The sequence below is a fragment of the Sturnira hondurensis genome, unplaced genomic scaffold (genome assembly GCF_014824575.4).
Source record: "Sturnira hondurensis isolate 20B ecotype Veracruz unplaced genomic scaffold, ASM1482457v3 Scaffold0011291, whole genome shotgun sequence".
Taxonomy (NCBI): domain Eukaryota; kingdom Metazoa; phylum Chordata; class Mammalia; order Chiroptera; family Phyllostomidae; genus Sturnira; species Sturnira hondurensis.
This window is the reverse complement of record NW_028083922.1, coordinates 2,666,247-2,810,425: the sequence shown is the minus strand read 5'-3', so window position 1 is coordinate 2,810,425 and position 144,179 is coordinate 2,666,247. Positions and strand designations below refer to the sequence as shown.

At 40.0% G+C, this 144,179-nt stretch overlaps 2 protein-coding genes across 6 annotated transcripts; one reads left to right on the top strand and one right to left on the bottom strand.

Moving 5' to 3' along the window:
- The first annotated feature begins 24,076 nt into the window (after positions 1-24,076).
- On the top strand, positions 24,077-25,870 carry POU3F2 (POU class 3 homeobox 2). The gene has a single exon (XM_037059703.1). It carries the CDS (start codon positions 24,257-24,259, stop codon positions 25,586-25,588), a length of 1,332 nt encoding a protein of 443 aa, XP_036915598.1. The 5' UTR covers positions 24,077-24,256; the 3' UTR covers positions 25,589-25,870.
- A 27,375-nt stretch (positions 25,871-53,245) lies between these two features.
- FBXL4 (F-box and leucine rich repeat protein 4) lies at positions 53,246-125,478 on the bottom strand. 5 transcript variants are annotated; one of them, XM_037059731.1, is made up of 10 exons: positions 125,389-125,452; positions 123,392-123,484; positions 110,317-110,494; positions 109,164-109,747; positions 100,273-100,618; positions 93,834-94,078; positions 83,297-83,510; positions 63,568-63,639; positions 58,955-59,267; positions 53,246-55,483 (listed from the first exon to the last, which is right to left on the bottom strand). In XM_037059731.1, exons 4-10 carry the CDS (start codon positions 109,673-109,675, stop codon positions 55,320-55,322), a joined length of 1,866 nt encoding a protein of 621 aa, XP_036915626.1. In that variant the 5' UTR covers positions 109,676-109,747; positions 110,317-110,494; positions 123,392-123,484; positions 125,389-125,452; the 3' UTR covers positions 53,246-55,319. The 5 variants fall into 5 exon arrangements, with proteins under 5 accessions (XP_036915626.1, XP_036915625.1, XP_036915630.1 ...); XM_037059730.1 differs by lacking the exon at positions 123,392-123,484 and having other exon boundaries at positions 125,389-125,478; XM_037059735.1 differs by lacking the exon at positions 123,392-123,484 and having other exon boundaries at positions 100,273-100,615; positions 125,389-125,478.
- Between the last annotated feature and the right edge of the window lie 18,701 nt (positions 125,479-144,179).

Here is a 144,179-nt window from a genome sequence, read left to right as displayed (position 1 = left end):
CATAGAATCAAAGATCCTTCTACTATCAAATATTGTATCTTCTTCTGAGGCCTGAAACAACAGCAATCATTTTGTAAACCTGAGGGAGGCTAGTTGGGGACAAAACTAGGGACGCTGAGAAAAAAAAGATGGGAAGAAACTGGGTTCTTAGTGAATCAATGAGCGAATGAACTAACAGCATGACAGCTACCTTGCGTCAGGATCACTTGGTGTGTAGGATAACAGAACTTTCCGTTGTTAAGACAGTTGGGTTTGGGGTTGGGAGTTATTACTTGCATCCTTCCTATAACAGCCCTCTTAATTTGCATACAAGACAAGCTCCGTATCACATGTATAACTTTGCATCCTTGAACAGCCCTTTCCGACCTCCATAAATTGATTCCTCAGAATCAAATGCCCATCAAGAGGCATCTTATGCTGAGTTACCCAAGTTAAATTTCATGCAGACCCCTGTCTTTCTGAGATACAAAAAAAATAAATAAATGTCTGCTTCCTGGGTGTGGTCCTGAAGGAAACTGGCTTACATATAAAAGCTCATGATGAAAATAACTAAAGTTTTTGTTACATATAATAACCAAAAGCAGTAACTATTGCTTATTATTATTATAAAGTGACCTAGAGGACAAAATTTAAACTTGAATTTTGTGGGACCTTTTCATGCGGTCAGCGTAACAGAACCTCAGCAGAATCTCACACACAAAAATGAAACAGCTATTTAAGAACACACAAAAAATGAAACGATATTTAAGAGAACCCCTACAGATATGCAGAATTTCAATCACTGTGATATTTTTAGGTTTCAGATATTCTGAAACCTCTGAATCAAAAGCATTCTAATATAACCATTAAATATCTCAATGACATTGAAACATTTATTCTCTCATAATATATTTGCACACTTGGGTTGTTTTTTTCTTTTTAAAATTATAAAATTAACTCTTAGACATTCACCCTCACCCTGGCTGGTGCAGCTCAGTGGATTGAGCACAGGCCTGTGAAGCAAAGGGTCACCGGTCAGATTCCCAGTCAGGGCACATGGCTGGGTTGCAGGCCAGATCCCCAGTAGGGGACACATGAGAGACAACCACATAATGATGTTTCTCTCCCTTTCTCCCCTACTTCCCTTCTCTCTGAAAATAAATAAATAAAATCTTAAAAAAAAAGTTCACTCTCTACCTAGGCTTCCTTGTTCTCTCTTAGTTACTTTAGCAATCTAGTTACTATATTAAAATTTGGCTTTATTTCATTTTTGTCAGCTACAGCTCTAGTCTTGTTTTGGCAAGGGCCAGGGGTTTCTTCTAGACTTTGGCTGATAATCCTTACTCAGTAAACCTCCAGATGGACATCACAGAGATGCTGCTTCAGTTTTTTGTTTTCAATTTGGACGGCCATGCACAACCTCACTGATGTATAAAACATCAGTACAAGATGTAGAGAAGTTATTTTGCTTTTTGCCTGCGTACACCCTTTTTGTGATGAGCTGAGATGTTTTTCCACAGGCAAAAGTTTTCCTAAGGAAAGACTGTAAAAAATAAAAACCTAAACTAGAATAATTTAAACAGAAACTTTGCATTCAGATTTTTACAGATTCCTGCATTTTAAAAAAAGGTAGTAAGAGGATGCTGTGAAGCCTCTGAGAAAGCAAAAAGCCTAATTACAGTGGTGCATTTCAGAAGGCCTAAGGGATGTCCAAATCACATAGCATGGTATGACTGAAGATGCAATCACTGTGACTCAGACCATCCAAGATGCCCTGCCCTGATTCCAGAATTGTACTAATTATTATTAGTACTGTTCCATGAGAATCATAAGTAAATCATTAGAAGGGTTTTCTGAATGTGTTCGTGGGTATTCTAAGAAACAAGAATAATATGTAAATATGTTGCCTTCACAGGATTTCCTTATATTATAAATGACTCATTCAGCAAATATTTTGAGTACATAGGCTCGTGAGGGTATTTTTTTTATTTGTTATAGTTTTTCACTAAAAAAATTTTTAGAAATTTATGTCAGTGCTTTATCCATAGTAGAAGAAAAAACTGTAAATCTTCTTGTAAAATAATGAAAATAAATAGCCTTGATTCTTGTCTTTTTCTTCTAGGAGAAGTTTCCTTCTGTTGGGAGTTGGTGTAACAATTCATAGATTGGTGAAATCTGACTGATCTAAATTTATATTCTGGCTCCATTACCTACTCAACCTATGGTGTCGAGCAGATCTGTCAACACACAAGACTCAGGTTCTTCATCTGTAAAACAGGAGAAAGAACGTGACCAAAACTCCCCAGAATCGCCTCAGTCACAAAGTTCCTCACACTTGGTTACAACTGCCTGGTTCCTTACTTGTGTCTGTCCTGAAATTATGAGTTTCCTGGGGAAAAGGAAAATGTCTTTACCTCTTTAGAGCAGGGGTCCTCGAATTTGGCTGCACAGAATAATCGCAGCCAATGGGCAGTTTTCAAGCTCCCAACGTCTAAGCTTAACCACTTAAACAACTGCCTCAGAAAGGCAACGTCTTTGTCAAGTTTCCCAAGGACTCTCCTAACATGAACTGAGGCTGACACCACTGCTTTTGGGGATTAGCAAACAACTGGCACACAGGAGGCTCATTAAACAGAATGAATAGGTAAATTTCCTCAATAAATGAGTGAAACGTTTCACAGACCACGCTGTAATATGTCCTTAACCTCTCTCCCACTTAGGCTATGAGCCCATAGAGAGAATCACAGAGTCGTATTTGTTTTCTATCTTATCTCCTAACATAGTGTTCTATTCACCTTTATATCCTTTGGTATATATTAAGAGTCCAATGTCTGGTTGAAGACAAGTAACATGAAATAAGGGGAAAAGATCTCTTGGTCAATTAAAGAATTTTTTTAAGTAGAAGATAGTAGTAAAAGATTAGATTTTGTGCCCTAGCTGGTGTGGCTCAGTGGATTGAGCACCCGCCTGTGAACCGAAGATTGCCAGTTCAATTCCCAATCAGGGCACATGCCTGGGTTGTGGGCCAGGTCCCCAGTAGGAGGCGCACCAGAGGAAACCACACATTGATGTTTCTCTCCCTCTCTGTCTTCCTACCTTAACCTCGCTAAATATAAATAAATAAAATCATAGCAAAAAAAGATTAGATTTTGCTCATGTGTTTACCATGGAAGAATAGAACAAAGAGTTCCACTTTTATCTGTACTGGGTTAACACCATAACTACACAACCATGTACTGAATAGTCAGTCAGTATACAACAGACAATTTGGCCTTGACTTAGTACTCAGTGAAAATCAAGCAAGTGGAAAAATCCATCCTTTTCGCTTTTGTCTGGACTTCCTCGGGCTCTCCTGGAACAGTTGAGCATATCATCCAGGGAGCACAGTCTCACAGCTCACCAACGCTAATGTAAACAATGCATTATTTATCAGACTGCCCTTTCTTATAAACTGTTTTGAGTAGCCAGTAATGCTTGATTCTGGTTGCAGGGAATGTTTGCTCTCATAGTCCCCTAACAGTGTGAACTAGAAGAGGTTTGCCTGCTCCCTGATCTAAGAGGCTGGGATGTTCCTGGACTCTTAAAGGCAAAGCCAGAGATGCTCAGTTTTTTAGGATGAAATGTTCACTGAATTTATCCTTCAAAGTTCTGTCTTCAGCACAGAAAATAGCTGAAAAGTGTATATTTATTTTTCTTCTTATTTATTTGTATATGTTGATAAATTCATACCCATTCAATGTTTTGAGAGAATTATCATGACATTAAAAGTAAATCTTCACAGTAAGTTGTATATGTGAATAAATACCAATTGGTATAAAAGCAAAACAAACATTAAAATTAAAAGTATGTAAAATAAAAGCCACATGTAAAATGAGCCAAGTAGTTGAATGATGATGATTTTACAGGTAACTAAGTCTATACAATAAATTGACTTATTTTTCTTAGAGAACCACTATTTCCACCCAAGGGAATTTTCACATTCTATTAATGAAGCAATGTCACAGTACAAAGGCCTAGGACAATAAGACTGATGGCTCAGCTGAGCTCAGCAAGATTACTTACGAACAGACCTTACTGGGTCAAACACAAAGATCCAAAGTTCTTCTGATAAATATAAACTGAGACCTGAACACATTCCTGTATAGAGTCTGCTCCTGTAGATCACAACACACACACCTCCCTTTACCTTCCCAAAGTGAGGACTGTGTAAAGTCCTCACCTTACACAGGAGTGAAGGAATGACCATTCAAGCTGAACCCAAGTTAAGTGAGCTTAATAACCAATGAAAAATTCACTGATTAATTCTACCAAACATTTAAAAAATCATTATGAAGCCTTCTCAAACTCCTCCAAAAAAAGAAAAGGGAATACTTCTTAACTCATTCTACGAAGCCAATACCACCCTGACCCCAAAACCTGACAAAGACATCACAAAGAAACTACAGACCAATATCCCTTACTAATATAGACGTAAAAGTACTCCACAAAATACTAGCCCACTGAATTCAGCAGCATATTCAGTGATTATACATCACGATCAAAGTGGGATTTGCTCCTGGAATGCAAGGTTGGCTCAACATACGAAAATCAATCAATGCACCATATGAATAGAATAAAAAGCAGGGGAAAAAAGCACATGTTAACACTAATAGAAACAGAAAAGACAATTAACAAAATTCACCACCGTTTTATAACAGAAATGAGGAACAGAGGGAACTTTCTCAACCAGATAAAGGCCAGCTCTGCAAAACCCACAGCTAACATTGTCGTTAATGGTGTTAGAACTGAAAGCTTTCCCTAAAAATTAGGAGCTATACAAAGATGTCCTCTCTCACCATTTCTACTCAACATGATACTGGTGATACTTTCCAAGGTAATTCAGCAAGAAAAAGAAATAAAAGGCCAGAATCAGGGGAGGTAGAAAAGAGCACAGCAGGGATAAATGGGACGGAAAGAGACTTTACCTGGGTGATGGGCACATAATGCACTGTGCACATGATGTTTTGGTTAGCTGTGCACTTGAAAGCTGTATGGTTTTGTTAACCAAGGTTGCCCATTAAATTCAATTTTAAAAAAGAAATTAAAAGATTCCATATTGAAAACAAAGAAGGAAAATTATTTATGTTCATAGATAATATGATATTTCATGGAGAAAACACTAAAGAATCTTCCAACAAAAACCTCATTATAGCTAATAAGTTACTTCAAAAAGTTGCAGGATACAAGATTAATATATAAAAATCAGTTGCACTTCTGTGTACCAGCAATGAGAAATCTTAAAATGAAATTAAGGAAACTGTTTTATTTACAATAGCATTAAAAAGAAAAATATTTAGGAATACACTTCACCAAAGTTCAAGACTTGTTCACTGAAAACTACCTAGCATTATTTTCTCATTTTTTAAATTTAATTATTGTTCAAGTACAGTTTTCTGTATTTTACTCCCATCCCAGCCCACCCCCCCAGTGCTCCCCACCTCCCTCCCCTATCCACCCCCCTAAGTCGTTGTCCATGTGTCCCTTATACTTATTCCTATAAATCCTTCCCCTTTTTCCCCTGAAATTCTTTCCCCTCTCCCCTCTGGTCGCTGTCCCCCTGTTCTCTATTTCAGTGTCTTTGTTTTTATTTTGCTTGCTTGTTTGTTTTGTTGTTTAGCTTCCTGTTAAAGGTGAGATCATATGGTATTATTGAAAAAAATTTGAAGACCTAAACAAAAATAGAAAAACACCTGCGTTCATGGGTGGAAGAGTTAATATTATTAAAATGACAATGCACCACAAAATTGTTCTGCAGATTCAGTTCAATCCTCATTAAAATTTCTACTGCCCTTATTAACAGCCACACCTAAAACTAAAGCAAACTAAAAGGACAGCTAGATCAGAAGCAGAAACATAGAAATGGAGATCACATGGAGGGTTAGCAACAGGGGAGTAGGAGGAGGAGAAGAGGGGAGAAGGCACAGAGAATAAGTAGCATAGATGGTAGGCAGAAAATAGACAGGGAGAGGGCAAGAATAGTGTGGGAAATAGAGAATCTAAAGAACTTGTGACACATCAACATGGGGGAATGGGGGGGGAGGGTGTGCAGGGTGGAGGGGAGTGAAGGGGGGAGTGAATGGGACAACTGTAATGGCATAATCAATAAAATATATTTTAAAAAATTTCTACTGTCCTTTTTTTTTTCAGATATGGTCAAGCTGATCTGAAAATGCATTTGGCAAGGAAAATAGAATACCTAAAAAATCTTGAAAAATAAGAACAATGTTGTAGCAATTATATTTCCTAGTTTCCAAATTTACTGCAAAGCTATAGGAATCAAGACGGTGTGGTCCTAGCCAAAGGGCAGACATATAGACCAATGGGATGGAACCGAGAATCCAGCTGAGGCCATCCATGGCGGAGAACTAAAGTGTGTGCGCCAGCAGCATGCCCAGAAGCTGGGGCCACAGGTTTCTCTTTGGTGAGGGTTTTGAACAGTATATCCCTGTGTCCACTATGCTGTGCTCATTTAATGTAATTTTAACTACACTAAAATGAAAGATTTCTGTTCAATGAAGAACACCTTGGATTATGTTATCTAGGAAAAAAGCAGAAAGAGAAAAGATGTCAACAATGTTTGTAACTGATAATTACTAATATCTAGAATGTACAAGTGATTCCTGTAGCAATCTGACCCAAAAAATATGGAAAATGTATATAAACAAGTAATTTGCAGAAAAGGAAACCCAAAAACCTAGCAAGCATAACAAAGATGCTCAAATATAATAGTGGAAAAAAACAAGGTAAAATAACAAAGAGATATACTTTCATACTTATTGAACTGGCAGAAAAGGGAAAGCTGGCAAGGATTTGGGGGTAATGTGAGGTAGCCAGACATCCCAATTTGTCTTAAACAGTCCTGGTTTTACTCTTGCTGTCCAGCATAATTATTAATACCCACTTTTATTGTCAAAAGTGTCCCCATTTGTACAATAAATTGCATGGTCTCCCTGGAATAGAAGGTTCATCATACACACTGGTGTAAATGTAGACTGGAATAGCCATTTGAGGAAACTACATGGCATAGTATTCAATCAAATTAAGTATTTGAAAAGCTTATGGTGCAGGTCCACCTGGATAGGTGAAGACAGAAAGATGACAGATGGATACACACATACATACATACATACATACATAGAAGAAACTTCCACATAAGCTCTTAAGAAAATATGTAATAAGCTGGTCATTGTAACATTATTTGTGGTGGCAAAAAAGTCAGAAGCTCTCTGGGTATTCATAACTGGGGAAAGTTGGAAGCAATATAAGAGATGTAAATATAATAGCATAGATGAATAGTGAAGACATAAGGCTGAGTGAAAAAGGTTTTTCAGTAGCATGATATTATGGTAAAGTGACATTCACGACCCACATGATCATGTAATTCCTTCCAGTTGACTATGGGTAGGACTTGTGCTTATAAGGGGATCTCAGTTCCATGACTATATTACACAGCAAAGGTATAGGAATTGAGCTGATGTAACTAAGGCCCCTAATCAATAAGTTTTGATTTAATAAAAAAAAGTCAGTCTGAGTGGGTATACAATAGTATCAGAAATTAATACCTTTAACCCTGTGGCTTGAATTAGTAGTGTCCCTGAAAAACAGTGGTGAAGGAAAATCTTCTTAATAGAAAGAAATTAGAGCAGTATATTTGTTGCTTTTGTTAGGACCAGATATGACCAGAAATAGGGATTTGACTCATAGGCAGTGGCTGATAGTTTAGTTTGATGGTCAAGGACAAAGCAAGATCATAGATAGCAAGAAAGACTAGGAAAATGGAACCTAATCAACACAACAAACAATTGAGCGAAAAAGAATCAGAGACATGCAAATAAAGAACTGGCAGTGAACAGAGGGGATAAGGGAGGGGGTAACAGGGGAAAGAAGGGGAACATATACAAAGGACCCACGGACAAGGACACTGGGGTAGGGATTGTCTTTGGGAGCAGGGGTTGGATGGGGCAGGAGAGAGCAATGGGGGGGAATAGGGACAACTGTAACCAAACAATAAAAAAATTTTTAAGAGGTTTGTAGATACACCTATGGAATGAAAACAGAGTGTGAAGGCATCTGCTCATCACAGGCTATCCACTGCAGATGAGGCTGTCAATCGCCAGGTGAACCTCACATCTACAATGCACAAGGAATTCTTGTAGCAATCCCCCCCAAAAAGGACAAGGTACATAAACAGGTACTTTACAGAAAAGGAAACCTGGGCAGCCACTTCCTCAGCTACTGAGGTGCTTGCTGAATGAGTGTACAAAGTGGTCATGAGAGAGGCAGAGGGCAGGCATGGACTCAATAGCATGGCTGCTCGGATGCTGCCGTGTCAGAGGGCACCAGCCACCAACCACCAGCCACAGGCTCAAGGGCTGAGCACCCCGAACAGCACCATTCCCTGGTGTGCCAGCCAGCAGTACTTTGTGCTAGGTCGATTACACCCAACTTCTTCCTTCATGGGCACGGCAACAATTTGTTTCATCCGTAATGTGCACATATTTTAGAGATGGATTTTCCTTGCCTTTACTCAGGGCTTCAGCCAGAACCACCATTGTGGACTTACAGAAAGTCTTATACACCATATTCAAACAAAACTGTTAAATTTCACACAATATTACATTAGACCACAGCACCTAACACAACAAAAGAGGTATAATCATGAGCTCTTATGCCTGGAGTTCACTGGTCTACCACCGTCCCCATCACTTAGGTACAGCTGGCCTAATGAAATGGTGGGATGATCTATGAAGAATCATTACTACACTAATTAAGAACATCCTGTAAGTTTGGAGCTGTGACTTACAATATGTCATCACATGCTTTGAATCAGTGACAACACATGGGATTTTTTTCTCTCATAGCCAGAATACAGGGATCGAGAAATATGTCACTATTCTATCTGGTGACCCCCTGGCAGAAGGTTCTCTTTGCATCCCCACAACCCTGTGCTCCGCTGGTTTAGAGTCTTTGTTCCCAAAGCCATGGTTATACTAGTAGACATAATTGTTTCACTGAACTGAGAGTTCACACTGCCACTTGTCCACTTTGCATTCCCCAAGCCATTAAACCAAGAGGCAAAGAATGGGATTATTCTACTGACCTGGGTGACTGATCTTACAGGTAGTTAAAATAGAGAACCCATTGGGAGGGCTCTTAAAACTTCCATTTCCACAAGCAAGAGTTAATGAAAAACTAATTTTTTAAAGGAAGAACAACTAAGTATTAAAACCTTTCATGAGCGGGAGTACAGGTCTCTGGGCCAGGTAAAGAACTAGATGAGGCACTGGCTGAAAGCCAAAGAATCACGGAATGGCTAGTGGGGAAAAGAAGAAAGAAAGTTACAAATATCAATTATAGTCTTGAGACCAGTTCTAGAAACATCCACAAGCCACAGCTAGACATATTTTCTTCCTTGTGCATTATTTCTATTGTTTCTATTTCTCTTTTACTACTATTTTATATAAAGCATGTTGGTATTAGTTAAATTGACGATTTAGTGTTTAGGTACCTGAATACAGGAGTAACTAGTTGAGCATACATGGAAACCATACTCATTGGAAAAGTGGGTCTCCTTTGGAGGGGTGAGGGGGAGAAGCTTCTGAAGGATAGTTCCAACTTACTCGGCAAAAGCATAAAGTTCTTGTATAAAAGTTCTGACAGGTTGTAGAAGCATATTATGCTACTGTCCTTTAATTCCAGATTTCCTCTTCTAGAGCCTGCCTTGTGAAAATAGGGCTGAGACTTTCAGACCATTTTCTCAACTGGATCCATATTAAAACCTGTCATAAAAGGCTCCTAGAGGGAGTCTGAACGTCAGGAAGAGGGCACAGGCACTTGTTCCTTTTTATTTGCTTGTTCTTCCTGTCAGGGTCCCCCAAGCAAAGGTACCTGACCCAGGCAGCAGCATCATGTTTCAGCCTCCGACTGTTTCTGGCATCCCTGAAGCAGCCTAATCAGTCCTGCTCTACTCAGAAGCACCAGCAACAGCTGCCAGTGCCTCCTAAGGCTGGGTTTTAGCTCTTCAGACTCTTTCTGATTCTCGGTGTTAGCACTAGTTGGGCAGCCCCCCCTCTACAGAGGTCTGGGTTCCAGCTGGCCGGGGCTCCTCCTCCAAACTTTAAAGCTGTACCAGCCCCAAGCTTTCTTGTATTTGCTTCCCTCGCCCTACTGTTTGCTTCAATTACCTCTATTTTTCCTTAGTGTTTAATTTTTGTATTTTCATCTGTGTAATCAACTCCTTATGCTAAATTCTCTGTTGAAATACAAATTGTGTCTTTGTTTTTGTTTTTGATTTTCTTTTACATACTGGAGCTTGGCTAATACATGCGATAGGGAACTCTGCAGCAATTAGAAGCAACAGTTTAAATGTACACAGAGCAATATAAATATATATATATTAAATACGAAGTACTGAGTGAAGAAGCAAGAGACAGACAAGACATTCAATGCAATGTCATTTAAATAAATTCAAAATAATTCTTTCAGAAAAGCAATATGCATTTTCAAGAATACACACAAACATATTAGAATGGTGACAGAGACAGAAATTGAAGTGACATATGGGGATAAAGGAAAAGGAAGAAAAGGAGTGAGGAGGAAGGGAGAGGAAGAAGGAAGGAAGATAGATACAAGAAGGCTTTACATGGACGTGTGATGAAAATGTGCCACGAACTGAGATGTATAATTAACTCAACCCTCTGCCCTTAAGAATATGAGAAACAAGAGTCATGACTGTTTCAAATTCAAGTGACAGAAACTCAAACTAACTTCAGGAGTAAAAGTAACTCCTTGGCTTACAAAACAAAACAAAAAATCCAAGAGTACATGTTAGGCACATCTAAATCCAGGGACTCAATTATATCACCTTCTATTACTCTCCCCATCCCCATTTTTTGTATTGGTTTCCCCCAAGCATATTTTCTGCACAACAGAACTCCCAGAAGATGAAGGCTTATACCTTAGTACATGTGCTAATCAGGACTTCAGTGTTGCTGGTTTTTTCTCCTCATCAATCTGGCCAAAACAATGAGGCTAATGTTCATTGACCCTGATTGGCCTGCCCATATCAGGTGCACTTCCCAAACCAATCACTACAAAATGCAAATACTTTTGTTGGCCAATTATGATCATTTTTCCCAGAGAGTAGGGTGAGGCTCATGGAATTTGTTACTAAAAGAAATAAATTCTTTACTACAATACCAATACTATTAAAACATTTCCAACACTGCCCAATTACTAATAAAGAATTCTAAAATGGTACTGTTTTGTCCAACAGAAATTTTACATCTGGGTAGATCACACAGGCAGAGCTGGTCATTAAAGAGAGGACGCAGCCCTGACCCATGCGGTCCAGCACAGTGCAAGGTCATAAGTTCGATTCCGGTTCATGACACATACCTGGGTTGTGGGTTAAGTCCCTGGTCCAGCGTGTATTGAGAGGCAACCGATGGATGTTTCTAATGGATATTTCTCTCTCACAACGATGTTTCTCTCCCTCTCTCCCTCCCTTCCCCTCTCTCTAAAATAAATACAATTTTTAAAAAATAGACACAGAAGGTGACTCATAGCCATGTGCTATATTGTAGGAGTGCCACAAATTCCTTTGCCTAAAGTATCCTAAATTCCCATTCAAGATTCCTTGTTTGGGGCCTGTGATACAACCTTCGAAGCTACTTTGGAAAAACATGTAAATGCCACTTAGCATTTATCAGCTTTTAACACCTTGGTATTGATTACCTTATCAGATTGATGCTGACCAGGAAAGCAACCGTAAGGAGTGCCTCAGAGGAAAGTCTCAGTGGGTTAGAATGTCACAGAGGGCAGACTAGGAACCTGTGTGCTCAGGGTGATAGGAAATGGTGAGAAGGGCAGCAGGTGATGGGACACAACCTGTCTGATTCACAATTTCATTTGGTAACAACTCTACCCACAACACCACTTAATTATATCTCAGAAGGGGCATCCTTTGAGAGGGTGTATAAGAATCTAGTACTTCCCTTAACATGATAAGTTTCACGTTGGAAGCATGGCTGTAGAAGAGCATCTGTCCTGGGTGTGCAGGAGAGAGGACATTATTTAAATAGAAAGTGATCACCAGGAAGAACCTCAGACTCAAAAGGGAGTCCAGCCAGCAGGGCCACATGTAGCTCAGGATGAATGTGGCCCAACACAAAACCGTAAATTTACTCAAAACCCTATGAGATTTTTGGTTTTGTTTTTGTTAGTGTTTGTATATTTAATGTGTGGCCCAAGACAATTTGCCTTCTTCCAGGGTGGCCCAGAGATGCCAAATGTTGGACACCCCTGCAAACACTGTCTTGAAATATTTCCAGCTTCTAATCATGTTATAGTTAAACAAAGATATCCCTAGGACCTTCGTCAATCTTTTTTAATGACATGAAAGTGCCAGTATCGAAGGAATTTTTTTCAGCAAGTACAGTAACAGAGAGAGAGCAACACCCCATAGCTAGCCTCCCATGTGATTTGAGGCAAGAGATTGTCCTTCTTTATGGTGTCCCAATTTTGTACCCTTTTTAAAATGTATCCTATCTCACCAGGCCTCATCTTCCTAAAACCAATTATAACAGTGTATAACACTAAAACTCTTTCAAAACCTTTAGTAAGTAGATAGAAAGAGAGAGAAAGGGAAAAGGAGGATGGAAGAAGGAAAAAAGAGGGGAGGGAGGATTCGGGTGGTGAGGGGAAGAGAAGAAAGAGAAAAAGAAATTCATTAAACTACTAGTTAAAAAAGAAAAAATATTCTATGTATTTTATTGTGGTTTGACTTTTGCTTACAGCGATCATGTACTCGTGAATCCTTTTAGCAACTTAGAATTTAGTAAAATTTGTGCTTAATTGATTCTGCAGCTAAAATGACATTTGCTTTCACATTTGGGATTAAATATGAGGGAAACTGCGGCCTCGATAAATGCTGACCACATAGATTAAAAGTGTATTCTACAAATGTCGCTGCTGGCTGAATTGACCTGAAAAATAGTGTTTGAATGATATAAAACCAATCTGAATAAAAATACAAAATACTCCACTTTTTTACCTACTTTATTCTTTTTTTTTCAGAAAGAATTAACTGCTGTTCTTGAGAGTATCATAAAGACACAGGTCGGTTATGCTGCTTCCCTGCATGGGTTTCATTCGGTAATAAATGGTTTTCTGAGAGGTTTGAGTTAAAGCTCTTATGTAAATAGAGAGAGACTTACATAATGCTCTTTAAACCAGAACTTTGAAGACAATCTGCAGTAGGCATATGAAATCTGTCCATGTTGCAAATGGCATCTGAAAACTAACAGGAAATAATCCAAGACGTGGTTTAAGAAAACAGGAAGAATAAAAACCTACGGTGCAAGCTTTTGGTCATTTAACCAAACCTCAACCACGACCCAACAGAGAATACATAAAAGGTATGTCTTGGGCTTATAGGAACGCACTAACCAGAGCAGCTCGAAAGTACCGTTCATTGTAAATTTCTAAGTAAAATTCTCCAGGGGCCGGAGCCAGGCCTTTGGCCGTTTCCCTCCCTGTAAGGTTAGTGCATCATCTCATGGAAGAAGCTAAACTAGTATTGATTTTCCAATTTCTAAAAGAAGTAACCATTTCGAGCGAAGGCACGCTGGGGGCAAGGGGCAGGGAGGGGAGGGGCGTGGTGTCTGTGTAAAGGAGAAACACAAGTCAAACCGAAACAGCAATGGAGAGCGGAGCTGGGTGAGCCCGCGGCGGCTTCTCTGACCAAGCTTCGGGGCTGCGAAGTTCTTGCGACAACAGCTGCGAAGTTGTAATTCTGCGGACTTGCCAGAAGAGACGTTTGTCCTCCAAAGGGGAGAGATTTTTGTATTTTTCCGGAAGGCGGGATAGACAATCTCCTATCCGTTTCCACTTGCACATCACCTTCCCACCACAAGCCAACTCCTTCCACTGGGAACCCCGCCGGGGGCGGGGGCGGGGGCTGGCGGGGAGAGTGGGCGGACGAAGAGAGCAAGCGCGAGGTTTCGAAAGTAGCCAAACTTTCCCAGAGCCCGGGCCTCCACCCGACTGCCTGCAGGCGTCCCTGCCGGACTCCGAGTCCGCCCCGCCTCCCTGCCCGCAGTCCACCACCCGCCCCGCCACACACCAGACTCCGTGTGGAATCGGGCGGAAATTTGCCAGCCCCGGATGAGGAAAGGGTAGGCTAACTTTCAAGGCGACCCAGAGATTGGATTTTACAAGAGTCTCGTAGTTCGCTCATTACCTGCCAAGTCTGAGCGCAGGTCGGACAGCGCGCAGGCGGCCCGCGCCGGAGAGACCGCCCCGGCTGGAGCCGCGGGCAGCGCCCCCTAGGCCCCGCCCGCCGGGCGCGCCCCCGACCCCGCTGCGGCCCGCCCCCACTCCCTCCACTTTTCCGGCGCCCCAAGGGAAGGGTAACTTGCAGGCGGAGCTCCCTCCTCTGCCCGCATCTGCCAACTTTCCTAACACCCCTTCCCCCGCCACTAGCACACGATTTACGACCGCGTAGACTCGCGCTCACTCTCGCCTGCCCTTTCTCCCAGGAGCCTGAAAGTGCCTGAATGGAAACACTGACACGTGAAAACTCTATTCTGAGTGATTTAGAATCCGCCGCCGTGAGGTTTTAATCTTGCTAGGCTCATCCCACCGGGTCTCAGGGCAGCTGTCCGAAAGGTCCCCGGAATTCTTTACTACCCCTCGGGAGAATGAGGCGAGGAGGGAGGGGCAGGAGGAGACTTGAGAGGTCCGGGGCCACATGGGATATCCCGAAGAAAACACCAAATCCTAATCCCAGGAACTGAGGTCCTTGGGCATTGTTTCCAAACCAAATATACAAGGCAGTATTTTCTGGAGCTCCGGGACCCCCAAGTCGCGTCTTAGGAACATGGAGAAGAGACGCGCCGCCACCAACCATCTGTCCTGAGAGTTAGAGTGGAGGGGGGAACTGTTCGACCTAATCCTGCCCTTTTCCTGCCCCTTTTCATGCCCCCTTTCATCAGCAACAGGCTTTAAAATATGAGAGACACTGCCTACTCACTCCCCACCCTGTGGCCACGGTCGCCAAGGATTCACCCCAGCGAGGGTCAGACAGAACGAATTGGCCTCGCCAGTGGGCTCCTGTGCTTAGGATGGTGTGAGATTTCTAAACGTCAGGGCACTGCTGGGGAGATGATGGGCACACCTCTTGAATAAACCTCTTCACGAAGGAAATGAGTGCTCTCGTCTTAGCCATTGGCTGTTCTTTCTCTAAGGAAACCTTTTTTCTTTTCCAAATACAACACTGAGGATTACTCACATCCTTGCACTTCTAGCTTAGACGTTTCTACTCTCTAAGGGTCCGTGGTGCGTTTGGGCTGTGCTGGGCTGGGCTGGGCTCTCCTGCCTTTCCCGTCCCTGCAGGGTTCTTACCGCCTAGATTTCCTGGCCTGAGACACCGACTGGTGACCCAGCCTTCTTGGGGCAGCTGCAACAGGTCCCTCGGATGCGCCAGGTCTACTTGGGGGTCCCCCACCAAGCTTTCTGCTCACAACAGCCAGTAGGAGGTGGAGAAACAGTCTAATTCTCCACAATACGACCTCCAACCTGAGGGCTCTTCCTGCTGAAGAGTCAACGGAAGAAGGAAAGGAAAGTTGTGGAGTTGGGGGCTGGACACCCCCAAACTCTGACCTCAGAAAAGGATATCCCTCAACTATCACCTCTCCCCAATTTGCACTGTATTCCTGAAACCTGGAAATGAAAATGGAAATTGTTTGATGTATGAGGAGATGTTATCTAATTAGGGCGTAAGAAATTTAATCTTTCCAGCATGCAGGTCGTATAATTAATGTTAATTTAACGCTCAAATTTTCAGTCATTAATTTTTATTCTCTTAAATGCAGTTTGGCAGGGGCCCCTGATCCATGGCAATGGATTTTACTGGATGTGAGAGCACACTTGGTCTTAGAAGTGACTCACCGAAGACCTACCCATCCCAATAACACGATCACATCATGTATGCATTATTAAGCCCCGTAATTGAATGGTCCATAGTTTGCATATCAGACTATTAAAATAATGTGTTTTGCTTTTCTCTGAACACGTATTGTTCAAGCCTCTGCGAATATGCGGCGATTCTGATAATTATCACCAAAGTACTGCAAATGTTCTCTTCATTAACATGATTTCTTTCAAGCATTTTTTTAAATGTGAATTATTATTATGAATTAAGGAACTTCTTACAAAGTTATATAAACTTTTTAAGGGACTTGTCACTGGGAAGGAAAGGATATATTTAAAGGGAGGAGGAAGAGAAATGTGTTTCGTATGCCTTCCAAATAGCTTTTCTCAAGTCAAATAAAAGTTTTCACTCTACTTTCTCAGGCAGCTACTAGGCAAAAGGCAAAAAGGGGGGAATGGGAGAGAGGGAGAGAAAAAGAATTTAAAAGTCACAAGAAAGTCAGAGAATTAATTTTTATAAATCCTTACAATTCAGTCTTTTTTGATGTAGATAACTTCTCCCTATAAATAAATAACTTTTTACCTGATCTACAATAAACTAATATTCCCCCCTTTCAAAAGTACCAACTCAAAATTTTGGAAAGCTAACAGCTCACAATTAACTAAATATTGCTGTTCCCTCCCCCCAGTTATTTATTCTGAGCCATACTGTTGGAGAAATTATAAGCCATAAAGAGCTTTTATTGTAACCTTCCCTTCACACACTGTTTTCAAAGTTGAATGGAAAGACATTAAAAAAAACTACTGCAAAATAAGAGTCTCTTGTAAATGTAGAAATTTGCATCCACGCCACTTTCTAGCAAAATTTCTTTTGAGAGATGTTTAAACTCGTAACAAACAGGTCATTCTGCTGCTGGTATTCTCTCTCCTTCCGCGTAAAGAGTCGGCGCCCCGCGCAGGTCATGGTCCTCCGACGGCGCTTCCAACGCCTAAGCGTGACCATCAGCCCCTCCCAGGAGGTGTTTTCATCCACCGGGAAGGTTTCACGAGTTTGAGAAGGTTGTGAGATTTTTTTCCCCTTAAAAAATGTAAAATGCTCCGGGGAAAGTGTGGGGCCGGAAGCGAATGGAGAGAGAGCGAGAGGTGGCTGGTGCATCTGGCCCGTTCCAGCAGTAACCGCTTGGTCGCTCCCTGTGGGGCTGATCACCCCTCCCTTTGCTCGGTTCCAGGATCCTCTGGGCCCCTTCCTACAGCCCATAGTCAGCTCTCCGGGGAAGGGGTGCCAGGCCCTGGGAGGCACTTTTATTTTGGCTGAGAGGAGGGAACGCTGCTCCCAGGCCCAGGGGAGGCGAACTGAGCTCTTCTGTTTGGATTTCCCTCCTCTCTATAGCAACCAGCAGCATCAGGACAAAAATGCGCCCTCCCTGGACAATGGCCCGGCCTCCCGCTTCTCGCCCTCGTCTTCCTCCCCGGGAACGCAACCAGGCCCAGCCTAGAAGCTCAGTAGCTCAGTGGCCGGGAACGGCTCCACCCCCTCCCCGCTGTGTTCCCTGGCAGTCCCTCGGGAGGTCAGGCCAGGGCGCGGGGCGCCGCAAACGCTTCTCCCTACCGAGCTTGATCCCCCATGAAGGCCGAAGCCGAGATACAGAACCTCCTGGCGGAGCTCAGGGGCTCCCACAGCGGAGTTCTCAGCGGAATTGTGTGAGTGGTTGGATGGCCCCGAGTGGCACAAATTCCAGCTAGCTTTGTTCAGGGTTAAAAAAAAAATTGTTAGTATAATGCACAAAGCAGACCAGACCCTCTCCCCGCCCCCACCTCCCTCAAACACATTCGTGTAAATATAAGCATCCTAAACCAAGATCCTAAGCATGATCTCTGACTTTCTTTCACTCTCCCAAGGTTAATTAAGTTCCCTTCCACGAACCGAGCTCTGCGCCTATTCATTATTCTCTCCCTCTGACCTAGGGCATTAATATGATCAGGCCTGTGACTTGGCCGTGTCCTGGTTCCCTATTTTGCATTTAATGCTAGGACCCGGCTGCCCTAGATTACCATCGAAAACTCACAGGAAAGGCAAGAGGGGTGAGCTGGTTTCATTGCAGCATCCTGCCTAAGGCTTCCTGTTTCTTCATCTTCTTCCCGACAATGTCAGCCTCTACATTCCCAGGACCCATATTCTGGAAATCTGTCTTTTAAAAATAGTCATCTCTAACTTCATTAAGTCCAAAGGTGCCTAGAATGGCAGTTCTGAAACTCAGAGACCTAGCAGAAGGTCCCAGCCCATAGCCATTGCCGCTGTGGTTAACTGTGCTCAAGAAAATCTTTGCCGGGGTGCACCACCCCTCCCGCGCTGGCTGCTTTCCCCAGGACACTAACAACACAATTGTGAAGCGCACTCGTGCACTTTGGAAGAAATTTACATTCAAGCTCTGTGCAGCCGGAATAAGGAATCTGAAGTTCAACCTCGACCAAATGCAGCCTCGTTTCCCCCAACGATGGAAACCCAGACCCAACCCTTGGCCACGGCACCAAAGAGATAGCTGAGGACGCTCTTTTCCCCGCGTCTGTGCTCAGGTGTTTTCTGTTGCTCTCTGCTCCTCCTCTTGCGCTACTTAGATTGCTCCCCAAGATAAGAGAGGGAAGGGACTGCGGCAAGAGCTTCATCTCAGTACACTTCCAAATGCTTTAGAGCTAAGGTGGTTTCTGTTGAAATCACTTTAATTTGTAAAAGAGTTGTCATTCTCTCCGGGTGGCCATCTATCCACCTGCTTTGAGGCGGGGTAGGTGAATTGGGGTAGGGAGGGACACCTTCAGGCTCCATTGTTAGGAAGTCATTTAACTGTTATTCCTTTGAAAACGAATTTTCAAGAAGGGAACTAGGACCCACCAATCGCCTCGTGCTCTGTCCCTGATATTTCAATATAAACAAGATGTATTAACTCCAAATGGAATTTATCTTGCACATTGATGAAATGTGTCCTTTATGCTTTCTTCCCCGTAAGGCCTCATATTCACCACTCAGAATTTAACAGGCTTCCTTTGATAAATTACTCAAAGTAATCCCTGAAACAGCTAGACTGCCTGAGTGATATGGTTTTAGAAGTCTTCATGCCTTGCCTGCCCATAAAATATTCACTTTTGGACTACAAAGGTGGGATCATTTTTAATGATGAGATTCAGAACTGGAATAAAAAGGGAAAAAGATTAGTATCCATGAATTCAAATAATTTCATTTTAAACACTCAACTTGGAACATTATATCTCACTGGTTTACACAGTAGTGAAGATAAAATAGAATCATCTATATGTGAGATGTGGACAAACAGAATTGCCAAGCATATGAAGAATGGTAGTTTTAACTTTCAGAAAACTTTTCCTTCTTCAAGGCCACTTATGAAATGGAAACAGATGTATGTTTAGAAACTTGTAAATTATATGAATAGATAGTAACATATAAATCTATATGGGATTTTTTTAATCCGGGAGACAATATGCTGCTACATCAAGATGTTACTTTCTCTCCCTTTTAAAGGTAAATGTTGGTTGTGTTCTCACAAGAACTGGCAACTTGGAATGGCATTTTCCATGCTTCTTATAAATGCATCCCAAGCCTGCAGTTCTTGAAGCTTTAAGGAGGTTTTTATTAAAGCAGCCAGCTGCCTCTTTGTGTGGATTGGCTGTTCAAAGCTGTAGCTCTGAAATGGGAGCCTCAGTTTTGACATTCTGTAGGCCCTTAGCAAAGACGTTCCATTCAAATATGGGGGTGCTCTCCACCAAATCAGACAGTCTCTGGGGGCTCAAAGGGGAGAAGAAAGCATGGAAATGAATGGCCAGGACAAAGCAGAAGATGGAATAGGGTGAGGAGAAGGGATTCCAGCCATCCTCCTCCAGGGTGGATACACTTAAAAGAAAACACCAATTTTACCCATTTAAATCAGTTGCCACCTCCTAACAAAATATCGTTTGTTTTTCTATTTCTATTATCATAGGAATACATAGATAATAAATTAAGATCTGTCAAATAAATACTATCTCACCTTTGTTCCAATAACCATGTACTTTCAGCTCAATATATGGTGATTTTTCTGTTAACTCCTGGTATATAGAAATAAATAAATGACATTTACACATGGTGTGAGAGTGTTTGCTAGGTGAACGAGTTAATGAACTAGGGTTCGATTTGGAGTGCAGGGACTGGTCCTATTACTGTTACCCGGGTGAAGACTTTGGGGGCCTTGGGTGAAGGTGCTGGGGCCTACTAAGACAGGCCTGCCTCACTCTTTCCAGGAGGGTTACAATGTGGGGATAAATAAGGGTCTTTTGAATTAAGCTCAGATTAGCTGAGCTGTTCCCTCTGCATGGGCACCAGGGCAGGAGGGAGTTCTCACCACTTCTTCACAAGGTCAGGATACTACTGACTGAGTAAAGAGAGAGCCCTTCCTTGGGACCCTAGGGAAGGGAATGGACTGGCATCCTTGCCAGCAACTCCTCTCTGGTGCCCTGCGTTTATTCTTGAGGAAGGGGCCTGGGGGACTCCCCCCACCCCCCACCACGCTGTCCGCCCCGAGGCAGGGAGGCCTGCACCAACCGAAACGTCTATTCTTCCATTGTCCTAGAAAGTGATCTCCGGGAGCTGTACTGGAGTGAGGGAGACGTCGAGACACCTTGTCAGTTCAAAGCATTTTAGGGTTGTTTGAAATCCTCTCCACGTCAACGTAAGCAGCCTCTGTATTTGAACAGCTGCTTTGAACTGTGAAAGGGAATGAGCTGAATCAAAACCTGGAGGTGTCTACCAGAGACACCTTCAACGTGCTTTTCTGCGGGTGGAAAAGGACTCTGCCCTGGCGGGTCAGAAGCACAGAAAGGCGCGAGCGACGGAGGGGGCGGGGTGGGGGGGGGTGGAGAACAGAGAAGCCCCCATCTGGAGCTAAAACCTAGGTTTCCGGAGCCCCAGGGAGACGCTGAGGGAACAAGCAGACGGGAAGCCGAGGCTATTCTGAACTCGGCGTTCGCGCCACCCGGGGCCTCTGGCAAAGGGCGGGGAGGCAAGGGTGGCTGGGAGTGCGTGTGGTGGCGTGGGGGGCGGGATTGTGCCCAGAGCCACTGTGCGCGCCTAGCCTTGCCCTCCCGGCGATTGGCCGGGCTCTGGGGGTGTGGGATGGGATGAGGAGGCTGAGGCCCAGGGGTAGAGCATTGCTTTGTGCACTCCCAAGGATTTATTGGTGTGTTAATCCCCTAGAACTACCAGAGCTTACCCGGTTGGGAACGTTTCGACTCCGTCGCCTACAAGTAAAAGGAGGCGGGGGTTGGGGTGGAGTGGAGACCCGAGACATCAACGTAGATCTCGTAGCAGTAATCGCCACTGAGGTCCCATGCAGACAGAAAGTTTTGTTGTACACGTGCAGCCTATTTTTGCCCACCTCCACCTCGACAGAACAGCGCCCTAAACTCGGAGTTGGGGGGCGGGGGAAGGAAGAAAGAGAAGGGTGGGGGAGACTTTTAAACTGACTACAAGCCCGGCTGCCTCGCTTCCCTCAGAGATGCGTCTGGAAACCTTTTTCTTTGCTGGAGTGTATCACCCCACGGGCTGCAAAGGGACTTGTCCCTAGAGAAATGTGAAATCAAATCCAGAGAAATGCAGACACCTGCCCCGAAGCGTTGGGGGTGGGGAGCTGCTGTGTACCCCAACACGATTCTTTCAGACGGCTGGATTCATCCATCTGTGGGGCTTAAAGTCTCCAAGTCCGAGGTCAGGAGGGAAGAGGAGAAGCTGTAGGGGTAGGGGGTAAGAGGGGCGCGGTGGACTGCAAAAGGCCAGTGCACTCCTTCTCAAAAGTCCCAGGGGAGCTGCGCACCGCGTTTGGGACTCAAGGCCGCTGCCAGAAGGAGGCGGTCCTGCCCGCCTCCCAGTCTCTTCGTTCCTAGTTGAGGAGCTGCGGGGTCCAGACAAGAACTCTGCACTCTCCAAGTCTCGGACTTTCTCCTTTACCCCCCAAGCTGGGCAAAGTTACCGGATTCTTAGCAGCCTTCAGGCGCACGGCCAGAGTGGCTCCGCGCTTGCGCTGGGATCATGAACAACACTGTGTGTGTCCTCTCCTCGCCGCGCGGGTGCGCGCGTGGGGGGATGCAGGTCCGTCCCGCTGGCAGCCTGTGGGCTCGACCCTCCCCTAACCATTTTGCTCTCTCCCACACACACGCTCATAAACACAGGGCACGTGGAAATTTTCAGCCAAAGAGCCTTGCCCTGGCGGGTGCTCAATGTAGTGATTTATAAACAGCTCAGCCACTCCCCAAAGAGCTTCGCTCCTCGTTAGTCATGATGAATTCTCTGGCCCGCTCTACTTTGGTGTCTAGATTAAGATACTCAGAAGCCCCAAAATGCTCCCCTTGAGCGTTGATTTGGCTTCCTTCACAAACCCGCGACTGCCAGCAGCGCCAGCATTAGAGCTACAACGCGCGAGGCCAAGGGTGAACTTGGGGAACGCGGTCAAGTTCCTTGGGGTCTTTTTGCCCCTTCTGGCAGCAACGTGTGATTCTCTTCGAAGTATATGTACCGGTAAGCTCGGCCCATGCTTCAGCCTGGGTCCACCACCAGGCCTCTCCTAGCCAACTCGCAGGCTCCGAACTGCTGCTGGCACCAACCCCTGGGCGGCTACGAAAAGGACCGCGCGTCGCGCTCGCTCAGGGTGAAGCGGTGCCGCTGGTGCACCGTCCTGCAGTCTCGCTGTGGAGTTCATGGCTGAAGACTAAGTAGGCACCTACGCCAGAGAGCGCCTGAGAGCTGAGTTAGATCAACCCTACCAACTGGCGTCCGCAGAAGTTACTGATTAGTAAAGTTCCCCTAGAATCAGCCCATCTTCCATCGCACACTCTTCCTTTCCATCGAAGCAGCTAACGGGAAAGTTGCATAGAAGAGCGCCAGGATCGCAAGGAAGCGCTCACACAGCCCTGGCAGCTCGGCTGCTCCGGGCTGCCCTTGGTGCCTCCAAGGGGGCTGCACCCGGAGGCTGAGCACCTCTTGCCCGCGCTCCAGTAGTCTTGCACAAGGCAAAGGTCTGCGCGCAGTCTCCCAGTTTTCTAAACTAAAAACTGTGCGCGCGCCCTAGTGTGGGAATCTGACAGAGACTTTTAGAGTTTTGTTTTGCTTTCAGTCCGGCCCGCTGCGCTGTCAAAGCAGACAACTCCGCGGCTTAACAGGAATCTCTCATAAGCCGATGCACCGGCTGAGCCTGCCTTTCGTGGGGGCCTCTCGCGGAGGCGCTGGGAGACAATTGGGCCTGGAACCTAAAAGGAAGAAAGCCTGCGCTGGCGTCCGGGAGTAGGGGAAGAAGAAGACCTCTATTGGGGGCAAAAGTCTCCGCACACCCTGGAGCAAGAAGCACATGTGCACTGATACTCTAACCGTAGAGGGAAAGGAGTCTTCAACAGGGGGACAAGTCTCCTTCTGGCTCTCAGTGTAAGAGACGTTGATGTATGTGTGTCCCAAGGTGAATAAAAATCGGATGCCTCCTAGGAGGGTGCAACTCAGCCTTTCTCTTCCTGCCTCCTTCTTTACCATTCTCCCCCCACCGCCCGCCCCAGCCCTATAGGGAAAAGGAGGTAGACCGACACCCCCTACCCACCCACGGAAGTCTTCCAAGTGGCTGTGAACCGTAGTGCTAGGGGGCCGGCCCGGGCCTCCAGACCCCCAGCCCCCTCCCTGCACGTCGGCTGGGGAGACAGATGGGGGGCGGGGCCCATCAGAGACGGTCGGAGGAGGCCGGGGATGGGGGAGAAGGGGAGGTGAGATCTAAGAGAATCTGAATCGGGCGGCGAGGGGGCACTGGAGGAGGGCTAGGAGGACTGCGCGCCCGGGGGAAAGAGGAGGGGCAGCTCTGCGCCAATCGGTGGCGCCGGCCTGGGAGGTTGCTAGTGGTATCCACGTAAATCAAAGGGCGCGGAGCCAATGGGAGGGGGCGGAGGGGGCGGGGCCCAGGCGCGTGCCGCTGCAAGCCGGCTCTGCCAAGAGAGCGGGAGAGAGCTGGAGAGAACCGGGAGAGGGGGGAGCACAGAGCTAGTCTGAGAGTGAGCGAAGCAAGAAGGAGGGAGAGGAGGAGAAAGAGAGCGAGGGCGGGCGAGAGGCAGCGGCGGCAGCAGCAGTAATAGAAGGAGCAGCAACAGAAGGCGTCGAGCGGGCGTCGGAGCTGCCCGCTGGGGGAAAGGGAAAGGAGACAGCGAGTGAGCGTGGAGAGGAGCCCGAGGCGAAAAAGTAACTGTCAAATGCGCGGCTCCTTTAACCAGAGCGCTCAGTCCGGCTCCGAGAGTCATGGCGACCGCAGCGTCTAACCACTACAGCCTGCTCACCTCCAGCGCTTCCATCGTGCACGCCGAGCCGCCGGGCGGCATGCAGCAGGGCGCGGGGGGCTACCGCGAGGCGCAGAGCCTGGTGCAGGGGGACTACGGCGCGCTGCAGAGCAATGGGCACCCGCTCAGCCACGCTCACCAGTGGATCACCGCTCTGTCCCACGGCGGCGGCGGCGGGGGCGGCGGCGGTGGCGGCGGGGGTGGGGGCGGTGGCGGGGGCGGCGGCGACGGCTCCCCGTGGTCCACAAGCCCCTTGGGCCAGCCGGACATCAAGCCCTCGGTTGTGGTCCAGCAGGGCGGCCGCGGCGACGAGCTGCACGGGCCAGGCGCCCTGCAGCAGCAGCAGCACCAGCAGCAACAGCAGCAGCAACAGCAGCAGCAACAACAGCAGCAGCAGCAACAACAGCAGCGGCCACCGCATCTGGTGCACCACGCCGCCAACCACCACCCGGGGCCCGGGGCATGGCGGAGTGCGGCGGCTGCGGCACACCTCCCGCCCTCCATGGGAGCGTCCAACGGCGGCTTGCTCTACTCCCAGCCCAGCTTCACCGTGAACGGCATGCTGGGCGCTGGCGGGCAGCCGGCGGGGCTGCATCACCATGGCCTGCGGGACGCGCACGAGGAGCCGCACCACGCAGACCACCACCCGCACCCGCACTCGCATCCGCACCAGCAGCCGCCGCCGCCGCCGCCCCCGCAGGGCCCGCCGGGCCACCCGGGCGCGCACCACGACCCGCACTCGGACGAGGACACGCCGACCTCGGATGACCTGGAGCAGTTCGCCAAGCAGTTCAAGCAGCGGCGGATCAAATTGGGATTTACCCAAGCGGACGTGGGGCTGGCGCTGGGCACCCTGTATGGCAACGTGTTCTCGCAGACCACTATCTGCAGGTTCGAGGCCCTGCAGCTGAGCTTCAAGAACATGTGCAAGCTGAAGCCTTTGTTGAACAAGTGGTTGGAGGAGGCGGACTCGTCCTCAGGCAGCCCCACCAGCATAGACAAGATCGCGGCGCAGGGGCGCAAGCGGAAAAAGCGGACCTCCATCGAGGTGAGCGTCAAGGGGGCTCTGGAGAGCCATTTCCTCAAATGCCCCAAGCCCTCGGCCCAGGAGATCACCTCCCTCGCGGACAGCTTACAGCTGGAGAAGGAGGTGGTGAGAGTTTGGTTTTGTAACAGGAGACAGAAAGAGAAAAGGATGACCCCTCCCGGAGGGACTCTGCCAGGCGCCGAGGATGTGTACGGGGGGAGTAGGGACACGCCACCACACCACGGGGTGCAGACGCCCGTCCAGTGAACTCGAGCGGGGGGAGGGGCAGAGCGTGAGGCTCCCCTCCCCTTCGGTCCACCGCCCTTTCCCGGCCCCCTTGTTTCCTCTCTAACTTCTGATGGTTCTTTTATTTTTAATTATTATTTCCCCGTCCCTTAAAAAGAAAAAAAAATAAGGAAAGCAACTAAGGCACTGGACTATCCTTTAAACGGTAGCAGGTGTAATGATGTGTTTTGACCTTTACAGGCTAGTACCCAGGCAATGGAGTGTCTCGTAGAGCGAGGAGAGAATGCAAGAGAGAGTGTGTGCGCGTGTGAGAGAGAGGAAGAGAGAGAGAGGGAGAACTGAGATAAATACTTGGCAAAACTAAATAAATTACCAAAAAGAAAAAAAGAAAAATCCACCAAGCCGTGATAAACACAAAACACAGCTTCCTAATGCTCGGAGTTGGCACATGCTGCTGTGTTTACTTAATGGGATCCCCATCAGGAAAGAGGAAAAAATACACACGGTCTTTGATGTAGGCAAAATCTAACCACATAAATTTGCACTGCAAGAAAATCGAAGTTTACATGAACAGATTCATGAACACATTTTCCCTTCCCACCGTTAATTTTGAAATTGCCGGGATTTGTGTGTTGTTTTGTTTTATTCCGAGGAGAGAGTTGAAGCCAGCTCTTGGCCACTTTCCATTTCCAACGTTCTTGTGGAGCCACTTGTTCTTCTCGCTGTGTGTGAACTTCGGTTATCTCCAGACCCCCTCTCCTCCCTCACATTGGTGCCACTTTTATTTGCTCCTTTTACCAAGACAAAACGATTGGCTTCATACAAAATCATTAATTCTCCGCTTTCAGGAAATGTGCATGGTCACCCTCTGTAACCAAGGCGAGAATCCAGTTTGGAATATAAAAATGATAGTCAAACATTGGTTTTTGTTACCAGAGACAAAGTAAACTTCATTTTCAGGCAGTGTTTCTGGAGGAGCTTGCAGAGGGGAGAAAAAGAAAAAAAAAATCTATGGCGAGTAACCGATTGCTTCATTTTATCAAGCGGGCCCATTGTGAAATAGCTCAGAGGCTATGTGGAGGTTAAATATATTTTCAGAGTTGTCCAACAGAAAGAAAGTGGCACTTTGGAGAAAACTAGGGAAATATATGTCTTCAGACACCCCCTGTATAGTTCTCTGCCTTCAATTTTAATAACTTCATTTAGGAGGAATTATTTGTGCTGACAGCAGCAGCTAAACTTTATTCCTGTAATAGCTTCTTTAAGAAAAAAATATAAAGAAAATGATCTGGGAACTTAATGGTGTATGCCTAGACTGTGTTTCTTAGCGCACAAATACCCACATGCATACAGAGAATATTTCCACTCTAGACTGGTTTTGTTTTCACTAGCTTATTTGTTTATCAAATTATATTTAAGGTCCCACACCTCCTTCTCCAATCATTTATTACAGAAAATACCAGTTTGACTTGGACAGCTCTCCCCCCTTTCATTCAGGAAACCAAATGAAATGGGGAAATACGCTATTTTCAATCCTTCCTGTTCTCCCTTTGTTAATAGTTTTAAGTGCATTTTTTGACCTTATCTTGACGGAAAATGGTTAATTCCCATAACAAAAGAATCTACTGGGAAATGTAGGTGAAAATACTTGTAACTGTATGGAAAATAAATGCCATTAAACTGTGATCAGTCAAAATTTTTAAAAATAATCAGCACAAAAGGGCGCTAAAAGGGAAAACACTTTTTATTAATCTTAAAAGATCGGGGCTTTTTTCTGGTTAGGTATTAGGTAAATTTTTATTTTAAAAAATTAAATCTCAAAACCATACAATTATGGTTCAGCATCAGATTAGCATTGCACTCAGTAGTTAAGGTTTTAGGAACTATGCTTTATATTGTCTTTTCAAACACCAGTGATTGTTTCATTTTCAATGTTTTTGCAAGATAAATGATGACTTCTAATGGGCATATTTATTTGCCTGTATTTCATTTCCCCCAATGAATGTCACAAGGAGATGGGCACGCAGCTGCTTGGGGTGCATCACACTGCTCGTTCCGAGGTGTGGGGACGGGCCTTTAGTGAAGCAATCCGGAGCAGGGCAAATAGCCAAGGGTAAGGGGAGGAAATGAATTTTCAGATTCTTATTACCAAGTGGGTAAGGTTAGAAGCTGGAGTTCAGGGGATGTGTCCGTAGCTCCTCTAACTCTCAGAGGCTTATTAAAATGAAAGTTACCACTGAACCTTACCACCATGTATATATGTTTAATATCTGTCTTTTGAAATGCAGAAATAGTTTAAATGTTTCTTTGTCTATTTTTCTTTTTTTTTAATGCTACCCAGGGAAATATTTTCATATCATTTTTAAGTGGCCTGCCTCAATGTATATTTATTTCTTTTAAAACAAAAAGGTTCTGGAAATTGTTTTTCTGTAGCTTTAAATGAGTAGGTGAGCAAAATCTATATGGGATGTAATTTTTTTGTTCGGTCTCTTTAAAAATACTTTGTTTTGGTACATTTGGTTGTGCTTGTGGGGAAAATAAAAACACAGAGATCCTTATATATTTATGTTAAAGTAATATTTTATTATCTACATAAAACAGAAATGCACAATACCTTCATAGTTTGTTCTAATTATTGAAATATCTTTATTTTATTTTAAAATAGTGCCAAGTTTCAAGAGGGGAAAACCCTAGACCTTATACTGACTGAGTTGAGTTGTGTGTAAAGTACTTCCCTTCCTTGATACTTCATGAAGTTTTGGAATAAATTTCATGCATATACTGCTAGGTTTCACACTGATAACTTTCAGAGGCTTTTTTTTAAGTGAGACTACTGTTCTGATTCACTTTTATTTGAAAAAAAAATCAATCTCAAACCATTCAACTACTATGCCTAAAGCATTAAATTGAAATGGTCTTTGGGTTTGAGCTTCGATTTGTTTGCCATTTCATGGTCTGACAAAGCGATGTGTGTGCCCTCTACATACATGCAGATGTCCCGGCATCTGCATCCCAGGTTAGCTGCGCCCTGTCCGATTTCACTTTTTTGGAGAATATCAATGGAGCTAGATGGACTTTAGTCTTTACCCACATCTCCTCATGTACTTTGGGGTCTACAGAAAAGTGAGGCTTAGTTAAGGAAATTATTCTTTTTTGTAATTTACAAGTTTCTTTCAACAAAGAAAAGCTCTGACAATATGCCATGTGTGTGTTTATCAAGTGGTTGAGGTGAGTCCTATATTCCTGTTAGGTTTGCAGGCGAAGGTGGATTTTGCAGTGGTTTACACCATACTGTCTATTTCTCATCAGGCAAGCAAACAGCCTCTAAAACAAGAAAAGAAACGTACTGAGCTCTCACGACTGTGGTGCGAATAACAGACTGTTTCTGATAGTCAGAGACGAGCATGATCAAAATCAGTTTTAAGGTCAGTGAGAAATCCAAACCGTGTTAGGTTAGTTTACAAGTTTGCTGATGTACTTAAAGTCCTCCTTGGAACATTGATTTTAGTATAAATGTTTATTTGGAAAGGTAGTTTTGGGGCTTATTACACCTGATCATCTTTTCTAACTCCTAGTCAATATTACACAGGTCCCAAACAGATTCAGCCAAATGATCTTATCAATAGCCTGAACTCGAAGTGACAGAAAGAAGAAGTGTTTTGTGACCGCAGACATGCTGATGGGTAAAATGTTTAAGCTGGGTATAGATTTGAGTTCTGGGTCAATATCCTCCTCCATTGTAGGCAGAAAACAAGCAGCATCTGCCCTCTGCAGGGCATTTTAGTGGACCTTGAGAAGGCGTTTTTGTTCTTAGCCACAGGGGCTACTGACGGGAAACCATCACGTGTTAAATGGACGCGCCATGGTTTTGACCCAGGCTTGCTGTTCAGTTCTAATGCTACTCAGGCAGTTTCGATGCCATTTAGGGGGGATGTGTTACTTGCCAAGGTGAAAAACTTCATCGCTGCCACTGGGAGAAATTTGTGGGAAGTCATCTCTAAAATGTGGGCTAGACACAATGACATACCCTTTCTTTTCCCTAAAGACAATAATGCTGAAGACAGCTGTCCTGAGAGAGCTTCCGTGTTTCCTCAAAATATGTCACTTTTTAAATTTATGGTGTAAGATAAGGGAGACAGGATCATATGGGAGAGTTATGCAAAGGTCAGATGAAGGGAATGGCCACAAATAATATGCCTGGCACTTCTAAGCCCTCTCGGTTCCCACGAAGTTACCTCCTTTACGTTTCAGATGCAGCAACAAAAGCCCTCCTCTCCTTGCCCTCCTGCTCCTGCCAGTGGGAGCCACACACTGGCTGGCAAATTCTTCTGGGAAAATGGCTTTAATAAAGGCACTCATCTTTCTACCTTTTCCTCCAAAGGCAACTAATGAAGTGCTGCATCAGTGACAATGGGGGGAATGGCATGTGAGTGCTCTGGTTACCTGCACTAGTAGGCCTATGTGTGGCATTCATTTGCCTTTTCTTTGCCTTACTTTGGAAGTGGCTCAGCAGTGCTGGGCTGCTGGGTGAGAGAAATTATCCTTTTATCACTGGTCTCTGTGATTTGTCTTTGTTGATTTTTCAATCAGTTTGTACAACTCTGTTCTAGATTCTATTGAATTCCTAGACAAGTTAAAGAATGAGGTAAAGGATGGAGCTTGTGCTGAAAAAGTCAGAAGGATGATGAAGTGAGGGTCAAAGGTAAAAGTGTTTCTTTGGGTCTGCTTATATATTTCAGTGAGGGAGAAGGGACAGTGTCCATGTAAAATGAAAGGAAAAGATGCATTGTTAAGTGCCAGAAATGAAACTTGACAATAAGAATAAGTGAGATGTACAGCCAATTTTATGCAAACATTTTCCCTTTTCAGGAAAGTTTACTTTTTCAGTGATACATAATCTATTAACAGGGGACAGTTGGTAGTAGGAGAGACCCAGGGCTGCTCGTTCCTATCCCCACTACTTGATTTGGGATGGGGAATAATTCCAAAGTGGCAGGTAGCAAAAAAGAATAAACTTGTCCACCTTTGCAGAACTTGGGCCAGAGTTGTTTCAATGCCCTCTGATCTAGGTGTGGGTCCAGGGGTGCCAGAAAATGGCTTTTGTAATTTTCTTTAAGGCTTTGCTTAGTTATGGAGATAAAGAAACAAACAGAATATTTTCACATTGTTCTTGTGTTTGGTGGGAAGCTAGGAAATTTGTTTCTTTTTTTTTTAAGAAAAAAGTTAATTAACTTTATATGTAGTACTTTCCCGTTACCCTAATAACGACTCTGCTTGGCTTAGCCCTTAGAGGTTTTAGAAACAATATCGTCCCCCATCAAAACCACCCTGGCCTCTCTTATTGTTCCTAGAATTCTGGTTGTTGATAACATTAAGATGTATTTCTTTTTTAAAATGTCTGAAATGTTATTTAATACACCAGTAAAAGTGCATCTATATCTTAAAGTTTATTCCTTCCACGTCTTTCTGAGTTTTTATAGCTCTTTGTCTGGGATCTGGGGGGCGGGGGGACTCGCATATGCAGTTCCTGCGTGAGAGCCTGGGCCCTGGAGTGGTCTGTAGCGAGCGGCAAACAGCTCTCTGCTCTCAGTATGGGGAGCTGTCATCTAGAAAAAAAGAAGGAAATAAATGCCCCACAAAGGTTCACTTGTCACTGGTTTTAGAAAGGGGGGCTTTAGAACCCCGCCTGAGCAATATGAAGGAGATTTTGATCGTTATAAATTGTGTGCGATTAACTCTCGGCGTGCAGAAGGACGGCCATAGAAACCTCGCTGTAGAGGACATTTGAATCTGCATCCTTTTTGATTTGGGGCATATATTTTTCCTCCCACCAACGTTTCTTCTGGGTTTGTGGTTTAAAAAAGAAAAGAAAAATGTCACACACAAAAGAACATGGCGAGTTTGGCCAGAGAGTAAGAAAAAGAAAAAGTTCCTTGAGGGTTTGTAACACAAATTAGCCATTGTAAATCACTGGGTCCAGGCAAATCCCTGTAGAAAGTGTTGGGAGTTCTTTCCTTCCTCCTACTAAGAAATCTCATTCCGTCAGAGCAATTTTTGTGTTCCACAGCACATGATCCCGAAGAGAATGACTTGGCCTTACTAACTTTTTGTTTGTTTGCTCCCCTAACAAAATAGTCCTTCGCAGTTGGTGAACCCCTGGCCCAGGTGGGTGAGTGTGCTGCCGGCGGGACCTGCTCAGCGCTAGGGCGCAAGAGAGGCACCGCGGGCAGGCCATGCGCCCCCCACCTCGGGGAAGCCCCAGCCGCCGGAAGGAAGGCCCAGGCCTTCCCGCCGGCCTCGCAGGGAGGGGAGAGGAGCGGGGCGGGACGCTGAACAGCCCCTGACTGTTTGCCAAGAACGCGGATTCTGGATTCTCTGCCCTTCCAGCGGCTAGCAAGCCCTAATTCTTAGGGGGAAGTTCGACAGCCCCGACGTCTGGGGCCATTCAGTCACTTTCCCTCTCCAGGGAGACCCTGGAGGTGGGGGCAGGGGGTGGACGAGTGGTGGGTTCGCCCACTCGAGACTAAGGGTGGAGGTGGCGATTTGAAGGAGGACAGATACCATAGGCGTGGCCGCCGCCCCTGGGGAAGTCGCGGTGAGTTGGTGGGGCCTCGCTGGGGGCTCGGGTGACCAGGGCAGAGATGCGCTCGGAGGGGACTGAGGGTCGAAGGTCCAGGGGCGACCGAATCTCTTAGCTTTCTGCCTGAGTGGCTCTTCCCTTTGACTGCCAAGCTAGGCCCCGGACACTGCTTTCTGCATGAGAAAGGCAGCTATGGGAGAAGGTGCCCCAGTACGAGAGGGTAAAGGATGCAACTCCGGGAAAACGAGAGGAAAGGGATCCGCTACCTGTGGTGCAATTTGGCCTTTTTCTGATTGTTAGTTTGCGGGTAGGGGGGTAGGGGTAGAGGCTGGGGAGTGCCAAGGAGCCAGAGCTGGAAAGAGAAGTTCTGAAGTGTGTTTCCTTCAGCCCATACCCATCAAACTTCTGGCCACTCCTGACCTCGGCGTCCAGCCTCCGGAGGAGAGGAACCTACTCTCCAAGCGCTGACACCTGGAGGACAACGAACCTGGAAATCCTGGGCAACCGACCCCTCCCTGCTGGGCCTAAAATCGCTCTTATGTCTACTCTGAGGGAAAGCCAGTTCCCCAGTGAAGGGAACCTGGGTGCCCCTCTGAACACCCCACCACGCCAAGTCAGAGGTGAGGGCAGCAAGCAGGGAGGGACCGCGTCCCAACTACGGAGGCCTGGGGTTCCCAGCGGCCTGGGCACTGGCAGTGCGGACAGGCACCCTCCCACGCATCCTCACCGTCCCACGCCTCTGGGAGGAGTGCCTGGTGGGAGGAAATCAATTCTTATAACCTTCGCTGGGAGTTCTAAGGCGGTCCTTTGCCTCCGGAGGAGGTGAGGCCCAGCGGGGAACAGAAGATCTTGGGGACTGGGGTGTGCGTCTGGGCGACCAAGGCGGGAAGCTGGCTGAGGAGGGTGGGCAGGCGGCCAGGAGCAGAAGCAGGGGCTCTGCCGGGGCGCGGGTCTGCGCTGGCGTTGGGCCCGGCCTCCGCCCGGCCTCCTGCTCACTCCCGCCGCGCCTGCCCGCGGCCACTCACCGGGCCCCGCGGCCAACCGGGGCAGCGACGCACGCAAACAAGGATGCTTCTATTTACTCGCCTCTGCCTGTGGATTTCTAAGACATTCAGCAGGCACAATCATTAAACTAATTTGTATTTGATTGTTTGGGCGGACGGAGGGTAGTTTTATTGCGCTAAGCATTCAAGCAGGCACGCATCGCTGATTACCAGTATACATTAAATAAAGTTGTTTGTACACATTGTCTTACCACATATAGGCAGAGGCTTATTATTCTAATTACTCTAATTAGTGCATTGAAATGTTTTCTACTTGATTTGAGGAGACAGTGATTAGTTCTATTACTTCTTTTAACTCGTATTTTATGGAAAACTGTTGGTGCATGTTCAAATTACTTTACTTGCCCCTGGAATATAACGCTGACCCAAACGCAGTGAACTGCACGGCCTTGCGGGGCCCCAACTTTGATGTGGGCCTGGGCTTGGAAGAGGAGCCTGTTATTTACTTCCCTCCCGCCCGTGCGGCTGCGTCTCCCAGCTCCGCGCCACCACCCCCACGCCCAGCCCGGGCCCCAGACGCACGCCGGGCACTGGCCAAGTCCAAACAGACGCAAATTCGAAACCTGCTCGGATGCCGCATGGCTGGCCCGCTGCCCCGCTGGTTCACCGGGTGCGATTACTTTTTTTTTTTTAATGCCCTTAAGCATATTTTCTGTGAATCTGTTTCTTGAGCTTTAATGTTACTATTAATTGATAAGATCAGCTCATCAAACATACTATTTCGATAGGGAATTGTAATTAAAACCTTAATCCTGTTTGAGACTTTTTTCCTTTAAATTCCTTTTTCTTATGGAAGGGGTGCAAAGTTCACTATAAAAAGTATTATAACAGGGAGATTAATTCGTTATCTAAATAACAATCTTTGCTATTGATCCAACGTACTTTCCGCCACCTTTTGTGTTGGTCGGGGAGGCCCTCAAAAAGGAGAATATGACAAAGCAGAAGATTTGAACTGTGCCCTGCAGACTCCGACCGACTTGGCCAGGCAGGGGTCCGAGGCCCTCCGCCCTCAAGCACAACTCGAGGAAGCTCCGGAGGAGGGTCTTGGCCTGATGGCGTTGCTACCGGGAAGCGCCTTCCCAGGGCGCCTGGCCTCCTCTGCGCTCTTCTCCCCTGGCAAAAGGCGATCTGCTCAGTTTCTAGGTAAATATTCCACCGGTTTTGCTTTTACTGCTAATATTTAAACTCGGATTATCCCGTCTCTAAATGCACGTTCCTAACCTTTGCCGGCGGCTGGGATGTAATAAACCTTGGTGGGGACCGGGCGTTCGGCCTCCCCGGTCGCGACCCACGCTTCCCGCCTCCCGCAACCTACCAACCCCCGCCCCCGGCCCCGCCGGCCCCCACCCTCCGTCCTCTGCCGCCTGCCCGGAAAGCCGCTCAGGGATGAAATCAGCTCCTCCTGGCAGCTGAGGGCTGAGCATCCAGGGCGCTGGTGTCTAGGGGAGGCCACCCTTTACCCGCCTGAGGATTCCTGCAGGGCTGCAGATGGAATTGGGCGACCCGGCGGCGCCCAGGAGGAGAAAGAGCCCGGCTTCCCAGAGGCAGCAGCCCCCAGAGAGGGGTAGAGAGAGGGGAGGTAGGGCGGGGTAGCTGGTGTGCTTGTGGGGAGCAGATCCCCTCCAAATCCACCTCCCCTCCTCGCACGCCCCCTTTAAAAGAGTTCAGGGCCCCAGTCTGAGAAGCCCAAGAATTTCAGCAGCCAAGAGGAGCATCTGTGCTCCTTGGTCAGCTCAGTGGTCGGAGCTTTTCTTCTTTTCTAAGAGCTTTCCACCACTCACACCCTCCTTTCCTTCTTGCAAAGTCTTCTTCCTCCCTCCACGCACAGACTTGTTATGTAACAAAGTCTCCCAGGCGACTTTAACTGGAGAATAAAGAACACCCCAGCCCCACCCCTCCTTTCCTTTCCCTCCCCTCTTTCCTCCCCCTTTTCTTCCCCCAGTACATCTGTTCCCCAGGACTTCTGTCCTGGCACCCAAGGCGGCCGCGGGCCTAAGCCGAGTAGAACTTTGGCGCCCCACAGTGGCGTCTGCTCAGAATTACTCTTGACTTTACGGCCTAATCTCAAATGTTTTGTTTCAGATCCAATTCTCCTGCCCCCTCCTCCCTCCCTCTCTCTCCTTCCTGTACTTTCCGCCCCCCTTAACTCCTCCTAGACAAATACTTATGAAGGTGACTCTATGCCCATGACTCACAAAAAGGTTTTGAAACATCCAGGTCCAGGTGGATTCTGAATAGAGATTTGAAAAGCTTTGACTGGAAAGACCATACATTCTATGCCAGAAAAGTTCCCAAACAAAGGTAAGGAGAGAACAGCTCCCCAGCCCAGTCCTTGGTTCCTGCATGTTTGGACTGTGGTAGGTAAGTCTCCAGTCTCCCAGAGAAGCCTCAGCCTCTCAGGGGGCATTCAGAGCAGAACAGCAGGTTAGAAACGCGGCTTCCTATCAGGCAGAGTACTTCATCCGGAGAAAGGGAGCCCAGCGAACGCTGTTTTAATTCAGCCCNCCCAAACAAAGGTAAGGAGAGAACAGCTCCCCAGCCCAGTCCTTGGTTCCTGCATGTTTGGACTGTGGTAGGTAAGTCTCCAGTCTCCCAGAGAAGCCCCAGCCTCTCAGGGGGCATTCAGAGCAGAACAGCAGGTTAGAAACGCGGCTTCCTATCAGGCAGAGTACTTCATCCGGAGAAAGGGAGCCCAGCGAACGCTGTTTTAATTCAGCCCAGGTTCCAGTTGAGACTTCTTCCTGCCGAGTAGGTTTGTTCAGTTTCAGGGTTCAAAACGGAGTTTCTAGCTGCCATTCGGACAGAGACCTAGCCACGGAAGAACTTTCCAAAAAAAAAAAAAAATCCCCTCCCCCAACAGTTGCCCAAATTCAGCACCTGGAGCTGAACTTTGCTTCCTTCAGTGCCTGGTTAATTAGTCCTTTTCCCACACTATAGGAATTTTCACATGAATGATTTCTCCCCCTACCTTTATCCTGCCTACCACGACAGGGAGGGAGAAAAGAACCAGAACCACAGGTGGCACCCCGCAGTCGCAGTGGAACTGGGAACGGGCCTGCAATCAGAACACCTACATTTGTGTACTAGCCCTGCACTAGTGTGTGAGCACCCTGAAGGGAGTCAGCTGACACCTCCAAGTCTCAGTTTTTTCGTGTGCAGAATATGGATAATACCACTTCTTTCCTCACAACAGGATTTAAGTAAAGCTCAAATGCAATAGTGTACGTGAAAGCACTCGAAGGGCAAGTCCAATGTGGAGCGCTGCTGCTGCCTGCTCCAGTGGAGGCCTCTGCTGTGACTGTCCAGCAAGAAATCTTTTTAACCTAAAAATAATGATGCAGCCTTATGTCTACCAGCGTGGGGAAAGAGAAATGCACGCACAGCCATCTCAATTGCATTATCTAGGGAAGGCACCACGGATTCTGATTAGGTTTAAATCAGGGCTGCCACTTGCACAGGATATTTTGCATTTAGGGTGTTCAGACCCCAGCTAGTAGCTAAAACTGTCATTAGGGCCGCCTGTGCCCACCCCAGTAATTGCAGCGATGGTAGCGCCGCTATGATGCGAGGGCTAGCCCAGTGCTCCTGCGAACCACTCCATGCCTTTAACATCTTACAACCTCTTGACGTTTATAGCGCCCTTCTCTGGGTGTCATTTATAGCAGCCTACATTAGTCAAGAAGGCAATGATGGGATCATGCAATTAAAACCCATCACGCACAGAAAGCAGCAGCAGCGACAACAGCACTAACCACCCGCAACTTATCGTGGATCGATTCAGAACTCCAACCTGTGGAGAGCTCCAGGGGTTGAGGGCCACGTGCAGTCTCTGGGCCTGGAAATACAGTGTGGATCCCACACCAGCTTGGTGACACCCAGCGTTGCCCGGAGGGGCGCTGTGCCAGAAGCTGGCCCCACACTTTGGGGTACCCTCCACCACTCAGGGGGTCCTATCTTACTCAGAGCGTCCTTTCACCACCCTTGAGGTCCCTTCCACCAGCTCGGGGATCCCTGCGCCACCTCAGCGCAGGAGGAGTGGTTCGGGTCAGTCCCTCCCTTTGCTTGCGCCAGGAGGTCCCCGGGAGGCGCCTAGACGAGTACGGGTGGCGGGGGTTGGGGAGGGGTTCTGGGCGTTTCCCCGCAGTGCTGAAGCCGGGGGCCCTTGGCGGGATAGGTGCGATGGACGGGGCAGCTGCGAGTGGGTCCCCGCACCGGCGCCCCGAAGGCCCGGGGAGCCTGAAACGCAGACGGAGGAACCTTGTGTCCCGGCCGCTCCGAGGCGGACTTCCCTGGACTCCTGGCTGGCGAGGTGGTGCGGCTGGGGCTGTGCCAGTTTAAGTTTTATAAACACTTTTACTTACCAGGAGTCTCCGAGGGAGGCGAGAGGCGGTCGGGGGCTGGAGCCGCCAAGAGAGAGGCACGGGGCCCCAGCAACGCGGGACCACGCGGCCCGTGGGGACAGGAGAGGGCCCGGCTTGGAAAGTTTTGCTGCCTACGGTCCGCTCCTCTGGCGGCCCCAGCCGCTGTCCCACCTGGGTGGTTCCCTTCTGACCACCTGGAGGCCCCGGAGGCTTCCCCTGCCCCGAGGTGCCAGGGTGGAGAAGGGGGCGGGGCGCCGGGAGCACGGGAAGGGCCTGAGGTCCGCAACCCTGACGGCCTCCGAGCTCGACTGTAGGGCAAGAGCCAAGAACTCCACACTAGATGCCCCTTCACCTGTTTATAGCAAAAGCCAAGCCACCAGCAAAGGGACAGCAAGACTTCTGCCAAATGCTCGGAGCCCCTGACCCAAGACGTGTGGGCATTGCTCCCTGTGACAAGGCATTTGGTAATGCAGGTGACAGGAACTCACAGGCTTTCCAGAAGGACAGACCCAAATTTAATTCATTAGAGTTCTTGGTTGGAATAATCAAACGTAGAAAAGTAATTTAGCTTTTTCTTTTCTTTTTAAAGACGGAGTGTGCTTTGGCAGGAAGAAGAAGGAAGTGGAGTGGGCCCCCTAGGTAGGAGGCGTCTGGCACAGTATGAGGCAGGGAAGCAGGAAAAGGCAGAGGGTGAGCAGGTTTGGTCCGCTGGGTCGGAGAACACCGCCGCCACCAGCATGAGAAGGATACTGAGCGAGCCAGTGTGCAGAGTTAATTGGTAGAGGATCTTCAAGAAGTTTGAATTAGATTCAAAGGGCAATTAGGAACCATTGTAGAGGAGTGATCCGATGAAAATCCTGCTTCAGGAAGGGAGTTGCTGCGGTGCATCCGATGGGTTGGAGAGCATGAAAGGCTGGGAGGAAAGCAGGGGGAGGGGGTCGTCCTGACTCAGAGCCCTGAGTAGTCTGGAAAAGAAAGGCGGCAAAGGTGCCCCAGTGGCTGTAGGGGTCAAACAGAAGGTGTAAAAAATGGTGAGACCATGATTACATTTGGACAGGAAGAGAGATGAGAACAAAAGGAGAAGTGCAGAAACTGTATTCAATTTCAGATGTGCTAGGTTCACTAGGTTGTCTCTGCCTCTCTCAGGTACACAGAGTACCTTAGAGCCGTCATGATAGCAGGTTTTCCGCAACATATATCTATTTATTGAACCTAGCTGTAAGGCTGACCCAAGTAAAAATCAATTTAATTTCAATTCAGGAAATTGTTACTAAGTACCCACCATGTGCTAGGTCCTTTCCTCAGTGGTGTTTCTGTAACAAAGATGGAGAAAATAGGAAGAAAAAGTGAACACAAATCAGAGGCAACATATTTTTCATGCAAAGTAGGCACCCTCCACAGTGCCAAGAAACCTTTAGAAGGACCTCGGCCGGGCTTCTTGTCACTTCCCCACAGCGGCCTGCCTGAGCCACACCATTTCCCTTTTCCTGCTCCTGCCTCCACGTGTTTACCCCAATCTTGATTCATTTCTAAGGGAGTTAGAGGAAGGAGTCTATCTTAAAGAAATTTAGACATAAACCAAACTTTCCCTACTTAACATGCCACGTAAAACTATGAAGGTTCAGATTTGGGGATACTTGTTTATATGAATGTTACTCCCCAATTAAAGTGCAAAAACCACTCTTTTGTACATCCTATCCTTCAGAAGATCGGAATGGTGCATACCGGATTATTTTGAGTTAGGAAAAAAAGGAAGGCAATGAGAACAGAGGCCAACAGAACACAAGTCTGTCAACATTCTCTTGAACACAGTGTATTGTAACTGAGACTGCCTGGCTGAAAAGACAGGACATGAACTGACTTCCACGTAACTTCTCTTCTTTTGTATACATACCAGAGAAAGCTGCCTTGCATTCATTCTGTTTTCCACTTCCCACTGAAAATCAAGCCACCCAGTGGACCTTGTTTTTTGTTGCTGTTTCATTTGTTTTTTAAGTTTCCTAAGTACTATTCAAACGATAACTTTTCACCTGAAAATGTCTGTTAGAAATTAGTATTTCGGGAATCCTGGGGGAAAATGAGAAACTGTTTTCTGCAATATATGTCAGAATAAGATTTAGCTGTAATTAGTTAAAAGAATTTAAGTTTTCTGAAGTCCTTTTGCAAGCATTTTTTTTCACATGTAGGTAGACACGGCCCTGCCAGCCCACCTCACCTCCTGCCATATTTTCCAAAACGCGCCAATAAAAATCCTTTCCATGCAACCAAGTGGACCGTAGAGGCTGTGGGCTGCAAACCAGGAGATGCATGTGAACAGTGGAGGGGCTGCTGGCTGCTCCCCGTCTCTGTGCTTGTCATTACCATAACTAATTTGGGAAGGAGAGCAAAAAAGTATTATGAAATAGTCTTGCATGGGGACTGAGTTGTCGGAATTATCCGTATAGTAAGGCAACATTTTAGAAACCATTAAAATGATTTCTAAAACAGTCTCAGGTGCCATAGATTATAACGTTATCTTAATCAGGGATGAAATTCTGAAGCATAAAAGTCTCTTTATAATTTTGCAGCATTTCATCTAAAGGAAAATAAAATGAACACCTGCCTTCCTACCACGCTGTAAGAAATAAAATGTTGCCAAAATGTCACTTGCTCCTCCATCCCGCTCCTCGATGACCTCTCTGCCCCACCAGAGGTAACCACCATTCCAAATTCAGTATTTCCCATCCACGAATTTCTTTATATTTTATACACGTTTTTATTCTTAAGGGTTCTAATGGTTTAAAATTCTGCATAAGTTACAGAAAACTGATGAATAAACCACATCACAGAAAAATTGTTAAATATCTCAATGCAAAAGACAGGCCTCTTGGATACACTGCTGCCCTTCTCACAATTGTGCGGTGCTGCACACACGCTCCAAGGCCCGTGCGGCTCCTCCAGACCACTCACTTTTACCTGCAACTGGCATGTGCTCTGACTAGGAATCTAGCCTGTGACCTTGCAGTTGGCTGGACAACACCCCACCCACGAGAGCAAAACCTATGCAATTATCTGCTTAGTCTACAAGCCAAAGAAAATACCCTGGCATGTGTGTACTTAACTGTGTGTCCTGATACTTACCACTTCAGAAATATTTACTTCCAATGAAAGTATTTCTTTTTCATTTTGAGTACTTTTACAAGTATTAAATGGTTGAGGAAGAATTCTACTGTATACATCACGAGAATTTTGAAATAAAAGTCATGCTAGTTTTATTCTCCAATTATAAATAAAAATAACAGTGAAGCACATTGTTTCCAAAGAGGGCTACAAAGCCCCCGTCCTGCACACTTCCAGCGATGAGACCCTGCCACTGCTCTCATGGAGTGGTAAGAGTTACCCGTCCCCCATCGACCAGTTCTACACAGGGGTGGGCAAAAGTAGGCTAGTAATAATAAATAATACAATTACAAATAAATGGTAATACAATGAACTGTTTTGTCCTTTTGCCCTGTTAGAAGCTGGGTTGGTGCTCACTTTGATCAGGAAAAAAGGCAGCCATAGCAATAACTACATGGCTTGCAGAGCTAACCTTTAAGAGACCTCAAAACTCTTATTTTTGCACTCATTGAATTGCTGAGGGAAAAGGAGAGACGTGCCTCAAACAACAACCCCACTGAAACTCAGCCCAACCAACCAGTTAGCTGAGTGCGGTCAGGAGTGAGCTTGGGCAAGGAGAGCGCTGCCCAAGGCATCTGCAGAACTGCGGGAAATAATAAGCCCTTATTGTTTGAAGCCATACATTTTGAAGTGGTTACGATGCAATAAATAACTGAAACAAAAAAGAATATGAGATGGGTCCATGCTTTGGGTCTGGCATACTTGCACTGTTAAGGTGAAGTCATAAGAAAATATTCGCAAAAGGGAGTCTTACTAGTTCTGAATCGTAGTAAAATTCTCAGGGTGCCATTCCTGCCTGACTCGCCGTCCTCTGAGATATGTAACATGTCAATGAAGTACTTTACACTAAGTGAAAAATTTCAGAAAGCCAATCCAAGTGACACTGCAGCTGCTGCTAAGTGCACGGAGAACCCTGAGCTACTCTGATACCAGTATTATTCACAATTGCCACAGTTTATAATTCAAGGATACAAATGCAGACTGATCTCCAGCATAACAAAACCACGTGAATATTATGTGAAAGCTCACTCAATTAGTTCTTAGGCGGAGAAGTCAAAGCTAGAAAGGGCAATACAAGAGAATGTTTTCGCCGTGTTTAATAAAGTAAATGACCTGACCTAGCAGGAACAAGAGGGACGGTGCTGCTAAGAGGGTACATGGGAAGGACAAAGGGAGCCTGCCCTCTGTAGGACATGAGTGAAGTAGTTGCATATAGGAACTTCTTTTTTAAAAGAGTTTTGTATGACTCGTAGGACTCTTTCATTTGCAAATAACTGAATCCAAACGTAACAGGCTTACACAAAACAGAAACAACAAACAAAACAAAACATAAAAGGAACTCATTAGAGAGCACAACATAAAACTTGGTCAACGACTGGACCCAGGGGCAGATGGCATCTTCAGGACTATCAGACTCTTACCTGCTGGCAGGTGAGCACGTTCTGGTGACAAGAGCAGCTGGCTCGGTCATGTGAGGTTTGTAGTCTGTACTGTGCGGTTTCCCAGCTGGGAGAGTTCCACCTGGCGTCCACTCTCCCACCTTACCGTCCTTCTTTTTAACCGATCGGTGTGTGTGTGTGTGTGTGTGTGTGTGTGTGTGTGTGAGTGTGTGTACTTGTGTGCAAGGATTGCAGTGCTTTGGCTGGTCAGGCCTGAGTCTACATGCCAACTTTCAAAACCAAGGCATCGGCTCTGTCCAAACCACATTCCCTGAGAGCCTGGGAGGGGCCGTTCCCCAGAGAAAGTCAGGGTGGTGGTTCAAGAGGGGTTAAAAGGTGGCTGGATAGGCAAAAAGTAATTTTAAACAATTTTAAATAGAAAATAAGTGTCTACTATAATTAATGTACTTTTAACACAGCAATGCTTATATTTTACACACCTCTAGTCCAACAACTAAAATGTAAGGTTTTGCAGCGAGCTCTTTTTTTCTGTCTTAGCAACTTAAAGAAAAAGGTTGTATCAATTTTTTAAATTGTTGTTCAGTTACAGCTGCCCCGCCTTCTTCCCCATTGCTCTCCCCTGCCCTGTGGCCCCCCAGCTCCCACAGTCAATCCCCCCATTGTCCATGCCCATGAGTCCTCTATTCATGCTCCTTGGTTTGCCCCTTCCTCTTCTTTCCCCGTTATACCCCTCTCCTCTGGTCACTGTCAGTTTATTCTTTATTTCCAAGTCTCCAGTTCTGTTTTGCTCATTTGTTTGTTTTGTTGATTAGGTTCCACTTGCAGGTGAGATATGATTATTTGCCTTTCATTGCCTGGCTTATTCCACTTAGCATAATACTCTCCAGTTCCAGCCATGCTGTTACAAAGGGTAGAAGTGAGTTACAGAAGGGAAGATTATAGTCTCAACCTACAGTCACCCCCCTTTTTTTAACTGTAGAGGTAATAGATCTTTGTAGGAAACTACTTTTAGAAGATTAAAAGATTTCATCTAAAAGTATACGTATTGGAAATTCCACAACAGTCTGAATGAAAAAATATTATCTGCATAATTATATAAAATGCCTTCTGGAATACATTACCACTAATGATGCTAACAGAGTTAGTCCAGATGCAAACTATAAAAACATTTCTATAAGAAACTATAAAGACATCCATTATCTTTTGTCCTCGAAGGAACTTCAAAAGTTGCCTTTTTTTTCTTGTAGGAAGCCTACTAATGCTATACTCTAAATTTCTTGCATGTTGTTTTGTAAACGGCTGTATAGAGCCTCGACATCTCATAGAAGTTTCTAAAATGGTTCTGAAAGTATATTTCATAATTTTGTACTTTTTTCTGTGGCCCAATTTTGTATGTAATTGATGTAATGAATATAGTAGCCAACATATTTAAATATACTTTTAATTGTTCTTCCTAGCTTGTAGTCAGGCTACAGATATCAGGTAGCACCATAAACAACAAAAATATTTTGTACTGTAAGAAAAACAGCCCTGGCTGCTGTGCCTCAGTGGATTGAGTGCTGACCTGTGAATCAAAGGGTTGCAAGTTTGATTCCCAATCAGGGCACATACCCAGGTTGTAGGCCAGGTCCCCAGTAGGAGGCATGCAAGAGGCAACCACACATTGATGTTTCTCTCTTTCTTCCTCCCTTCCCCTCTCTTTAAAAATAAATAAAATCTTTTAAAAAGGGGGAAAAAATTACTAGTAATATATAAAGTTGAAAATGTTTCATTGTGCATCAGTGTTAATAAGAATTTACAAAAATTGTCTGCAGTGATAAAGTATTTAATTTAAATATTCTGGGCCTCAAGTTTATAAAAAAGCAAGTTTTATAGAAGTAATGTTAATTAGCAAACAAAGCAGGTGCTTGTAATGTAGGCAACAAGATGTTGATAGAAAAGTCTGGCACTTAAAGCCCAATGGATGACTAGCTCTCTCCAGTAAAGTATATGTAATGCAAACCTCAGCTAGCTTTGATGTTTTGATCCAGTTAATAAAATCTCTTTATTTCCTTCTCTATAATTTGTAGGTCACAAACATTTTTGGCCTTGTTCAGAAGTTATTAGGGTTCTCCAGAGACATAGAACGGATAGGATGTGTATGTATGCATGTGTGTGAATGTACTTACACGGTACAATATTACAAGGAATTGGCTCATGGGATTATGGAGGTTGGAAAATCCAAAATCTGTAGGATAGGCTGATGGGCTGGATACCAGGGGAACCAGTGTTCCAGTCTGAGTCCAAAGGCGGTCTGCGATGGGACTGGAAGGAGCCAATGCTGCAGATGAAGTATGAACAGTCTGCTGGAAAATTCTCGCCTGCTGGGGGACAGCCAAGCATGTTGCTCTATTCAGCCTTCAACTGATTGGATAAAGCCCACCTACACTAGAGAGGGCATTATCTTTTACTTGAAGTCCACCAACTTAAATGTTAATCTCACCCAGACTCAGAATACACCAGAATAATATTTGACCAGATACCTGAGCAACCTGCGGTGATAAGTTGACATATAAAGTTAACCATCTCAAGTGCGCCCCTTGTCAACTTGGCATCCATACACACCTCCTGAATCCATGTCATTAACCCCCAAATAATATGCATTATTAATCTCCAAAGAGAATAAGAGGGTTATAATTTCACCTAACATGATATAACTATTCTGCACACCTCCAAGAAACCACATGAACACTTTCCCCAGAAGAGGATGCAAAAAGTTCTTGGATGATATTCTTGATGTCCCTTAACTTAAATACTGTGATGTAAAATTAAAAATACTTAAATACTATATGGTGATATATCTGACTTACATGATAATTAGGTAAGAGAGGGAAGAAAACAAGACATTCATTACACACACATTCGTAACAAAACGAGGAGTAAATACTCATGCCAAGCAGTCCTTGTTTCTGTAACTAGTCAGTGGATCGGAGCTGGCATTCCTGACTACCTCCTTCCACTACCCATCCCAGATCCCCTTTGCCTCAGCCAACACCTCTGCTGGGTCCGGTTCCTTACCTGGTGAGGTCACCCAAATCGTTATTATCTGACACTACCTGGGCTCACAGGGCATTTCTAAGCACCAGCCCCGAAAAAGCTTGTGCTTTCAATAAAGTCACAAGCAGAGAAGTCTAGGCCAGAGAGGAGAAAATGTCTGAACACCTGCAGTTTTAATGTGGTTTAATTTCATTCTACTAAAAATGTAAACATTGTAACAGTTCTACCTTTTCCCTTTAGTTTTCAAAGGGTGTTGGATCTGCTGCCCAAACAACCCGAGTTCTGTCCCAGTCGGGCGTATTTGTGCAGCATGGAAGCCTCTACCAGTGCATATGCTGGTGTTGGAGGGCATGTATCACAGGGAGCTGAGGAGTAAATTATCCTTTAGCTTTGTTTTTAATCAAGATTTCTAGTTTCAAAGAAAATCGTGTACCTACCCCACATACGTATCGCAGGAAGGTAAGCACTCCATTTTATGGCAATGTAAATCTGGTTCCTTTCACCAACAATGAATTCATATTTGGAGTTTCATATTTCAATTAAGTGATTAAAACTTGTTGAAATAAAACGTCAACTTAAATTGCCATAATTCAAAATAAAGTATCACACACAATTTAAAAATAGACTAGAAAAAAATGGAAACACTTTGCAAAAGGGATGATAAATCTGAAATAAATTGAAATGACTTTCAAAGTAGATGAGAAATTAAAAGAAAATAAAACTGCCTCTAAAAACATTACTTACTTTATATACTAAAGCCAAGCCAAGCTGTGGATAATCTCAAAAAAATTTTTTCAACAAGTGTTTACTGAGCACCTACTATGTGCCAGGCATTATTGTGCTTACAGAACTAAAAATAAAGGGTACTATGCACATACTATGTCAACTAGTCCTAAGTGCTGTAAAAAAAAATGAAGCAGAGTAAAAAGGCTAGTGATTGATGGGCGGAAGGGAAGATCCTGTTTTATTTTGGATGTTGAATACGGGCCTCTGAGTAGGCAGTATTTGAGCAGAAACCCAAAGAAAGTGAGGTCTGGTGGGCTGAAAACGTAAGGAGAACACTTCAGCGAGGAGCAAGCTGCAGAAGGTGGGGGTGGGGGGCAGTTAGGGAGGTAAGGTGTTATAGGCAGCCAGGATAAGTTGTTTATTGGTTTTTATTCTGGGGTGTTTCAAGTAGAGAAATGACATCTAAGTATGTTTCAAAGGGTGTACTAAGGCTGTGGAGCTTAGATGGTAGGGAAACAAGGAAAGCGGATGCAACAATCCAACAGTTCTAGTTTCGTAGTACTTCATTCCAAGAGGAATCCACCTATCAAAGCACTTTCACTTCAAAGGAATACTAAAATATTTTGGTTTCCACATTTCTAAAATTTATATATGAACATCCAATAGACTAAATGCGGTAATAAAAAAATGTAGTTCAGGAAGACAAAATACAAACTCCATATAAAGAATGTATAAGTGAGAAACATGGTATTAACAACTAATTTTAAATTATCATACTAAGTATAGAGTATCCCAGTGTGTGGTGTTTTATTATTACCAAAATAATTGATGGGGTTTGTACTGCTCAAACTAGTCTAGACACCTGGGGTGCTTGTTAAAAATGTAGTTTTCTGGGTTCTATCTAGTCTCAAAATCTCTAGGGGCTTGGGGACTAGAGATACACATTTTAAACACGCTCCCAGATGACTCTGACGTATAATGTGTAAACCAGCAAATCTCAGAGTCATTGAAAAGTATTGGTTTGAATACCAAGATTATAAACAAAGAGGATTGTAGTCTATTACTTTATCTCAGATCTATTTTTGAATAAGGTTGGATATGAATAAAAAATTAGAATCCCACTGCTCTGTGATACTTCTAAGAAAAACAGTAAGTTAAGCTATAATAAAAAGTGCATAAGAATATGCTTTGTTAATTAGATGGCAATAAAAAAGCATCAGAATAAAAGGTGTATAGTAAGAATAACCTTAGGAAACTGGTGGAACAACTTCCTCACTTTACAAATAAGTAAACAGACTCCAAAAAGTTAAGTAACAGCCAAAGCAGCAGCAGAGTCCTGAGTGTCCTGTCTCCCTTCTATTGCTTCCATTACCACACCATCAACAATCTGGGAACATTTCTATTAGTGTATCATATTTTCTTTATTTTCCACAGAATCAGGTAATAGTGATATTTGAGAAAATCTATTTCCCAAAACTGAAATACAGAGTGAGGATCCTTCCAAAAATTCTGAACCAACCTATTAAGTAGCTTTATATTCTAATACCTATTATTTATTATTAAACTGGGTTTATATTTTTCTTTCTTAAAAACCAGAATATTTCCTTTCATATTATTTTGACATACTTTGGCTACTCAGAATGTGTGCAAATATTTGAGGTACCTGGGATATTACTGTTCAGAATTAGTTTTTCCAACACCTTTGGCCATGACTTATATTGGCTCCCTGTATGAAGGGTTGTCCTGTTGCTCAGTGGCAGGGCTTGGCCACGTAACTTGCTTTGGCCAACAGAATGTGAACATACAAAATAAGTAGTATAGCCACTTAAACACTTCTAGATCCATTTCACATGGCTATCAGTTCTCTTGCATTGGCACTAGAAGGGCAGAACCCAGGAGGGGCCTTCTGTTTCAGCCTGGGGAAGGAACAGACCAGAAGCACAGCCCGGGGGACAGCCATGGCACCTACCAACCAACAGCAGCTAACATGCCTCATGAGTGAGAAATACATGTTTTGGAAAGCTACTGAAATTTTGGAGGTTGTTAGTCATTGTAGCCTGATTACATAAATGCTCTAGAAATTGGACCAAACATCTGGTACCCTAGCCAAAAAAGGCATCAAAAGTAAAAATTCTGGAGTCCCCAAGCAAAGATTCTTTGTTATAAAGATGTGAAGTATCTTGTCAATGTGCCTGCATAAACATTAGTAATAGAATGTTTTTATGCAGTTTAGATTTTGGTATATGACAGGTATGTATTTGAGTTATGGTCATCTGTGCTTGGAAAATAGATGTAATGAATCTACATGACAATTTCATAATGTAAAATTGCACCAACGTGCAGAAAGGAAATGTCACAATTTATCTGGGGATGTAATTTCAAAGACCATGGAAATATATGGGAATGTGTTTTAAAATTACAATCCCACAAACACACAATGCTCTATCAATTTATATGACCAATGTCAGATTTACAAAAGCAAAAATAATTTCCTTCTCATTAGTTTTTTTTCAAAGTTTTCCTTCTTACTATTCTTAAATCTCCTTCTAGTGATTATTGGATATTTGTTTAGAAAATTTTATCTTCATTTATTATTTTAATGTATTCAGAGGCAAGAAGGAATTCCACCGATTTTGAAGGACAACCTGACTACAGAAAATACCAACTCTGGAGGAAATCTAGCTACGATTATTGCTCCTACCTTTTCAGAGATAATGAGATCAATGTTTAATCATTTCATCTGGTAGAGCTGAGCTACAGCCAGTTCTTATCAACTCAAAAGAGTGAAGTGTGTGCATCTCATCCCAACTCAGCATGGACTTCGCGTTGGAAGCTTGCACACAGTCACTGTGGGAGAATTTACAGGACAAAATTGGAAGGCGCCACAAACCAGGGCTTTCTCCTCTACCAGAGCTGGTGATGAAGCATTTCTGTGTGCAACACTAGGCTTAAAAATCCACCTTCTTTAACATTTGCTACACAATATTCAAAACATAAAAAATATATGGCCTAACTTGATTTATGAGGGAGGATTTAAGACTAGATTTAAAACTGAGGCCAGTGGCTTCTTACAGAGGCTTAGAAGGACTGAGGGCACTGAGCGATGATCCACGTCTGACGATGATGCAGGAACATGGTTCTGCTCAGACTCTAGGCCTCGGTAACACTGATGCACGTATACCAGGAAATGAGACCCCCAACTTTGGCAGGAGTGTATGGAGGTGGGATACCAGGAGACGCTTTGAAAGGCAGAAGCCGAACAGTCACTGTAGTTGAACAGTCTCTCTTTTCTGCGTAGCTGCACGTGGTCAGACGTGCTGCCGACAAACCGTAAGGGTAACATATGCTAGCTCCACATTTTAAGGTCTTTCAGTTTTTCTCAGTATAAATACTTACAAACAGTTTAGGTTTTAATACACAGATTTATTTTTAGGACTTTAAAACAAAGTCAACAGGGCTTCAGCACTACCAATTCTTTATTTGGGGTATCTATCAGCAAAAACAGCTAAAGTTAGAAAACTGGTGTGCCAGTACTTGTATTAACAATTCTCTAGCTTTTGTTGTAATCTTAGTAGCAATTTATAAAGATTCAATGGAACATATGCAGAAGTGCAAGTGCCCCCTAAAAAGTTTAACAAAATAATTAAACCTGTATTTACTAGAGACTGAAATTTATGTATATGTACGTATGTGGCTACACGCACAATAGGGTTCACCCAACAGTATCCATTTGGGAACAAATGATCAGACTTAACAAGTCCCTTTATGCATTCCCAAGGACTAGACTATGGTTCATATTTCATAGAAAAGCAAAGACAAACTCTAAACGTCTCATATATGAATAAAACTGGAGTTAGAAATTATGAGCCAAAATGAAAAGTAACCATGCTCAGAAATATTTTTTAAAATCACATGCCGAAGTATTAATCAACTTCCTAATCTTCTTCTTAAATTATCAATTAAAAATGTCTTTGTTAGAAATAAATTACAATGCATAAACTTTAGAAAGTATATAAAAAGATACTGTAGTAAATACCTTTCATAATATACCATACAATGCTTCTTAGCAGCATTTTCCAAACTGTGGTCTGAGAAACTAAGTTTTTAAAACATGTTGACAAGCATCCCACCAAAAACTAGGAAACACTACAGACCCTAACTCATCCCACTTCAGAGGGTCCATCAGATGTCAACGGTTCTGAAGCTCAGTAAAGAAACCTGCCTTTGTTGACTCCACTGTACCCCATGCTTATGTGACCACAGAATTTTTCTCGGCACACAATTTCTGAAAATTGCTCTGCGGTTATTGATATGCATTCTATAAGCCCACCCCGATCTGTGCCTAGTATACAGATGTCAATAACACATCTTTGTTGTCAATAGACACACTGTGGATCAAGTGGATGGCTGAATGTGTCTTATCTGCTGCCACTTAGTCCATTCTAGCTCATCAAAAGTAGTCTGGGCATGACTGAGAACTGTAGGACAACTTGGGCAGGGCGCTAATAAATAATGAAAGAATCGGCTTCTAACAAGAAGTAAATAAATGCCACACGTACAGGATACCCTACCAGTAAAGGTGAGATAACACTGTACCAAACTTTGGTTTATGTGACAAATCTAACCTTTAAGTAAATAAATCCCATTTGGTGGAATTACAGAGAAAGTGGCAGGAATAAATGACAGTATGAAGTCAGTTTACAGTTTAATCGCAGACTTGTGTAATTTTGGAGTTTATAATGCATCCGAGCTGATGCATCAGTTTACAGTGCATCACCTCATAGCATGAGGGTGGACTGTTCAAGCACACAGGTGATGGCTCATCTTCCAGGCTTACCCTCGTCTGATTTCACAGAGGCCGGGACACAAACCTACTTACCCAAACTTTCCATTATAAACACCAGTGTCTTGACATGATCCATTTTCAAAGTGAGCTAATAAGGTACTCAAGCTTATCTTATTATTCTATAGTAGAAAACAAATCAAACAATAAAGACCATTGATTACTGAACAGCATTTTTATACAAATAAAATTTAAAACATCTCAGTTGTCTGTACAGATTCTCACTTGTAACAGAAAGAGCTATGTACTCAATTTATCTGATTATATGACTCTTTTACTTTTAACTTTTTCCTTAAAATTTTTTTAGCTAAGATTGCACTAATGTACTTTACCAAATACATTGATGATAATCTTTATTCCCCTTAAAATGTAACTTTGGACATAACTACCTTTTTCCTTCCAAACCATTAATAGTATTCACATGTACTAAAATTTAAGCTAATAATTCATTTATAGGCAAAAGTATTTAAGTATTATTTCTGCTGTACCCCCCCCAAATCTTGGCCTCTATCCATACTTAAAAAATTATATAGTAAATAATTCATATATAGTAAATAATATAATAATCCATTATAAACTAATCCATACATAAAAATATATATAGTAAATTATCTCTGATTAAAGTAACTTATCTTTTACCTTTTCACGTGTAGCCATTGCTGTCGATCACCAACTTGTGTGTTTACTGACATTAATGTGCTGCCAGAGAACAAACCTCCAAGGATAAAATGACAGCTGCTAAAACAGTGTTTGGCAATAGCTACTAATATTCTGTTAAGGGTCACTGACAAAATTTTCATAGTGGCTAAAAGAAAAGCTCTTCTGGAGTACCAATAGTAAGTGTGCTAAAAGAAGGGGGGCTAGACGCAACTGATAAATATTGATAAATGGCTTTGAAAATTAAAATTACTGCCATTAATAACATCCGTTTAATACCTTAAAGAAAAAAACTGAAAAGCCAAACATTCATTGTTAATCTATATGGTAACCAAATGTAATTTTTACTGACTCCTTGGTTAGTATCATTACACCTGAAAATGCAAGTTTTTGGTCTTTAGTTAATTCCTGGGAAGCACCAAAAAATAATACTTCTTCGAAGGAATCAGTTTTTCTTGGTTACATATTGGCTCAAAGCAAGTTACTCCAGGGGAAAAGAAGAACATTTTCTGCTACATATTGTGTGTTTTTAGGGTCTTATTTCAAGCAATCTAAATTGAGAGGATCCTGTAATTACGCTCACAGAGTCAGGGACACGTCACTCTCTATTACTACCCACTGGAAAGATAATTTACCTTCTCAAAATGCTAAGGCAAATAATAATTTAAAAAGTTATGTCAGCTGACAATGCTCATAACAACGGGTCATTTGGCTTCAAATTTGAATGGATAATCTGCACACACACTCTTGTTAAGGAAACCCTGGTACACTGTTTCCAAGGTGGGAATATAAGCTCGTATAGCCATTATGAAAAACATTACGGAGGCTCCTCAAAAAACTAAAACTAAAAATACCGTATGAGCCAGCAATCCCACTTCTGGGCATACATGAAAACAAAATCAGGATCTCAAAGAGATATCTGCACTCCCACATTCACTTTAGCATTATTTGCAATGGCCAAAATATGTAAACAACCTAAATATCAACAGACAAATGGATCAAGAAATGTGGTGTGTGCCTCTGTGTGCGTATGTATACCATTTTATATAATCCATTACAATGAATTATTATTATAATTATTCAGCCTTAAAAAGGCTGAATACTGACAAATACTGACATTTGCAACAATATGAAAGAACGTGATCTCATCTTTATGGGGAATTTGAGAAAGTCAAACAAGCAGAGAGTAGAATGGTGGTCACAGGGGACTGGGGGAGGGGATGAGGAGGTGCTGGTCAAAGGCACAAAGCTGCAGTCCTGTAAGATGAATAAGCTCTCAAGTGCTAATGTATAGCAATGTGGCTACAGTCAACCATATTGGATATTTAAAATTTGCTAAGAGAGTAAAGCTTAAGTGTCACTACCAAAAAAAGTGGTAACTGTCTGAAGAAATACATATCTTAATTAGCTTGAATGTGGTGATTATTTCACAAATGTAAATAAATACCAAACCATTAAATTGCACACCTTAGTATATACAATTCTTAATATAAACATATGTAACATATGCATTTATATACATTTACATACCTAAAATTAAAAAAATATTCAAAACTCTTTGTTATGATAGTAAGTTTGGTTTACCCTAAGTCAATAAAATTCTTCATTTCAAAATCAAAGTGGTAAAATGAGAAAGATAAAGGCCGAGAATAAGTTTGAAGTGGTTTGCAAAATTAGGAATGAGCAAACCTAGATTTACTAATTGATTTGAAAATATCCTAGGACTTACAAATTCCATCCACAACCCAAATACAGACTGTATGGTGTTTGTTTTTTTTTATTTTCTAATGGCTAAAAAAAATCAAAGGAAGAATACTTTGTGACACATAAAAATTATACGAAATACAACTTTTTCTGTCCATAAGTAAACAGACTTTTATTGGAACATGGCCACATTCATTCATTTATGTCTACAGTTGCTTACACACTACAAAGGCAGAGTTGAGTAACTGCAACAGAGGTCAACGTGGTCCTCTCATTGTTTTGCACTACTGCCTAGCACATTACAAAGTACAGTGATGCAGTTATAACTATCAGCATTTTGAACATCACAGATTGTCATACCACAATATTTTTAAGTTTATTACCAGTGCATACTCATAATGTGTGTGAGAGAGAGAGAGAGAACTTCAAGTGACACATGTTTAAGGCACAGTGAGGTATGGATTGTTTTGTTATCGAATTAGATGGGAAAGCATCGTGTTTAACATGCAGTCACACTGTAGCTGTTCTGAAAGAACACTGTATTTACACTGGAGTTACAAACTAAGTATTCTTCACAATATTCTCAATTTCTGGAATGCAGTGGTCGGAGATTAGAAAATTAAAAGGTGTCTCATCACAGCAAAATTTCTTTATAAAAATTAAAATGAAGCTATAAAGTAAGTTTCTGAGTGGCTCATTTGTTAACCAAGCAAAGAAAGCCTTTTTAGCAACGGGGAGTTAATTAAATTGTTTTTGATTCATTAGCTGAAGAGATTTGTCCAAAGTAAACTCGCTTAAGACTATTAGCCTTTTGGCAAGAACAGTTGTTTGAAAGAATTGAGAACACTGGGAACATCAACTCAAAAAAAAAAGGGCAAATGATTCTGAGTGGTTTTCCTTGGCTCTTGATAAGTCAACAGATGTTACTGCTACTGCTTAGTGACTGTTGTTTGTTTGGTAAGTCAATGCCAAGGTTGAAGCATCTGAAGAGTTAGTTTCTACGACTAGTATGTGTGGAGCAATTACAGGTAAAAATATTTTCTAAGAAGTTAAGAAAACATGACTTCAGTACAAACTGAAGTAGAATCTGCTAAAATGCGTTAGAACTGGTAATGGTAAAACTATGTGTGGAGCAAAAAGTAGGCTTAGTTGGTCAAATTTACAAAGCTTGTAAAAATGTAAAGTGTTAAAACCTATGGTTATATACTATATTACTCATCAACAGACAGTTCGTGGAATATATCTGACCCAATCTTGTGTTGTTGATCCAGCAGCGTCAACTAGCAGACTGTTGGCTTAGCAGTAGTTTTATTGTTTTTGAGCTCAGAGCTGGTATTTAAATTCTTCTGAATGAGAAGAAATACCCTCAGTCACTATTAAGAAACACTGAAGGGCTCTGGAATTTGGCTTTTGTTGCCAACTTGATAATGCTTTGTAATGAATTCAACCAAAAATTGAGACAGCACAAACAAGAACAGTTATTCCCACTGTATGTGGGATTCACTGGGGTTCAGGAAAAGCCCCCAGACTCAAGGAGAGGTCCAGACCAGCGGAAGCAGCATTGCCTGACTACTTACTTGAAATGCAAATTCTACTAAATCAGAAGCTGAGGAAGGGGGGCAAAACAGTGTTTATGTATGAAACACAGGTAATTCTGACAACTAACACTGTTTGAATTCTGAAATAACACCAAGCTGCTCTATATACTTCCTTCATTACCTTATTAGACAAAATAAGCAAGATCTTCTTTCTCACACAAATTTGCAACAGATCTTTTGAGCTCTGAGCTCAAACTACAGGTCCAACAGCATTTTTTGGACCTTGAGGCAAGTATAAACGAAACTCCCATTTTCCAAAACCCATTCAGTTATGGAATTGTGAAGCCTCCACCTAACCTTCCACTGTAAGTGATTAATCTGCAATGTAATAACATGCTAAGTGGAAATTATCACGAGAAGAAGGAATATAATAGAATTCTATCAGTGCCATCCAAGTGATAAATATGCTCAATGAAAACATATTCTTCTCACTACTAACACACGTATTTGGCAATGCCTATCTGTATTTCGTAATATTTCATATTTTTCTTTACAACTTATAAATGTCTTAATGTGTTAAGACATTCCCATCATTATAGAAACTACACAAAACACAAAACAAAACCAACCCTAAGCTAAAACCCTACAGAAGCACATTAATTTTATTACAGAACAAATATGAAGTCACTGAGTAAAGCTCTTTTTTATGAACACTTTTGGGAAGCTCATGTTGAATTCCAGCACAACTCTATTATCGATCTGGGAGCAGAAGGACACATCAAGTAGAGAAAGGTCTTTACACGATTCCAGGAGTTTTCTTAACGACGCTGGACTTACCATTCTTGTTCCTGTTTGGGGGAAAAAGACACATAAAACACTTTAAATAATATTTATATAATGATCTGGTAAAGAGTCCCTTTATTACTTATTACTTCAAATAAACTTAAAAGACTGCCTTTTAAAAATTAAAAATATTTCTTAAAACAAAAGACTCCTATTGAAACAGTCCTATAAACAAATACAAACTGAATTTTCCCAGACAATCTGGCATCTTCTGTCAACACTCTATCCCCACTCTCTTCGTCCCTGCGTCCTGCAGCTTCCAATCAGCTCCTCCAGACGTTCCTATTTGTCACCCCAGTTCGAAACTGTTTGAATCTTCTTCCATAATCCATGGGTCAAATCAGGCAGCAATGCTTACAATGATTCAGCCTCTAATTCCACGCAATGCAATCACTAAGCAACTATCCTGCATAAACTTGTTTCTAGCACTAGAGTTGCAAGGAACTCAGTGACCAGGGTGGAGCGCAAATACAACACAACTTGATGAGTCTGACAGTAAGTGGCGGGTAAAAAGCGGCAGTAGTGCAAGACAGGTGATTGGTGATGAGCACTATTTAGTCCCTGTTAAATTCGAACTGATGATGGGATATTCGGATGGAAGCTAAATTATCACTAGGTTCTAAGATGTCATCTGTTGCCACATACCTTTCTTTAGCTGTAGCTTTCCTAGGGAGAAAAAAATCACAACTGTATTACCTGTATACATCTACTGAGATGCGGATGAAAGTTCCTCAAACGTTAACTCATGCCTTCTCTGAGAACTCCTTTCTACTTCCCTCCCTGACAGGCTCCAAAAGCTGTAACTATAGTGCTACTGGGGCTGTGACCGGCCCCTCCCCAAACCAATACAGGTTCTCCTGAACACTGGTAACTGGGATTCAGTAAAGCTGTCAGTGTCCACAGATACCTTGAACTAAAGACATGTAGCACTGGGGATGGGTCTGTTATTTTTGGCCACGTGTACCCAGAGAAGCAAAGATGACAAGCATGATGAAAGAACAAGGCACACAACTGCAGAGAGCAGAGGGAGGGGCAGGATAGAAAAAGGAAGGGAAAACAGAAAATAGCTTCCTTGCCTTTTGATGCTTTCCTAGTACCTCCTGAGGTCTGACCATAACTAGCTCCTACCCACAGGATCCGAGAGAGATACCTGTACTGTCCAACAGTTTTCTTTTCTTATGTCTAAGTTATCTCGAGTGGGTTTCTGTTATATGAGACCAGTCTCAACTAAGACACTTGGCTGTGTGGTGTGTTTTACCTAGGATTGTGATTATTCTCTATTTACCAGTCTTGGTCACTACAATCTGAATTTCCTGATAAACTAGGAGTTCCTAGGAGAAGGCCAGAGAAGGAAGCTCGAGACTGAAGATTTCACTAAGCTGGGGTGCCCTGTCCTAGGATTCCAGGGCACTCTGCTTTTGTTTTGTTATTCACTTATGACACAATTACATTTTCAGTTTGCTTGGTTTAACTAAGAATCCTTTAAAAAAATAAAGATTCTAATACTTAGGTATGAAAGGAAAACAAAACAATAAAAGTAAAGAAAATGTAGCACAATCCTGAGGAGTACAGACCCTGGTTCAAGTCCAGATTCCTTATTAGCCATAAGACCCCGGGCAGATCACTCAACCTGTTTCAGCCTGTTTACTTACTGGTAGATAATGCTAATAATTACTTCCTAATATTGCTGTGAGGATTAAGTCAGTTAATATACAGTATGCTCAGAGCAGTACAAAAGCATGCAATGAGTTGCTGTTTACATTACTATTACTATAATAATAATAATGTGACTTTCCAATATATTTGCGTGATCACTATCTTCCATCTGTGATTAGCTTTGGCACAACAGAAAATGTTCCTTGTTCTTATGCCCATGAAAAGTTACAAATGTTCTCCAGAACTCATTATACCTCTCACCTATTTTTCGTTTATGTCTCAATCAAGTAATGCATGTGTTTATAAGCCAAAGTGAGGCCACCTGACAACCAACCCCACTGTTCATCACAACTGGGCTGCTGTTTAAGGGTCCAGGTCATGGACGTCTGTGCTTCTGCAGCACCTGCTGCAGACTGGCTGCTCTTCCTCTTGCAGGTGAGGCTTCCCCCTCCACCCCTCCCCTCCCCTTTTCTTTTTTCCCCCTCCCTCCATTCCTTCCTTCCTTCCTTTCAGGGGAAGAGTTGTAAAACAGATTTTAAGCAACAATAGCACTATCCTCTGAGGTGAAGCCTGATGCAATTCATCCATTTTAAAAGTCCCGAGTCATCTTTCTTCATTCTCCCTGTGAATTCATGATTTTTTCTTGAACTTTAAAATACTTCTCTTACAAATATTTCTCTAGGTAAATTCAAGGTGGGTAGAAGGAAAAGAAACAAGCAAGGTAGGTAGATATGATGCTATGAAAAAGTGGTATTGATTGTGGAGCCAATAACCATGAATTTGAATCCTTGCTCTGCCATATATTAACTGCCCTCACCATAAAAAGACAACTGACGTCCAACTCCCTAAGCAAGGAAAATATAACTTAGATGAAGTATCTGGCCCAAAGTGTACATAATATAATAGGCAAGAATTTCTCCCTAACTTTTTAGGCAAAAATATTTGCCTAGCTGTATCTTGAATAAGTAACATGCAACTATATAAGAAACATATACAAATGTATCATCAACCTGGGCTGTGAAGAGATTCAAACTAAAATCACAAACACAGTCAGGTTTTTCTTTTGTTGAATGTTTAATAAACAGGAAAAATGTAATTAGAATTTCATGGATTAATCTCTTGGTACCAACAAATTAGCAGAGAACACAGTGCGAGTCCTGGGGGTTCACAAGGGAACAGCTGTGTGGGCAGCTATGGCTGTGGTGTTGCCAGCAAGCCACTTCTGGCTAAAGTAAGAAGTAACAAAACCCACAGCATTCCTGGCTGGGAAACTGCATTAAGGACACACAACAAATCCCAGGATTGGAAAGGATTTTCCTCAGATTTGCTTTGGGGCAGCACTATTTCTAAACACTAGAATTAACAGGGATGGAGATTTTACAATATTTCTTAATCAAGAGTTCAACATCAAAAAGAGATGTGTACATCTCTGTATACACACATGTGTATATATACACACACATACGTACATATATAGCTTGAATTCATAATAAAAATGGATTAATTTCTTAAATGTCCTTAATAAAAATGGAGAACACAGTTCATATAAACTCTCACTCTTCTTACTAGGCCAAGAATGAACAGTTATTTAGAGCTTCTGATCAGCTCAACGATTAAACTGTGATTGTCCTCCCTCTTTTACTCAAGTGCAGATCTAACTAATCTCCAGATCAATGAACCTATCTTGCACTTCCTATCAAACCAAGCAGTCTTATCAGGACAAACTTTTATTGTATACAAGAAGTTTTTTTTTTTACTTGCAAAACATCTGAGTTTAGCTTTTATGCCAAGGCTTAAAAAATTATATATTGTATCCTTACCTAATATGTCTAGTTGTCGTAATCTGATACAATTATATGCCAGTTCTTCAATGTCTGTGTCACACACAGACCTGTTGGCTGTAAGAAAGAGTTTTTGCAAGTTTGGGAGCTGGCGTGCCAGTTTGGTGAAGCATCCGGTGCTGCTCTGCAGGGTAGGGCACCAGCCAAGGTCAAGTTCCTCCAGAAGCTGACACCCAGAAGCCAGTTCTGCTATCCCATTCTCAGTGATATTTTTACATCTCCACAGATCCAGGGTACGCAGTTTTTTACACTTGGCTCCTATCATGCTAGCTATCACATCATAGTCTTCAATCTGAAAATCAAATAATTCCAATCTTTTACATATCATGCTAAGAAATACTGTTTAGCGCACGTTTAAACATTCTTAATCATCTCCTATCTTTGCTTCCACATACACATACCCACATTCTCATTAATACAGATTTGCATACTCATCTCACAGACCTGCCACTGTTTCATGAGACAGCAAGAGTAATCACTTACTTAAAAATCTATTTAACAGAACTTCAGACAGAGGATGTTAATGAAAGAAATCCCAAAGCAGCCTGAAATCCTGTCTCTCTCTCAAAGATTTTGAGGATTCCCTGTCGTTCCTGTATGCCTCCCATTTTGATCTTGCTGCTGCTTGCTGCCAAGGCCTAGCTTCTTCTATTCTACATATAATTAACCAATTTTGGTAGATATGTAAGATCTCCCTGATAAAGGTGTACCCTCTATCAGGCTCTAACCTAGTATGTGAATATGCTGATAGTACTAATGAGGATACTTACTAGTTTTGGGTTAAATGAGGCACTTGGGGACTGAATACACAACACAAAAATAATTTAGATTATGATAGCGTTAATCACTGCCAGTTACAGAAGGTGTCCAATGATTTATCTCCATATCACAGCATAAACCTTTACTACCGAGGACTAAACATTAAAATTCACAGGCTTTATATGCTTCAATAATGTTTCTTTAAACAGGTTTTAAAATTTTAAGAGGTTCATATCATTTAGTAATAATCAGGTATCAAAATTATCAGAAGTCAANATAATTTAGATTATGATAGCGTTAATCACTGCCAGTTACAGAAGGTGTCCAATGATTTATCTCTGTATCACAGCATAAACCTTTACTACCGAGGACTAAACATTAAAATTCACAGGCTTTATATGCTTCAATAATGTTTCTTTAAACAGGTTTTAAAATTTTAAGAGGTTCATATCATTTAGTAATAATCAGGTATCAAAATTATCAGAAGTCAAAAGGAAACAAAACAGCAAACACCTCTAGATTATCTCCTTCTGTTTTTTGTTGAATCATACTTTTTTAAATTTTTTGAATTTATTTTTAGAGAGAGGGGAAGGGAAAGAGTGGGACAGAAACAGCGATGTGTGGTTGCCTCTCATGTGCCCCCTACTTGGCCCAAAACCCAGGCACGTGCACTGACTGGGAATTGAACCAGTGACCCTCTCCTTCACAGACCCGTGCTCAATCCACAGAGCTACACCAGCCAGGTGAGTCATATTCTCAACTACTACTACTACTACTATTCTCAACTGCCAGCACCACTATGGATGCTAGGAAAAACAGTGAACCAACAAAGACTTGTTCACATTTTTGGAAAAGACATACATACAAATAAATGAGCAAAATAAAATTCAGAGAGTGATCAAGTGGTGTGAAAATAATAAAATAGAACAGTTGGAGTCCCAAGAGCTAAGGGAGCGAGTGAGGATTGTTGGGATCTCCAGAATAAGCTCAGAGCATTGGAGGAACTAGAAATGAGATTAGTGTGGGCCGGGGTAGTGATGAAGAGGACACTCGTGAGGGCAGAGGGTCATGCTGGGGCTAGGCTAGGCTGTGAGGCCACGACGAAGTTTGATTTTTATTTAAAGTACTAAGAAAATCAATGGGAGGTTAAAAACAAATTTGATTTCTACTAAAACAAAACAAAAGCTCCTTTTAATTCCATCTGGAAGACAGTCTGTGGTGGGAAAGAATGGGGGAGGAGGCCCAGTGAGGAAGCCTACATAGCTTACAGAACAGATGACAGGGGCTTGGATTAAGGAAGCAGCAGTGGAACTGGAGAAATGGGCAGATTTGGGGCTACATTTTGAGTCAGAACCAAAGGCTTATGGACTAGAGGTAGTGGTGATGATTTCTAAGTTTCTGGTCTGTAGCAACTGTGTGTGGTAGAATCATGCAGAAGCCACAAAAAACAGAGTTGGGGAAATAGCACTCTTTAACTTTAGTGAGTGCACCTGAACAATACAAAACTGTAGTTTTAATAATCAGTGTGGCCAATCTGCTTCTTTAGAAAAAAAAAAAACAATTTAAAAACTTTCTGAAACTCATGATTATGAATGGTATTATTTTTTTAAATTTTTAACATTTTTATTGTTGTTTAACTAGAGTTTTCTGCCTTTCCGCCCCACCCCTCCCCACCACCCCAGCTCTCCCTACCTCCTTCCCCTGTTTCCACCGCCCCCCTTGTTATTGTCCATGTGTCCTTTATAGTTGTTCCTGAAAACCCTTCATCCTTTCCTCCCATTATCCCCTCCCTTCTCCCCTCTGGACATTGTCAGCCTGTTCTCAATTTCAATGTCTTTGGTTTATATTTTGCTTGCTTGTTCGTTTTGTTGATTACATTCCAGTTAAAGGTGAGATCATACGGTATTTATCTTCCACCACCTGGCTTATTTCACTTAGCATAATGCTTTCCAGTTCCATCCATGCTATTACAGAGGGTAGGAGCTTCTTCTTCTTTCTGCTGCATAGAATTCCATTGTGTAAATGTATCACAGTTTTTTTAGCCACATTACTGAAGGGCATTTAGGTTGCTTCCAGCACTTGGCTATTGTAAATTGTGCAGCTATGAACATTGGGGTGCACAAGTTTTTTGCTTGCTATTATTTTGATAGTCAAAAAAAATAGCACATTGACCTTTTGGTCATTTGACAGAAAAGAAACTAAAATAAAAAGGTATTAACCAAGAGCTATCTCACTGTCCTGGTAAACTCTGGACATGCTGTGAAGAGTGGTATTTCTATGACAAGCATGAAATGCTTCAATCACGACAGTTGTAGTAGTTTTAGCAATATTGGCATTATTTCTGAACTTTAATGTCAAGTCCTTAATATTTCATTTCCTGACAACAAATACCAATGGTAGGAATATTCTGCTAGTAGCTACATACTTCAATTTTAAAATAGCTTATTTTTCTAAAGCAGCATTTACCATAGTATATTACATATTAATAGATTTAATATGGAAAATGGGTTCAGTAGTCAGGTAAAGTTGGAAAACACTGGTTTAATCAAAGGAAAAAATTTATTGTCATGGAAACTGCCCATCGAATGTCACTGGGCCCATCCAGAAGAGCCGCTAGGGGACTCAACAGAAGCTCGTGAAACGACTTACTGAGGTAAGAATATGGCCAGAAGTAAGGAAAACTGAATGCTGAATCAGTGGGCTCCCAGCACTGTTTCCAGAGACCAGGACAGGCCTGAGCCCACAGCAGGGTTTTAATGAGGCCTAACCACTGGAATCAAACACGCCCAGGACGTGGAGACAGATGTGTCATTACAACGGACTCTCCAGCCTGCACTGCCAAGCCTCAGGGCACCGTTGAAGCCACTGCAGAGCTCTAAAGACGTTCACACAGGACCCGTTTTAGGTCACTGCGCCTGCGACCCCAAGTCTGGGACACCAGGAGGACCTCTCTGGAATCTTGCAGCCATCCTTTTTATTCTGGTCGTCCTAGTAAGTGGATGTAAAACTGGGGTGGTTGGGGACCTCCTAAATCTGTCCTGAAGAAGAACAGATTACTCACAGTTATATTGGGAGATGCAGTTCCTGTGAGTGTGCACACGTGCATGCAACACACATGTATACACACACACTCGAAGAGTTCTGCTGTCCCTTCAGAGTCAGAATTATTTACAAGTCATGTAATCAGATAAAAAAGATTTAAATCATTCCATGAGCTCTTTCAATGTCACATAAAATTCATATTTTAAATATGAAAGGACTTTTTTTTAAAAGAGTATCTAGTCAGACAGTCCCTAGGCTTTTGGATTTCACGAACCAGTAAAATTTAAAAAAAAATTGAGTGCCAACACAGAATATCCATCTTTTTATCTCACCCAGCAAGACCAGTAAAACAAACAAACACACAAACAAACAAAAAAACCCCAAACCTATCCATTAGCATCAGCATTCCCAGGAATAATCTCAGAACTTAAAAACTAAACCCAACTTTGGGAAAAACTTACTGAACTACTGGCATTCGGTATGATTGATAACTTATTTTATAAAGAAATGCAGAGATGGAAATAACTTTTCTGGGGTAATATCTAACTTGAGCAGAACCAAACTCCTCCTACCACACTATATTTCTCTTCTTGCTCTCATGGCTAAATAACACCAGTGTTTCAAAGACACACTCTCCGATTTAAGAAAAACATTTGAAAGTGGGTCCAATAGTTAACCATATATCAGAAAAGCAGTGAGGGGGTGTGGGCGGGATGAATCAGGATAAAATCTACCACTGGGAAGGAAGAGAAAACGAGCAACTGAGTATAAAAAAATTTTCAAATACTTACCATCACACAACTACCCAAACTGAGGTGTTGCAGCTCTGAACAGAAGTTCAAAATGCTGAGCAGTGCTGTTTGCTGTCATCAGGGACCACATCAGAGGCAAATATGAAACGTGAAACAAAGAGAAGAGGTCAATTAGACATTAAAGGCTGTCACTACTTCTCGTGAAATAGAGCTCAAAGCCTAGGTTACAGACACCACAAATGCCATTTAATGAGTCCCCAGGCGCTCCCACCATTGATTGGCTTGGAGTCAAGGTAATCATTACCAGTCTCCAAGTCTTCTCCCTGGATATGGTTGTGCATGCCCGAAAAATACCTACATTCCCTATGACCTCTCATTTCATTTCCCAAAGGTAAGCAATTTGAAAGTCTGGTTAAGGCTGAACAAGACAAGCTAAACAACCCCTCCCTTAAAAAAAAAAGGGAAGAAAAAAACCTGCAGTGGGCTGATGACACCCTGAAGAACAGCGGCAGCTCTGACATTCACCAATCTGTCGCAGACTGATGGAACTGCCAATAGTCACCTGAAATCAGGATTGAGCTGGTGACTTTAATGTCAAAGGATTCTCTTTGCTGACAAGGATCCCAACAACCATTGAGCACCTGTCACTAGCAACATGCTGACGGAAACACATATAACGTGCACTTTCTAGTCATGTTCCTACCATTTCAGACCATCTAACTTGTACAAGGCAATGAAAGCGGTCTCATCACTAAAGAAACCCAAAGAAATGCTAGACTGTGACATAATCCTGGGACCTAAAATATCTCTAAATACTCCCAGCTTCATATAATGACATGTCTGCCATGAAAACATGTGAAAAAAAGATAAGACATTCAAATTTCTAACTCTTTTGTCAATTAAGAAAAAAGCTACTCTAACTTATAAGGTAGAATGTCTTTCTAATTTGATGAGAGAAAAAGTCACACGAATCCAGGAAACACAGAGTCCTGAGGCAAAAAATTTGTTTAGAAAAGAATTTCTTTCTAAACATTTGAATTAAATCATATCTAGCAAAATTAAGATGATATTATACAACTTATGTTTAACCTGTTCCAAGTTTCAGAAACTGACAAATATCAGTTGGAGAGGGGATGACAAATATGTCAATGACAATACAAAACACCTGTTCAAACTCAGATAAGATTCTCACTAAGAAAATGAAGTAGGGGACTTCCGCCAAGATGGAGGCATAGGTGGAAACACTGTGCCTTCTCCCACAACCAAGTTTGGATACAACAAAAGTTTTGGAGAACTAAGACACACCCAGAGACCAGAAAACCGAATTATACGGCAGTCCAACAGCTACAAACCGTTCAACGGGGACGGTAAGAGAGGCAGAGCAAGCAGCGGAGCAGGGTCGGGAAGGACAGACCTAGGAGCGCAGGCAGCCTGGACCTAGTCGGGGTGTGGGGCAGACTGACCAAGGTTGCACATTCACGTGCAGTGAGACGGACCACACAGGCCCCAGGGGGCAAACCCAATGGTGGAGGGCTGACAGCGGTGGCACACTCGCGTGCAGTGGAGCGGGACGCGTGGCCCTGGTGACGGTGGTGGCTGCGGTGCTGGTGGGCGGTCGCGGCGGCAGGCGCCGGAGGGAAGCCATTGTCCCTCTTTGACCCCGCCCCCACATACAACGTCACAACCCAGCAACTGAGTTGCCCTGCTCTGGTGAACACCTAGGGCTCCCTTCCTGCTACTTAACAGGCACGAACAGCCCAAAAGATGGTGCAAGAACTCAAAATCCCAGAGCCAATAACTCTAAGTGACCAAGAAATTGCCAGCCTCTCAGAAGCACAATTCAAGACACTATTGATCAGGATGCTCACAGAACTGGTAGAGTACAGTCACAAATTAGAGGAACATATGAAGGCTAAACTAATTGAAATGAAGGGAGATGTCCAGGAAGCCAATAGCGATGGAAAGGAAACTGGGTCTCAAATCAATGGAATGGACCAGAAGGAAGAACAAAACATCCCACCAGAAAGGAATGAAGAAATGAGAATTCAACAAAATGAGGAGAGGCTTAGGAACCTCCAGGACATCTTTAAACATTCCAACATCCGGATTATAGGGGTACCAGAAGGGAGAAAGAAACAGCCACGAGTGGAAAATGTATTTGAACAAATAATAAAGGAGAACTTCCCCAGCCTGGCAAAGGAAATAGACTTCCAGGAAATCCAGGAAGCTCAGAGAGTGCCAAAGAAGTTGGACCCAAGAAGGAACACACCAAAGCACATCATAATTACATTAGCCAAGACCAAAATGAAGGAGAGAATCCTAGAAGCAGCAAGGGATAAGGGGACAGTCACCTACAAAGGAGTACCCATCAGACTGTCAGCGGATTTCTCAAAAGAGACCTTACAGGCAAGAAGGGGCTGGAAAGAAGTATTCCAAGTCATGAAATCCAAAGACCTACAGCCAAGATTGCTTTATCCAGCAAAACTTTCATTTAGAATGGAAGGACAGATAAAGTGCTTCTCAGATAAGGTCAAGTTCAAGGAGTTCATCATCACCAAGCCCTTATTATATGAAATGCTAAAGGGACTTATATAAGAAAGAGATGATGAAAAACATCAATAGTGAAAGGACAGCAAACACACAGTTATTAACAACCACACCTAAAACAAAAGCAAACCAAGAGGACAGCTAGATCAGGAGTGGGACCATAGAAATGAAGAACACATGGAGGGTTAGAAACAGGGGGGTGGGAGGAGGAGAAGGGGGGGAGAAGGCACAGAAAATAGCATAGATGGTAGGTAGAAAATAGATAGGGGGGAGGGCGAGAATAGTGGGGGAAATATAGAATCTAAAGAAGTTGAGACACGTGGTTATAAACTAAGGGGGGAGAAGCGTGGGGGAGGGAGTGTGTGGGTGGAGGGGAATGAAGCGGGGAATAGAACAACTGTAATGGTATAATCAATAAACTATATTTAAAAAAAAAGAAAATGAAGTAATGAAGTATTCGAGATAAAATAAACTTAAGGCAAAAATAATAGGCCCTAGAGAGATACTAAACTTAAGGCTGTTTCACTGTTGGGCATTTCTTTAAATTTAAGAAAGTTTATTTTGATTTTATGCCTAAGTTTTAACACAACTTATATACAAGTCAATCCCATGTAGCTCTCAAAATATTGACATTAGAAACGATATACGAAGATGAGTTAATTTCCAGATTGTCCATAATACTTAGCTATTTTAACTTACTAATAGAAAAATGACATGAGGTTTTCTTAATTAAAGTACAGCTCCTTACATGGTTGTTTTGTCAGATTTTCCCATGAACAAGACAGAATCCACATTAGAGAGGTATGTATTAGAAACTTGAATTTTTAGAGAGGATTCCGCATATTCTTGCGGATAAGAAATTTTAAATCAACACACAAATATACATACAACGATACTCAAATACATACAGACTCATCATGAAACTTGTATGGTAATACATTTTTAAATTACAGTGAAGAATCTCTAATATACAGACTAGTATATTGTTTGGTATAACAAACATCCATTCTGCCTTCTTTGCCTATCTTTCTGTATTTGTGTATCCCTCCATCCACTCACATACCTCCTCAGAGGTAACCTTTTTCATGACTTACTGTTTAAAAACATGCCTGAAGTTTATGTAATCTTATTATATATTATGTGCCCATAAACACCATATAATGTTGTCCTCCATGATTTATATATAAATGGTGCTACTGTGCATATACTTCTGCATCTTCCTTAACACGTTTGTGAGGGGTTTCTCCATGCGGATACTCACAGCTTTAGTTCATTGACTTTTAACTGTTCTATATTATTCCATTATGCAAATATACTAAAGCACACACTTTCACTCAATGAGTATTTGGTTTGCTTACAAGTTTTACCATAACGAAGAATGTTAGAATAAACATTCTTATTGTGCATCGTGTCTTTCTCTAGAAGAGTATTTATAAATGGTATTTCTCTAGAACTCATACTAGAAGCAAAATCTCCAGGTGTTTATGTATGCTCTGATTTCATTAGATTTCCCAAAATAGCATTTCTGAGTGATTGTACCAACTGACACTCCACCATCTGTGTAGAGCGTGCGGTCCCCACATTTTTGCCAACGTACAGTCTTCTCATCCTTTTTATTATCTGCCTATCTGATGAGTATGGAATGTTATAATTTGCATTAGTATAATTCCTACTGAGGTTGAAAATCTTTTTATATGTGTATGAGCCACTCCTATTTCCTGTTCTGTAAATTGCTTAATCCTATCCTTTGCTGAGTTTTTCATTAGGTTGTTTCTTCCTTCTTGACTTGTAGGAATTCTTTTTTTATGCTGAATACCAATCTTTGTCAGTTTCATGCATTACAAATATCTTCCCTAAATCTAATATTTGTCATTTTGCTTTGTTTATAGAATCTTCTGAGACATGAAATTTTAATTTTTAATATAGTCCCATCAATCTTTGTGTGTATTCCATTGTCTTTTCTAAAAAGTCCCCCTTTACCCAAGGAAGAATATTATTCTATCATTTTTTTAATGAAAACTTTAAAGTTTTTCTTTTTTGCACTTAGGTTTTAATCCAACTGAAATTGATTTTTATACATGGTAAGATATCAAAGTTCACGACTGTCTCCTTAGGAATAACTACTTGTCCCAGTTCAATTTATTGAAGATTCTACTTTATCCGCTGATTTGTGATGCTTTCTGTCTTATATCAAGTTCCTCTATATATGTGAGCCTACTTCTGAGTCATTTTGTTTCACTGGTCTATTGGCTGTTACCTGCACTAATACTTCAGTCTTAATTATCATAGCTTGTATGTAATAAGTCTATAAATCTAGTAAGGAAAATACCCTTTCTTCATTCTTTAAAACTCTAATGTTTTTGGCCATTGGCTCTTTCATATTTTAGAATAACCTTAAATATGTTTACCTTTTAAAAAATAATACAAAAGATTAGTTTTTCTTTCTTCCCCCATAATTATTATTTAATTTACTGGCACTTTTATCAATTTCTCTGTCATAATTGTTTTTATATCTCACACTTTCTTCCTGAATTTTTCTTCTTGTTGAAAATTATCTTTTAAAGATTTTATTTATTTATTTTTAGAGAGAGAAGAGAGAGACACAGAGAGGGACATAAACACGTGCCTCTCACATGCCTCCAACTGGGGACCTGGCCTGCAACCCAGGCACATGCTCTGACTGGGCATTGAACCAGTGACACTTTGCTTCGTGGGATGATGCCCAATCCACTGAACTAGGCTTGTCAGGGCAAAAAATATTCTTAACAGTTCTTTTAGCGAGGATCCATGAACGGTAAAATGTGAACAAACATTTATTGAGTAGTTATTAACATGTTGTCATTGCAGTAAATTCTTTTTAAACATTAATCCTCACAACACCCTATTCATTCACTTAATGAATATTTATTGAATGCCTACTGTGTGTTAGGCACTGTTTAGGCATCTGGGCTATGTCAGTAAACACAGCAGAAAATAACCTATAAGGTAGATATATCATTATTCCATTTATAGATAAGGAATCTCTGTAACATACTTAGCCGCTATATATCTCCTCAATCTTGAATAAAAGTTTATCCAGCCTTATCATTTTAGTATTACAGTTACTTTCCTTCATCATTTTGAAAGCATTACTCCATTACCTATCAGCCTCTATTTTTTTGGTAAAAAGTTTACTAATTATCCTCCTCTGTAAGTAATGTCCTTTGTGTCTGTAGCTCTTGTCCCTTTATCACTTATATTCTTCAATTTCATCACAGTACGTCTAGATAAAAATTTACTTTCATTTATTCTGTTTGGTATCTTGAGTGAACATTTATTTGCTGACATATTTTTCATGAACAATCAAGATTCTTAATAACTCTCTCTTCAAATATTGCTTCTCTATAATTTTTACATATTTTTTCCTTCTGAAACTCCTACTAAACAAATACTGGAGTCTCCCAAGTACCAGTGCCTACAGTAGTTTAAAAAATATGTCCACTAATTATTCTATACTCCCTCCTCCTAGATATGGAGCTTAATTCCTCCCTCTTCAAGTATGGGCTGGACTTAGAGACTTACTTCTAACAAACAGAACACAGCAGAAGTGAGGTGTGTTAGGTTACTGTGATGGTTACTACTACTTATCAACCTGACTAGGCCACAGGGTGGCCAGATATTTAGTCCAACATTATTATGGGTGTTTCTATGAGGGTGTTTTTGGATGAGATTAATATTTAATTGGTATACCAAGTAAAGCAGATTATTCTCTAATGAGAGTGGACCTTGTCCAATCAGGTAAAGACCGGAATAGAACAAAAGACTGACTCTCCCCCAGGAAAGGGAGAATTCTTCCTACCAGATGGCCTTTGAATTGGGACATCCACTTATTCCTGATTTCAGACTCAAACTGGAACATCAGGTCTCCCTGGGTCTCAAGTCTGCAGGCCTCTAGACCAGAATTACACTGTTGGCTCTCCTAAGTGTCCAGCTTTCTGACTCACTATATAGGACTTGCGAGGCTCCATAATCACATAAGCTAATTCCTTATAATATGACTGCACACACACACTTGCTCTTATTTCTGTTTTCCTGGAAAACTCTAATATAGGTATAATAAAAGGGCTGCGGCTCCTCTTGGGTTCCTCCCTCCCCCACTGCTTCTTTGGGAAAAGCTAGCTATCATGTCATGAGGACTGTCAGGCAGGAGAGGCCCATGAAGAGAGAAACAAAGCCCTCTAGGCAACAGCTAAATAGAAACTGCGTGTGAATTGGAGGCTGAGCCTCAGATGCAGCCCAGGCCTAGATGACTGCAGACTCTGCAACCTCACTGGAGACCCTGAGACAAAACTGATTGGCCAAACTACTCCCAGATTCCAGACCTACAGAAAGTGTATCAGATCATGAACATGGTTTTTTTTTTTAAGCCACTAAGTTTGGGGTAATTGGTAGACAGCAATAGATAAATGAACAGAGAAACTACTTACAGCAGTGCCTGACATTCAAGGCTTTTACAAATTTAAGTACAAACCTCAAGGTTCTCCTTGAATTTAGCAGTTGTGTCTAATTTAGAATTTATCGACTTACTTTCTTAGTACTAAGACTATCACTTATTTTTTAGATTTCTAATCAGTTCTTTTGCACAACTAAAACTTGCTGTTTTAGCCTGTGGCCCATAATCTCTTGTTTATTTTTTTAAATATTTTCCTGTTCTGTTTTAAAAATATGCTTTCATTTACTTCTCTGAACTCCAATCCCCTGCCTCAGTCTTTATTCTTCCCTAAAGGTCTTGCAGACCACCCCATGTACAACCACGACATCAGCGGCTCCGCTCCCAGTGCCGTGGGGCACACTGCAGAGCCAGGAGGAGGCTTGGCTCAATCATGCCCATGAGGCACGGCCAATGCCAGGTACCTGTACAGTTTTTGGTATATACACCGAAGTGCAAATACCCTCCCCTTTTTCCACTTCTGCTCAACCCCTGGAGTGGCCTGGACAGCCACGTAAACACAGTCACCTAGCTCTGACTACCCCCATGCTGAGACATCTTTTGAGATGGTTTGAAATGAATTCTCTGTTGCATGGTTCTTATAATTAAAAATGAGTAAGACAAAAAAAATACTTATTGTCAAGAATACCATATTGACCTATTGGAACTGTTCCTTATAGGAGCTATAACTACTGCTTATTGTCTATCTTAAAGATTATAACTTTAAAGCACAAACAACTCATTGTTGAATTAAGATTCTAATATTATATACTTAGAAAACATCTTGTGTAAGGGTAGGTACATTCTGGAAAAATGTCAAGTCATAGAAGAATTCATGGCATACTATACTCATTCAGGCAAATATTTTCCAATAACTTAAACAGCCTGAACATTAAATTGGGAATTAAAAATTCATTTAATAACAGAACTATCATTTTTTCATTCCCAATTTTAAAAAGAACTAATGTAGGGCAAAAGAGATTTATGTTGAATGATATCACACATCTCTGCTAAATAAGAGGTGTGAGATCAAACGCTGAGACCAAGAAATGAATTTTTAGAGAGGATTCCGCCTCTCTAAAAATTGGACAGAGGTGATGACTAAAGAAAAATAGAAGGCTGACCTTGGAAAAGATGCTGTGAGGTCTATAACAAGGAGTCAAGCAGAGATAAACCAAAGGGTTGACAGGTAGCACGGAGGTGAGCAAGCGCAAGTGAAGTTTCATGGCTCTGTCCAGCAAAGCTCAGGATGAGCCAGAGACTGTGTGAATACCCAAGTTTAAAAACAACAATTAAATAAATGAATGAATAAATAAACACACACACACACACACACACACACACACACACACACACACACACCCTGCATACCAATTTGCATTCTCTCTAAATCCGGTTAAACAGTCTCTTCCTAGCATATTTTTAGAATATTCTTTCACCATGCTATTAGTATTCAAAATTAATGCTATTGATGCTAAAGCAAATAGGAGAAACTAATTCTTAATTTCCAGATATAAAAGGGCTTGATTTTGTAGACCACACTCAATGGTTTGGAGCAGAGGTTGGCAAACTGCTGCCCACAGGCCAAATGCAGCCACCAGCTGTTTTGTAAATAAACTTTTACAGCAACACAGTCACACTCATTCATCTACTTATTGTCTACGGTTATTTTCATACTACAAAACCAGGGCTGAGTAGTTACAACAGAGACCACACAGCCTACAAGGCCTAAAATATTTACTACTTTACCCTTCACAGAAAGTTTGCCAATCCCTACTTAAAAGGACAATTCTACTGGAATGAGTACTTGTAGCACTTCTAGAACATATAAATGGACAGATTAAAACTACATTAAGTATTCTATGAAAAGGCATTCAGATATAAGAGTGAAAATTTTTAAGACTCCCTTATTTCAGACTTAAGATATCTTTTAGGTCTTTGAGTCTACAGCTTCTACTGTGGTTAGTTCTCTAAAATTCATTCAAGAGAAGCATGAGAGTAGCTCTATAAAGTTAAAATACAATTTAAAGAGAGAGTAAGTAATTTTTATAAGGCAAGGCAGCATTCATTTTCAAATGAGTTTATAATTTTTAACCCAAGGCCAACCTTACTTAAATCACTGCAGAAAGAAATTCTCTAAGAAATGACTGGTTGTGTTAATTTCTTCTACAGAATTATCAAAGCATACCCTAGGTTAGTACTGGCATCTTGTAGTGAAATGTATGTTCATAAAGAAAAAACCCTTTTGCATTCCACCTAAAGCCTACCTACTAATCCAGTTCATCAGCTTTAAAATCCAATGGATAACTATAAATCAAAGACAATTATTAGTGCCTCTACTTGTTACAAGAAAATTTACTAAGAGGTAAAGGAAGGCAGGAATTGAAATTTTCATTGACAGCCTTTTATGAGATGCTATCCATAAAGTTCATAACCTCCCATCCTCCAGACTTCTAAAGTGCTAAGCAAAAATAGTTCATGAAATAATAACTGATATTTATTATAGTCACATATAACTTTTACACAGACCAGAGTTATAGCTTAGTAGCTATATTATGCATATTTTATAATATTGTCAGACAATATATAATCAACGTATGCAGTACTATGGTAACTACTCTATATTTATACTTGTTATAACTAGTTTAGAACTTTTACTCAAAGTCTTTGCTTATCTTAATTAAGGAATGCAACACTTAATTATAACACTCTTAGATAGGATTACAAATCAGTATTCTCCACTTTAATACATGATTCCTAGAAAGCATATAAAGGAACACATAACAAGTTTTACATATGACACAGTAGCTAAACTACAGGCTAGTGGCATCACCTGATAACCACATGACACATTTCAAACACATCAGATCAATGTCTACATGTAACAAAATGGGCTGTATGAAAGTATATTCACTAAATGAAAATTCATAAATTTTCATAATGAGTACCACCAAAGAAATCCTAAGAACACAATCACTCAATTACTGGAATTTAAAATACACATACATGTGTGTGAATATCTTTCTCTAATTTTTTAGTCTCAGTGTTCCAATATCAACAAATTTGGATAAGGAAAATATAAAAGTTGAAGTATTTTGAGGACTATTTAAAATACCTGAAACTAACTATATGTAGAAACAGACATCATTCTAGAATACTGCAATTCAATTACTTTACACAAACTTGCTATGAACCATCCACTACAAATTGTTCCTTTGTATAGAGTGTACATATGCAATGTGGTACATATGCAATTATAACTGACACATAATCACAACCTGAAAATAACATTGTTGCCCTGGCTGGTGTGGCTCAGTGGATTGAGCAGTAGCCTGCGAACCAAACGATCTCTGGTTCAATCCCCAAGTCAGGGCACAGGCCTGGGTTGTGGGCCAGGTCCCCAGTGGGAGGCGTGCAAGGGGCAACCATACCTTGATGTTTCATCTCTCTCTCCTACTCCCATCCCCTCTATCTAAAAATAAATAAATAAAATCTTTAAAAAAAAAAGAATATTGCCTTTTACAGGTTAAACTTTAAGATCAATATTGTGGTAGAATGTTAGACTTCTGATTAACCTCCAAAAAGAAAACAGTAAAAGACCATATGTGATATAATAAAGCTCTTACACATGCCTTTGAGGGGGGGAAAAGGAAATTTCTATAAACTCTAAATAGTAAAAGTTACAGACTCAGAAATTGGCTCTATAGTATGAGACTCAGTATCAGGTTCAAATTATTTGTTAAATTCCAGAAACCCCTGTGTATAATAGACAAAAATCTAAGACTAAATCATATACATCTTCCTTACCATTATAGTCTTATCTCAGAACCTATTTTTACCACTGTCATGGATCTATCCCATAATAATAAAGAATAAGAATAGCATCTTTGCTCCCAGATAACTAAACTGATCAATTTCTATAGCAACCCATAATGAACGATGGCAGGGATAAACTACCGAAAGGCATGGCCGTTTGCACACTAGCTGGACTTGGCAGTAGCCTTCCAGACTATATAAAGGAAGAATGCTTCAACCAGAGGAGTAAGGCTTAGAGACAACCCTGGAAACACGCAAAAGGAATTTCAGGCACCTGCTCATTGATGCTGTTCATCTAAATGATGCACAGCTAAGAGAGTACACTGGTCTAAAAACTTTATCTTCTCCCAAAAGTACTTCTTTTCTTCCCAATATGGTGTCAACTTGCTCTGTGCTGATGCCCTTAAGCATTTGTCACATACTTCCCAGTGTTCTCATTCTAAACTCACCAAATAAGTCATTCTACTATAATGTGGTTTCCCTGTTGACATGCCAACAGTGAGAGAATATTGTAATCAGTTCTCTGTCGTTTCCAACTAGATTGCTTTTTAAAAAGATTTTTAAAATTGTTATTCTATTAAGGTTGTCCTAGTTTTTCTCCCGTTGTTCTCTAGTGCCCATCCCTCCCCCAACTCGTACAGTCAATTCCCACATTGTTGTCCATATCCATGGGTCATACATGTTCTTTTCACCATTATCCAAGTAGATTTCTTACAATCTGGTTTACTGGTCACTGTTATAAATGTGGTTGCTAATGAGTCTGACCCTCCCCACTGAAGCTGCCCCCCTGCCCCCACTACACTGACAAGTCAGACTTCTTGACCCTGAAATTCACCCAGTCCCATCAAAAGCTTCATATTCCTATCAGAACTTCTATGAAGCCAATCAGGATAAAGAGAAATATAGATATATTCCTGCCTGGAGACAGAGAGTTTTTAAAAGTTTGTTTCATCTTAGTATATGATAATTAGAAACTTAAATATAAATTCTTAAAGTCTTAACTCTTGGTTTTGTTGAAGAACAAAATAATATCCTTTTGTTTTATATGTTACCTAGATAATCTGAATATACTGCATTTTAGGTGACAGTTAGCTAATGACAGCCTGTATTAGTCAATTTAGGTGACCAAAGTGGGTTGTTCCTATTTCAATTTCTCCTCATGGTCTTGGTTAGTTGTCAGAAATGGCTCTGCTAAGTGCAAGTCCAACCCTTTCATTTGCCAGACAGTTTGATATTACAGTCTGAGTTTGTTAGCTGCACCGGCTCTACTACAAGGCAGGCCATCCCTGCCTCTACTTACCAATAACCAATAATGTGTCCTTCAAATCAAGTAAGAATGCAGCTAAGAAGACCACTTTATCTATGTATCAGAAAGCAAATTCGCAGCACTAAACCAAATCATACTTTTTTCAAAAGGCAGTTTGTGTATTGCTAGTAGGTGCTTTTCATCAACAGACACGGTGGTATGCATTTTTATTTTTATTTCCATTCTGCCAAATAAACTGGTACAGAAAAAAGAAAGGAGGAGAGTGTTGATATGCAACAGAAGTAAAGATCAACTACTTTTGCCGTTTTCTGGTTCATGAAGATGAAGGCAGCAGGGTCCTCAAAACTGCCCGCCCAGCGCAGTAGGCCAAGTAAACAGCTGCCGAACCACACTTACGGATTACTGTCATATACTCGTCCCCCACAATACCTATAATCAGTTTTTTCACTTCTTCAGATTCTTTCAATTTATGCTCTATCATTCTTGAAGTGAGGCAATCAAAACTGGATGCAGGTGTTCCATTTATAACTCCAACTTTTAAAAACCCCTCTTGGTTTTCCTGTCTGCTGCTAAGCAACAGGATGACATTCTTACTGAGCTACCTGTCATGCCCCATCTCACCCCTACACCAAATACATTTCTTTTCCAAACAAAGAAAAGGTAAATAGGCTCAAATGTCTAACACTAATCCATATTTTTTAGTAAAAGCACTTTTCACTTTGCTGAAAGACACTTTTTATGTAGTATGTTAAAAAGTTATCCTTATGCCATCCTTTACAAACTGTAAGAGGAGAAACCCCACAAAAAACCTGGGATTATCTTCTTGAGGATGGGACCTTGTAGTACAGGCTTCCCTTGCTAGTCGAGTGTTCTAGGAACCCATCTGTACCAGTGTACAATCTGGCCTTGTTGTGAGAGGCTGCATTTGGCTTCACTGAATTTTTTTTGAAGCCTCTTTCAATGTACTTGCCTATTTCATGATGGGTGATTTTCGAGTGCACCTGCCCACACCTCTCTGGAGGTTCAGAAATGACCCTGTGCTACCCTCCCTAGTCACCTGATCTTGCCCCAGGCAACTTTTTGTTTTGTTTTGTTTCCCTGGATGAAACAAGTCCTCAGAGGAAAACATTTTGCCATTGTGGAAGAGGTGAAAGAAAAAAACAGCAGAAGCACTAAAAAGCATCAAAACTGACAAGTTCAAAAACTGTTTTGAGCAGTGGAAAAAACATCTGAATGGGTATATTGAATCAAATGAAGGGTACTTTGAAGGTGAATGAAGTTTAAACATGTAAGAAAATATACACTTTTTAATAAATAAATTCATTTTTGGGGAGTCCTCTCTTCGTATGGCTTGCCTGCTCTGCTAAGAACAAAGCACCATAGGCTAGGTCGATTAAACAATAGAAATTAACTTTTTCATAATTCTGGAGCCTAGAAGTCTGAGAGATCAAGGTGTCGGTAGGGTTAGTTTCTTCTAAGGCCTCACTTCTTGGCTGGAAGCTGGCCGTCTTCTTCCAGTGTTCTGACATGGTTTTCCTGCTGCTTGTGCTGTGTGTCCTAATATCTTCTTATTAAAGACAACAGGGATTTGGGAGTAGGGCCCACCCTAATGACCTCACTTATTCCTAATCACCTCTTTAAAGACCCTATCTCCAATACATCATGAGGTAGTAGGAGTTAAAACTTCAACACATTAAGTTTGGGGTGGCACAACTCAGCCTATAGCATAAGTATTTAGGAGTATTATGCAGACATGTGCCCCTATTGGGGTAAAGGAGAAATCTACCTTCTACTTATTTTCAAATGGTTCAGGGGGGAAAATGCATAAAGTAGGTGAATTTACTATTCATGCAACTTTTTGCATAAAACTTTTTTTTTTACTTTTAAGTCAAATTATTTCAAAATAAAAGTTTTCTCTTTAAGTACTGAAAAGTCTACTTAATGAATTAATTTTTTACAGCACTCCTCTCATGAAAATACATCATCCCGTGTGGCTAAAAAAGTACTTGCAATCAATGTTTATCATATATAACAAGAACCCTACGAATAGAGAAGAAAAAGACCAAAGGAATGGAAACAAAGTTCTTCCAATCACTATATACTGAATACCTATCTAACTCTACTACAATTACTTCCTTGTCACAGATAGAAGAAGAAACTAAGTACAATTAAAAAGTTTTTTTCCTCTGTTCTAAGTTCTCATCTTTTGCCTGAAGTTGCCTACATAACCTGAAAAGATTCCCCAAATTCAGTAAAAAGGAAACTACCCAATTTGCCAATCCATTTCACTAACTATCCTGGAATCATGCAGTAAGCATGGCAAAAATCTGAACCCTAGGGTCATTTCCTCTCAGAAGGTTTCCCAACACGGACCATTGTCCAAACAAGTGCAAACATGTGCAAACCAGCAGCATGCACTGGGCTTCTCGTAAAGACAGTCAGGTGGTAGCTTGTCTCTCTTCAATGTGGTGGTAGCTTCTTCTTTACTAGGCACATAGTTACTGCTCTCAGTCCACTGAAAGTCAACAAATGTATACCACTAAACCTGCAAGTAGCTTACACAGCGACTATATATTGCTTTTGTTGATGTTGTAAGACAGTTGTTATTTCTTTAACAAAGTGATTTTTCATCTCAATCTCAAATACATCTGAAGGAAGAAAAAGATCCCATGAAGCAAATTAAAACAAATTGAACTACATTTCACTATTTATTACAGTTAAATATTCTGAATAAATACAGTTCAAATATTTTCTTAACAAGAGTTTCAAGTTGCTGATCGACCCACCCACCTGCCTAGTAGATGTCGGTATTTGGTAGAAAGACAAACTTATGCTAACTTATCTAGTAATGAAAAAATGAATTGATAAAATACAGCTATTGTTCATTCATTCAATATAAGTTTTCTAAGTATCTACTCTATACTATGGTGAATAATACTATGGTGAATACCAGACACTGTTCTATGTACTAGCTGTGAAGAAGTAAACAATCAAATGTGATCCCTCCCATTATGGAATTTACAATTTAGGAATGAACATTCTTTTCACCAGAAACAAATCTTAAGAGTGAAAAGAGATAACAAAACCTAATTTCTCTTAGCACTTGATAGAAAAAATAATATTTAGGAAGATCTATAAGAATACTTCATGGAGGTAGGGCTAATGGTGCAGGAATATACTAAGTAAATCTATACTATCACTTCACATCTACACAAATCCATTCAATTTACAGTTTGTTTGTTTTTTACACATGTGACCTAACTTGGACTTCTCAGTAGCTTATGTAATAGGGTAAGATTTTTTTAACAGATTAAAAACATAACATACAACTTAGTGTAAGTGACTTACACAAGCAGATAAATCTTTCTCATGAGAAATGCAAGATAAGGACAGAGTTTTATGACTTGGCACTTTAATACAGACTAAATAACAAATATCTCCCCAGGTTTTAAATTATCACATAATGTATGAATCTGATAGATACCCAAATCTCGCTGCTAAATAGTTTAGTAATAGCTAAGTCTCAACAAGACCCTACTGCTGCTTTCTCTCACTGTGGAATGCTAGCCATAGTATTAGCCAAAACAGTGGAGCTGGGGCAGAAAAATCTTAATGATCAAGGCCACCACAAAATGTTGGGCTCAAAAATTGATGAGAAAAATGTGAGCTCTGGCTGGTGTAGCTCAGTGGATTGAGCTCGGGCCTATGAACCAGATGATCGCGGTTCGATTCCCAGTCAGGGCACATTCCTGGGTTGCAGGCCAGTTCCCGGCAGGGGCCATTTCCCAGCAGGGGGTGCACAAGAAGCAACCATACATTGATGTTTTTCTTCCTCTTTCCTTCCCTTCCCCTCTAAAAATAAATAAATAAGTATATTTTTTTAAAAAAATCGATGACAATGACACCTAGGACTTGTTTTAAAGTTGCTTTCATTTTACTTTACTAGCAAAGCAGCAATCAAGCAGTACAAAGGATATGAACTGGGATACACCCTCAGTTCTTCACAAGGTTACACATGAGGCTAAGTGGTCAACGCAGCAGCCATGTTGGTGAAATCTATCAGGCAGTGAGAAGGCCAGTCCCCTGGGCCCACTGCCTGTTTCACCACTGGCTCACAAAGAAGCTACATCAGCACGCCAGGTCCTACCTACCAGCATATAAGGCAATTCTCACCCTACTACTGTAGGTTCATTCATATTGGGTAATCAGACCTTCAACATGCCTGGACATTCTTAACTACTTAAGAATACATACACCACCTAGGCATCAACAATACATTACTTTCAGCCTAATAAAAACATGGGCTAACATTATTTTTATTCTGGCATTCATAGACAGTCTTCTCATTTTACAAATAAACAGCCTAGGAATTTAAGACACAATGTGACTTAGCCTAGACTACTAAGCTTGTTACTGGTACGGTCATAAGTACTATCAAAATCTTCTTTCCATCATACCAGGTCACTAGTTAAACTCTAGCTAAACATTTTGCCCCCAAATCAGGAATGCTGCATTAGACAACAGGTCTCCTCCTCACATAACTTCAGGCTTCCATAGATCAGAGAAAAAGCTACATCTAGAAAAAGGTATCTACTCTAATCTACCAATTTAAAAAAAGCTATACACCCAGGTGGTTTTCTAGGTACACTTTATCTAACAGATAATTTCCATTTCTTCAAGTTATTCCAGATCAGAAGAAAAGATGGGAGTTTCCCAAATCATTTTGCTATGCTGACACCATCCTATACCTAGTAAGACCGCAGGGAAAGGAACACCGAGTCCAATCTCATTTAAAGAAGCAGATGCAGAGGTATTTAAAGAATATTTCCTACTAACCAGGCACTGTTGTAGACAAATCAGTTAACCTCCACAACAACTCTTTGACATGCATACTAGTTTTACTTCCTTTACATACATAATAAAGAGAAAGCTGAAGCGCATGCGGTCAAGAAACTTCTGCAAGGTAACATGATGAGAAAACAATACAACCAGACTCTAAACCCAAGGAGTTTGACTCTAAAATGTTAGGAAATTAACCTAGCTGTATATGAAATTAACACTACGTAAAGATTACTCCAGGAAAGCAAAGACTGTTCAACACAGACCATTATACAAATAAATAAAAGAAGAAAAAAAAGATGAGTGTTAATAGAGGCTTTAAAAATATAAAATATACATTTTTGATAAAATATTCTTTATCAAACCAGAATGATAAAGACTATCAGAAAATACCATCAAACAACAAATAAAATTAATAAGGTACATGACGAATTGCCTGTTTAGTTGACTATTGAAGTCCCAGTAGGGCCTAGTAGTGCCTGCCGGGCACAAAATATGTACTAAATATTTTTGTATGAATATAAAAAACATAAAACATTGAGGACATCCCAGTATATTACAAGTAAGGTTGGTATGCCCCTAGCTGGTGTGGGTCAGTTGGTTTGAGCATCATCCCACAAACCACAATGTTGCCAGTTCAATTCTTGGCCAAGGCAAATGCCTGGGTTGCAGGTTCAGTCCCTAGCAGGTGTGTATGAGGCAACCAATCAGTGTTCCTCTCTTATACAGATGTTTCTCTCCCTCTTCTTCTCTCTCCTTTCCCTTCTCCTTAAAATCAAAAAGAAAAAACACAAAGGAAAGAAAGAAAGGAAGAAATTATACTGGTATACCTGTTGTGACTCTATTATTCTACATTATTTATTAAGTTCTATCTAATGTAGTATTGTAATAATGCTTTAAGCATTGGAAAAGAAAGAAAAAGTTTACTTCCAGATTATACAACTCTATCATTAGAAAATCCAAAGACTAAAAAGTTATTATAATTATAGGCATGTTGTATGGTAAGCACACATAATATATATAAAAACCAAATTTTCCTTTATACTAACAATAACAAACTCAAATTAATAGAAGAGAAAATAGTATCTGAGACTATAAAAGGCAAGAAATAAATTTAACCAGAAAGGTATACACCTTAGATGAAGAAAACTATAACATCCTCTTGGACATAGAACAAGAACCTACATGAACAGATGAGAAGCCTCATTAAAGAGCAAAACTAAATATAATTAATGTACTTTTAATAAAATCCTTTGGGAAAGATATATCTGGGATAATATACAGGGATTTATGGAAAAAAACAGTTGAAAAGACTAGAGACTTCCCCTGCCACATGGTAAAACACACTGCAAAGCTGCCACAATGATATCACTCTTACTACTACTGTTTTTAGCAACTACTACTTCTTGAGGGTTTACTAGGTTCTAGGCACCCTCCAAGCACCAAGCACTTCACGCATAACTGAATTCCTACAATGATGATATGAAATCTGTATTTTTATTATCTCTATTTTAGAGATGAGGAAACTGAAATACTGAGAGGTTGAATACCTTGATTAAGGTAAATATTTGTTGGCTAATCTTTACCAAGTCCATTCTAGATGCTGGAAACTGGGCAATGAGAAAGACAGATAAGGCCTTCATGAAACTTATCTCCCATGTAAGGAGAGAAATAATAGCAAGAAAACAATTTCAGAGTGATAAAGACACAGAAAAGAAAGTAAACTGGGAAACATGAAAGAAACACACTAGGAGGGGGGATCACTTCTATCAAGGTCTAAGAAGCCATCTCCGAAAAAGAAAATTAAGTTGAACATCAGGCTAAGAAGGAGGCAACCATGTTATAAGGCTGGGAGAATACTGCAGACAGACAGAAGAGAAAAAGCCATGAGCTGGGACCAGATCAGAATGTTCTAGGAACAGAAAGAAGGCCAACATGCCCGGAGTGCAGGAAGCAGGTACAGGAGAATAAGTAGGTGTTTACCACAGGGGCCCAGGCACAGACTCCAACCCGGCAACACCACTTACAGGACTCCCTCCCACAGCAGCGATGGCATGTAAATGTAAAATTCTGTGGTAGTGGGGAGGGCTGGGACGGTGGGGAGGTGTGTGTGGGGGGAACACAGATAACTGTATTTGCACAAGAAAAAACAAACAAATGAATAAATAAGTAGAATAAAAATGACTTAGAAAAGGGAAAAAAATTCTGTGGTAGTTTGTAAAAGAAAAATCGCTGAAAAAACAAAACATTCTCCAAATCTTTTGGAGAATGGCCGAGTAGATTATCGAATAACATATACTACCCAGTTAATGGAAAGAGTCAGATGGTATATGTAATGACCTCGAAAGATGTCATACAAATATGGGGAAAAAGCCCGTAGATCAATATATATGATATATTCCCATTTTTCTTAAATGAGACTCTACAGTATCAGAAATTTTAACTCCTAAATCTGGTCCTGAAAAAATCCCACTTTGCTTCCTCCTACTCCAAGCAGAAGCCCTCCTGCACGCCGTGCTCCTGCCCCTTTCTCCAATTCATTGCCTGCCAGCACTGCCGCTCCCTTTGGCCCATTGCTTGTTTACTTACCTGAAAACATGAAGAGCATTACAAAATTTTTAAGAGCACAGAGAACATTTTATAACTAAAACAAGAACAAAGAAGACTCTAAACAGTTTTGAAATGACTGAATCAGTTCTGATGATTTTTGAATAGCCAGGGGGCACCACAAACATAATCTATTTAAAAACCCCAAATCACATTATTATAAGCAACTAAATATTCAGCTGGCTATATGTACATATGTAAATATGTAAACGAGTTATTCCTACCTCTACTTTCGTTCGATAGAGAACAAGCCGTTTAAGGCCACATAATTTGGCAATGTGGTTGAAAGCTTGAGGTGGCAGTTTATCACAGGATGACAGATTTAATTCCTGAAGATTTGGACATGTCTCTGAAATAATCTCCAAGCAAGTTTCATTTAGGAAGTGGCTGCAAGATAACTCAAGGCGCACCAATTCGGATCCACAACCCTTCAGAAACCTGGAAAAATAATGATCAACAGTTAGGTTTTTCCTGTGGATTTTGTAGAACTACAAGTATTTTTTTGCAAGTACTTTGGAATTATATCAACGCTAAGCAGACACCTTCAGAAGAATGGATTTCTATTAGGAAAAATGTAAAACTTGCTTCACTTAAATACTCATTTACTACATGCTGAAATAGGCATGGTTAAACTAAAAGAAAGCAACCTGAGAAGATAAAATGAACTCACATCACAAAAAAAGGTCAAATAAGTGGAAAATTAAGAAAGCAGAGCCTATGTGTCTCCAATGTACATGAAATTCTCATCTAAGTTAGTAGAGCCAAAAACAAAACTCTAAACTCTGGGAAGACATTATATGCCTAATCAGTACCTATTCAATATTGGTTAATTTACTCTGCACATGGTACACAAAGACACAGCTTTAATTAAATGACCTCAAGCAAATAAAACTAGCCTCCTCTCAACTCAGTGTTTTCTGGGTTGGCTTAACTGTACTGTTGTGATATGTTCCTTGTACAACTGTTACTATTAAGCAGTTACACTGATGCTGAAATTAGTACAACATATTGCATCACATAAAACACAGAGAAATAATCCAATGTGGAGGACATAAAGTTCCTCTTCAGAATAAAAAACAACAATAACCTAGTTACATTACAGATGGGGGAAAACAATTCTGTTCAAAACCATCATCTGAAAATAATCTAAAAGTAAACGTGAGTCTAGAGTATCTGAATCCATGAAACTACCAACTAAGCAAACTGAACCTTAAACAAGTGCACCAACCATCCCTGTCCAGGTCTTTTGACATTCTCTTGCCCATCTTAGAGTCACATCAGTAAAACACATTTAGTTTATGGCATGTCTCTTTCCTAAATAATTTAATTAGCTTATAAATATAATGGGGTATAGGCTGGGAAGCCCCAGGGCCCCCTAAAGAGGAGATTTGTAATGAGGTCCAGAACTTGGGGTGTCTGGGAATATAGGATATTCCCCACAGGCCTGACTGGGGGAAGGGAGACTTGGAGCAGGGCCATTTTGCATATCATCAGCAAGACAGCTTCCAGCCTGAGTGGAGCCAGAAAGGTATGCATAACTTTGACCCATGATGTAACTGGGAGCCTACAGCACCTGCATGAGAGCTTGAAGATAGTTGTTCCACACCAGGGGCCACGCCTGCCTGGACTATGGCAGTCCAGAAAGGCTGAAAATACGGGAGTGCTGGCAGGTGGAGCCAACTGAGGGAGGAGTAGGAAATGGGGTTATAGAGGAGGTTCTAGGCTGGGATTTAAAGTAAATGCAGGCCACCGTGAGGGATGAAAGAGACAATGCAGGACTAACGACAGACACAACGCAGGCGACAATGGGGGACAATGGTAGACCAAGCATGGAAAAAAGGGATGAAAAGACTCTAGCTGGTGGGCCAAGAGGAAGTACCATGTAGTTTTAGACTAAAACTGGAGAGCCCTGGCTGGTGTAGCTCAGTGGATTGAGCACGGGCCTGCGAACCACAAGATCGAGGTTAGATTTCCAGTCAGGGCACATGCCTGGGTTACAGGCCAGTTCCCAGCAGGGGACACACGAGAGGCAACCATAAATTGGTATTTCTCTCCCTCTCTCCTTCCCTTCCCCTCTAAAGATAAATAAATAAAATCTTAAAAAAAAAACTGGAGATCATGGTGGCAACACAGCTAATGATGCTGGGGACTGCGGGAGACCTACCCAGAGGAGCATGGATTACCAGGAGGAACTGGGAGTCTAGCCAAGTTGGACTTCTATTTCTTTTCCTGAGATACGGTACCCCTGACGGGGCTGGTTGGGCAAAGGAGGTAAGGCAGGACTATGTGTGTTGCGGGCGTTTTAAAGGGACTTTGGGATTTTAACAGGGACATTCTGCCATTACTCTAAACCTGTATAACTTTTGAATAAATAGTTCCTACCCTTTTTACCAAACTCCAGCATTGAGAACCACAATTCCTAACACACAGCAATAGGCAAAGAACCAAATGACAGAGAGACCCCAGGGAAGGGGGCTTGTTTCAGTAACAGTATCTGGGCTCTTTCCCAACAGTCCGTGTCAGTAACTGTACCCGCAACATGGGGCGCCAAAACACTGTTACATAATGGACCCATTTGGGGAGAGTACTGTTATCCAAAGGACACAAACCTAAAACCAAAAGACTCTGGGGAGGGGGCTTGTTTTGGTAACAGTATCTGGGCTCCCCCAGTGGGTTCATTCTGTAACACAAATACACATACAAAATAAAATTAACTAAACCAATCACTTAAGCAAATAAAGATGTAACACCAGATTTCTAAGTCCAAAGTTGGATTTCTTGCCCTGTTCCACTACTTTCTGGCATATAACATTGGAAATGGCACTTACTTAAGCCTCTGCATTTCCTCGGTTGTAAAAGGCAGACTTAGAATTATATAACAGTTTCAACATACTACCTCGTTGTTTTGAACATCAAAAAATACATGACAGCAGTTTCAAAGATCAAAGCACCCCAGAAACACTAAAATAAAAGTTGTCTTGGCCAACTCACATTCAAACAATAAAAAGTGTAGTTGCTACAATTTATTTTAAATAGGCAAGTAACTCTGTAGCCCACACATCTGATTTATACTTGAACACCCATTTATTCTTAATCCATTGCAAAATGTGTCTGCTCTTCCTAAATTCAGCCTTTCCTTTAAAGGGCAAATTCAATGGCCTTTATTTTCAGTCTTTGTATTACTTGACTTCCTGTGGCATTTCAGACCCCTTCCTTAAATTTAACTGGATTTAACTGCTAAATCCATGTGGTAGCACTGAATGTGGTTTTCACTACTGAGATTCCGTATCTATTTCAAAGGTAGATAACATATGAGGTCTGTCTAGAAGGCACCCAGCCATGTAATATGAAAAAAAGAGACAATTATTGAAAAAAGATATAAGAAAGATTGTAGGTAGGACACCTACAGTCCCCCTCAAAGTAGGCACCATGGGACCTCACACAGTTCTCCCAGTTGCCATCAGCTGTCCCACTGTATTTTCCTGATTCTTATCGATGGTCTGAAATCTCTTCTCTTTCAAAAGTTTTGGGGGAAAAAGCCAGAAGTCGAGGGCTCTGGGGGGTCTGAGTCACCTGGGTGATTTGACATTTTACCAAAAAACTGTGCACAAGACGTGATGCATGCGCGGGCAAGTTGTCATGATGAAGCAGCCAATCACCAGTTGCCCATTGCTATGGCCTTCTAAATCACCTCAATAGTTTTCTCAGAGGAATGTTCAAGCTTAATACAAAATTTGATGCAGATTTGTTCCTCAACTCAGTCATTTTTAATGCAATGCCCACAAAGTACACATGCTAACTCAGTGCTGTCTACCACCCCCACTGACTGATACAGTGAAGTTGTCACTGCTCACCCATGCATGTTCCAGTACACTTTCCTTGGCTGCCAGGTTACATCAATGTCTCACAAACTGTTCTCATTATATAAATAATGGCTGGACTATTTCCAGACAGACTTCATATACTAAGGTGGGATATAACTTCTAAACACTGAATTAAACTCTGGCTCATCTATTCCTCAATAATCTATTCTTCTCTTAACTATAATTTCCTTACTAATTTGTTTATATTGAGTTTTATAAGCTGCCTAAATCCTTTAGCATTTGAAACTGGTTCTTTGTATACCCAGTACATAGCATGATATGAGGCATGCAAAAAAAACATCTGATGAGAGCTTGTTGAATGAATCTTCCAATTATGAAAATTCACTCGAGGAATTTAGTCCTGGCTGGTATGGCTCAGTGGACTGAGTGCCAGTCTGTGAACCAAGGGGTGGCCAGTTCAATTCTCAGTCAAGGTACATGCCTGGGTTGCGGGCCTGGTCCCCAGTTGAGGGCACATGAGAAGCAACCGCACATTGATGTTTCTCTCCTTCTCTTTCTCCCTCCCTTCCCCTCTCTCTAAAAATAAATAAAATCTTTAAGAAAAACAAAAGAATTTAAGTTCCCTCTATTCTAGAACAAAGTTCAATAGACTCAGGGTATTTTTGCCTTAACACAGTCAAACTGTACTCAAAGGCAATGACAAAATTAACATTTTACCTTACTTTGAATATACGTAGTAGTTACGGGTAGTTCTTCATTATTTATAAACTAGCAATCTAGAAATAACTGGACATAAAGTTTCAGAGAATTAAAGATACCCCGTTTTGATCTGATACTTCTGAAATTAACTTCAGATCACAAAAGTTGAGTACATTAGCTCTCTTAAAGTAAAATGCTTACGCATCTTATCTCTTAAAGGTCTTCATGATTTGACAAAGCACTTTGATCTACAATTCTTTTTCAGTTTGGACTTGGGATACTTTAACATTCCTTTTCCCCTTTAAAGAATTTACAGAGTGACATCAAGCCAATCAGCAGCAACACAACTATTAATAATAGTCTAGGAAATTTCCCAAACTGATACAACGAATGACAGCATTTGAAAACACAATAAAGATAATGATCATGTCTAAACTGCCTCTGAGCAGATTATTTGGTCAATATCCCTATATTCTCTCTTCCTAAACTTACAAGATCTACATTACCTTCTTTTTCATAATATGTCTATTCCAAGAAGACTGAAGTGCCAGCAGACCCAATTATAACTCGTTTCCTTCCTTAATGCTGCTCATGTCACTTTTATTTAAATGTAAAATTACATAATGCTTTTGCCTTGGTCATGTATTTATTCATCTCAATTGTTACTGGTCTTCTTTATTTCCCACAGCCCATTCATTCCATGTTATGAATTCTCATAAAGTATTTCTTGATATTGAAGGCATTATGAGAAGACCTAAGTTCAGACAAACAATCCCAAAATAGGTCTCCTGCTATGAGAAAAGAAGTCTCTGGAGAGAAAAATAAATTGCTTATCCTTATGAGGTGAATTAATTTGTCCAGAATAATACAAGTACATAGAAAGTAATTTACTAAATGGTAACTTGCATCCTTAAATAATTAACATCACATGAATGAATGATTTAATCTGAGTTTACTCATGACAAAATAGAATGCAGTAATTCTCACAATCTGCCTGATGCACGAAGGTAAGGGGAAAATTAGATATAAATAAATATCCATCGCTCTAATTCCTAAACTTATGCTTTGTTAGCTGGGCCTGAATTTTATAAAACAGTATATTTAAGATAATTTTTAATCCCAAATAACTTGGAACATTATTTATTACATCTGTTCTAAAATAACGCCATTAAAAACAACACTTCCTCCTTAACTCTGGATGGTGCTATCCAACAACTGTAGAAGGAGGTCTATAAATTGTCTCTGATCTCTAGGTATTGACATTCTAAAAGAGACAAGTATATGAAGTACAGGCAAACAACTGAATACACGAATTTATGAATAGGCAGTAAGCTCTTTATCCCATAAAACTATACCTCTGTGTCAAAATATCTGATAAAGCTCTGGAATCTAGAAAGCATCCAACAATGTTTTCTGAAGGGAAGAAGTGGAGGATTTAGGGGTAAAAAAAACCTCTACATAATTAAGGTGGAGATCAGGTGTTTAGTTTGGGTAACTACCTAAAGAAAAATAGTAGTAAGGCTACTACTACTAGAAAAAATAGTAAAGCTCTCTGAACATCAGAATGATATGATTAAGGAATAGCCAAACTTCTGGGCAAAATGGTGGCATAGGTAGATACACTCTGCCTCCTCACACAACCAAAAGAAGGAAAACAAATTTAAAAACAAAAAATAACCAGAAATGTCAGAAATCAAATTATATAGAAATCTGACAACCGAGGAGTTAAAGAAGAAACATTCATTCGGACTGGTAGGAGGGGTGGAGAGAGGCAGCGAGGGTGGAGAGGATGCATGGCAAGGTAGTGGCTAGAGGACTGGTAGGGAGAGGTGGTGGCTGGGGGGTCCTACATTCACATGTGGATAAATCAGGAGGAACAAGTGGGAAGCAATACAAACCACCCAACCCGGGATCCAGAGTGGGGAAATAAAGCCTCAAAACCTCTGGCTGTAAAAACCTGTGGGGGTTGCAGCAACTCCCAGCTTTACAGGAGAGTTTGTTGGAGATACCCACAGGGTCCTAGAGCATACACAAAACCACCCACCTGGGAATCGGCACCAGAAGGGCACAATTTGCTTGTGGGTAGTGGGGGAAGTCATTGAAAGCTAGCAGAGAGCTAAGCAAGCAGCCTTGTTCCCTCTCGGTCCCCTCCCCCACATACAGCACCACAACGAAGCTATGTGGGTCACCCTGCCACAGTGAATACCTAAGGCTCCACCTCTTAGAATTCAATAAGCATGCAAAGACAAAAAAATATGGTACAAATTAAAGAATAGATCAAAGCTCCAAAAACAGAACTAAGTGATGAAGAGACAGCCAACCTATCAGATGCAGAGTTCAAAACACTGGTAATCAGGATGTTCACAGAAATGGTTGAGTATGGTCAAAAAATAGAGGAAGAAGTAAAGGCTATGAAAAGTAAAATCCAGTAAAATATATAGGGAACCAACAGTGAGGGGAAGAAAACCCCCCTCAAATCAACAATTTAGAGCAGAAGGAAGAAACAAACATTAAGCCAGGACAGAATGAAGAAACAAGAATTCAAAAAATGAGGAGAGGCTTTGGAACCTCCGGGATAACTTTAAACGTTCCAACATCTGAATCATGGGGTGCCAGAAGGAGAAGAGGAAGAGCAAGAAATTGAAAACTTACTTGAAATCATAATGAAGAACTTCCTCAGTCTGGAGAAGGAAATAGGCTTCCAGGAAGTCCAGGAAGCTCCAAGTCCCAAAGACGTTGGACCCAAGGAAGCACACACCAAGGCACATCACAATTACATTACCCAAGGTTAAAGATAATGAGAGAAAAAGAGATAGTTACCTACAAAGTAGTTCCCATCGCCTATCAGCTGATTTCTCAAAAGAAACCTTGCAGGCCAGAAGGGGCTGGAAAGAAGTATTCAAAGTCACGAAAGGTAAGGACCTACATCTAAGATGACTCTATCCAGCTAAGCTATCATTTAGAATGGAAGGGCAAATAAAGTGCTTCCCAGATAAAGTCAAATTAAAGGAGTTCATCATCACCAAGGCCCTATTATATGAAATGTTAAAGGGACTTATCTAAGAAAAAGAAGTTGATAAAAAATATAAGCAATAAAATGACAACAAACTCACAACTATAAACAACTGGACCTAAAAACAAACTAAGCAAACAAGTAGAACAGGAATAGAATCACAGACATGGAGATCACATGGAAGGTTATCAGTGGGCAGCGGGAGGGGCGAGAATGGGGGAAAAGGTACCAGGAATAAGCAGCATAAAGGGTGAGTACAAAAATAGACATGGGGAGGTTAAGAACAGTATAGGAAATGGAGAAGTCTAAGAACTTATATGTACGACCTATGGACATGAACTAAGGGGAAGGAATGCTGGTGGGAGGGGAGGTGCAAGGAGGAAAGGAATAAAAGGGAGAAAAAATGGGACAACTGTAATAGCATAATCAATGAAATATATTTTAAAAAGCAATAGCCAAGACTTTAGGGAACTGTATCATAAAAGAAAAGTAGAATTATAATAGATGTGATTTTAATGAGCAATAACATGCATGAGCAGTATTTAAAGTTGCAAATCACAAATCTGCAGATAGAATAGGATTTCAGTAACTGATTAAAAATTTTAAATTCTTGTTATTCCAATTTAACATATTTCCTCGCTATTTTGAATAATATAAACTCCTAAAAAATTCTTTAAAATCCAGTTAAACAGTTCCAACTTGTGAGAATAGTTTTTATACAACAAAAATAAACTGCATCAAACTTTTCCCAGAGACTTGCTCAAAAAGTAGCTCACCATCATTGGTCTCCAGTTTAAAAGTGTACTTTTTTTCTTTAAAGTATTATAAATAAGTCTTCTTCACAGTAATGAGCACAAATAGACCATACTTATTCATAGATTATTCATTAATAATCAAGCCATGAATATTTATTGTTTATTCTGGGAAAGCTGCCTACGAGCCATAATGACTGTCAATTCAGCAGTCATGTCAGGGGGCCAACAGCAATCAGGAGGCAAAACTCCAGTATCTCCTACCCCCAAAAAGGTTCTTTCCCTGTTATTTAACTTTTCCTTTTTTTTAATACGAACAATGGCCATGCTTAAAGGAATGCTATCAAGATGTATGGTTTTATTAGCTGAAAACTACAGTAAAATATGAAAAACTTAAATTTATGTATGTGTACTTCTGTGATTATTCAAACAGTCCCACAGCAACTTACATGGCTGAATGAAAATGAAACAGAAATTGCTGGTGAGAAAGTAGACTGGAGCTTTAACCTTGTAAAAGATCCTTATTCATTATGAGTCTAGAATTTGAAATATAGCATTGCTAAGTTTCCTTCTTACAACTTATGTTTCTGCTTATGCCCCAGAATGAGAGTTGCACAGTTTTAAAATACTGATTTAATATTACCTTACATTTTACTCATTATATGAGTATTATAGGTAATATATTGTCAAAGAAGCTGGACTTCATCATTCACGATCAATGCTTCCTTTAATGTCTATATTCATTAATTGCCACCCTGTTATTTAATTTTTAAAAATGTAGGAAAGATATATTTATGTTTATCTTTATCTTTCCCATAGCCTGAAGGTAAAAACTATGTTACATCTCTTTACATGGTAAACAGTACTCATTAATATGCCTTTACACATAAAGGGTTGAAAACAAACAATAAATCCTAATAGTGGGAAAGAGCTATGAGGGTAATTAAAATACAGGAAAGGTCCTTATACTGTACAATAATGCTTACTGACACCAACTGTTCTATCTGCTTTCAGTTTGACTTGGTTTATAATCCATAGTGTATGCTCTCAATACGCACAGTCGTCATTAGCTTCAGTTTTTCTTGATCACATTAGCGCAGAGGAACATCTGCAAATGAAGTACGTGTTTGGGCAAGGGGAAGGAGAAAGAACTAACCCCTGCTCCACTAGATAGTTGTTTTATGTCCAGTGATTTCTAAAAATTCACCAAAATCACACTGCTAAAAGAAGTATGCCATACTTCTATTATAGATATCCTCTTAATTTACATACTAAAAAGGAATTTTGTATACATAGCATATTATAACATCTTTAGACTGTGACTGACAATACTGTAATGTTTTATCGAGGAATCCCTACCCCTCGCTCCATCTCTGGCAGAAAAAAAGACAGTCAGTGCATCCGTGGTTTCAACATGTGCCATAAGCTATCGCCTGCTTGTGTGTATTTTTTACTTTATTGCATAAACTATCAGTATTAGCATTTCAAACACTATTATTTCATCTGAATCTAGTGCTATCAGATATCTGTTTTATTTTATGGAATTGCATGTTTATTTTTTATAATGTAAGTTGAGGGGAAACAATGCTCAATACACAAATTTCTAATTCATAAACCACCGTCCAAGTATGTAGCCACTAGGGATGTGTGTACAGAAAGCTGAAGTTCATTTTAAGTTCTAAAAACATGATACAAGATTATTCATTGACCAAAAATAATACATAATATTCCCAAAGTTTCTACTCTTCCGTTATTTAAATAAATGAAATGATAGGGGTAGACTGTAACATACATTGAGAAAAACCATCATCCAGGTTAAGAGAAAAACATCCGTTTGTATCATAAGAAAAATTACTATGGCATTACTAAATGAATATGCACTGGTGCAAACCTTCCCATGTTTAACAGGTGACATTTAATAGTAAGGAAACTAAATGCTTAAAAAGAAACGAGCAGAAACACCTGGGCAGGTCTGCAAGTGTGGTCGCCTATTTAGCATGCAATTGCATTTTCAACGTAATTAGTTTAAATGTGCTTCTAAATTTGGGTGATGTATTGCATATGTAATTAAGATTTAATTAAAAATGCTCTATAATAAATTGTTTTCCATTTCTGGCAAATCACATTAGAGAGGTAGATATTGATTTGAAAATAGTTTTTTAAATGTGTTAATCATCTGTGCTGAAAATACGAGAGAGAAAAAAGGAGCTCTGGTGAAAGTTACTTGGGATTTTAAAAGTAGGAGGTAAAGGGCATACAGTTTCCCTTCATATTATCATGAAGATAACTCAAGAGGATGATGAAACTTACTCACTTTTATAAGCCAAAGCATTCTGAACAGGATGATGCAAAAAATATATTTCTTCTTTATTTCTGTAAAGTACATGGTAGTGATTTCAAACTTTACGATGGAAACTACTACAAAATAAGTACAGCCTGCTGGTGAAATAACCTCAACAAGCTCAGTACTAACCTGCTAAATCCTGCAACGGAGATGAAGCCCCTATTTCCAGTCCAAGATAAATTAAGCCACTGGACGAGAGTGCAGCGAGTCTGCAGAAACTCCAGTGAGGTGTCGTTTAGTTTTGCCCAGTAAGGTTGCAGATTGAGATGGATGTACTGGAGAGGGTCATAGCAATGCTGGTTCAGCAGTTTGCAAGTCTGTGCTAATCTACACAGGTCTGGTAGTGTAAGATGATTCAGAATCAGTTGAATGAGCTACATAAAACAGAGAAACCAAGATAATCAAGATCGAGAAACAGAACAGTATCAGATATTTTATAACATCCTTTTCACATACTAAGAAAAAAATCAATATTCAACCAAATTATCCAAAGAGGAAGAAACCATACCTACTTAAGGCTCTATTACATTTCAAAATTGCTCAAAGTACACTCAGCTCACCTTGACTAAATTTTTTATAGTACAGATATATTTTAGTAATCAGTTAAATAATACAGTTCTTCACAGATTCAATATTTACTACCCATCAGACACTGGTGATAGAGAGGAAAGAGTTCCCATTTTCAAAGTTTTCAGAGTCCAGAAGGGATGGTGAGTACAATGACCTGTTTTAGTAGCTCTGATAGAGAGAAGCATAGACTGCCACTAGAACCTAACACAAGACATGGACCTAACAGCAGGGTGAAAGAGGACTTGTACCAGGAAGGCTTAGCTTTATAGGATGGGAGGCAAACTAGGTGAAAAGAAAGACAGGTTACAGAAAGCCTCACAGAACAGCTGGGACTTATTCTGAAAGCAATGAGAAGCCTTGAAGCGACTGAAGCTTCAGAGTGACATGGTCAGATCTGTGTTTTAAAAAGATTATTACAAAAAAAAATAAAAATAAAAATAAAAATAAAAAGATTATTACAGGGGGTCCTCCTGGAGACAGGGAGGAAGGAAGGGAAACCAGCCAGGGTGCCACCCCAGAATTCCAAAAAGAAAACAGGAGCCAGCTTCAGAAAGCTGGCGGCAATGATGGAGCAGCAGACAGATACCCACCCCCCAAAAAACCCAAAAGAGAGAAGAGAGAAAAATAAAAAATATTTTTCTCTCTAATTAAAACAGTTTCCTCGAGCTAGCTCAAAATTTGTTTTTTTCTTAAGGGTGATCAGTGTTGGGGGGGGGGTTCTACACTAATATTCAAAGAACTACTGCTAAGTAACCTGTCTGAACCAAGCAACATAAAGAGAGGAAAAAAGATAAAATATTTGTTAAATGGTAAAAATCATTAGATGAGAAAAAGGATTGAGTTTTCTTTTCCTAATGCAGCATTATTTATCCAGCTACACTTTCTTTTTGTCAAATATGCCCTTTAATATAAATGTTCTTTTTCAGTTTCGTTGACTAGGTAGGCCCAGAATTAACTTCAGATCAGAATTTCACTGTTTTAGACCAAAATATTACAAAATAAAGAGTGATAACATGATATTTAAAATAAGTTTAAAGAGTATATACAAAAGCTTAGCTTATAGATGACAAATTATTTATTGAGTATGGTAAAACTTAGGGTGTTTTTGCTACTTATTTTTAACATTTGAACTGGGCTTTTAAAAATAAGATTAAGGGTGTGTGTGTTATAAAAGTAGGAAAATATAAGAAAACTAAAAATTAGTCTAAAATCTCATCAGATAACATATAAACTGTTGACATGTAAAATATTACACAAAACAACAAAATAAAGATCAGGTAAAACAGTAGAAACCCCAAACACTGAGAAAGGTAGAAAATAAAAAGTTTTAAACAACTGCTCTCCCCATTGGAGATAAATACGTATGAAATCTATTCTTGGATTTGCACTAAATGAATGATACCATATATACTGTGCTGCACCTCGCTTTTCTCTTTAATGATACATCCTGTAGATATTTTTGTAACTGCACATACATATCTGCCCCATTCCATTTTCTATATGTGACATACTAATTTAACTCATTTCTCTTTAATATATTTCCTGGGCTTTTTTCCTCATTGCAAATATTACTTCAATATCACTGTGTACATGTGTATTTTGGCAAACTTTACAAATATATGTTTGGGTAAATTTCATGCATTTTAAAGTCTGATGTAAGCACAAAACTGTCCTTCAGAATTTGCATCAATTGTTTATATCAATTGGTAAATTGTTTGCATCAATTTACCACAAATAGTGTATAAAAGTAATCATTCACATATCCTAAACAGCAGTGGTATCAATACTTTTAACTTTTATCAACCTGAAAAGCCAAAAAAAGGAAAAAAACAGTTTGGCTGTTTGTTGTTGTGTTGTTTTATGTATCAACTCCTTTTTCAAGAACTACAGAAATCTAACCCTTTGACGATGTTCCCTTCCTTCCCACTGCTTTGTTTCTGAACTCTCTTCTGTTCTGTTTTTTTATTCATTATTTCTCCCATACCATTAGCTCTCTGGGTCAAATAAGTTTATAGATACCATAGCTATTTTATGCTAAGTGAAATAAGCCAGTCGGAGAACGACAACTACCATATAATGTCACTCATATGTAGAATCTAATGAACAAACAGAACTGACCAAGCAAAATAGAGACAGAGTCATAAAGAGGAGGAGGAGGATGACAGATGGTGGGTAGTGGGGGGGTTCAGAGATTGAGCAAAAAGGAAAAAGGACTCCTGGACATAGACAACAGTGTGGTGACTGCTGGGGAGAGGAGTACAAGGGGACTAAATGGTAATGGGAAAAATACAATAAAGATTAAATTTTAAAAAATTTAATAAAAATCCAAGAATTCAAAAATTAAAAATTATATTACTCAATAAATAATAAAAACTTATCACTTGACATATTTAAATGTGTTTTTCCCCTTGAAATAGTTTACATTTTATTTAAAGAATCTGGGTAACTTTTTATTTTAAAAAGTTTCTCTTTTTACTGTGAGATCATTCAGTGTTCTGCATCCTTAACTCTTCATGTATGATACTTTGTTTTCATCACGGCTAATGTCCTTCAGAACTACTGATTCTATCTCCTGGGTTTTTCTACATGACTATATTGTACTGATTAAACCCCTAGCATGTTTTGGAAGCTTTCCCTCTCTACTGGCTCCTTCCCTTCAGCACAGAAACATGCTTAAATCTCTCCCAACCTGTATCACAAATGGAAACTTTCCCACTCTGCGACATCTTCCACCACCCACTCACTTGTCTTTTCTCCCTTTAAAAGGTTAAGTCAGAAGAGCTATATGGATAATAACTCCATACATTCCCTCATTTTGATGCCCTTTTCTGAGTGGGACACAAAGGGGTGGAGTGTCAGTCAGCACACCAGTCTTATTCATTATTGGTAGGCAGTTTAACACATGTTACAGCCCATAATTGTATTATCAGAATTATTTTTCTGCTCATACTCAAGAGATTAAGCCCTTTTTTGTCTCTGCTTCTTCCCCACTCCTTGATGCCTTAACCAAATATGGTAAGGTTTTCTCATCTCTCATCCTATGGTCACGGTTCCATTGAACTAATAATAAGATTATCAAAGGTCTCTCAAATGCCAAAACCAGCGGGCACTGTAACATACTCTCTGCAGCAATATGGCTGACTACATCCTTTTTATGCTTTCTATACTTTAGCTTCCTACCACTGCTTTTAAAACTGTCTCATATTTATCCTAAGTGCCTTTTATAACTTGTTTTCCTCTGTGTGATTCTTAGATGTTAGTATTCCCAGGATTCTATTCTTGGCCCTTTATTCACACTTCACAGTCTCGATGGTCAATTTTATCTACCACCATGTCCCTCCCCTCTCTTGAGTGGACTCTCTCAAATGTAAAAATCAGACCTTCCTCCTGAGTTTCAAACTCAGACGGCAACTGCCTACTGTCCTCAATCAGACAAGTCTGCTTTGATGAATCACAGGCACCTCAAAGTCAACGTGCCCTTCCCAGCTTTACCCACTGTTTTATGATAATGCCATGTCTGTCCACTGAGTCATTTCAACCAGAAATTTAAAGTCCCTCTGATGTTTCACCTCCACATTCACAAGTTACCTTTGATTTCTACCTTCTGCATCTCTGGAGTACTTCCTCCACTCATCTGCTGTCCAAAACTTCCAATACCCAGGGCTTCATCATTTCTGGTTCAAATTACTGCAGCAGCTTCCTAACTGGTTTTGCTGTCTCCCACCAGATCTTTTGGTCTATTCTTCATTAACCAACAGAGTAATCTATAACAGAAATCTTTTTGCTTTTCCCTTTTTAAAATAAATAAAATAAAAACCTTCAGTGTTTCCCTACATACAAAAGACAAAGTTTATACGATGCCAAACACCTGGGCAATTATTCTAATTGTGGGCCAAAGCATGTGCAAAATGCGTGCACATTATGGATAATTCCTGGAATTCTAGCTATTATTCCCCCCTTTCTTTCCACTCAAAAAAAAAAAGGCCTGGGAAGAGTAGATAAGAACACAAGAGAGTGTGAAATCATTACAGATATAATCCTGGGTCTGCTCTAATTTCTTAAACAAAAGTGAATTATTTATCACATCTGAAGTATGTATGACTGTCCCAACTGACTTTGCTGTGCACTGGAGAAACACAGCACCCTGAGGACACTGGCTGAAGGGATAAAATGCAAACCTCTTGGTAAAACCTGCAGAGCCCTCTGTGATGCATCAGAGTAGGCTGTGCACTGTCACGGCTAAGATGTCCCAGTCATTGTCATCTATGCGAAGAACCCTGTGGTGTTCTGCACAGAGGCAGCCCTGAGCCTGCATCCAATTTCATCTCTTACAGCTTCTGCTGTTAAATCTTGTTTCAGGCATACTGAAATGCTGCAGTTCCCAAACAGGTCACACAGTTTCACTTCTTACCTTTGTACACTCTTTTCCCTCTCCTTGAACTTCCTCTCAGTTGCCCATTTAAATGCTATGCGTCAAGCATTTTGTCAGGTCTGGATAAAACTTAATAAACTATTTAAAATATATTTGCATTAATTTAAATTTCTATTTTGTAGTTTTAGGAAATGGGTAAGAATCAAGGAAGTGATCTGGCTTCCTCCAGATGCAGTGCTCTCTCCTGGGAGCCCTAGGGAACAACTGTCCCCACCTCATGCTCCTCTCCTTCCCCACTCAACCTTTTCTTCATCTTTCCTCCCTCCTCCTACTAAGGGCCAGAGGGGCTTGTCTTGTCTGTGAAGCTTCCTTTCCATAACATAAAACTTGACCTAGAAACCCTGGGATGGATCCTAGTCCCATGGCTTATTGTCTGAATTATCTCAGATCCTTTCATTGGGCCCTTGGATCCTTTAATAAAGTCACCACATCTTTATGTGGCAACTTTAGCTACTTCACAGGATGTACCATAGCATTTTAACAGTAAAATGTTGTAGAGGTGTTAGTTACTAATAAGTATTGGAGAGACTAACTTATTGTTCCATGCAACTTAAGCTACTTGTGTTACTGCAATGAAAATACCCACCAATTTGAAAGTAATATACTCTGAATTGGTTAAAATTTGAGGTTGTACATTTTTCTTCAAAATTTTTGAATATATTATTTTTTGAAGATTTCATTTATTTATTTTTAGAGAGAGGGGAAGGGAGGGAGAAAGAAAGGAACAGAAACACTGGTGTGTGAGAGATATACTGAATCAATCAGCTGCTTTTGCATGACCCTAAGCAGGGGCCCCACCCACAACCCAGGCACATGACCTGACTGGGAATCCAACTGATGACCTTCCAGTTCACAGGCCAGCACTCAGTCCTCTGAGCCACAACAGCCAGAGCAACTATGTTATTTTTAACCACACAAAGCAGTTCTCAGCAGGGGACAGAAATGCCAGACCCCACCCCACCCCCAAAAGTGTGCTACTGGCATGTGATACCTGGGAGCCAGGGATGCTAAATACACAGCAGAAACGCCCCTATAGAGACACACAAAAGCACTCTGTGCCTGCCCAGAGCAAAAGTTAGAGCTAGTTAAAAGAGTAAGAATGGAGTTGGTATAGAAAAATAAATGACACGTGGAGGAACTGTGGACTATTAAATAGAACAAGCACTACTCTTGCAATGTTATTAATCCTCTTATTTTTAAGAACAAATAATCTTTAACTTAACTAGCATAAAGTTAAGCACATTTGCTCATATTTACCTTGTATAATTATGAACTAAAGTAGAATATAATTTGTTTTATGTATTTCAGTTATTGTTAATCAGTGATATAAAAACATATTACTTAATATTTATCCAAAATTATTAAAGTCAATCCAAAACCAAAGTGGTGGAATCACTCAACATAATTTTGTCTAGTTTTTCCAAAACCAAAATATATAATACACCAGGTTATGTACATCTTACCAATACTTCTATCTGTTTGATATCTAGCAAAACAAATACCAACACCTAAACTTTTAAAAATTAGTGTTATATCTAATATTGCTACGGAATACGTTTGGCTTACCTCATAAGGTAGTTTGTCAAAATATCCATTATTTGGCCCTGCCCTGAGGGCAGTGCTAAGTTTTTTGTTAAGATTGTCCATTCCACAACCGTCCTTTTCTTCATAGTCATTTTCTTCTAGATCATTCATATCAATAAGTGAAGTCTTGAGAGAAAGCACTGGCTTGTCCTTTGTACCATGTAACACAACTGCATCTAATTCAGTGTAATAATCCAGAAGAGAACTATTTACTTCCAGCCGTATAAGATTTGTGGGAAAATTTATGTGCTTAATACAAGGTTTAAACTGGCGAGCCTGGGAAGCATTCACCTTCGTAGGTCTCTCTGACCAAAGAATCTCCCATCTGCTAAAGAAAGAAACTTCCCTATAATACAGTTTAGAATGAGTTTTACTGTTACCTTAAGGCTATGAGCCATGCCCAATATGTTACAGTAAGAAGCAAAGACATTAAATAAGGTAAGGAGAACCAAACACAAGTACTGTTTCCAGGATATGAAAAAAAAACACTTAAGAACTAAATGTCATAGACCTTATTATAATACTTAAATATTTTTATTACTTAAATTACTTTTACAACTCCCAAGAAAGTCCTTTTAGGCAGATTTCACATTAAAAACTGGAAGAGGTAGGTAGAGATATATGAAGGGCAACATTCAGTTTTATTTTTTAAAAAAGCAAACCCACACTAAGACTAAAGCACACAGGATAAAGCTCCGCTGTATACACGTCTTCAACCAACTGAAGCTACACTGATCATCTTGCCTCACAAAGATCTCCTTTTCCAGTTTTTCCATTTCTGTTACTAATGTCGCACAAAATCAAAATTTTGTTTTATTTTTTTAATCCACTGTCTTTTCAAAATTTTCATGAAATTGTCTCATATCTGCCCATCTTTTAAATTTCCATCATTGTCATCTTTTAGCCATCCTTGTACCTTCAGTACCTAATACTTAACACGTAACAGGTGAATAACATTTTCTCTAATTCCTCCAAAAGGAACTTCTGCTTTGCAGTCAAATTAAATATTACTTTTCAGAAAATAAACTTATTTCCACCTTTGTCTCTGTTTATGTTGTCTCCCCCAACTGAAATACCCAACCTACAGATTATCCTATTCTTCAAGGCCCAATTCATATTCCATCTCTTCATATTATCTTCTTATAAAACAATTTTCCAATTTTAAGATTCCTCATAACATAGCATCATTAGATGTATATAATATTTTCACATATGTGTCATAAGTAACTATTTCTCTAATACTATTTCTTACTATATCAGTGAAAACTGGAGAAACAGAACAAAATGCTCCAATAAACCCCTTTCCTCTATTTCTAATTTAGGTACTTTAGGTAGCGGAACTTTTTAAAAAATTTTTATGTTAAAGATTAAGAATATTTTTAAGTTTCTAAGTATATACAAACTACTTTGCCAACAGTATATAAAATGACTACTGAAACAATTATTTATTTTTTAAAATAATCTCTAATATCATAATGAGCCATATTTCCAAATGACCTAATTTATAATTCACTGATTACTAATAACACTTAAAATGTTTATTCACTTATTAATCATATGAGGATTTTCTCCTCCAATAGTTCATTCATTGCCTTAGCCCACTGACCTATACGATCTAAGTAAAAACTGATTATGGCAAATGTTTGTAAAACTGAAATAGACAAAAGAATGTGAAATCAAGGGGAGAAATCTGCCTCAACTACAGAAGTCATCCACATACAGGTGTCCTGATGGTCTTCAGGCCAAGATGGGAGTAAGAAGGGCATACAGCACCAGTCTCAGAAGAGTGGAGAAGGGAAGTATGGTAATTTCCACCTTCAGGAATAAAAGCATAAGGCAGAAACCCAATGGGGATTTTGGTAAACAAAACAGTAGGAATGGAGGAACAGTAGGATTTAGTAAGTCATAACAGCAAGAACCTTTGCAGTTTCTAGAATCTTTATAATCACCCCTACATTTGCTAGTGTCATTGATTCCCTATTGAAAATTAGGAATAAAACCAATCAAACATAGCAGCCTGTAAATATTTGTATTCAAACACAACATGAAAATAGGAATACAGATTGATCCCACTCTAAAACCAATCTTGGGAGGCAGGGGAAAAATTCTAAGGAATAGAGCAGGTTGTGGTAGGTTTAAAGAGGAAAGGAAAGCAGACTGGGCATCTTCCTCTTCCTGTGATGAAGTAGAAAAGCAATCGTGGGATGCCCGTCTAGACCTAAAAAGTGCTCCTAAAGCTTAACTGCAAAAATCTGGAGGGTTCTTGACAATGGAATTGATTTGAACACTCTAATGTAAATCTATGCAGTTAAATAGAACTAAACATAGAGGTACATGGGGACAGTAGTATCAAACATTTAAAACCATATTGGTGGGAAAATGCATTACTATTCTGGACTATGTAGTTCCAAGGATCATGAGATAAATGGTGGAATGCATGAGAAAAATCAAACTTTGGTTTTACTCATCCTTTTCTTGCTACTGCAAAATGACATCAGATCATGCTGTAGGAACGACTCATGTCCAAAAACAAGGACCACTCAGGACTGAAATAACTGCCTACGCTGGTTCACAGGACATGTGGACTAAACTGACCTATTTTTCAGCTTCAATGAATTGATGAGGCTTAATAGAAACACTGAAGATGTAATACAGAAATCACCTCTGCCAGGTTCTCCACAATAAATACATACACAAACGAGTTCTTCATGTATAGCTTGATTTGCAGTGTAACGTAAATTACATTATAAAATCACAAATATAAGCTTAAAGAAAAGCACTGATTAGTGCAGAAATACGGTATTTTAATAATGTATTAATCAAAATAGTCATAGGGATGTAAAGTACAGCATAGATAATATAGTCAACAATATTGTAATAACTATGTATAATGCTAGGTGGGTATTAGAAATATCGGGCGGAAACTTTGTAAAGTGTATGACTGTCGAACCACTATGCCATACACCTGAAACTAATACAAAATAATTGAATGTAAACTGTAATTGAAAATAAAATTTAAATGAAAAGTAATGCATTAGTCCTCTCTATCTACCTTGTAGAATAGACAAGGTTAAAATGATGCTTTATTTTTATTTTTTTAATATTTAAAACATTGATTTGGGAGTATCTGAATTAAGGTGAATTTTTGTTTAAAATTCCATAAGACTAGATTATTTCAAAGTTAGAAAGAGAAAGGTACCTATTTTAGCAAACAAGAATATGACAATATATTTTTATTCTGCAAAATGAACACCACAATCTTAAAAACTAGTGAGAACATGCAACCAAATGTTAACAAATGTGCGTTATGTGCACACACAGATACACACACACACTTTTCTATGAGAAAGCACCGACTTTTTAAACCCTCTAGACTCAGGGCAGTGTTGGTGTGTGATGAAACTGCTTGAAGCCATGACCATTGTAGCCTGCACATTTATGTTCTATATCTGCTTACACATTGTATTTATCTACTGGAAAGATCTGCCAAACACTAATGTTCTATATAAGTATTTAAATCTACAGTATCACACATGCAAAATTCAGCTTGGAATCCCTTTCAGGCTCTGCTTCGGTTTGCATTCAGAACACTTAATTCTGGGATGATAACTAATAGGACTTCCTCCACCAGCACACATATTTCTCCTTGTGTTAGTTGTACTAAATGCCTACTATGTCCAGTTGTTGGAAACAAAGCAACAAGCCACTCTGTGCAACTGCTGACCTGCTGTTACTGCAGTGAGAAAGTCTAGGGCTCACTGAAAGCAGCAGGCAGATAAGAGAGGAAGAGAGATGTTAATCGATGGAAACCCACGAAAGCAAGTTTTCTAATGTATTCAGGTTGGAAGCCAGACATAAATGCAAAAAGCTTCCATACAACCAACATTTCTCCTGGTCAGTAAGCATATCTAGTAGACAGCACTAGCAACACTCTTCTACTTCACCATGTGAAAGTAAAGGGATAGAACAGGAAAGCAACAAGAATAAAGGAAAAGTATTCTGATGGGTGTACCTACTCACTTCCCTGCCTCCTAGCCCATCTCTAATCAGAACTAACAAACTGGCATCTGCTTTAACAAAAATCAACCAGTAAAGGGTCTAGTCAATTCTGACTTAAATGGCCAAACCATGATTTCCGGCCCACCAAGTCAAGGGGACCAGACCATGGACAATTCGTGAAACTGTTGCTTAATTAGTCAACTCCTTTGGGCAACAAATTCTCTCTATAACAGCCACTTTCTTTTCTCCTTGTTTTCTTACCATCAATATTAGATGGTTAAAATGCTTTAACACTAAAAAAAACCAAAAACCCAAACAAAAACAAAAACCCAGAAGAGATCCATAGCACTAAATTTTAGCCCCAAATAACTTTATTCTAGTTTTTTAATATGACCTAAATTTGTCGTTTTCTTCCTCCTCTGTTATCTTTCTTCCCATGTGTAACTCTGTGCTAGCCTACTTTCTGCCTCTTATCCAAGTGCCCATTAACATCTTATCCTCAGGACCAGGACACTCTACACTACCTTTTAAAATTTTCCCTTACTAGGACACTAAGAAGTCAGAAGACTTTGAGATTTTATAGAACCACCTATAACTTTTCTACTTCACTTCTCGAATAAAGAAATGCAACCAGATGAAATGGGGAAAGGTTCCTTTAAATTCTGAATGTTCTGGACTACAAGTCCATTTTTCACAAATTCCTGAGCCACTCCAATACACACTTTCATTTACTAACTCTTAAAGCGGGCATAAAACTATGTGCTCAATTAAATGAGCAGAATAGTCCAATGCTTCCCAAACAATAGTGTGTAGTAATGAAGGTTTCCATGGCTAAATGTAAAAAATAAGGAATATATTAATATATACATAAAAGTATTCACATATACATATGTAAATTGCCAAACTGTTCTTCTTTCAAGAATCTGATCGTGCTAATTTCTCAGTATAAACTGAGGTTTTAATATGAGATGACAGTGATAAATGATGCTGGTATTTAATTTATTTGCCATTTTAATGTGTTTATTTAGCAAATAATCTGACAAGCCTGTATCAGTTCTCTAATTTTTATTATCATTGCTATTATGTTCACTGATTTATCATAGCTGACTTTTCCTACCTGTGCTCCAGGTAGGTTCTTTGGGCCCATCCTTCAGACCTGCTTGCTTCACTAAGGCTTCCACCTGCAGCCTTATTCGAAGAACTACCTCTTCATCCAGAGTGTGGCGTGTGCCTTAAAGATTTCCACTCCATAACCCATAGCCAAGATAGACAGGTGCAGGAGTATAGGAGCCCATCTCTCTAGCAACTCCACCTCCAGGCAGACTGGGACTGCACACATAAAACTGCATCCCTGCCTGACTTCTTCCCTTCACCAAAGCACTTTCCCCACTCTCATACAGGTCTCTCCAGGAGCATTTCCATAACAAATCATTTACGAGGAACAGTCTTCTCAAGGTCTGCCTCTGGGAGACTGGATCCCAGGGCTCCATGAAACCCCAAAGCCTGGAAACCACTACTCTAGATCTCAAAAACAGCACTCCTCTGCCAGTACGTAGCCCTTCAGTAGTTTGTTTTCTACACTCTTGGACTTTCACTTTTTCAAACACCAAGATCTCAGCTCATGATTTCATTTTTGCATGGGCTGTTGTCTCTCTACCTTTCCCATGGAAACGAAAGCCTCCTCAACCCTCAGGTCTCCAAGTCACTTCCTCAGGGAAAAACTTCACTGAGCCCCATAAATTAGGTTCTTCCCTCCACCAACACACAATCCCCTTTAATCTCACAGTCCTCTTCCAGACCGGCCTGCACACTCAAAGAACACAAGCCATGTTTGTCTGACTCTTGTTTTGTTCCCAACACAAACTGGCAGAACAATCAATGTTTCTGAATGTCCAAAGAAATTCACCAAAATGTTAACAGTTACTGAACATGGACAGAAGAATTGTGAAGGTTTTTTCCTCCTGTATATATATATATATATATTTTGGTATTTCCTAAAAAAGCTTTTTAAACAATAAAACATCTATTCATTTCATAATCGGTAAAATTTTAAAAGATTCTTTTTTATTCTGCAGTAACAAATGTTGGTTACATTCCTTCCTAGAATACAATGGCATTTTCTGTACAATACGGCTAAAAGTCACTGAGCATACTGGAGATCACTGGAGGTGAGCTGTTGCTTTAGTCACAATCACGTGCTAGAGCTTCCGGCTAGGAACCCAAGAGCACAACTTCCACTTGAAATCAGTTATGCACACATTAAGTTTTATTTATTTATTTTTTAAAAAGATTTTATTTATTTATTTATCTTTAGAGAGAGAGAGAAACATCAATGTATGGTTGCCTTTCGTGCGTCCCCTGCTGGGAGTTAGCCTGCAAGGAACCAGCCTGCAACCCAGGCATGTGCCCTGACTGGGAATCGAACCGCGATCGTCTGGTTCGCAGGCCCGCGCTCAATCCACTGAGCTACGCCAGCCAGGGCCACACATTAAGTTTTAAATTAGAGGAAAGACAGGACACATTTCAAAGAGTTCATCCCCAATTTGTTCAGCATTTAAAGAAGAAAGTAGATACTTTGTAGGAAAAAAGCAAAGAATGACAGAGTTCAATGAATCAATTCTCATATAAGAAAGGATCCTGCCCAAAGTAGTTTCTTTCTCAGGAAAAAAAATCTGTATATTGAAAACTGCTGGTTTCCCACATTTAAAATCATTTGATTGACTAATAATATTGTTCACAATGAATTGTCAAGGTGATTCTGAAAAGAACAAATAAAGATTATACCAGCACTTTCCAGCTTGAATTAAGTTCTGTATCTGTTTCCTGGTAGGCTGGCAGGTGTTCCTTAGAGTGGAGGGAACTGGGACTTCAAAGAAGAGGTATGTCAGGCGGCAGCTGACCCCTGCCCCACTACTCCTCCACTGGCAGCTGGGGTCCTCCAGTTTAACAGGTGCCCACTAACTGCTCTGGAGCCAGAACAAACTCATAAGGGCAGGGAATTTTGTCCATTTTGTTCATTGTTCACTGCTGTATCCCTAATACCATGCTCAGCACATGGCAGACACAAATATTTAATGAACAGATTAATAGTGCTATAAATAGTGCTATAAAAAGTGATAATACCAATAAATAATAGAAAGTTAGCAAATAATATGATCTGAAGGAGAAGGAAAAATGGCTCTTAAACATGTAAAGATATTCAACCTCAGAGATAACAAAATTTAACTTAAAATTAGCATGACATAACATTTATTTACCAAATTGACAAAATATTAAAATCTATTAACACATTATATAGGTGGAGATTTGGCAAAACGTGTGCACATTAACTGCTATTAGAAATACACACAGGCAGAGCCTCTTTGGAGGGAGAGTTGACACTACATTGAAATTACAAATGCACAGACCTTTGGCCCAGAAATCCTGAGAATTTATCGCACATGTGAGCACATGTGAAGTGACTCATAATAATGCTCCTGTTTTAATGTTTAACAGCAAAAGTATGGAAACAACTAAATACTCATCAATAAGGGCACGGTTAATAAGTTGGGGCACATATACACTGTGCATTACTTGCAAATGTAGAAAAGAATGAGTAAGTGCTCTTCACACTTAATGAAAAGGTCAATACATACTACTAAATGAAACAAATAAAGTACAGAACAATATGAATATTGTGCTTATATTTATGTATAAAGAAAATAAGAGCCCTGGCTGGTATAGCTCAGTGGATTGAGCGTGGGCCTTCGAACCAGAGGATCGCGGTTCAATTCCCAGTCAGGGCACGTTCCTGGGTTGCAGGCCAGTTCCCAGCAGGGGATACAGTTCCTGGCAGGGGGTGCACAAGAGGCAACCATACATTGATATTTCTCTCCCTCTCCCCTTCCCCTCTAAAGATAAATAAATAAAATCTTTAAAAAAATACGAATATATTTGTATTTGCTTGTATAAGTAGAGAAAAGTGGGTTGTTTTGTTGTTGGGGGAGGGAGAGGTGGGTCCTAGACACATGGAGAACAGGGTACATGCAAAATTGCATCACACACCTTTTAGATTACTGAAACATTAATATAATAGTCAAATGACTATATATTTTTAAAGATTTATTTATTTATTTTTAGATAGAGGGGACGGGGGAGAGAGAGGGAGAGAAACACCAATGTGTAGTTGCTTTTCACATGCCCCCACTGGGGACCTGGCCCACAACCCAGGCATGTGCCCTCACTGGGAATTGAACCAGCAACCCTTTAGTTTGCAGGCTGGCACTCAATCCGCTGAGCCACACCAGTCAGGGCCAAATAACTATATTTTTAAAAAATCAGCAGGCTGAAGTACAAAAACAAGAGAGAGTACAGTGAGAGAGAGAGGCACTGCCAAGCAAATTAATGAGGTTTTAGGGAGAATGTATGAATTACTTCAAGCATATTTACTTTTAAATGAATATGCCTGTTATAAAAACATTCACCTAATATCAAAGCTAATCACTTAAGGACCTCCTAAAAGTATTTAAAAGCAATAACATGATGCCTGTTTGAAAGTGTTAGAAGTCATATTTCCTCCTAACTTCTCAGATTTGCCCATGTCCCAATTAGTTCAAATCATTTGTTTGTTTACAGTAAACAATGGGACACACAAATTTCATAATCTATGAATATTACAGTGTAAGCTGCTATAGGTACAAAGAATGTATGAAATCTTTGTACGTGATCTTTTTTCCCTATCAGAAAAACTAAGAAAAATTTTAAAAATCGAATTTGTATAATTTAAGAGAATAATTTAAGAGAATGCTTCTAATTTTTTTTTAAAAAGCCCTGCAATATTAAAACAACCAAAACCTTTCAGGCATATTACATGATCATTAAAAAATGAGTCTTACCTTACTTCAGCTAGTGGACTTGGGGCATAGGGATTTGCAGAACAAGCTAGAATTCTAATAACTGCTCCAGGATGATAGGTTTCCAGAACATGAACAGCTGTAGGATATACCTGCTGTTCAAAAGTAAGTTCTACATAGTCTTCGCTCTGAAAATTAGGCGGCGTCCTCTTGAATGGCAAGGAAGCACTAGGACACTGATCCCACCATGTTCCATAAGTTCGAAACACAGCTGTCTGAGTGAAGTCACCAGAACTTGGAAATACATTAGGTACACCTGCCAAATTCCACATGGTATAGGACATACTATTCTCACTTCCATAATGGGAACTAAAATCCACTACTTCTTTGGCATACTGCACCACTTCTGTGTTCAGAGGGGAAGTCCGGCTGTTTGACTCTATAGTTCTATGGCTGTTCATCACTTCTCCTCTTGTAGCTGTCCTGGCTCGGCGCCGAAGGCATAGATAATAAAACATGGTCAGAACTGTTAACATAGGGAACACTGGTGACATCTAGATGTGAATTATGAAGCTTCAAAAGGTCAGGTGTCCTCCGTAAGATGCATGAACTCTTTGAAGGATGTTCTAAAAAATTGAATGACTCGATAAAGTAAAATAACTTAAATAAGCAGAAAAATGCATGAAAATAAGGTAATAAATAGGCTTCTTGCCCAATGTAATTTCTTAGAACAACAAAAAACACTGTAATGTAAATCTTTGGTATAATCTCTATAATACATATTTAAGAAATCTAAAATACCGAAAATTAAACAATTTTATGCTGTTATCAAAAGCAAAACTAATATTATAAAGCAATGAAACATGTATGACCCCCCAAAACCCTGTTTCACATAAAATTATACCCATCCTTTAAAAAACAGTAAGTCCTTGAACTTTTAAAATTAAAATTATTTAAAATACATGGTGAACCACTAAAATACTGCTGATAATCCAAGACTTTTAGGCATTTTATAACTTCACTTTTTAACTAATGATTCCCTATTGTTAATTATTCATTATGTCCAAACATGCTAACTACAGATTTCACATTATGGGAATATAGTTTTCTGGAGCTGACAGTTAATTCAGACCAACTAAATTAACTGCCTTACACATCACAGATCACCAGAGAGTGTTTAATTTATAACTCTTACCACTATTTGTTGGGGGAGTCCATGGCTGGCTGGTGTCTGGTGTGCTGCCAGCTACTCTCAGAAATCACTCACCCCCAGATAGAAAGGTCACAGGCTACACAAAAGTTGGCACTCATCCATGTCCTGAAAATTGCATGCTGATTTCAGGTACAAATATTGATATGTGACATTCTTTTACCTGTAAGACAAGAATTTTAGGAAATAATTTAATTTCCAACTTAGGAAGTCAACTATCCCAAAAGGTTCATCACAGATAAACAAAGAACTCCCCAAATGAACAGGCTACACTTTTCTGAATTTGCGGACTATTATGAATAATTAATATATCTTGTTAATTTTATTTTTTTAAATGTTTTATTTATTTATCTTTAGAGGGGAAGGGAAGGAGAGAGGAAGAGAAACATCAATATATGGTTGCTTCTCGTGCGTCCCCTGCTGGGAATCGGCCCTTGCCGAGACTGGCCTGCAACCCAGGCATGAGCCCTGACTGGGAATTGAACCTCGATCGTCTGGTTTGCAGGCCCCTGCTCAATCCACTGAGCTACACCAGCCAGGGCTATCTTGTTAATTTTATAGAAAAATATATAAAAACATAGTATTGAACCCCTTATATATAGAGGTTATAAATACAGAGTTTATAGTCAAACTACGTCAATAGATATTTTATTGGCACCAAACAGTGTTTTTGAAAATTTGGACTAGTTTGCAACTTTTAATAATCAATAGAACCCAGTTAGGGCCTGAGTTCTCTGGGTGGCTGCCGTTGTTTCCGGCCAGCTCTACCAGTTTACAACTCAGGTCTGACCCCTGTCCACGTGGGGTAGTTAACCTCTTGTCTACAAAAATGAGGAAATCAAACACACTTATTTTGTACCTGTAAAACCTTGAGCTTAACTTCTCCTAAACAAAAGAAGAATATACCAACTTTTCTTTAGTAGAGCAATGTGCTAGCCTTTCAAATCTTTAGCACTAAGACTATAAAACATTATAATTTATGAAACACATAAGTAGGCTTATTCTCTGGTACCACCTTTGTTTCAGATATATACCCGAGCTCCACCAGGGTCTACCAGACTGAGTTTCTTGAAAAAGGGAATCTACCCAAAGACCTTCATTTTTCAAAGTACGCAGCACATAGTAAACACAAAAATGTTGATAGAAAGGTGATAAGCAAACAAAAAAAGTCTAAAATAATTATAAAATAACCTAATAGCATTCTCTGTCTCTCAGTCAATCTCAACCAGACCCAAATACATTGAAATGCTTGACAAAATGTAACAAGTAAAACAGTAAATTAACAGCTGAGCTTGAAACAATTTTAAAAATATCCAAGAGTTGAAAGAAACAAAGAGGAAGTCCAAGAGCAGAAAGCAGGAGTTAAAGCTAATACGGCTCACGGAAGCAGTTATAGGTGCTAATGGTAGAATTTCTAACACCAGGCACGAGTGTTATTTCAAGCCACAGATCACAGCTGGAAGTAACTTCATAAAGCCAAAACTCAGGAAAGATCACCTTATCCAGGAAACCAGGCATATGAAAAGAGCTTGCCAGCCAGGAAGCCCAAGGAGACATTACATTAATGTAGGCAATGGGGGAAAGTCGCTGGAGTAGAATTGGAACCCTTTGTGGCACTTACTGAGCAACAGAATGTGAGCCTAAATTCCTACTACCTTCGCGCTCTAAAATCCATACTCCATCCTCAAGTCAAAAAATTTAGAAAGCAGTAGTCCTGAACCTGTAAAACATTAGGGACCCACCAGGGACAGATGGAAACCTCTTTGCAGGGATGCTTCCACAACACAGGACAGAGATGAAAGCTTTTAAAAGATGCCTCACAACGAAAAGTGACAGACCACAAGAGACAATGAACCACCATGAGGGCCAGTCAGTAAGCAGACTCACTAAATGGAAGAACTTGTAACCTAAGAACAAAAAATAACAGAACAATCTGAGCAAGATTTTTTGGAGTGACAAATCATTTATTAAAATAACTAAGGTGTTTCCACAGCACATGTTCCTAGTGCTGATGTACCATGAGTCAACAAGTCAGATTCACCTCAGGACATATAACACCAACTGCTGAAGTACATAGGTCATACTAAAAACGTGGGAAGAAGTACTTGCTTATACAAGCATTTCATCTACCACGAGTACAAATCTGTCAGGAAAAAAAATTTTTACAACTGCACAAATCTCAAATCTCTCACACCAAAATTTCATAAATGGTGTTTTATTTTTTCCAACTATAAATAATAATCTTTAATTTTTTGCGAGATAGTTAAAATGACAAAAAGATATGAAAAGCAAATATATTTATTCTTTTACAGCAACACTATTCCAAAAAATCTAGTAAAATTAAAAATCTTTTTGAAAATAGACAAGGCATAGAAATTCAAAAAAGAGAATGTGTAAACCCATTGTTATTGACATCCATCTTTCACTGAATCTAAAGTCCTTTCTAGTCAACGAGGATGACACACAGAAGTGTTTTGTGGGTGGGGAAAAACACATGGAGAAGAAAGGACAGCACACTCTACTCTTCCCTGGGAAATGAAGCTGAGAAAGGGAGAAGAGGCACAGTCTCAGCAACACCCAACGCCCAAACCGCCCAAGTACTGTTTGGACTTCTGCCAAGGCATGGAGGTGATTTGTAATAACTGATGAATATCCTAATGAGCAATAAACCAATGCAAATGATACAATAACTCTATTTGGTAAGGAGAATGGTATTCAAAAACAAAATTGTTTTTCCCACCTGGTGCAAATAAATAAATATTAGTCTGGTAAGCTAAATTTTTCCAAAACAGTGATTATAAAAATATACATCTTAGGAGACATTTTCCTTTCCAGTTCATTCAAAAACACTTCTTTAAAGATTCTTGTAACATATAAAAATATTACATTCCATTTATCAAAACATCATAATTAGGAATAAGGTGTCTTTTATTTTACTAGCTGTTTAATCCAATCACTTATCTGCAATGATTATGCAGTAAAAAATTCTTGGCAATGCACTGAACTTTTATACTAACATAATTAAGGAAAAAAACAATAGCCATTTTAACTTGTATCATGAGACTTTCATACTCCTTGGGAAACAACTTGCTTTATAGGACATGATTTTATTATAACGCAACTTTATTTTCAACTATGTCTTTCATATTATAGAATGTTTAACAAAGTTAAATAATACAATAACAGAGAAAGCAGTAACAGTGGAAAAGAGAAATTAAGAGGCACAGACAAGGGAGAACATATGTTTACTACTGAGATTTGAAGTGAGATGGGGAGTCGATGAGGCGGAGAGAAGCAGGATGGCAGGAACCGCAGAGAAGATGGCTTGTGCTTCAGCAGAGGAAAAGGACTTTTCATGAAATAAACAAAAGGAGGCAATGGCAATGAACTTGAGCCAGGGCCACAGAAAGGCTAAGTTCATAGTGTGATAAAGGAACCTGCAAAACGGGTTTAAAACTCAAAAGAGCACTTGGGGTGGGGGGAAGGGCAGGGCTGGGACTATAAGACAGAAAACTGTACTTGAACAAGAATTAAATAAAAATAAAATAAATAAAATAAAAATAGATAAATGCAAAAGAAATAAATAAAGTTTAAAATTGTCAAAAAAAGAAAAAACTCAAAAGAGAATTCTTTTTTTTTAAGATTTTGTTTATCTTTAGAGGGGAAGGGAAGGAGAGAAATATCAATGTATGGTTGCCTCTCCTGAGTCCCCTGCTGGGAACTGGCCTGCAACCCAGGCATGTGCCCTGACTGGGAATTGAACCGTGATTGTGTGGTTCACAGGCCCACGCTCAATCCATTGAGCTATACCAGCCAGCCCTCAAAAGAGAATTCTTGACTTAAAGTGAAAAGAAACAGAAAAGGACAGGCAATAAGGCAGTGTCATATACTGAAGGCAGTGATAACATAATACTTACTTGCAAAATGTCAATGAAGTTAAGAGAAAAAGAGTGTTTAGCAGCTTTGCAGCACAGTACCGAAAGGTAATAATAGTGCTTAATGTGATACCAAATCAAGCAAAAAAGCCAGACCTTGTATGTTATTTCTGTATTCTGCTGAAACTGATCAAGAGACACTATTTTGAGGAAAGGACTTTGCTGGTTGACTCCAGAAATCAAGACATGGGAGAATGGAGGAAATGATCAATCAAGGAGTGGAATTATAGCTGAACCTGGTGCAGAGGTGACGCTCATAAGCAACCCTCCGGTCTTTCCAGGCCTGCCCCCTCAAGGTTTCTATGGTACCACATGCTATTATAGCTCCTCCTACCTCTCAACTGCTTCTCAGTCTCCTCCTGAGTCTTCTCATTCTCAAATGTACGGAGGCACCATTACAGGAAGGCTCTCTTTCTGATGAGATAATACCACAAAACATTCTACCCAGAGTGGCACAAATCTTCTCCCACCACACTTGCTGTATACCCACCAGAACTGCACCTGTGCTTTTCCACCAAGGCTGGGTTCCTCTGGAATGCCCTGTATCCCTCAGTGTGGCATCCTCTCACCCATCCTTTAAGGTCAGGTTTAGACCATACCCACCGCCTACTTCTTTGCTCTTACATGTTGCATCACTTCATACATGTTGAGATAACTTTCTACCCTAATAGACAATGAGTTCCCCAAGTTCAGTGAATGTGTCTTAATTAGAACTATACCCTTAGAGACCAGTACATGCCAATATATGCTCAATAAACATTTGTTCTGTTTTTTGAAAATTGTCAGAGTACATGGTAGAAGATAATTAAAATAAGCACAGAAATGAAACCAGTGACTCTTTAAGATAAGACACAGAGAGGTAGAACAAAAAAATGAAGCAAAAAAAGTTCCATATCTTGATAGCAAGATAAAGGGGAAAATGAATAAAAAAAGAAACACAATAGGTGAGAATCAAATGCAGGAACTTCTTTGAAACCATCCAATAAGGGAGTGTATACATATTAAAATTTTACTGTTCAAAGAGAAATGTAAAAAAAGTAGTAACTTCTCTTAGTATAAAAGCAGCCCCTGAATATGTAAAAGACTTGACTTTGGCCACAAAGAAACTCTGATTGAAATTAAAGAAAGATTCATAAAAGAGATGATTGGACAGTTAAAGGAAAACTATTTCTCAAACACAATGTTTTTTTAATACTCCAAAACTGTGTTAGGACCACAGGGTGATCATGGGGAAGTGGAAAAACTATGGATGAAAAAGAAATTTATCAACAGAAGAGAAAAGAAACAGCACAACAAAGGCAATAACATAACAGCATGGGTAAAAAGACTGGTTAATACTGTTCTCAGCCAAAGCATCCTTTTCCTTTATCATAATTATTTACATTCCAATGTACTATGTTAGTGACTTTCAACCCTTTTCATCTCAGGGCACAGAGAAACTAAAATTCTGTGGCACACCAAAAATATATTTTTAGCCAATCTGACAAAAAGAAGATATAATTTTGATTTACTCACAAAGGACAACTATTGGTGTGTTGGCTGTTGTCATTTTTTTATTTAACAATCTAAGGGAAAAGAAGTCAGTACCCCTCACTAAACAGTAAGGCACTGCATGTCTTAAAATTCTTGCTGCACGCCTGTTGAAAATTGCTGTACTATATTGAAAAAAACATAACAATGTCAGGAAGGAGACTTCTGGAATGGAATATTACGACTTTATGTGCCTCTCTTCTTTAAAAAAATTCTCTTCCAGTTAAAACATTTTATTATGATTATAGTTTTTAATCAACAAGTCCCTAGTATAGAATAAATAGGTAGAGTTCTTAACTGAACCAAGAGGATGAAACAGGGATGAACAGGGACAATGCAGCCTCCCATCCAGCTTTAAAGCTTCCTGAAAATCCAGGTAAGCAAAGCAGAAGGAAAAGGCAGGGGGAAAAAAACTGTAAAGGCTGAGGAAAAAGCTTGAAAACCAAAGAGGCAAACAATACATCTCTCTCTCTCCCAGAAATATACAAAAAGTGCTGAAATCCACTGGGCACTTCAAGCCTTCTGCTGAGTTAATGAACAAATGGTGAGGACTTATCAAGAAGTGCTAAAAAGTCAAACTAGGAATGGACTTGTCAGAAACAAGAGATAAGATTTAGAATTAATTTAAACTAGAAATTAATAATGGTTAGTTCTGCAGAATGTTTCTCTCTACTCTTTCTTTCCTAGACTTTCTCTAACAAGCATATCTAAATTTATGAAATACTGCAGGGGCATTTTCCAAGCTGGCAGGGATGTTAACAATCTTAGTAGCACGAAAAGAAGAATTGAGTCAATTTTTTTTAAACAAAGCAGAGCTGTAGGATAAGTGAATTGTGATTTTCTGATATAATGGATCTGGAAACTCTCTTCCTGCCCAAGGTACTATATCACAAAGTGACAAGGAAGGGCAAGTTTCTAATTACATAGTTATGATAATAAAAAATACCTTTGATACATGGACATGAACTAAAGGGGGGGAATGTGGGTGGGAGATGGTGTGCAGGGTGGAAAGGAATGAAGGGGGAAAAATGGGACAATTGCAATTGCATAATCAATATAATATATTTTTAAAAAAAGAAAAAATACCTTTGATACAAATGTCACTATGCTATGTTATCTCTATATTTACCCTTTTCTTCATTGTTAAATGATGGGTACAAAAAACCATTTGAATGGGAAGAACCATGCAATTAGCATAACCCTAAATATTCAGCAGATACACAATTTACATTTAACTAAAACCTGGAATATTAAAGATTAGGGATACTTGGTTGAGGATAATTTTAATAGACTCACTGAAGAGTGAGTCTAAAAATATCTCCCTCTAACTATTAAAATGATAAAGTAAATATAAATTTACTTTAGCCTAATACTAGCTATATGTTTTTGTACACTAAAATAAAGAGCATTTTACATAATAAAAATATACGGAATTTAGTTAGCTTTCCTAAGAAAAGTCCAAACATAAGATCATAGGTATGTCACTGCTAGCCATTCAAACTAAGAGCACTATGTTTTGGGCTATAAGACATACCCTCCCCACCCCCCCGTAAATTTGAGAGGAATAATGGTTGTTAATGCTGCTGTTGAGTTCTGTTTACATTTATATTGGTGAAATATTATGTTATTAAATATTTTACCACATTTTTTACTTCAATAATTTTTTCCTATTTTCCTCTTCTAAAACTTAGGTGCGTCTTATGGTCTGAAAATACAGCTAACTAAAATAGCATATAATATTATTAAATTAACTTTGGGGTACACTTTATATGACAAAAAATGTACTCCATTTTAAGTGTAGGTTCAATGACTTTTGACAAAGCCATATACCAATGTAACCACTACCAAGACCAAGATACAGAATATTTCCATCAGCTCAAAAGCTTCCCTGGTGTCCCCTCCCGGTCCCCCATCCACTCTCTGCACCTAATAAAAACTGATCTCCTTCCCATCACTATAAATCAGATTGTCCTTTAGTCTAGAGTTAGATATTAGTGAAATATGTATTCTTTTGTGTCTAGTTTATTTGTTCAGTGTACCTTTGAGATTTATCTGTGCTATATCAGCCATTTGTTCCTTTTTATTGCTGAATCATATCCATTACATGGACATATCCATTCACCTGTTAATAGACATTTTGGTTGTTACTAGTGCCAAAATGTTTCCAAAATGGCTATAGCATTTCATATTTCTACCAGCAATGTATGAGAGCTCCTTCTAGTTGCTCCACCATCTCACCAATCATTAATATTATCAGGCATTAGCCATTCCAGTGGGTGGCTGTTGATATCTTCTGGTTTTAATTTGCAGTTATCAACTGACTAGTAAGGATATGGAACATCTTTTCATCACCTTATTCACCATTTGTACCTTCTTTAGTGAAATGTCTACCTTGCCTATTTTTAAAATCAGTTATTATTGACTTATAAGAGTTCTTTATACATTTTAAATACAATCTTTATCAGATATATGGTTTGCAACTATTTACTTCCAGTCTATGCTTACCTTTTCATCTATTTGATATCTTTTAAAAAGTTTTCAATTTTTATAAAATCCAATTTACCTTTTTTTTCTTTTATGGTATTTTTGTATGTCCTAGCAAACATTTTACTTGAGTAGGTAGTTTCATACTTACTGAGGCATACCTTATCAAGCATAGCTTCAAAAGGAAAAGCCCTGGGATGGGTAGTATTTAACATCTGACATTTGAGAACAGTTAATTACACATTAATAAAATTTTAAGCTGATATCAAATTGTATGCCATAAGCACTTCCAATGGAAGTGCAAAATGATAAAGCCACTCCTAGACGTTTACCCAAGTGCACTGAAAACCTACATTCAACCAAAAATCTGCACACAAATGTTTACAGCATATTTATCAATAATCATTCCAACCTGAGAACATCCAAGATGTACTTAAACAGGCAAATAGATAAACAGTGGTACAACACAATGAAACACTACTCAGTAATAATAAGGAATGAACACTGATTCAGGCAACAGCTTAGATGACTCTTTAAATGTACCTTGTGTAAGTAAAAAGAAGCCAGACCTTGGCCTATCTGTTCAATTTCATCTATGTGAGACTCTTGAAAAAGCAAAGCTATAGGGAAGGCAAACAGATCAGTGGTTGCCAGGAAGTCAGGAGAAATGATAGTGGACGACAATAACTCAAAGAGGGGCCACACAAAGGAATTCTGAGGGTGATGGAAATGCTCTATATGCTTTGCTTTTCTTTCTTTGTTCCGGACTAAAACAAGTCAAGTTGGAAATTTGATACCCTTGTATTAGCTTGTTTATGGGCCTAGATTATTAGTCTGTTCTTGACCAACACACCCTGAAAGATATCTACTAGTTGCCTTGTCCTGCCCATTCTTTTTGCCCAAGGCAAAGACTGATCTCAGAGCCTCGACCACTCACGGGGCCTTTAGGGTACCAGTCTGAAAAAGAGAACAGTGACTTTCACAACTTCAGAAAGATGCTGGACCAAGGCCAAATCAGTCAATATAGATCTGCACTGATATACGTATGTGTGTGGGTGTATGGAATTAGCCATCTTAAAGACCAGGGAAACAAGTTGGGCAATTAAAGCAAACAGTCTTTAACAAATGTTAATGCAAAAAAAATAGAATAGTTTTAAAATAACTTATCTTTAGTGTGAATTAACAAGGTATAAGATCCATAAATAAGAGCAAGCTAATTACAATTTTTTAAATTTCTTAGAAATTAAAGGTATGTTGGCCAAAAAATTGAAAATTAAAATAAAAAAGTGACCTACAACATGGAAGAAAGAAACCTAGTATCTGTAGAAAATAAAGTCAAGAAGAGAGTGAATCTGACAAAAATTCAAGAAAAAGCTAGAACATCATGCAGTACTTTAGAAATTCTAAAGGGAAAAATTTGGCTACAGTTCTTACATAGAAAACAAATGATAACAAAATAAAAATATTTCTGGACATGCAGGTATACTCCCCACAACTCTTCTTTAAAACATTAGTCAAAAAAGAGCCTGGCCAGTGTGGTTCAGTGGGTTGAGTGGTGACCTGGGAAGCAAGGGATCACTGGTTTGATTCCCAGTCAGTGCACATGCCTGGGTTGTGGGCCAGGTCCCCAGTAAGGGGTGCAGGAGAGAGGCAACCACACACTGATGTTTCTCTTCCTCTCTTTCTCCCTCCCTCCCCCTCTCTAAATATAAATAAATAAAATCTTAAAAAGAAATTAGTCAAAAAAGTATTCCAGTCAATAAAAAAATTAAAATAAATTATCTTAAAAGGGGGAAGACAGAATACAAAAAGTAACTAGTGACCTTGTAGTTAAACCTAACTTATTACAGATACAGTACTGGTAAAACTGAAAAGGATAGTTAGAAAAAAACAGAAGATAAGTAATGTCAAAAAGAAAAAAATATCAATAGAACCAAAAGTGGGGTGGAGGGAAAAGGTTTCATCTTTTTCAATGGAGGTGAGAGGGTAACAGAAAATCAATGATACATGGTTCTAGAATTTGCAAACTTTCAGGGGAAAAAATAATAAAATGAATAAGTTAAATTTTTCTGTTAAAAGTTAAACCCTTTCCCACAAGGGATCCTTGTGATAGAACAGTTCTGTATTTTGGCTATGGTGGTGGTCACAAAATCTACAGAAAATTGCAGAGAATTAAACACACACATGTGCATATAAAACTGAGATGAAATTTAAGTATGATCTGTAGATTGTATCAACGTCAATTTCCTACACATAACATGATAGTTATGTGAAATGCTACCATAGGAGGAAACTGGATGAAGTGCACACAGGATCACCCAGTATCATTTCTTATAATTAATTGCATGTGAATCTGTAATTATCTGCTTTTAAAAATAGAGATTTTTTTACAATGCAAAACAATTAAGACAAACTTGCAAATTGGGAGGAGTGAAGACTGAAAAGAGAAAGAAGCCCAGCCATGTGAAGTCTGATGTATAATAGGGTAAGTAAACCAAATGATGTTAAAAAGACTGAAAATCAACACATGGGCAATAAAGATCTACTGGTACACACAAAATTGACAGAGATGGCAATAGTAATATTAGGCAATGTACACTCCAAGGCAAAAGTCATTAAACAGGGCAAAAAAAGATGTATTTTTAAAGACTAAAATCCACTAAGAACAAACAACTACATACAGTAATCTATGAGAATGAATTCAAACAAATTAATGCTCACTGTAGGAGACGATCATATTTTGCTTACTGATTTGTCAGTTTTTAGAAAACAATACATAAGGATATATAGTATGCTATAAAAAATGTGTCAAATCAAAACATTAGGAAAAAGATAGCTCATCAAAAATGTTTTAGGACAATGCTCAGACATTTAGAAAATAAATTTAGAATATTATCATACTAACCATTTTTCTTAAATCTATATATAATATAGACTATCCAATAAGAGAATGTACAAAAAATATTTTAATAACTTTGGGGTTGAAATGCAAAGGCCATAAAGGAAGAGACTAGTAGAACTGACAACAAACATATTACAGACTTCCATACAGCAAAAGCTTCCAGAATCAGATTTAAATACATAAACTATAAAAATACTAGTAAATGATATATCAAGTCATTAATAGCTACTATATGTAAAGAGCTATTACAAATCAATAAAAGCGTAACACTTCAATGGAAAGCTAAGCAAAAGATATAAACAGTAAAAAAAGAATACAAATGGCTATAAACACTTACAAATATTCAACTCTGTCAATAAGCAAAGAAATGCACAATTAAAGCAGTAATAAAATAGTATTTTTCATCCATAAAATTACAAAAATGTAAAAGATGACTGTACCATCTTAGTGGTAATGGTTTTGAGACAATTCTACACAGGTCTCTCACATTTCTGCCTGTCCTACATGCAAAGCTTTTGTCCCAAATTATCTTTCCAAGAGTGTTTTTATACTGAACATCCTTGATAAAAAAAAAAAAAGATCTCCCTCTGTGGGAGAGGGAGAGGTCAGCTTTGTTTACTATCCAGCATAATATACATAATGTCTCTAGGACAAAGGTCAGGCAGGTTTACTTGCAGCCTATTTGAAAGATTCAGGTTCCCTAAACTCAAGGTTCCTCTCTTGTAATGCAATCTACTCTGTGTCCTAGAATCATCTGGCCCTCATCACATCACCCACTGCAAATTAGGGTTCAAGGAAGCAGCACAAGAAAATGATCATCCCCTGACTACTTTTACTGCTGTTATTTGGCTCTGTCCCAGAAGTCTCATGTCTTCTACCAACTTCCATGAGACTGTTAACTTGCAAGTAAGGTAAATCTCAGTCTTGACAATTCCTGGCAACAATATGGCAACAGAAGCATTGTCATAAATTTGCTCTTACAACAATAAGAGCAAACAATCTTTTCAAGAGCAATATGGAACAATCTATGTAAATTTAAAACATAGCTATCCTTTGACCCAGCAATTCCATATTTAAACATTTCTCACCTTTAACAGGAAGCTAAACAACAAAACAAACAAGCAAGCAAAATATAACCAAAGACATTGAAATAGAGAACAGGGGGACAGCAACCAGAGGGGAGAGGGGAGAGAATTTCAGGGGAAAAGGGGGAAGGATTTACAGAAACTAGTATAAAGGACACATGGACAACAACTAAGGGGGGTGGAAATGGGAGGGAGGTGGGGAGCACGGCAGGGGGGGGAGTAGCTGGGATGGGAGTAAACTGTACCTGAACAATAATTAAATTTAAAAGTTGGGAAAAAAATAAAGAAATAAACAAATGTGAAAATATGTGTATACATAAAAATGATCCTTGCAGTTTCATTTGTAATAGAAATAAATTTAGAATTGGCTAAATATCAGTAGGGGATTGGTTATATATTAAAACTTTGGGGTTATTCCTATAATGAAATACCAAAAAGTGTTTAAAAGGATATTGTTATATGCACTGACACAGCTTGTCAGCAATTATTAGTAACTGGAAGTTATAGTTAACTATATATAGTACACAGCCACCTTGAAATGACTGTAGACTTATACACATTTACTTCTAATGTCTGAAAGGAGAGAACACAAATTATGAAACGCTTACTGGGTCATTGGGCAAGTAGGCACACAACATACTTACTTTCTCCTTTGGCTACTTCTGCATGGATTGTTTAATTTTTAAAAAATGTATACGTTTATTTTATAATCTCATAAAGTTTCTAGGTATCTATTATAGCGGAGCTTGAAAATTCAGTATATTTAAGATGTCAGTGGGGATGGTAAAATACAGACACAGGGCTGGTCCCGGGGTCACTCTATAGGCACTCATCCCCTATGGCTGCTGAAACCAGGTCCACACAGTCCTGTAAAAGAGGTGATGAGAAGAGAAACACTACACTTAAAATACACAGTGCAAATCAAAAGACATGCAGATTTTGAATAGAGCTCTTCTCCACGTACAGCTCTGAGGAGCAACTCTAAGTGGAGAGCTGCGAGTTAGCAAGAGGAAGTATTTAACAACAGTTAGTGATTCAACTGATCATGAGAAAAGCAAGCTTAAAAATTTACTTCAAGAGTCAAGAAACTTCAGAAGGAGGGTTAAAAAAGGAAATCAACTTACCTGACTAAATGTGTTCATTCCAAAAACATTTAGTCATGTTAACAATATGCCAAGCATTGTTAGAATCTCTAGACATCAAAACACATTATAAACCTAGAATAATAAGAGCAGCATGGTGTCAGCAAAGGAAGCCAGAGATCACTGAACAAAAGTTCTGAAGTGCCAAGGATAAACAAGAACTAGGACCTATGATAAATACAGTATTTGTCATCAGTTGGCAAAAACTGAATTCAACATATAATGATGGGGTCTTTGGTTAACAATTTTTTGAAGGGAACGGTAAAGCGTTACTTTTGTTCTTAGCCTAAATATTGCGGAGGTAGGTTAAAGATTTAAATATGAAGAACAAGACCACTGAAAAATACTAGAAGAAAACAGATGAAAATACACAATCCACCTGGCTGGTGTAGCTCAGTGGATTGAGCGCAGGCCTGCGAAGCACAGGATCGGGGTTCGATTCCCAGTCAGGGCACATGCCTGGGTTGCAGGCCAGTTCCCAGCAGGGAACGCATGAGAAGCAACCATACATTGATATTTCTCTCCCTTTCTCCTTCCCTTCCCTTCCCTTCTAAAGATAATAAAATATTTTTTAAAATTTTTTTAAAAAAAGAAAATACACAATCCATGTAACAAATGGTTTAAGAAGGTATCAGAGTTAGAACCATGAAGTTAAAATAAATTATCAAAGAGGATGGGCAATGAGACTAACACAGTGAAGAAAGAAGGGGCAGTTTTTGTTAAATGATATTTCAAAATAAAAGATAAGCAGTTAGCAATATTTTAAGATGTCATTACACAAAGGGCTATAATAGCATTACTGAATCCTGGCATTGGTAAAAAATTAACCAACGTTGAGCTGACCTGATTTTCAAGTCCATAACAGTAAGGAGGAACATGAAAATACAGGATTCAGAGAAGCCACTATTTGGCGTGGCAGTTAAAAACTTTTAAAACTTGGTACGGAAGAAAGATGTAGAAAGAAGAGTCTGATTCAACGAACGATTTAAAGAGTGCCTACTATGGGGTGATGCACCTTGCCACTGGAAATGTAAGGACTGACCCTTTCCCACAAGAACTTAATCACTGTTGGAGCGTTTGATGTTACCAGGAAAATCTCCCTCTACTCAACCAAATGGTACAATATGTAATACGGCCAAAAGAAGCATGAAGTGAGTTTTAAGGGGGAAAATGTGCCTATAATCTGAATTTAAGAAACTGAGGAATGCACACCAGAAGTCAAGAAAGGCAGCTTGTGTCCTGGAACAGACCAGAACGAGCAAGATCCAGCACCTGCTATTTGGGAGTCCTCCAGGGATTAAAGCCTACGCAACTACCTGACGACAGGTTTCGACTTTCCAGTTACTTGTGTACTTCAATTAGTGCATGCAGTCTGAGACTATGGCAATGAATACGTGGGAAACCATCAAAGAAAAGCAAAACTACTCCCCTTGTTAACATGTTGACGAGGCCAAGTGGATGTTCATCACCACAGTGCACTCTAAGAACACCCCTAAACTTAGAAACAAGGCTGCTGCAGAGTATCTCGGGGTGGTCCTGAATGAAGACATGGGCCTGGTTGGGCAAAAATCATAGGACGCCACAGCACTATCAAGGAAGCACAGACAGGAACAACTACAGACGTTCGGTGGCCGAAGTGGGGCTTCAGAGCCACAGAGGGGCTGCGGAGTCACCAGAACCCGCAGACGCCGCGGTGTAAACACCCTACGCCGCTCGCAAGCCCAGGCAACGCCTCACGCCCTGCAGGCAGACTAGTGAGCAGAAAACCGCCCGTGGGCCGAAGCTGTTTAGGGGTCCCCAACAAACCCTACAAACGCAGCGTGGGCGGCGGGGGAGGGGAGACGAGCACCGATCTCCTCAGCGCGCCCAGGCCCCATAAGCTAGGCGCTCCGCCTTGGCCCGGCCCGACTCGGCCCTCCCCCAGTGCCGAAGGAGGAAGACGGAGACCGAATGACGGAGAAACAAGAAAAGGGCCGTACCCTGAAGGGTCCGGGAGAGCGCGCGCCGTGGGCTTCACCAGCGAATGGGCGGCGCGAGCACGACGAAAGCCCCGAACTCCCGCGCTACTACAGCGGGACCGCGCTGAGCCCAGCACCGCGAGACTCGGAAGGAAGGCGGGGTGGCGGCAAGGGGGGCGGGACCAGAGCGGGGCGGGGCGCTGTTCGCGCCGGTGGCCCCGCGAGGCCTCGGGACCGCCCTCTCCCAGGAGCGGGGTTTCCAGTTTCCGGCGTACTCTTTGAATTGCTCAATTACTTCCGGTGGACTGCGTTTGCGAGTCCTCCGCGGGAATAACTTCTTTCTGGAGCCAGCCTGCCGGCTGTAGTGAAGTTTTGCTAGAGATCCTTCAGTCCAGAGTCGGGGAATTAGGTGATGCCTGGGGTTGCGGTTGGTGGAATCTTCAGAGGAGAAGTGCAACAAAGTTAGATCTTCTAAAGGCATAATTCACCAAGTTAGCAAACCTCTTCTGCCCCAAATACAAATCTTTCCTGCAGGTTCACCTCCCTCCCACCGTTCAGAAGTCCATTAACAATACCCCTGATGAAGATGCTTTCATGGTCTCCCTTACACAGTCGTTTTTTATTTTTAGCATATATAATATCACCTTTTTTAAAGTCTGCGTATTTATCTTATAACGAGGTGTCCATTAAGATAGAAAAGCATTTGAAAATGACGATTTGTTGAACTACACATTTTTGCTATCTGATCCTAAGAGGGCAAAATAATATTTAGACTATGAACTGAGCTGATATATGATGTTTAGTATAAATTGTATACAAAATGGGAAATTTTGAAAGGGAATTGAAGCTTCATCCTCAACCTTCCTTGGGCGTGGGCAGCAGTTAATGACTTGCTTCCAAAGAATATGAAGGAGTGGGAAGTAGCTTTATTGTGGAGAAACCTAGTAAACACTACGTTGACCAGACGAAAGTTAACATCGTTAGTGATATGCTGTGATGAGAAGGGCACTTCATCCCTGTGATCCCTGTGATATTCTTCCTTAAAACCCATAAACTCAGTTTAACCTTGAGATAACATCAGAATACCCAGATATCCTCCAAAATGCCTAAACAAACTCTCAAGTTACTGGGGGGAAAAAAGGAAAAAATTGAAAAAATTGTCAGACCAGAGGGAGACTTAGGAAACAGGACCAGAAAATGTAATATGGTATTTTGAATGGGATCCTGAACAAGGAAAGGACATTAGTGGGAAAACTAGTGAAATTGAAATAAAGAGTGGGATTTAGAGAATAGTAATGTATGTACCAATATCGGCTTCTTAGTTGTAACAAATGTGCTATTATAATGAAATGGGTGAGTAGTACACATTAACCCTTTGTATCCTCATTGCATCTTTTCTGTAAATCTCAGTCTATTCTAAAATAAAAAATGTATTACAAATAATAAATGAAGGTATTAGTAAGTAAATAAACCTGACTCTTTTATGGTTGCTGGTGAGACTTGAGTTGATGCCTTCAGGGCACTCAGACCCAGTCTAAAGCAGTTTTTCATTTGCAATATAATTCCAAATAACCTTTTTATTGAAATATAAAATATATTTAGAAAATTCAAGACAATCTGAGTGTACAGTTTTATGTATTCACCACACGATAAAAAAATAGATAACTACTAGCACTCAGTGGCTCCCCATGTGCTCTCCTAAATATCTACCCTTTACTCCTCCCCAAGGGCAATCTTTGTCCTGATTTTAAATACCAGAGATTAATTTTGCTAAGTTTTTGTCTTCATACTTACAGATGGATTCATACATTACACAGTCCTTTGAGTCTGGTCTCTTTCTCTCAGTATTAGGTTTGTGAGAAGTATTTACATCATTTGAGTGTAGTGATAGCTTCTTGAGTTTTTATTATACAAATATACCGTAATTTCCTTGTCTATTCTACCTCTGAGGAGCACTGAGCTGCTTTTAATTTTGATTATCACAAACAATGCCACTGTGAACTTTCTTGTGCATATCTTTTGGTGCATGACCCTCTCTGGAGAGAGAAGAAGGGAGGGAGAAAGAGAGAGAGAAACATCCATGTGCTGCCTCCTGCATGTGCCCTGACTGGGATTCAAACCCACTACCTTTAGGTTTGCAGGACAATGCCCAACCAACTGAGCCACACCACCAGGGCTACCTTTCATACATATTCATGTTCCTGGTGTTTTTATAGATGTAGTAGTTGGTGCTGTTATTTTATTTATGGTTTTTGTTTAGCTTCCTTGGTTTTGTTTTTTAAAGGCACCTAAAGTACTTCTTGGAGAGTATGCATGTTTATATTTAAGGAAAAGAAAAGACTACAGCAAAGTTCCATTTCTGTGACTAGATGGAATTTGGGTCATCATTGCTCAATCTACCCTCCCTCCAATCCTCTTGTCTCTAGTGCCATGCCATTGCCATGCTATGTTTGCTGGGCAGCAGAGCCAAGTGAGACCACGGAAAAGGGTGATACTTATCAGTTAGAGATGGTGCTGATTTAATGGGTGAACTAATGCCTAGTTATTGAATGGAATGTTGTTTGCAACTGAAAAGCATCCCACGCTGTAACAGCACTATTACAAATAAAGAAACTCCCAACAAAGCTTCATTGTGCATGAAGTTACCAGCTCAGCAAGCTGGTTATGATCCATTCTATGTTAGCTTCAAAAGTTTCAATGTTTTACTCAGACGGTGAGAAAGGCAAAGAAGGATCATGTTCAAAATTCTTGTCTCTAATCTTGAAACACTCATCATCATGACCCTTCACTATTTTCATGTGATTTTTTTATTTTGAAATGAAATGTCTACTGATTATAAACTTTCAGGATAAAGAGCATGCATGACAATAAGATGCTATATCAGAGAAGTAGAGATATCATTCAGCACACTGCAGAAAGGACCAAAAACATCTTCACAATGAGCTCCCTTAGGTTTTCTATCTGTGGTTCCCGAGTAGGTTTTTCTATTAAGTCAAGACCTCTCACAAAATGCAACTCTGTGCATTCTCTAAATAACCGAGCCAAAATTATTTACCTCTCTGTGAAATCTTAAGTTAGCTAGTTTGTTGGGAAGTAGTGTTTAGTCAGTAATGTTAGTTCAAAGTTTTTAATATGCTAACCAAAACCACGTGACTAATATGCAGTAGAAGTGATCTCTTAGTGTACTTTTTAAAACCTTTTACAGTCAATAAAAGTTTCGTTTTAATATTAATTTATCAAAATGTTAATCTGGAAACAGTTATAGTCATGAAGAAGAAAATAAAAATTTTAAGCAAGAAATAAACCCAAAGGAGTCTAAACCCCTTTTTTACATATGAGAAAAATGAGGCTCAGAGAGGTTAAGTGTCTCCTCCAAATCATAGTGTCAGAACTGTCCATGAAACGAAGTTCTAGCTTTAAATCCAGTGGGATTTTAACAATGACATCACATTACTTTATGATTTAACAAAAATTTAGCTAATCATACTCCCCTATTCCCATAACCTTGAAGTAGCTGAATTCAGTAGAGAGAAAATTGAGCTTGGGAGTAGGAAGACCTGTCTCTCCAGCTCACCATGTATGTACCTCTGTGATCTTGGGTTAGTTATAACTTCTCTGTGCTTGTTCTCACTTATGTGAACTGTGCCCAACTCACAGGCACTGGAGAGACTTAAAAGAAATCGTATATGTGAAAGCACTTTGTGAGCTATAAAGTAGTATGCAAATGTATTAATATTATTAATATTTATTAAAATGTGCTGGAATTCAGAAATTGAGTCTTTCCAGCACAAATTATCAGAATAGAACTTTCAAGTTTATTCTAGTCTAATCCTTTCCATTGTTGCCAGAGGAAAGAAAAGCTTAGGAAGACTGGAAAATTTACTCAAAGACTTATGGTAAGTTTCTGGGAAAGCCAAGTCTCAAATGTAGGTTTCTTAACTTGCGACTTCCAATAAACAATTTCTAATATCTCTGATAACTAGAAACCAGTAATATGGTTTAAAAAATCTGATAAAACTTTAGACTGAATTTGCACAGGCCTAGAAGGGATGTCTTAAAATATTTTGTAAAGATATTTTTAAAATAAAAACATTTAACTAGCACTGACCAGTGTGGCACAGTTTGTTGGGCATCATCTTGCAAAGCAAAAGGTCTCCGGTTTGACTCCCAGTCAAGGCATATAACTGGATTGCGCATTCAGTCCCCAGTTGGGACACATACAGGAGGCAACCAATCCATGTTTTTCTGTTTCTTTCTCACACTTCCTCCCTCCCTTCACCTCTCTCTGAAAATAAATAAATAAAATCTTTTTTTTATTGTTTGAACTTTTAAAAAAAGATTTTATTTTTATTTATATTTAGAGAGAGAGAAAGGGAAGGAGAAAAACATCAATGTGTGGTTGCCTATTGTGTGCCCCTAAGTGAGACCTGGTCTGCAACCCAGGCATGTGCCCTGAGTGGAAGTTGAACCAGCGACACTTTGGTTCACAGCTCACTCTCAATCCATTTATAGCCCCAGCCAGGGCTATAAATAAATAAAATCTTTAAACAACTTATCTAACTTACACTGTTTGTACTGTTTTGACTTATACTTTTCCTTTTTATGTAATGGGTCATTTCTTGACAACTTAGCATTAATAACAAATTGTCAGTGGTCAAGAATACTGTAGGAGAAATATCACCTAGAGACAGAATACATCTCTTCCTGAATTAACTTCATGCCTATGGTTCTTCGATGGATGGAACACACAGCCATGAAAATGAAGCTTGTGGCCATTGCCCCAGGTGATCCCTCTTTTTCCTACTGTTTCCATTTTTAAGTAAACTTTTGAAAGAGTTCCTGTGTATATGTAGTAGGCAGATCCCTGTGATCTAGTCACAGAGTAACTTGATAATCAATAGAAAAAAAGCAAATTTTTTGTCCATATGACTAAAACAAAAGTGATATGTGATTATCTGAGAGTTTCAATATTAATGTTTTATGTTATTCAAAGTCTTCAATCTCACAATTATTTTCTTTTCAGTGGAAGATTTGAAGAGACTACATTGTCAAGATAAGCATTACTCACCCATTATTTGTGCCCTTGCACAACTGTGAATTCCGTTCCCCATTGTAACATAATCTGTGTATTTAAAACAAAAATTGATCATAGAATTTTCTGGGCTACCCATGTTTTTGAGGCATTAGAACAAGTGTATCCAAACAAGACTCTTACGAGAGACTCACTTCAGATTTAAAGACACACGCAGACTGAGAATAAAGAGATGGATAACGATATTTCATGAAAATGGAAAAAACAAACAATAAAAAGCTTGGATAGCAATACTTATACCGGACAAAATAGATTTTACAAGGAAGACTATATATAATAAGAGACAAAGAAGGACACAATTCCACTTCTGGCTATTTATCTGAAGAAATCCAAAACACTAAATCAAAAGACATGCATCCACACACCATTTCAGCATTATTTACAGTAGCTGAGATATGAAAGCAACCTGAGTGTCCATAAATAGATGAATGGATAAAGAAGAAGTGGTGCATATATACAACGGAGTATGACTCAGCCATAAAAAAGAATGAAATCTTGCCACCTGCAACAACATGATGGACCTAGAGGGTATTGTGCTGAGTGGAATAAGTCAGATGGAGGAAAATCAATGCCATATTATTTGACTTATATGTAGAATCTAAAAAACAAAATAAACAAATAGTCAGAACAGGAACAGACTCATTGATACAGGGAACATTTTGATGGTGCCAGATGGGAGTGGGGGTTGGAGGGATGGGTAGAAAGGTAAAAGGATTAAGAAGTACAAATTAGTACTTACAGAATAGTCATGGGGATGTGCCATACGGCACAGGGACAATAGTCAATAATATTGTAATAACTGTGTGTGGAGTCAGATGGGTACTAGATTTATTTGGGATGACCACTTAGTAAGTCACATAGTGTCTAATCACTGGGTTGTATCCCTGAAAATAATATAGTATTGTAGTTCAACTGTAATTGAAAAGTAAAAAATTATTTAAAGTCAAAAGAAGTGTATCCTATTTTTGAGCTATACATAAATATTTTCCCATATACTTATTATAAGTAATATAACATATGTAGTAAATAAAAATGACTCCAGAGTAATTTATTAAGCATCATTTAAAATGAAATCTTTACAATGATTGGAGAACGTTCACGATAAACCTTTCCACAAACCCAGCACCCTTTGATGATGCATTTCCTTCATCGCTCATGGATAGCGTGTGAAAGGACAAACGTGATCTGGCAGATGCTCCCCAGAGTGCATCTTAAAGTGTCATCCTTTGTGATACTATACCTTTGGAGGCTTGGGTTGGGTCCTCAACATCTTATTGGGGAAAATCACTCTATTTCAAAGTTATTTTAAAAGAAATATAAAAAAACACTTAAAACAAGGCTTCCCTTTCCCTTCCACCCCCTGTTATAAATTAATAGAAGGCTTTCTAAATTTTGAGAAATTGATTTTCCTCTATAATGGTGTCTCAAAATGTTTCCAAGGGTAAAGCTCCCTATTATATACTATTTTCTTGCTATTTTTTTCTTGTTCATCATTTCAGCCTTTAATGTCGAGATATTTGATTGCTTTAGAGGAGGGGTCTCTTCCTCCAAATCAAATGACTCACAAAGTCACTAAGAGAGGAGGGTGAGAAGCCAGGATGGGCTGCTGGCAGCGTTCCCCCTTCCGCCCGCCTCCTGGCCTCCTGGCCCCTGAGGATGCCTGCGGCCGGCAGGACAGCACAAACAACTTGGAGGTAGGCCAGGCAAGATTTAACAGCGGTCGGTTGGGATCGATCTGTTACGGATGGAGCTGGGCACTTTATTTACTATTTACTAAATAGATTGCTATTCATATGGTGTTGGACTATTTTATAGGATGACAGGTCTTGAGCCAATTTCATCCTTGTGTATCCTATTTCCCTAATAATGAATATTTTTTCATAGCCTTTAGTTCAGCTACAAAGTGAGCTTAATGCAATCACTCAAAAATATCTCTTTAGGGAAACAACACAAGTGTTTGAAATTCAAAAGAGTGGGTGTTTGAGCTAGTTCCTTTGAAGGTCATATTTTGAGGATGAGAGGGAGCATTTTTTGTTGTTAAGACAGTATCAGTATTTTATTCTCCCACTAATAAGAATTTATGTTCATTTAGACCAAGAGTTGGACCTCATATGCTAATTGTGTTTGGTGTTGTTTTTCTATTCCAATTTTGTTTGTGCCTCCAACTACCGATGGGAATCTAAGCAGGTATTGTTTTATGTGGGATGCCTGACAAGTCCTATTTACAGTAAAAATAGTAACAGTCCTACAGACCAATGCTTCCCAAACTTTAATGTACGATAGTACGTTATTCATCCACAAGGAAGGAAGAAGTCTTCCCATTTGTGACACCATTGATGGACCTTGGGCACACTGTACTAAGTGAGAAAACTCAGAGACAAGTACTGTATATCACTTATAAATTTCACAAATTTATTTGTGAAATCTAGTAAAATTAAATCTGTTAAAAATAGAGAGTAAAATGGTAGTTACCAGGGGTGGGGAGAGGGGAATAAAAGTAATGATGTTTAAGGGTACAAACATATAACAAGTAGTAAATAAGCTATAGAGACCTAATTCACAGTATATTGAATATAGACAGTAATATGGTACTAAAATCATGTAATGCAATCATATTGTAATATATAAATGTATCATATAGTAAATACATTGTATACCTTAAATTTAAACAATGTTACATATCAAATTTATTCAATTAAAAAACAACTTTAATGTTCAAATGAATCTTCTGGGAATTATATTAAAATGTAGTTTCTGATTCTGGGTTGGAACCTGAGTTTTGAACTTATAACAAGGTTCCAGACAATCTGGATGCTACTAAGTCCTGAACTATACTTTGAGGAGAAAGATTAGGCCATTTTATTTGCAGAATGTTGTATCTGCACTATGCAGATTTACCATGAACAAGTACTAATACTATAAAGGAATACCTCAACTCTAATGGGAGACTTGAACAAAACAAATGGATAGAGTCTCACTAAACATTTGTGTTGACTCCTTTAGATAACTTTAGATCTCCTTGGAAGTAGAGGAAGCTAATCCATATTCTATTTTGGTTTTACTGAAAAGGCAGGTAGGTGCAAGAAAAAAATGTATGCAGCGATGGCCAAGTGGGCATCCCTTTAGTCTCAGAAGACTGTGACTGCCTCATCTTTCAAGAGAAGCCAACAGTCAGTATTAGAAGGGTTTTGGGGGTAGAATTTTAAGCATGTACCAAGACTACGTGACCAGTTTACCTTCCTATATGTCAGAGTCCTCAACGAATGTGTCGCGTTTCCAGCTGCTCTTCTGCACCAGCCTGCCTTTGTTTTCACCAAGTGCAAGTGCAGCGCAGAAATGAGGGCATAAGAAAAACATCAGATTTTATATTCACAGCAACAGCTCCAAGCCCAGACAGCTCCAAAGTAAATCCGAACAAGGTCTTACTGTGACTTTGTGACTAAAAACTTAATGTCCTCATACCATTAGTGGGCTCTGGCACTTTATCAAACCTGTGATATTGACTAACTACCAGTAATTGCTGATTTATGGGCAGAATTTTCTCAACCTTGTTTTCTTCAGGACTCTAATATAGCTTCATCTTCTGGAAATATGTTGTATCAGTCTATTCACGTGCTCTGTGAGCTTTGCTGTTGACTTATCTAAATAGAGGACATCTTGCTCTTTTACCTGTTGCTGTTAAGATGACCTTGTAGTACTTTGCTTGCCTTAAGTTATCTCTTTAAAAAACAACCACACTTTTCTGTTTTCAGGGAGAGCAATTAACATTGCATATATAGCATGCACAGTGTTGGAATTTATACTTGATGCCTAAATTTGTGCCAGTTCAGGCACCAATCATTGAATATATAGCACGTGAGAAATAAATTCTATTGTTCTATAATTTTCAAAAGCTCTTTACTTAAGCAAGATACGATAATGCTATAACTAGAAGGATTTATAAAGAGGACCTGGTGCAGGATGAAAAACGGGTGTCGCTTCCAGTGCCCTCCAACAGACAGATGAGGGCAGATGTGCCTCTGATTTTCCAGTACAGATCTCGTATCAACCCTAAATTCCAGTCCATGTGTTGCTTTTTCTTTCTTCCTTTCCTTCCTTTCCTTCCTTTCCTTCCTTCCCTCCCTTCCTTCCTTCCTTCCTTCCTTCCTTCTTTCCTTCCTCTCTTGCTTTCCTCCTTTTTTCCTTTCTTCATTATCTGGCACCACCTATGTACATACAAGTATCAACCTGGCTTCAAAATTATATCTGAGTGAGGATTAGGGTTATATCATGAACCTATGACAACTCTACCAATTTTACCTTGCTTTCAAACTTCCTCTACCCCTATTCCATAATTAACCAGTATCTGGGTAACCACACACCAGCCAACCTTGGCCCTCAAGCAGTTCCAAAGAGGTTAGTGTTACTACTGGGTGCTTTGTGCCTGATTCCATGCTTATGAATGGTCACATTACAGCAACCCTTGAAAGCATTCTATAGACCAAGCCACAATTCATAAACATTGGACACATAGATATGTCTTTGGTTTCCATTTATATCATTTTTCAGAATCGAGGCCCTCAAACTCTTGTCAGGGGACTTGTGCATCCCTTTTATTCTTCCTTGTTTATTGGAAACAGCATTGAGAGGGAGGCAGAGGCTGATGACAGCACCATTTGAGACCATATAATATCTTTGAAGTGTCCAAGAATAGAAATATATTTTGTTTCTTTCTGGATTCAGAAGAGCAGTAATTGGAGACGAAACATCTAGAACTGATACAGGTTTCTCTCTGGCAGGGCGAACTTGGTTGAGCTCCTTTCCCTTCTTGATATTTTGTGGATATGGTGCCTGCTCTTAAATGTGGTTAATCGAAAAAGAAATGCAAAAGAACTTCGCTCTCTCCACAGGAAGGGTTCTAGTCTATATAAACACAAAGAATTATTTGTACTGATATTTTCATGCCGAGTTAGGTGTGATTGAATTTTACACCATTAAATGTATATGTTCAGTGATTTTGTTATTTGTGGGCTGATTTTGGTATGTTAATGAAGGCCTGTGTGTAGTTTTCTTGATTAACTCATGGCTTAGGACTTGTTACTTCAAGCACCAAACAAGATTCAATTTTTGAGTCATTACATCCAATATCTCAATTATTCATCTTAGGAATTAGTGAAAAATTAACACAGATCCTTGTTTGTATGGAAATAGATGGGTATGTTAATTCAAATGCTGTAGCTAGAAAAAATCTTGCATAATGAAAGGATTGATACAAATATATTTGAATGAAAATGTAGGTCATATTGTTAATAAGGAATAATTCACTCATGTGTATTTGTTGTAAACAATTTATGTAGGTTATCTCAATTCCAAAGAAGAAACTATTCAATATACCTGGCAAGTATTTTGAAACAGAAATATGCTAACACACTTCTTAACTTAAAGCTGTAGTTAAAACATTGAAATTTCTTTGTTACTTGTTCTTATCATATTTTCTATCACTTTCCATGTTCAAATTTTCACATTCATTTGCTGTAAGAGTTTATTAATTCTTAATTATAACTAATAATTGGGGTATACTTCCACTAACTGTCCATATTAAACACTAAATGTGCAATAGCTTGCCATCACTAAAATTCCCTGCGTTCTCGCAGGTAGGTCTTTTAGAGTTTTTCTGAGTTTATAAACAAAGTTAAGCCTAAATAGTGGGAACAATGACATATTGAAATGCTGAAAGAAATGAAATACCACATTACATGTAAATGTATACATATGTGTATATATATGTGTATATGTGCATACACAAACACACACACCCTGAACTCCAGTTGCACCCTCTAATCAGCTTTACGTTTTTGAACTTATTATAATATGATATAACACAAATTATAGAAATCTTCTTATTATATTCTTTCTATGGTTTTTCACCATTAATTTTTATTTAGAAATTTAATTCTGAAATTTAACAAAACAACATGTACTGGGGTCTATTATGGGAAAGGCATTCTGCTAAGTGTTGTAAAGGAAGTAAAAACCAATGAGGACCTCACTATATATCTGTACAAATAACCACGTGTAGAAATATCTTCATCAAAAGATTTGATTAAAATCTTATAAAGCGTTATAAACAAAATTGTTTGTGAGCATAAAGCTGAACAAGATTGCCACTAAGCATGACTACTTAAAGGAGTCAGCATGTTTAACTGAGCTAAAAAGGTAAATTCCAGGGATTATCAGGCCAAATCAAGGGCAAGAAGAAAAGCCTGCGGGTGGGGGGAGGAGAGGCAGGGAGGTGGGAAGGGCAGGTGATGTTCTGGAACTGGTGACGAGAGAGCTGCAGAGTATAGGAAAGTATCTCCTGCCCCTTTTCCATCCACAGCACTTCACTATAATTTTTACCTCCTTTTCATCAATATTGTGAAAATATTCTTTTTTAATAGAGGTTGATATGTGAAGAAATTCCAAAGCAGGAAGTGATTTTTCATGGAGAACATATATAATAATTTCACTGCTTCAAATTGCCCAAGATCACTGAGGATGGCATGAACTAACATTTAAACACTCACGGAGGCCTAAGGAGTCTGCAAAAGGGAAACAGAATCATCTGGTAGTGCTATGTTGGTGGCCATCTGACAAGCCCAGTGCACAGTGACGACAGCGCCAAGGCATAAGAGGCCATGGGGTGGGAGTCGTCAGCTGAGACTGCAAATTCGGGCACCAAGTATCACTTCATACTCTCCATAGTGAAGGAGATCAGGGCTTTGGGATAAAAATATTGAGCAAGTAATCATAAAATGGAGGGGCCTCTCCAACCATTTCTAACTCAAAATTAAGGGAAGAGGCCCCCTAAACATGCAATATATCGACTTTTCTGCCCAAAGGGCTTGATTCACTTACTATGACTGCATAATAAATTACTCCATAACTTTGTGGAGAAAAACAACAGTTTAGTACACTCAGATTCTGCGGATCTGGTTTTTGACCCAGCATAGCAGGGCTCCTTGCCTCTGCTCTGATCTGTCGGGGGCTGGCGTCATCTGAAGGCTCACACACTTGCATGTCTTGCAGTTAACATTGGCGTGGTCAGCTGGGGCCAAAGTTCCTCAATAGCTGGTCTTCTTCATGTGGTCTCTCTGCAAAAAAAAAAACTTGTTTGACTTGATCACGTTGTGGTAGCAGAGTTCAAAGGGCAAATGTCCTAAGGGAGAGAGCCAAATGTAGGCTAGCATTATTCTTTGTATGCTCCAGCTTTGGAAGTCATATAGCATCACTTCTGTGATATTTCACTTGTGGAAGTAGTTGTAAGCTCCTGCCCAAATTCAAGTGAGAAAACAGAGACCTCACCTCTTGGGAGGGGAATGGCCAGGTTCTGAAGAGCATATCAAACCAGAAATACTGCCATAGCCATTTTGGAAACTACCATTTACCACAGGACCCTGGAGAGCTCACAGACCAAACACTGCATTGCAAGTATTTCTGCCCCTCTCTCCTTCCCTTTCCTGTAGCCTTTGGAACCATTGCAGTTTCTTGAATAAAGAGAAAAACAGAGGACTTAAAAAGAAACCTGGACTCTGCTTAGTGGAATTGTTGACAAAGTTTATTATGGGTTCTCAATATTCAAACTCAATGTAGATTGATATATTTCTGAAGCATGGAAAAAAGATACATGTAATTAGAGAAGTGCTTTGGTATAAAACCTTGAGGACTTTGAATGCCATGCTGAGAATTTAGGTTTAATGCCAGATGCTGGACTTTGCTCTGTGGCAATGGAGAAATGATTGCACATTTTTGATCAGATGAGTGACATAATCATTTAGGAAAATGATGCACTTTGGAAAATGATGCACTTTGAAAGTCTTAGGCAGGGTGGCAAGAGATTGAAAAGTAAGAGAAAACCGAAATTCTCTTAAATGACCTCCTCTTAACTGAAATGCCTCATTAATTTCTGCTCTTAATGTTGTCTCTAAAATCCATGGACTGACTTGCACCCTGGAAGCTGAGGCCAGTGAGACACTCCCCAATGCTGCCTTGCATTCCTGCTCCTTGCAGATGAGCTGTTTGCTTCCCATTAGTCAAGATGTTGGCTCCTATATCAGTTTATGAACTTTGGTTGCATAATTCAATCAAATATTTTTTAAAGAATTATTAATGAGGGCAAAAGAAGTGAGGGTGGTTATTTTGGTAAAACCAAACTACCTGCTTTGGGAAAAACTAAATAAGGACTTAATAAGTGCTGCAGCAATAAGGGTGGGTAAGACAAGGGCAAAAAAATGGGAATAAATGAAAATATAGAGGGATTCTCTAGGCAGGTTACTTTGGAAGAATCTTTCAGAGTAGCAGAGTGGTTAAGAGCAAAAGAGCTAAACTTAATGAATCCCATTCCACTTCTACCATTTGCTATTTATGTGACTTTGAGTAATTTACTTAGTTTTTATGTGCCTCAGTTTCCTTATCTGTAACATAGAGTTACTAATAGTACAACATCATGGCTTATACTGAGGTTTAATAGAGTTAAAAATTTTAAAGTGGATAAAAGGATATCTGCTACATCGAAAGTGTTAAAGGAAGGCTATCATTACTATTATTATTATGCACTGTGATATGGACAGTGCAGAAGATCCATAAATTAATGGGAAAATGCTATGACCATATCAAAGATGATGAGTGAAAGTATGTGGTCTGTCCAGAAAGTATCAAGCCATGCACTATGAAAAATAGAGACATTTACTGAAGAAGAGACAGAATACAAGAAACATTGTACACAGGACAATGACACCTTAGTCCCCTTCAAAATAGGCACCTGGGGACTTCACACAATTCTCCTAATCACCATTAGCTGCCCTGTCATATTTTCCTGAATCTCATCAACAGTCTGAAATCTCTACCCTTTCAAAGGTGATTTTAGTTTTAGGAAAAGTCAGAAGTCACAGGGTGCCAAATCTGGTCTGTGGGGGGACTGAGTCACCTGGGTAATTTGAGGTTTTGCCAAAAAACTCTTCATGAGACATGATGCATGAGTGTTGTTGTGATGAACCTGCCAATCACCAGTTGCCAATAGCTGCAGCCTTCTGAATCATCCCAATGGTTTCCATGGAAGAATGCCCCAATTAATAAAAAATTTGATGCAGATTCATTGCTCTACTAGCTCAGTCATTTTGAGTGTAATAGCCACATAGTACACACGGTCACTCAGTGGCATCTATGGCCCCCACTGACTAGTACAGTGAAGTGGTCATTGTTCACACATGTGCATTTCAGTCACTCTCTTGGCTGCCAGGTTACATCACTGTCATGCAAACTGTTCTTGTTATATTAACAATGGCTGGACTCTTTCTGAACAGACCTCGTACACTTGTATTTTCATAAGGTATGTGTGCGATAATTTTTATAATTCCCTGCTAACACAGACTTAAAAATAATATTGACAAGCTATTGGTCCCATTGATCTCAGACAAGAGAGCCTTCTAAGTCTGGAGGGCTCTTGACTGTGGGTGATGTTAGAGATCTAAGGCAGAGACAGGGAGAGTGGAGAGTAAGGGGTGGAGAGGACAGACCTGATGAAAGGGAACCCAACGTGACCTAAACATTGTGCACAGAAGGAGAGACAGGAATATGACCTCAGGTCTTGAGCTTCAATATTTGAGAAGATATTTATCAGAAGAGAAGATCCAGTTTGAAAAGGAAATGATGAAATCACTTTATTTAAATGTAATTAAATTTATTTAAATTTTGGTATTTCCCAAGATGTGATCCCAAACCTCTTTATTTCTTCTCCAAAACACTCTCCCCAGGAAATGCACCTCATCGCTTTGACTAACATATTCTAACCATGCCAAGATTCATAACCAACCTCAAACCTCTTCACTGAACTTTAGACTCATATAGACAGCTGGCTCCCAAACACAGCTCTTCTTGAGTGTTCATAGAATATTCATTGAACATTCAACATGTGCAAAGTAATTTATCATCTTCCTGCTAATGCTTGTTTCTTCTCCAAATTACCTTAACTAATGATGTCATTATTTACCCAATTATGCAGGCCATGGATGATCTGAAAACCAATCTAAATGTCTTACCCTACCTTACCCCTCACATTTAATTAGTCTTTAAACCTTGCTATGTCATTTTTAAAATAATAGTTGAATCTGTCCCTTTTGCCTCCCAATTCACCTCCCTACCTTCATAACTGGTATCTCTTCCTTTATGTTTTTTCCCTTCTCATCCATGTTTCTCATTGCTACCAGAGATAGATTTATAAAATGCAATATCACCACACTACATAGATGGTTAAAACTTCAATAGTTCCCTTTGTCTAGAGAATTTAGCCCAAAGTTCTATAAATAGTACATAACATACATGACATGTAATCTATTTTCTGCCTTTCTCTTCAGATTCATCTCACTCTTCGTGTCCGGTAATCGCCCATATAGAATTTTTGTGAAAATAATCTCACCTCCCAGAATTCACCATTCAAAAACCATACGATGAAATTTTCAAGGAGATCTTAACTGAATCAGTGAAAAGAAGGTCTATTTGGTTTAAGGAATCTTTCAAGAAATGAAAAAAAAAAACAAATTCAATCCAAACTATCTGAATTTATTTGAAGAAGCCTACTTAGTATAATTCCACAGTAAAAAATCCTCAAAAAGGTATCTTTGCAATCTATATTTTATTCTAAATATTTGTTTTATGAATCTATAAATGTGTTTCTAGTTGCCAATTATATTTTGCATTTTGCTTGCATTTACTTTTATGATTAATTTTGGTATTTTTATAGTATTAATAGGATCAGAACTCTGATTTGTAACATGTTATCTGTAGGACAAAAAGAATTTGTCTAATAATGATTTAACTTCTAATGATCATAGAAGAACCAATCGTATTGTCAGAAGTGCCCTATACACAAAGTTAGAAATGAAAAAGAGAACAGAGAGGATGTTAAAAGAACTCCAAGAAAATAATTTGCATAGCTCTATAATAATAAAATCTACAAGAAATGAACAGTAGTCTAAGAAAATATAAATTACCCAATTTGGCCCCTGAAGAGATAGAAAATCTAAATAATTCATTTTTATGGAAAAAATAGTTATTATAGAACTACTCCTCAAAAATGTGTAAGACCCAGATGGTTTTACAGATGAATGATTTCAAACTTTCCAAGAACAAATTGTTTCTATGTTATATAAACTGGTCCAGAACACAGATAAAGAAAGAAATTGTCTCTCTTTCTTATGTGAAGTTAGTTAGCATCATCTAACAAGGAGAGTACAAACTTCAGACCAACAGCCCTTAAAAGCACTGACATAAACTTCTAATTAAAAGATAAGTTCATTTACTTTAAATATTTTCAAATGTTTAAGAATGACTTAGCAAAGTTAGTTTTAAAAATGCAAAGATACCTCAAGAGTAGGAAATGTATTAATAGTTCCCAAGAGGAAAACCATATTATCATTCCGTATTGTAAAAAGTTGAGGGTGGGGTGGGAATTTATTTTGATAAACTTGAACCTGGAAAGTACATGGATGGTCCAAGTTTGGCATGGCCATCACCTACTCTTAAAATTGGTATGAAATGGTTAAACAGTGAAGTGTACGGACTTTATGATACCTTGACCACACACACGAAGTGCTACTAAACAAGCATCTCACCTGAGTCCTGGGGTCCAGGGTTTTTAGAGGAGGTCAGTTATGCAGGCTTACAGAAACTAAGTGAACAATCACAGCTACTCAGAGTCTATCACCTGCCCAGGCATTCTCCATAAACCACATTTTACTTTTTTAAATAGACCTATTTTTAGAGTCGTTTTAGGCATACAGCAATATTAAGCAGATGGTACAGACGTATGGTCTCACATACTTCCTGGCCACTCACATGCATGACCTCCCTCATTATCAACATTTTCCACCAGGGTGGTACATTTGTTAAAACTGATGAACCTAAATTGAAGAATTAACATTCTTGGTGTTGTATATTCTTCAGGTTTAAACAAATTTGTAATATATGTCTAGCATTATAGTATAACAGAGTAGTTTCACTGCCTAAGTAATATCTGTGCCCAGCCTCTTCATTCCTCCCTTCCCCAGCACCTGGAAACTCTGAGATGTATATTGTTTCCATGGTTTTGCCTTTTCTAGAATGTTATATACTTGAAATCTTTTGGTAATCTTATCAGATTAGCTTTTTCACTTAGTAATATGCATTTAAGTTTCTTATCTATGTCTTTTTATGGCTTGATAGCTCATTTCTATGTATCCATTTACCTACTGAAGGAGATCTTTGTTGCTTCCAAGATTTGGCAGTTTCAAACAAAGCCATTATAAACATCCCATGCAGGTTTTTGTTTGCATGTGCTTTCAATTCTTTTGGGTAAATACACTTTGGGTAAGGAGCATGGTTCCTGGATCACAGGATACGAGTACGTTCAGTTTTGTAAGAAACCAGCAAACTGTCTCCCAAATTGGCTGTACCATTTTGCATTCCCACCAACAATGAATGAAAGTTTCTGTTGCTCCACACATAAATTACATTTTTAAGGTAATTGTGTCTGGTAAACAGATGTAGCATGACCCAAAGCTTTGGGCATGAAAACAACTTTTATCAGACAGAACATTCCAAGGTCTCAGAGGTTATCTCCCAGGAGTTGGCCAAGGGCCAGCACTGAAGATAGGCCTTGAATTTGAACAACCAAAGGCCTTCTGGGTTAACTCTTTCCTACCCCCAGAGCCCAGCTGCTCTCAGTAAGAAGCTGATTTACACCCACTTAGCACCATAACGGGATGGGGGTAGGGGGTGGAGGGGATGCACTTTGACTCCCAAGCAGTCTAAACAGGAAACACCACTGGCTGAAATGCTGATCCTTCTCTACTGAGAAGGGGTGTTTTCATTCTACCTGGTGTGATAGGACTCCAATCCCCAGTTCCCACTTCTATTTGTAACCGGTCCTGTACCTTCTATTGTCCTCTGGACCGGAAACACAACCTCTTCTCATCCACATATCCAAGAGAAACTGGAGGGAATCATTAAAGCTTTCCTAGGTTTGATTTCAAATTGGTGAGTTAAAGTTCTTGGGAAAGGAACCATTTGATTAGAGGAAAAGAACCTGCTCTCACTTCCTCTTTTTGGAACTGAGCAAAATGGTAATCTTCAATGGACTACTTCAGAGGCAATCCTCTGCAAGGCTGAGATGTGACTATACAGAGTGAAGCCTGTGCTGGGTTGGTATCCATCTCTCTCGTAGCCAGAATGTTTAGGTCTGGGACACAAAGGGTAGAGGTGAGAATGATACCACTCATAATGACACCTGGGCATCCACTCTCAACATTCCAAGTTAAACAAGGTCAAGCCAGGGAAAAAAAGTGCATTCCATTTTAAGAAAGTTGGATTTATCCTGTAGGTAATAGGAAACTGTTAAAAGAATTTATGGGATCCATCAGACTAAGATTTATATTTTATATTTCTATTGGCAAGAAACTTTATTTTAATTATATTTTATTGTTTATGCTATTACCGTTGTATTAATTTTTCCCCCTTTGCCTGCCTCCCTCCACTCACCCTCCTCCACTCCCTCAGGCAATCCCCACACAGTTGTTCATGTCCATGGGTCATGCACGTATTTTCTTTGGCTATTCTATGCCTTATGTTGTATTTTACTTCATCATGACTATTCTGTAACTACCAATTTGCACTTCTTAATTCCTTCACCCTTTTTCTCCATCCTCCTGACCCTTCTTCCTATCTGGCA

Bases quoted from the DNA above. Each gene is read 5' to 3' on its own strand.
- POU3F2 (XM_037059703.1), top strand. From the start codon at position 24,257: ATGGCGACCGCAGCGTCTAACCACTACAGCCTGCTCACCTCCAGCGCT.
- FBXL4 (XM_037059730.1), bottom strand. From the start codon at position 109,675: ATGTCACCAGTGTTCCCTATGTTAACAGTTCTGACCATGTTTTATTAT. The intron at 94,079-100,272 runs GTAAGCCAAACG...TGTTTTATGTAG, and splicing joins TTGACAAACTACCTTATGAG to CTCATTCAACTGATTCTGAA. The intron at 55,484-58,954 runs GTAAGGATACAA...TCCCCCAAACAG, and splicing joins ACGACAACTAGACATATTAG to GAACAAGAATGGTAAGTCCA.